Raw genomic sequence first — 144,179 nt, forward strand, 5'->3', positions numbered from 1 at the left:
TCACCCTAAAAACGGAACTAGACCTTATTCCCTCTACGTCCATTCAATCTAAATATTGCTACATGAATGCACGGTAAGACCAAGAACGCTTCGGTCATTGCTAAAGGTCAGATTTTCACTCGCATAGCATTCTCTGGGCACATAGGATTAAACATAAAGTTGCGCTTTCTTGGCGGAGATTTAGGCGGCAAGAGACTTTAGGGCTTGTTGGAGGTGCTGAGCATAACTAATCGAAATCAGAGGCGGATCAAGGTAGCTTACCTACTAAGCCAATAGGCGAATGGCCAAAGGATGGAGCGTGCAAAGTCAATTGTGCACCTATCGTGTGACCCGTTGGTCCTAATCAATGTCTTGCGCGAAGCGACCCACCTAGAAAAGCTCGCTTTATAGTAGGGGGCACTAAAATGGAACTTCGATCGGATGCGGGTATCCAATCCCGCCGCTGAGATGTCAAGCGGATTCCTGGGCATTGACGAATGGTCGGTTGATCAGTAGAGGGGACGACTTTGCCTCCTCAAAAGAAAAAGAGCCCCACTCGAGGGACGACTAATCCCACAGTATCGAGATTTCATTGTCGTGATTCCGGCTACCTGTCCTTGTGGGAATCTCAAGTCATCTCTCTGAGATGGATCGAATCTTTCCTAGCCTTTTCCGGTTATCCTCTGCTCATTTTCGGGTTGGGTTCAGGGCCCAGGCACGACATCTAGTTTCACAATGACGCTCCAAAAGTTTAGAACAAAAGTCGCCGAAGAGTGGTCAATTTATCCCTCCTCTGAATTGAGACGTTCTCAACTAGTCCTTAATACCAGAATAACTCTTGCTCCTATCATGACTAGTCATCATTAATTTGGTCAAGAAATCATTAACTTACTTAACAATTTCCCGTAAATATGTCCTGCCATTTTAGGCTCTAGAGTTCTGCCCCAAGCAGCCAATCCAAAGGGAAAAAATCCGATTGGGGCAAAAACTAAAGTGACCCTATCCATTTCTGAAGTTCACCTTTATATTGACCAACTACACAAATCCCATCTGAAAGGGGACGCTCCCAGGGTGCCAAGAGGGACTACAAGAATGAACTCACGGTGCGAACCAATGAAGGAGATCGTAAAGCGTGTTGACACACACCCTTCACCCACTTACTATAAATGCTCTCTCCGTCCACCTTGATATTGACTCATGCAAACACCATCCAAAGGGGGATGCTCCCAAGGCACCATGAGGCCAAGCATGAATCTCGCGGCATGAACATTCAGAGAGAAACGTGAGTGGAATCATTGACATATTAGATACATCTCTTCCTCCCGCTAAGTATTCTATAACCTAGGGTTTAGTTTACTTAGAAAAAACACGGCTAAGAATTTTAACTAAGTGAATTTTTAGATTTGCCCAAGAGTAACATTTACCCTTGATAGTTTAACAACTTTTGATCATCATCCATTAAACTCTTTAACAGAGTCTTTGACCAATTGTCGCATACTTGCAGAAAATCTATCTAATTTACCTATCCAGATAGGTTCCCAGGTAGGGATGCTCCATTTCCGTGAGCTTAAATACCCCAGCCTAGATAGAACCCACCTTAGACAAAAGGTCCCTTATAGATAGATTTAATACAATTTTAATCTTTTATGTCAATCAATTTAATCCAATTAAACCGATTTAAAAAGATTAAACTAGGTTGCTAATCCCATTAGAACCTTGAACTTAGGTCTAAAACCTTTTAAAACATGAGTTTGCCTAAGTCTGCATGAAAATCTTTCTTATTGATTTTAGTTCTAATTTCTATTATAACGCTTATAACAGAAACAATCAAAACTATTCATAATACAAAGAAATCATATGCAAGGCATTCATAATGCCTACAAAAAACCTAAGTGTCATGCTCCATGCATTGTTCATTCATTACTACCTTTTATATAACACTTATACAAAACAACAACGAACCAAGCAAACATGCTTCCATTCACCCTTATATTATAACGCTTATAATAAAAAGATGATGCATGACTATGCTTACTGCATGTGTAAATATAACTCTTATATTCATGATGCATGCACATGCTCTCTTGTAATTTCATCATGCCATATAATAACACTTATAATACATGATGTATGAATAATTGCACAACCTAAGGTGGATTTTAAATCTATATGTCATACATTATGCCATATAAACCACATACATCTCATGTATATTAAGAAAAAGTTGATGCACCGGGTTAATTAGCCTTAAATCCACAAAACTAAAAGCTAACTATTACAAAAACAAAAAGTCTCCGGTTCAAATAGGCGAACCGGGTCTCGAACCATCAAGTCGAAGTCCGCATCTCCTCTGCTCGTGTACCAAAAACCATGCAATCGTCTACACAAAAGAGTAAATGTTTTACTCAATCGTTTACCAATGCTTTCAGAGCTAAACGATCGTTTAGCAACGATTGTGTACCTTTTACTATGTGATGAAGTATGAGGTACATGATCGTGCAGCGCACAACGCATAAAGAAAACCTTAAACGATCATCTAAATGACAACGATGCGGTGAAGCAGAATCGTCTAAACGATCGCTGAGCGAACGCCTATGTATCGTATACCGCATGATCATATAGTCAATGACTATGCGATGAAGCATGCTAACTACACGATCGTTTAATGTGTGTGTCTTTTATTAAATGATGAGCATTATATGCTCCCATTCGATCGTTTACCTCTAGCGTCTACACGATCGAGCAACCACTGCTACGCGATAGAGTAAACACTTTATCCCCATCATTTAGCATTAGCTAATCGATTATTTAGTAAATACTACACGATCACGTAGAAAAATCGAAACAATCGTTTAGCTAAATCCCAACAATCGTTTACCTGAGGCTACACGATACGACCAACTCTTGGTCTTCTTCCTCGCTGAGAACCGTATCTCCATGCTTTAAAATCATCACGAACGAATCGACAAACTCAAACACTTTAAATTACAGACACGATTGCATGTCAATTATGCCTAAAAACACGGGGGTACTTACAAATTAACACTTTGTATTCAAAAGAAAGCTTTTGAATACAGGCAATTAACCCATAAACCTTCATCAACACCATCCACAACGTATTTAACACTTAAACACAAATGCAAAAAACCCACCACGACTATAAAAAAAAAAGTTCAAAATAGAAATGAAATTTGGAATATTAGAACAACCTAGTTCTGATACCAATTGAAGGAAAACATACATGAGGATTTCCATGAGCATTGAAATGATCATTAGAAATTTCATTCGAAATTGAACATAAATAATTACAGTCCAGAAATGGAAACATACAGGTCATGCACAATACGATATTACACCATTCTTTACCAGATAATCAAGGGAAAGATTATACATACCTTTGAAGACTCTTCTTCAAACTCCCTCGATCATGAACATTCAAACAGTTTCCAAGACAGCAACATACGAACACTCGAACACAACAATCACAAGACAGCACGATCACAATGAACACGAACTCAATGATCTCCAAGATCACGAACCCAACGAACGGCCTCCAAAAACCTCGACCTCAGTCGAGTTAAGTAAGACACCACCATAATGGCTACCTTGGTATTCTTAATGTGATAATCTAGAAGTGTGAACATTTCAAATCAACACCAAGAACTGATTCTCAACTTGAATCCATTGAGCTACCAAGGGGACCTTATGGACTTGTAGCTTGAAGCTCTAACGATACGTGAATAACTGACTAAACTCTTTAGTCAAGGGATCCACTATTCGTTAACTGTCAGGCACTCCACTAAAGACCGACAACTGCACTCTTCTTACTACAGATATATTTTGTGTCCATATCAACCAATCAATAGTGCGATAACCCTTCATATATCGCTCGTAAGTATAGTTGGGCCCCTGTAGTTACATCTAACTTCTTAAGTACCACTGATCCCTCTAATAAACATAAGTCATAGTACTACTATGACTGAGTCCTCTCTTCCAAAGAGAAGTTGTGGACACTATGTTCAAGACCCGAAATCAGCCCTTAAGGGAGCAATCTATCTATTTACCCCTGCTTCGGGAAGCAGTGAATTCCATCTTGTGTAACTGAGTTCCCAACTCCCAAACCAGACAAATCCCCAAAAAGGTAGGGATGTTGAGTTGGCAATCTGGCCACTCTCACCCATACTAATCAAAGGACCACCCTTAAGGCAGGAGTTCCCAAAACACTTAAGATTGAAGTCATGTCACCTATGGTCGTTAAGGTGAGATGTAAGTCTCAAGTATCAACGACATTATATAAAGAGACGAATCATCTTGTGGTCTGGTCTTATACAAACTCTTTATATAGGATAGCCCCCTTGCATGTCTCCACATGAATCGTCGGGATCTATGAAGCACAGACATAGATACGGTTACATGATACGGATACGATCAGATACAGTGATTCGTCAATTTCTAAAAAACTAAGATACGGATACGTCTAAGGATACGTCATATATATTTCTAAAAAAATGAGAATACTGATACATTGAAGATACATTTTCTTTTTCTTAAAAAAATCTAGGATATAGATAAATTTAGTATGCAAGTTAACAATAGCACAAAATAGAATACAAACACTAAAATACAATACAAAAAAAGCAACATCTAAGATGTTGAAGTACAATAGTTAATAACATACAATAGAAAAGTGACTCATATTACAAAGAAGAAGAAGAGGACTAGAACGAGAAATATGAAGTTAAACGAATAACTTCTTCATTGAATTGTTGAAGATATCCACATGGTTTATATTTTGGTGGACTTTGTGGGGACTTAAATGTGAAGATGAAGATTAGATGATTCTAGGGTTTGGTCATTTATTTATTTTTTTCGCTTTAGTTTTGGACTCGAGCAGTGAGCTTTTTAAATAGGTTGCCTAGTTTTAGATTAGGAAAGATTAGATGAGTTGCTTGTCTTTTTTCTTTAAAAAAAAGTACGCGTAGAAATAAATACGTCAAATCGCGTGTCACATACGTATCTGAAAAGTATCTGGAAGTATTGGCATCCAATACGTTTCTAATATGGATTCTTTGTTTCGCATGAAGTATCTTTGCTTCATAGGTCAGGATCTACCATCTATAGTAGTTCACAACACTTGCAAACCTCTACAAAGCGGGTCGTATCCGTAGTGTCATCAGGATCAGGTATTCCTTCTTAGTCCTTATACTACAGACCTTTTTAGGTTATCACTTAAGGCATGATCCACTTGTATATCTCATATGCATGCTTAAGCTAATATACAATAACCATGGAGCTTTGTTTATTGGATATGAGCAAATGCCAAATAAAATAACTCTTATTTTATTCATAACAATGTGTACAGTTTACAAACTACGAAACTTCGGGAGAATTAGGACACCAATCCCAACAGTTTCCTCATAGTCCACTCCCTCAACCTGGATATAACCCTTTGCCACGAGTCTAGCCTTAAAAGTCTGCACCTTTCCATCTACATCCCTTTTCCTTTTGTAGATCCACTTACAACCTATAGGTTTTACCCCATCAGGTTGATCCACAAGTTCCCAGACGGAATTGAAGTACATAGACTCCATTTCTTAATTCATGGCTTTAATCCACATATCTTTCTCAACATCCTCCATTGCTTGCTTATAAGTCAATGGATCCTCAACTCCATCATCAAACATGATGTTTTGGGCTTTAATCAAACTCATGTAGCATTCCGGTGGGTTTGCAACCATCCCATTACATCGAGGCAATCTCAACTATTAAGATGGTTGACTAAATGAACCGACATCAACAACTCTTGTTGATCTATCAGTCTGTTCAACAACTCTTGTTGAACTCTCAGTAGTCTCATTAGAAATCTCATTTAAAACAAGTTTACTTCGTGGTTTATGATCCTTTATGTGGTCTTCTTCCAAAAAGATAGCATTTGTTGACACAAACACCTTGTTCTCATTTGGATCATAGAAATATCCACCTCTCGTTTCTTTGAGGTAGCCTACAAATAGGCAAACTTTCAAACGAGGTTCCAACTTTTTAGGGTTAGCTAATAGCAGGTGGGCTGAACATCCCCAAATTCCGAAGTGCCATAAACTACCTTTACAGCTTCTCCATAGCTCAAAAGGTGTTTCATAAACACTCTTTGAGGGAACATTGTTCAAAATATAGAATGCAGTCTCCACTACAAATTCCCAAAATGAGTCTGGAAGATGAGTATAACTCATCATAGATCGAACCATGTTCAACATAGTTCTTTTTCTCCTTTCTGATACACCATTCTGCTGAGGTGTACCTGGGGTCGAGAGTTGAGACTTGATTCCATGTTCTATCATCTAGTTCTGAAATTCTAAGTCCATATACTCTCCCCTACGATCAGATCGTAGGGTTTTTATCTTCGTACCTAACAAGTTTTCAACTTCAGCCTTATACTTCTTGAACTTTTCAAGAGTGTCAGACTTATGTTGCAGTAGGTATAGATGCCCATATCTTGAATAATCATATATGAAAGAGATGAAATATTCATACCCACCTCGAGCCCTAACACTTATCGGACCATAGAGGTATGAATGTATAAGCTCCAAGGTTTCCTTGGTTTTATAACCTTTTCTAGTAAAAGGTCATTTGCTCATTTTGCCTTCAAGGCATGATTCACACATACCGATAAAGAGTTTTCTTCTAAACCATTTAGAAGACCACATTTCACTAAATTCTCGATCCTATTGAGGTTGATGTGACCTAACCTTAGATGCCAAATATGGGCATTTTTCTTAGGAGAAACCTTTGGCCTTTTGCAGTTGTTGTTGTTTTGAACATTTTAGTATTAAGTAAGGCTTTTATGACTAACGTCCTTAGTACATATAAGTTATTTTCCATTGAACCAAAACTAATCTCCCTACCATTCTTGAAAATAAACACTTTATTCTCAAAAAATGAGATGGAATAACTTTGTTCAATCAGACAAGAAACTGAAATTAAGTTCCTCTTGATATGAGGAACTACATAAATATTATCCAGTAACAGATAACGTTTCTTGTCCAAAAATAACTTCAGCCTGCCTATAGCAACAGTTGAAACAACCTCACCAATACCGACTCGAATAATCAACTCTTCATCTTCCAACTTTTTCCAGGAACTAAATCCTTGTTACGAAGAACTTACATGGTTAGTAGCACCTGAATCAAGTATCCAGGCAGAATCATCATTCTCTACCAAACACGTCTCTATGACAAATAAATCACATTTACTATCTTTAAACTTCTTCCTCTTCTGAAGAGTAGAGGGATCATTATTAGAACCTATATAAGCTCTAAGTTCCATTTCAGAGAACAATTTTCGTCGATGAACTTTATCTAATTCAGCAACAATTGCTTTCTCTTTTAGTCCCTTGACATTTAAAAAAGATTGTAGATTATCTTGGGAACTAATACTATTGGTTTCTTTGTCATCCATCCATTTTTGCTAAAAAAGTGAGAACTTACGTTCAAACATTCTTGCAACGAGTCTATGATCTGAAGGTCTCATGGTGCAAACCAATTAAGTAGACCACAGGACATGTTGACACACATCCTTCACCCACTTACTATAAATACTCTCTCCGTTCACCTTGATATTGACTCATGAAAACACCATCCGAAGGGGGATGCTCCCAGAGCACTACGAGGCCACGCATGAATATCAGGTGTGAACATTCAGGGAGAAATGTGAGTGGAATTGAAATATCATATATATCTTTTCCTCCCACTGAGTATTTTAAAACCTAGGGTTTAGTTTACTTAGAAAAACACGGCTAATGATTTTTACTAAGTGACTGTTTAGGTTTACCCAACCCAAAAGTAACGCTTAGTTTGGAAAGTTAAACAACTTTTGATCATCATTCATTAAACACTTCAACGAAGTCTTTGATCAACTGTTGCTCGTTTGTAGCAAATCTATCTAATTCACCTTTCCAGGTAGGTTCCTAGGTAGGGGTGTTTCATTTTAGTTAGCTTAAATACCCCAACCTAGCCAGAACCAACCTTAGACAAAAGGTCCCTTATAGATAGATTTATTACAAATTTAATCTTTTATTTAAATCAATTTAATCATATTAAACCGATTCAAAAGATTAAACTTAGGTGTCTAATCTCATTTGAACCATGAACATAGGTCTATCTCAATCAAATTTTAAGACCCTTTTAAAACATGATTTTACCTAGTTTACATGCAATTCTTTCTTATTGATTTTAGTTCTAATTTTCATTATAATTATTATAAAAAGAAACAACTAAAACCATCCACAATGCAAAGCAACACATTCATAAGGCATCCATAACTCTTATAAATAAGCCTAAGTGTCATGCTTCATACATTATTCATTCATCAGTACTTTTATATAACTCTTATATAAGAAAGTAATGAACCAAGCATACATGCTCTCATACACCCTTATATTATAACACATATAATATAAAGATGATGCATGAATATGCTTAATACATGCATACATATAACTTTTATATTATATGATGCATGAGCATGCTTTAATGTAATTTAATGATGCAATCTACTATATTATAACACTTATAATATAAAGATGGTGTATGAACAAATGCATAACCTAAGGTGGGTTTTAAATTTATATGTCATACGTTATGACATATAAACAAACATACATCTCATGTACATTAGATAAAAGTTGATGGATCGGGATAATTAGGACACCAATCCCAACATCGTGGGTGTCCCCCTAAAGGATGTCAGTTTTGCAGAACTCTTTATTTGATCTCAATAAATGGATAGAGTTACTTTAGTCTCTTGTCCTAATTGGCTTTTCCCTAAGCTTGGCTCATTAGGGCGGGACTCTAGGACCTAAAATGAGGGGTAATACTTACACAAAATTGTTAAGAATGTTAACAAATTTTGGACCGAACAATGGTGACTACTAGATTCAGTTACAAAGAGTTGTTTCTGTCTAATGGTTAAGGTTGTCTCATTTCAGTGAAGGGGCACTTGATCACCCTACAGTGACTTTTGTCCTACCTCACTAAAGCATCATTGCAAAATAGATGTCACTTAGTGTACACTAGATTATTTTGCTAAAACTTGATTGGTTTTCTAAAAATGGTTTAATGAAAGTAGACTTATTTAAGTTTGTTCGTTTTTCAGCAATTTAAATTTAGCTACCACTACCCTTAGTTTTCTTGTCGTTGATAGATTAACTGTGAAAATTACGCTAGTTGGAAAAACACCATTAACACGATATTGATCATCGATGACCTCCACTTCATCCTTACACAGGAATGTCCTTCTATTCCACCTCCTACTGCTGCTCGAAACGTTCGAGAAGCATATGAGCGCTGGACGCGGGTGAATGAGAAGGCCCGAGCATATATCTTGGCCAGCCTTAACAAAGTTTTGGCCAAGAAGCATGAGCCCATGATCACTACACGCGAGATTATGGAGTCCCTGAGGGGAACGTTCAGACTACCGTCCGTGCAGCTCAGGCATGACGTTCTAAAGTACATCTTCAATTCATGGATGAAAGAGGGGACATGATGGTCCACTTCAACGTGGTGGAGATGAACAGGTCGAGCATCGATGAGGCCAACCAGGTTAGCATTATTCTAGAATCCTTACCATAAAACTTCCTTCATTTCGTTAACAACGCTGTTTTGAATAGGGTTGACTACAACCTTACAACTCTACTCAATGAGTTGTAGACTTTCCAATCTTTGCTGAAAAGCAAGGAGAAGAAGGTTGGTGAAGCAAATGTTGCTTAATCATCCAAAAAGTTCCATAAAGGTTCAACCTCTGGAACTAAGTCTGCATCTTCTTCCTCCGGCACTAGAAAATGGAAGAAGAAGAAGGGTGGTAAGGGGAAGGCGCCTGCTAACCCACAACCTATTGCTCCAAGGGGTAGGCAACCAATGTAGGTTGATAAGGGAAAATGTTTCCATTGCAACCAGGACGAGCATTAGAAGTGGAACTGCCCAAGATATTTGGCAGAGAAAAAGAAGGTCAAACAAAGTAAATGTGATTTACTAGTTTTGGAAACTTGTTTAGTGGAGAATGGTGATTCCGTCTAGATTATTGACTTTAAGGCCACTAACCATGTTTGTTCTTCATTTCAAGGAATTAATTGCTAGCGGCAGCTTGGTGTTGGTGAGATGACGATGTGAGTTCGAATCAGGCACGTTGTCCCAGCTGTGGCAATGGGAGGTCTCCGGTTGACTTTACAGAATAAATTTCTCGTTCTAAATGATGTATATGTAATTCCCGATTTAAAGAGAACTTAGTTTCTCTAAAGTGTCTGCTTGAATGTAAATATCAACTCTTTTTCTCATTTAATAAAGTGTTTATTACGAAAAATGGTGTTGATATATGTTCAGCTCAACTGGAAAGTAATCTGTATGTGCTAAGGCCATTAGCAAAAAATGTCCTCCATAATATAGAGATGTTTAAAACTATTGTAACTCAAAATAAAAAGACTTAAAATTTCTCCTAAAGAAAATGTCCAACATTGGCAGCTAAGATTATGACACATTAATTTCAATAGGATTGGGAGGTTGGTGAAGAATGGACTTCTAAGCGAGTTAGAAGATATTTCTTTACCTGTGTGTGAATCGTGCCTTAAAGGCAAAATAACTAAAAAGGCCTTTTATTGGAAAAGTTCATAGGGCCAAAGAGCCTCTAAAGCTAGTGACCTTTGTGGTCCGATGAATATAGGAGCCAGGTGAGGTTATGAATATTTTATCACTTTCACTGATGATTATTCAAGATATGGGTACGTTTGTTTAATGCAACATAAGTCTGAGTCCTTTGACAAGTTCAAAGAGTTCAACGCTGAAGTTGAAAACACATTAAATTGAATGATTAAAACACTTCGATTTGATCGAGGTGGAGAGTTTTTGGATTCATCATTCGAAAACTATATGATAGAACATGGAATAGTTTCCCAACTCTCAGCAACCGATACACCTCAGTAGAATGGTGTATCAGAGAGGAGAAATCGAACCCTGTTGGACATGGTTTGATCTATGATGACTTATGCTTCCTTTCCTGACTCGTTTTGGGGTTGTGCAGTAGAGACAATGGCTTATATCTTGAACTGTGTTCCCTCCAAGAGTGTTGCCAAAACACCTTTGGAGTTATGGAATGGTCGCAAAACTAGTTTATGTCATTTCAGAATCTAGAGTTACCCAAAAAACGTGCTTGAGGCTAATCCTAAGTGTTGAGAATGTCCTAGAACTCGCAGTTCATGTTAAACATTCTATTTATCAATAATAATAAATTGTTGATTTTGCATTCTATTATGAAAATCCAATAAACATATCCATGACTATAGTCTGAACTGTAACTTTATGTAGTGACATAGACAGGATCAAGTTGACAGTAAATAGCCTAAATAGTCTAATAAGTATAGGGATTAAATTGGGTATCTCATTCTGGTAACACTATTGGATGCGGCCCACTCTGTAATTGTTACAAAGAGTTGTAAAATGCTACAAACGATGTGATCCACAGATTGTTCATATTGAGACATGTGAGTGGGGGTATCCCATGCAATGAGTTTACATATAGACTGGACCATGAAAATAGTCACTTTTCTTTATAACGACCGTTTATTGTTAAAACTGACTATTTCATTTATTAAGTAACCTAGGTTAACTTGATCTTAATCCTGAGCTAGCTATGAACTCCTGCTTGTTTGGGATTATCCTTTGATGTGCAAATGGTGAGAGTAGTCCAACAACACTGCTCAATAAGCCTCCCATTTTGGGGATGAAACCAGATGAATAGCTGGGGACATAGCCCTGCAAGATGGAACTCACTCCTACCCGATTTAGGTATAGCAGATAGGTTGTTCTCTTAAGTACTAATTTCAGGTCCTGAACAATCAGAGCCCCGCTTTCTCATGATAGAGAAAGGATTTGATTTATAGGGATTATGAATCAAAATTTTTCATTAGAGGGTCAATGAGAACTTAAGGAACAAGATATATTCACAGGGGTAAAACGGTTATCTTGACCCAGCTGTGATTACAAACAAACTGTGAAGGATCGACTTACTGATTATGGTTATATTAAGAAGACATAATATATCTACAGTGAAGGCAGTTCAACTATGGGCTATAGTTGAGTGACCCATTAGAATTAAACAGAATAGAATAATATATATTTAAATATGATTTAAATATATGAAGATGGATTTGTGCAAAAATTAATTGAATATTTGATATTGAATTAATTAGTATTATTTAAAAATTAATTTATGAAATTAATTTTATAAAATTAAATTCTTATTTTTAAAATCAAAATAGATTTTGAAATCAGTTTTGATTTTGAGAAAAATTGAAAAACTGAAAAATATGCACAAATGGAGAAATGAGATTTTCCATTACCCATCTTCTACTTGCTCACACAAACACCATTTCTTCATCTTCATTTACTCCAAGAATGAGCTGCAACTTATGCAACATTCTTCTTTACATGTTCACCTACAATAAATAAAGAAGATTTAGAGAAAATTTCGGGTTGAAAAAGAGTTCTTCAAGGAAGTTGGTGTACTGAGCTTTTCTCTAGTTTTCCATAGTTTTAAGCTGTTCTTGAGTCCCACAACTCGTTCTAAAGCTCCAAGAGGATAGTAGGGAAGATCTTGAGGTGGTTCACGATGTTCTTTGGAGAAGACAACTGTTGCTGATCGAGATCTTGAAGAGTTCTACAAAGGTATGATCATAAACCCTCTTGTTTTAGATGAGCATGCTTTAGTTTCTGCCAAAATTAGTGAATTTGAATGCTTATTGATCCTTGCTGCTTTCGCTGCATGTTGAACACTCTTACAATTGGTATCAGAGTATCATATAAGCATTCAATTCGGTTTAATTTTGGTGTCGTGGGTGTTTTTCATGAGATATATGAAACTGATGCACTGATATGGTTTTTTGAGTTTTGGCATTTTATTTCTCTTTAATTTCTCAATTAAATTTTTAATTGGTTCTTGTTTCATGAGCTTATATGTGTTATCAAGAGTCTATAATTTATTTGGAGTCATTAGAGTTGAAATTAAGCTATAATTGAAGAAATAAGTGAAGATGGTCAAGCTACTGTTTCTAGTTTTTCAGCTTTTGCTCAAAATCGTCGTTGAGGTTCAGTTGCTAAACGATAGTCTAGTTCCAGGCATTACACGATGTGAAGAAAAGCTAGATGATCGGATAGCAATGGGAGTTGGTCGTTGTGATGTTGGACGCTAGACGATCGTTACCTGCGGGAGCTAAACGATGCATTGAAATGCTATATGATAGCACTATGCGATCGTCTAGCTTTACGTGGGAACTAAACGATGCGTTGGAGGTGCTATACGATGGCACTACACGATCGTATAGCTATGGCGGACACTAAACGATGACATGAAGTGCTATGCGATGGTGTTAAGCGATCGTGTAGTTTTACCCGAGAGCTAAACTATTGCACTATGCGATAGACAGAAGACACTAAGCGATCGTGTACCTCTTCTCAATGTAAGGCGATGGTGTTAGACGATAGTATTTAGTATTACACGATCGATCTTAGCGAGATTTTGAGGTTGGATCAAGAGCAGCTAGTTCGATCGATTTTCTCGAGGTCCAATCCAGTTCAGCCTCAAAGGGTTTTTGGCCGGTTCGGTTCAGATTTATCCAGTCCTGTTCAAGATGATTGGGTTTGGTTTGGAGTGGTTCAAAGACGATTTTGAAGCTGTTTGTAATAGTTAGCATTTGTTTGCTTGTTTATGCCAAAACTAAAACCATATCCGTTAGTATTTAATTGTTTATGCATGTGATGTGTGTAATAATTAAATAATTCATGTATGTGCATACAACATGCCATGTAGATTTAAAACCCCACTGTAGGAAGCATGTTACATGCATTAAAAGTATGTTATAAACGTTATAATATATAGTATGCATGTTAGGGTTATATTAGATATTTAATGCCTTTGTTGAATATTGTAGATGTTTAACATGTCTAAAATTTTGTAAGTTGTTATAAAATTGGGTTAGACGTTTAAAATCCATAACAAGGAACAGCTACAAGCTCACTTAGGTTAACAACTAGTTTTAATCGTTAAAATATATTGTTACCTTATAAAATTCGGTTACAAACTCATATCAGTTCATAAACCTGTCTAAGGCTGGGGGTACTTAAATTGACAGTTTATGGAACACCTCCTACTCGGAGATTATGACCGAAAGATTGAGCATTGTTAACTGATTAAGAGCTTGCATGAGCGATGTGTGGTAATAAAATGGTTTATCACCTAGACATTGTAGGTTAAATCCAATTATAAGCGTTATACTTGGATAAACCACTTAGATTTAGGTTGTTCAAAATTAGCCGATACACCTAAGTAAAATACCCAAACATTTAGAACACTTTAGTGGGAGATTAACAATATATTTGATATATAGTTATTAGCTCTCACGTCCTTAAGAGTTCACACCATGAAATCCATGCTCGGCTTTGTGTTTGTATCGAAAAATACTACTTTTCTTGAGGAAGATCATATAAGGGAGCACAGACCTAGAAGCAAAATCGTATTGAATGAGCTTTCTAAAGAAACTACTAAATCTTTAACAAGAGTAGTTGAAGAGCCTGTTACCTCAACAAGAGTTGTTGAAGTAGGTTCATCTGGTAGGTCAAATCCACCTCAAAAGTTGAGAGAACTTCGACGTAGTGGGAGGGTTGCGAACCCACCTATTCGCTATATAAGTTTGACTGAAATCCTGGCTATAGTAGCCGATAGTGAGGTTGATGATCCATTGTCTTATAAGAAGGCCATGGAGGATGTTGACAAAGATGAATGGATCAAAGTTGTGGATCTAGAAATGGAGTCTATGTACTTCAACTTAGTTTGGGATCTTGTAGATCAACCTAATGAGGTTAAACCTATAGGTTGTAAATGGATCTACAAGAGGAAACAGAGTGATAATGGGAAGGTGCAAACCTTCGAGGCTAGACTGGTGGCAAAGAATTATACCCCGGTAGAAGGAGTTGATTATGAGGAGACTTTCTCGCCTATTGCCATGTTAAAGTCTATCCAGATCCTTCTATCCATTGCCTCATATTATGACTATGAGATATGGCAAATGGATGTTAAGACTGCTTTTCTGAATAGCAATCTTGAGGAGATCTTTTATATGGTGCAACCCGAGGGATTCATAGTCCAAGGTTAAGAGCAAAAGATTTGCAAGCTGAATCGGTCCATTTGTGGATTGAAACAGGCATCTCAATCTTGGAATATAAGGTTTGATATTGCGATAAAATCTTACGGCTTTGATCAGAACATTGATAAGCCCTGTGTCTACAAGAAGATCATCAACAGTTTAGTAGTTTTCTCAGTATTGTAGGTAGATGATATCCTACTCATTGGGAATGATGTAGGCTTACTGACGACATTTAAAAACTAGCTACCAACCTAATTCCAAATGAAAGATTTGAGAGAGACTCAGTTTGTTCTTGGTATTCAGATCTTTCGAGATCGAAAGAACAAAATGCTAGCACTATCTCAAGCATCGTATATTGGCAAGATGTTGATCAAGTATTTGATGCAGAACTCCAAGAAGAGCCTATTGCCTTTCAGGCATGGAGTTACATTGTCTAAGAAACAGTGCCCTAAGAATCCTCAAGAGGTTGAGGAAATGAGACAGATCCTCTCTGCATCTGTCGTAGGCAATTTAACGTATGTGATGTTATGTACTAGACCTGACATCTGCTATGCAATGGGGATAGTCAGTAGATATCAGTCTAATCCAGGATATGATCATTGGACAGCCGTTAAGAACATCCTCAAATATCTACGCAGAACGAGGGACTACATGCTTGTATATGGTTCTAAGGATTTGATCCTTATAGGATAAACAGACTCTGATTTTCAAACTCATAGGGATTCTCGGAAATCCACTTCAGGATCAATGTTCACTCTTAACGGAGGAGCTGTAGTATGGCGAAGCACCAAGCAGGGGTGCATCGTGGACTCCACCATGGAGGCTGAGTATGTAATGGCTTGTGAAGCTGCTAAGGAGGTCGTTTGACTCAAGAAATTCCTTACTGATCTGGAAGTTTTTCTAGACATGTCAAAGCCCATCACACTTTATTGTGATAAGTGGCGTCGTGGCTAATTCTGGTGAGCCTAGGAGTCATAAACACGACAATAACATTGAACAGAAATAGCATTTTATCCGAGAGATTATGCATCGAGGGGATGTGATTGTCACGAAGATAGCTTTGAAGCACAACGTTGTTGATTCGTTTACGAAGGCCCTCACAACTACAATGTCACTTGCAGAGTATAGGTTTATGGGAAAAACCACGGTTGGACTAGGGCAAGTGGGAGATCTTGTACTGGGCGTATTATGCCCTAGTTAATTGTTTTGTGTACTTGTAATTGGATTATCTTGTACACCCTACTAGCTTTAGGACAAGTTGGAGATTGTTGGGGTAGATGCCCTAAATCTCGTAGAGTTCTATAATTTGTAAATTTTGTATGAACAAACATTTATGTGATTAATAGTACTTGGTATTTTATTCACTTTGTCTATGAAATATATGATATTTTAGTTGCATTAACCACAAACCAATAAACTAACATCCCAGGTTATCGTTGTAACTTAAACATGTGGAGACATACAGGTGAATCATGTTTAAGTAGTAACCTAAATGTTCTGTAGTGTATGGATAAGGTTGGGTACCTTATCTTAGTGACACTACGAGTATGGCCCGCTTTGTAGGTGTTACAAATGTAAAGTGCTACAAATGAACTGATCCTGATCATTTATGTATTAGACATGCGAGCGGGGATATTCTATATAAAGGAGTTTGTATAAGATCAGACCATAAAATGTTTAGTCTCATTACATAACGCCATTCATAATAGAGACTTTCATTTCACTAGGATGACCATAGGTAACATGACCTTAATCCTGAGTGAGTTGTGAACTCCTACCTATGAGGGCGGTTCTTTGATTTGTATGGATGAGAGTGGCCAGATCGCCGACTCAACAAGCCTACATTTTAAAAATTCGTCTAATTGGAGAGTTGGGAACTCAGCTACACAAGATGGAATTCACTTCTTCCCCGAAGCAGAGGTAAGTAGATACATTGCTCCCTTAAGGGTTGATTATGAGTCTTAAGCAATATGACGCCACACCCGCTCTTGGCCCGAGAGAGGTTTAGTCATAGTGGGACTATGATCTATTGTTCATTAGAGGGATCGGTGGTACTTAAGAAGTTAAATGTAATTGCAGGGGTAAAACGGTAATTTGACCCAATTGTACTTATGTGCAATTTGTGAAGGGTCATCTTACTGTTGATTGGTTATATCCAATGGACATAGAAATATATTTGTAGTGCAAAGAATGCAGTTATCGGTCTTTAGTGGAGTGCCCAACAGTTAATGGATGGTGGATAATGTAATTAAAGAGTTTAATTATTTATTCACGTACAGTTGGAGCTTCAAGCTACATGTCCATAAGGTCCCCTTGTAACTTAAAATGATTTAGTTGATAATAAGTTTTTGGGTTAATTTGAATTGTTCAAATTAATAAGAGGGAATTTAATTATATATGATATAATTAAATTGATTCAATTATATATAATATAATTGATATAATGTATTTGATACATTAATATTTAATTGGAGGAACAAATATTTGAATATGATTCAAATATATTTTCTGAATAAGATTAATAGTTGTAAAATTTAATATAAATATGATGTATATGATGTAATATTTTCTGATTCAAATATATTTTCTGAATAAAATTTAAGATTTATATTAAATGTCATAAAATAGAGAAAAAGAACTATAGCTTATATAATGTATATGATGTAATATTAAAACTACAGGTTATAAATACAATATGATAAGTTGATTATCATATTTTTTTATATTATTAATTATTTGATAATTAATCCCTCTTTTCTCTCTAACCACCTTAGTGAGAGGTTAAGCGGTTTATTATGGAAAAGGGAATAAATGAAATATGATTTTATTATTCCCAGTAAACTATTACACGTTTTTTGTAAGATTCTACACGACAAAAAGTAGACACTATAGTATAGCCTCATCGCCTAAACGATTGAAGCATTTTTCTATGCGATAGAAAGTTTCTTCCTTCAATCGTCTTCCTCCTCCAAACCACAAACTCTCTTCTAACCAAAATAACCAGAGCCCACTATTCCTAGGTTCTCACCCTGAGAATACCAAGGTAACCAAGTGGTTGTGTCTTCTTTTTGGTTCGAGTTTTGTTGCTGTTTACTCGAGGAGAGTTCGTGACAGTACAGAAGATTTACTTGAAGAAGGGTTCTTCGGAGGTATAATCTCTAAAACCTTGTTTTTTATTCAAAAGCCTGCTATAATTTAAGTTACAGTGCATAATCTGTATGCTTTACTGTAAATGTTTATGTAAAAAGAGATCCTTCTTAAGGAACTCTTATACAAGAGTACCTATGAGCGGAAGTGGATCTTTCCAATTCATTGTGACAGAATTTTCACATATATATTCAAACATACATATATACATTGATAACACTAAATCACTGACATGCTTAAAGGATAAAAACAAGAGACCGAGAGAACATACCAGTTGAACACTTTTCTTAACTTGAAATCTCGCTCTCTTCACAAACGACCTCTCGCTCTCAGTAGACCAGCAAGTAATCGTTTATATACTCTCCAATCGTCTACCACGAACAGCTCTGCACGAACAACAGCAAATGGGGACGACACCACCACTTGGAGCCCTCAGTATTCTTGGAGTGAGAATCCAAAGGGTGGGCTTTTGTTCGGATTTGGTAGAGGTGAGGAGGAAAGGTAGTCGTGTACAAAAGATCAAGCACGTGGGAGAATGGAAAGACTATCGTATAGTCGGGTGCTTGATCGTTTAGTGCGTGGTACACGATCGTGTAGTAAAAGCTAAGCGATCATCTATACGATCATTTAGTTATGCTCAGGCGCTAAGAGATCGTCTATGAAAAGGTAAGCGATTGTTTAGGAAAAGGTGTGTAGGTGTGCGATCGTCTAGTGAATGGTAAGCGTTATCGTATAGGCTCTCAAACATTATGCGATCAGATGCTTATCACACCATGAGCAATTATGCGTGTCTCTTGCAAAATGAAAACCATTTTCATTTTATTCTTTACTTACTAGAACTGAATTGAACTTCTCAATAATGCACGAATTCAGAGAAAACGCAGGCCAATTATCTCATAACCGTCCAATTAATAAAATAATAAATATAATCATATTATATTCATAACCTATAGTTTGATATCATATATCAACTATAGTGTTTTCTCCTCTACATGACATAAATCATATTTATATCCAATTTCCTTTAAAATAATATATCTCATACATTTAGTCAATCATATAATATATAATTAACCAGTTCAACTATATCATATATAATCGAACTCCCTCTTGTCAATTTAAACATTTCAAACTGACTAAAAAACTTATTCTCAACTTGTATCCAAACTACTAAATGGACCTTATGGACCTATGGCTCGAAGCTTCAACGATACGTGAATAGCTGACTAAACTCTTTAGCCACAAGATCCACCATCCGTTAACTGCCAGGCATTCCACTAAAGATCGACAGCTGAACTCTTTTTACCATAGATATATTTTTGTGTCCATCGGATATAACCAATCATGAGTACGATAACCCTTCACAGATGCTCGTTAGTACAGTTGGGCCAATTTACCGTCTTGCCCCTGTAGTTACATCTCACTCTTTAAGTACCACTGATCCCTCTAATGAACAATATAACATAGTCCAACTATGTGTGAACATCTCTCGGGCCATAAAATGGTGTGTGGCACCACATCATTCAAGTCTTGGGATCAGCTCTTAAGGGAGCTATCTATCTACTGCCCCTACTTTGGGGAATGAGTGAATTCCATCTTGTGTAGCTGAGTTTCCGGCTCCCAAATTAGACGAATCCCCAAAGTGGAAGGTTTGAGTCGGCAGCCTGGCCACTCACACCCATGTAAATCAAAGGACTGCCCTCAATGGCAGGAGTTCCCAACTTACTCAAGATTGAGGTCATATTACCTATGGTCATCCTAGTAAAGTGAAGTCTCTGTCATGAATGGTGAATATAACGAGACATTAACACTTCTGGTCAGGTCTTATACAAACTCTTTGTATAGGAAACCCCCCTCGCATGTCCCCTACACGAATGATCAGATCAGTACCATCTGTGACAAATCACAACACTTGTAACTATTCCACAAAGCGGGTCGCATCCGTAGTGTTACCACGATAAGGTTTCCCTCCTATATCCATATACTACAGACCATTGTAGTTATCACTTAAGACATGATTCACTTGTATGTCACCACATACATACTTAAGTTACATAAAGACAACCAGAGATTTTAGTTTATTAGTTTGTGGTAAAGCAAATAAAACATCCAAATGAGCAAAATCAAGAAGTGAAGTAAATATCATATATTATACATTACAAGCGTTCGTACAAACTGTTTATAAACTACAGGACACGAAACTTTAGGGCATTTAACCCCAACATCTTCAAACTTATGTTCCGAGATCCAGAAGCTTACTTTAGTCCATAAATGGACCGATTAAGCCTACAAACCTTTTGCTCTTGACTTTGGGTTATGAATCCTTCGGGCTACTCTATATAAATGATCTCCTCAAGATTGTCATTCAGAAAGGTAGTCTTGACGTCCATTTGCCAAATCTCATAGTCACAATGTCACACCCCCTCCTAATTTACCCTCTTAACCTGTAAGGTGATGTGACGACGGTAGTTACCGACCTACTCGCCAGCACTTACTGCCTATCTTACCTATATAACCTGCTTAAAGCCTTGTTATGCAATTATGACTTAGCGGCACAATAATCTATAACTTGAACCAGATAAAGCAACTTGTTTACAAACTCAGAAATGACAAACAAAACATACATCCAACAAAAAAAACACAAGAACAAATATAATGGGTCCCAAAACATATTCACTAGTCCTTGACTCCTCTCACAACATGTGTACATTATTTTCAAGCTTTAACCTAAGCTTTCTCCTTCCTAGTCGAGTCTTGAGTAGCAAGCAGCAACAGGTTCAACCTCGGGGAATCTGACCACTACCTGGAAAAAAGAAAAACATTGAGAAATGGTGAGTTGGTTGCCCAGCGAGTGACTTATAGAAAAACAGCTCGTCTCACGCATTTCATACACATATTAAACATGTAGACATGCTGAAATCGGACTCAAGAAACTTTCGTAGAAACATACATTAAACATACATCATATTTTGTACATATTAACAAACCTTAGTTGAGAACAAGCATTCATAGCTCAAGCTCCCAATGTCCATTCATGGCCATGAAATCCATACTTCGGTCCCATTATAATGAACTGTGGCCAGGAGACCCATACTTCGGCCTCTCATACTAAACTACCTACGTGCACGTGGTAATAACTAAGTACCGTCAACATCTTAGGTACTTCCTCGGATACCTTCTATACCTTCGACATCCGGCTTATTAGAATCGTACCATTCATAGAAAACATGTGTAAATAAAGCTTTAAGCATAGCATCATCCGGCTTATTAGAATCGTACCATTCATAGAAAACATGTGTAAATAAAGCTTTAAGCATAGCATTTACCTAAATTTCACTATAAATGCATTGTCCCATTTCAAAATGCATGTTTCATGAAATATAAACACTTAGCTTTTACAATACTTAACATTAAGCCTTAACATGCGCTAAAACTAGTAAAACTTACTTAAATAACTTGAAACGTCATACTTAAGAAATTCTATGCAATCTCAAATATCATATGTATAAACTTTAGTTGCTTGGAAAACACATAAACCTTAGCATGAAATTCATTTGGAACGCATGACTTTTAATATATAAAGTTTTGAAGACATTTAGTCACTCACGAGTCTTTAGGCTTGTTTTTTTAGGCTTGGTAGGCTTCTCCAATGGGCATTGCTCCAATACACAAGAATAATAATTTAGCTACTACCTTGGTTTCCCTTTTGGGACTACTATTTTCAACCAAGCTCACATTTATTCCTTTCGCTTTCAATTGTTCGTAACTTACCTTAAAGCGTCAAGTACTTAGTTGAATTTAAAAGGGCTTAAACTTCATATGGTCGCCTCCTTTCTAATGCCCATACCTAATACTTAGTAGGATTTCTAGGGTGTCAAACTCATGTTTAGTAAGTAATTGCCTGCGTCCAACAAATTTCAGATTCAATTTCTAATGTCAACAACTCGAAATCCATAACTCATTTTAAGAAAATTCCTTTTTCAATCATGCTCAGAATTGTGTTAACAATGTTATCTCAAAATATCAGTGTAAAACTCCTCGTGGTTTAATCTGGGACTTTAAATATTCCTCAATGGCCCTAATCCACATAGCTGTTTGCTTGTTCAATAATTTCTAGGTTTAACTTCCAAAATATGTAACTCAAACCCCAAATCTTATCTTGCAAAAGTTCCTTCTACAAACTTACTTATAATGGTGATAAACAATATTACCTTAAATTTTTAGCTTCAAATTTCATGTGCTTCGACCTGGATCTTAAATTCTTCATTGATGGCTCGAATTTTCCCTAAAACAAAACCCTTCGCTACTTCCTTCCTTCTCCGACCTTCTTCCGGTGAGACTTCCTTCTAATGGCTCGACTTTAGAAACTAGACTCACAGAGCTTTCCAATGGTACCAAGATTTCTTGATTTTCCCAGAGGAATTGTCCAAATCGAGCTTTTAAATTCCCTTTTTCTTTTTATACCACAGCCCAACCTTCTGCATAAAATCTCCTTAAGCCACCACGCCCATTAGTGGAGATTAAGGGCCAAAATTAAGCCAACTGTCTAGATTAATTAGGGTTTAAAGCTGATCACTCATGCAACACTCAATACTCAATGCTCGATGTCAATGCACGATCCTTCCTCTGCCACACATACTCGATGCACGATCCTTCCTCAGTCGCACATATTCAATGCTCAATGGCATTTACTTGATGTCTGCCTTGTGCTTACGTGATGCTTAGCCACCATTTTTACGACCAACACTTAGCCAAAATTTATTTTTGCAAGGCTAGCTTAATAAGTACCCAAGAGCCAAGTTTCCCATGCTTAAACATTTTCCTTCTTCAAATCCTATCCTTTAACCATTTCCCATAATTCCAAAGTAACTTAAATATTTAACCCCTTTACTTTACTAAACTCACAAAAAAACATATTTAAAAAGGGAAAGTAGGGTTCATGTTTTACATATAATATGAGACATGGACAAAAGGAATCAAATAGACTTCAGCATGACAACAGGTGAGAAAGCCTTCTCATAGTCGACTCCCTCAACTTGGGTATAACCCTTTGCCACTAATCTAGCCTTGAAGGTTTGCACCTTTCCATTAGCACCCTGTTTTCTCTTGTAGATCCATTTGGAACCTATAGGTTTAACCCCATCAAGTAGATCTACAAGATCCCAAACCGAATTGAAGTGCATAGACTCCATTTCGAGATCCAAAGTTTTGATCCACTTATCTTTGTCAACATTCTTCATTGCCTTCTTGTAAGACAGTGGATCCTCAACATCTTCGTCTGGTACCATAGCTAAAATTTTTGTTAAACCCATGTAACGGACAGGTGGGTATGCAACCCTCCCACTGTGTCGAGGCTTCTTCAACACTTGAGGTGGATTTGACCTACTAGATGATCCAACTTCAACAACTCTTGTTGAGGTGTTGGGTTCTTCAACAACTCTTGTTGAAGGTTCATTAGATTTCTTGGAAAGTTCATTCAACACAACCTTTCTATGGGGCTTGGGCTCTTTTATGTGGTATTCTTCCATAAAAGTAGCGTTTGTCGACACAAACACTTTATTTTCTTTAGAGTCGAAGAAGAAACCACCTCTCGTTCCTTTGGAGTAGCCTACAAATAGGCACAATTTTGAACGAGGTTCCAGTTTCTTAGGATTTACCTTAAGAAAATATGTTGGACAACCCCATATTTTGAAATGATGTAAACTAGCATTATGACCATTCCATAACTCCAAAGGTGTTCTTGTAACACTTTTGGATGGAACACAATTCAAAATATACACTGCAACCTGTATTACAAAACCCCAAAAAGAATCAAGTAAGGAAGCATAACGCATCATAGACCAAACCATGTCCAACAGGGTTCAATTTCTCCTTTCTGATACACCATTCTACTGAAATGTACCAGATGCTAAGAGTTAGGATATAATTCCATGCTCTATTAAATAGTTCTGGAATGTTAGATCCGAAAACTCTCCACCCCAATCAAATCAAAATGTCTTAATTGTTTTATTTAATGTATTTTCAACTTCTGCCTTGAACTCTTTGAACTTTTCAAATGATTCAGACTTATGCTGCATTAAATAAACATACTCACATCTTGAATAATCATCAGTAAAGGTGATGAAATAACCCTCATCTTTGTTTTACATTCATTGTTGTGTTTGAATGTATTAGCTCTAAGGGTCCTTTGGCCTGTGACCTTTTCCAGTAAAAGATCTTTTAATCATTTCACCTTCAAGGCATGACTCACACACTGATAAAGAATTTTCTTCTAACTCGCTGAGAAGTCCATTCTTCACTAACCTCTCAATCCTATTGAGATTGATGTGTCCTAATCTCATGTGCCAAAGTTGGGCATTTTCTCCAGAAGAAATTCTAAGTCTTTTATTTTGAGTTACCGTAGTTTTAAATATTTCAGTGTTATGGAGGTAGTTGCTAACGATCTTAGCACATAAAGATTATTTTCCAGTTCAGCAGAACAAATATTGACAATATTCTTTGAAATAAACACTTTATTTATAGAGAAATATATACAATAACTTCATTCTAATAAAAACTTTACAGAAATTAAGTTCATCTTCAAACCAGGAACTATATGTATATTTTCTTGCAAAATATATTTATTATGTAAAGTAATTAGAGACCTCCCACTGCCACAGCTGAGACGATGTGCTCAATTTCAACCTGCATCGTCATCTCCCTAGCTTCTAGTTGCCACCAGGAACTAATTCCATGAAATGAAGAACAAACATAGTTAGTGGTGTCCGAATCAATTATCCAGGCCGAAATCATCGTTCTCCACTAAATAAGATTCTAAAACAAGCAAATCATATTTACCTTACTAGGTTTTCTTCTTTTTTGCTTAGTATTTGGGATAGTTCCTCTTCTAATGACCCTCTTGGTTGCAATGGGAACATATTCCCTTTGCAACCTTGGCTTTCTTACCCTTTTGGGCAGTAACTTAGGTTTGCTTTCCCTTTTCCACCTTTCTTCTTCTTCCACTTTTTGGTGTCGGAAGAATAAGGCACGGACTTTGTCCTAGAGGTCGAACCTCTGTGGAACTTCTTAGAGGATGAAGCAATATTTGCTTTACCTTTATGTTCCTTGGTTTTTATCAAGGATTGGAAGGTCTGTAGCTCATTGAGCAAAGTGGTTAGATTGTAGTTAATAGTATTGCTACGAAACTGTAGGAAACTTTCAGGTAAAGATTCCTGAATGAAGTTAATCTAACTGGCTTCATGAATGGTGAACCCATTCATCTCTGCGACATTGAAGTGGATCATCATGTTGAGAACATGTTATCGAACAAATGCCCCTTCTTGCATACGGGTATTGAAGATGTGTTTGAGAGAATCATGCCTGAGTTGTGCGGATGGTTGTCCGAACATTCCCCTTAAGGACTCTATAATCTCATGAGCCGTGAGTATGGAATCATGCTTATTGGCCAAGACTTCGAAAAGGCTTATCAAGATGTACACTCGGGCCTTCTCGTTTGCCCGTGTCCATTGCTCGTATTCTTCTCGAACATTTTGAGCAACATAAAGAGCTAGAATGGGAGGACAATCCTCCATTAGGACAAAACAGAGGTCATCGATGATTAGGATTATATTGACTGTGTTTTTCCAAGAAGTGTAATTTTCGCCTGTTAATTTGTCAGTGGCAAGTAAATTAAGCATTGCGAAAGTCATATTGAAATAAGTTTGTCGAAACCATATAAATTATTTATATTAGTCTATTTGCAATAAACTACTTAAGACAGACCAATCAATTTTAGCAAAATAGTCTAATGTACCCTAAATGACATCATTTTGCAATGATGTTTCAGTGAGGTAGGATAAAAGCCACCGTAGGGTGATCAGGTGTCCATTCACTGGAATGAGACAATCTCAACCAATAGATAGAACAACTCATTGTTACCGTAACTATCAGCCACCATTGTTCAATCCAAAAATTGTTAAACTCGCTTAACGTTTCTTGTAAGTATAAACCCTCATTTTAGATTCTAAAGTTTCACCCCAATGAGCCAACCGTAGGGAAAAACCGATTGGGACATGATACTAAAGTAACCCTATCCATTTATGGAGTTTGAATAAAGCGTCATGTAAAAATGCTACCCTTTAGGTAGACACTCAAGGTGTCACGAGGTCATGCATGAAACTTTACTTCAAACTAGTGAAAGAGACTGAGAGTGTGTTGTCACACATCCCCTCCCACTTACTATAAACACTCTCTCTATTCACCTTGATATTGATCTATACAAATGTCATCCGTAGGGGGACACTCAAGGTGCCTTGAGGCCGAGTATAAATATCATGGTGTGAATTTTTAGGGAGAAATGTGAAGAGGAAAAATGAAGTATCATATACCCCATTTTCCTCCCACTGAGTGTTTTATCTAGGTTAATTAACTTAGGAAATTTCAGCTACTAATTTAATTAAGTGAATGTTTAATTTACTAAAATCAACACTTGCCTTTGGATAGTTAAACAATTTTGATTAAGGTCTATTAAACACCTTAACAAATTTTAATCAAACATTGCATGCTTGTAACAAATCAATATAATTCACCTTTCCAGGTAAGTTCCCAAGTAGGGGTGTTACATTTCCGTCAACGTAAATATACCAGCGTAGACAAAACTAGCCTTAGACAAAAGATCCCTTATAGCCTAAATCGATTAAAAGATTAAACTTAGAATTCTAATCTCATAGAAAAGTGATCTTAGGTCTATCTGAATCATGTTTTAAAACAATTTTAAAATATGATCTTAACTTAAGGTTTGCATGCAATTCTGAATTATTGATTTAATTTCTAATTTCATTTAATTATAAACCAATGAAATAAATAAAAACATACATTGCATGTTAAGCATACTTGGGTAATATTAACAATTATAAATTACCCTAAAATGGTTATATGCTTCATGCAATTCCATTTCATTACTAACATATATAACAATTATATAATATGGTAATAAAATAAACTCTAACATACATCCATACGTATATTCAACCATATAAATGATGCACGATATTAAATGCATAACCTATGGTGGGATTTAATACCATATGACATACAATATGCATGTATATATATCATACATCAAATGCATAATTAATAAACAAAAAATTATTGGACCAGGATTGGATACTAAACAAATTAATTAAATTAATATAACTCTTATATTAATTTAATTAACCAAAGAAACTAACTATTGCAAGAATAATTATCAACTAGTTAAAAAACAAGTGAACCAAGTCTTGAACCACTCAAACCGAACCATCCAGCCTTCGAACCGGACCCGAATCGCTCAAACTGATAGAATCAAGTGAGTCACGAACCGAACCGGACTAAAGTTGGTTGGTTCTTTCTGCCTCGAAGCGTTGCAATGCTGCGGTATAGTCCCTATTGTATAATCGCGTTCTCCACCGTTTCTCCGCCGAATTTGGTCCCATTTTCTCTAGACCGGCACGGAAAACACACGAACGACTCAAGGACTTAATAGTTACAGATTCTATTGCAAAAATATGCCCAAAAAATCTTTATATACCAAAAAGTAAATTCAAAGCAATAATCAACAGTGTCAATCCCGAAATTATCCAATAATTTCAAAAAACCATAAAAAAACAATCATCACATGAAAATTTGACAAATTGCTTAAATCTCACCATGAATGGTAAAAATGATTCTGGAAAAATAGGAAAAATTAAGATCAAAATCAATTGCTCTGATACCAATTGAATGATCCAATTAAGGCCATTTAGCAGAAGCAGATTGTCTCAATTTTTTCAAATTTCACAGAACATTAAATTTATAACAAACATAAACAAAATTACGCATCTAACAAATAAAATAAAGCATGTTAGAACAAATAAAAAGAAAAAGAAGAAAGGTTTAGAACCCTAACTTTTGAAGATCTAATCTTCACGTGAAATTCCCTCGGACGAAAATAAAATAACATAAAATAAATTTATTTATTTATTTAATAAATAATTTAATATATATTCATATGATAACTACCTTATCATATAATATATATTAAACTATATGTTATATCAAATATAACATATAACCTATAATTTTAATAATGTATCATATACAATATAACCTATAGTTTCCTTTCACTCACCAATGACTTTTAATATAAATTACATGTATATTAAATTTAATCATATTAATCCAATACATACAATTAATACTGTCTCTTATACACATCTAGATGTGTATAAGAGACAGATACTAAATAATATAATATATCAAATATATTATAATAATTATATCATATATTGGAGTTTCCTTATAAAATATTTTTAGTTTATTTTGATAAAAGTATGCCCGATATTATATGCATCATTTAGAAAATAATCGAAATCCCTGGAATAATAGATAATCAAATGTTTGTATATAGTTGGTAGTTTTTTTCTTAAATATATCTTTATACATCAACAAATTTCGTTCCTAATGGGAGATGGTAAATGGGATACAGGGTACTTAAAAGGACAATTTGGGCATAACACCTTGCAACTACCCCAATGGCAACACCCTTATTTCAAAATTTAGGCTTTTTTTTTTAAGAATATGTTAAGAAATAGACCTTTTTCAAATCTCCTCCCCCATTTTAGACACGTGATACCGTTTCTTTAAAGTTAACCATAGAGATAACCCAACTTAGGATTCTAAGTTATGTTTAACAGACAGATCGATCTCTGGACAACTCAATTATTGCATTAAAATTTTGATCTCTCACCCATTTTAAGGATGATGTGAGAGGGCAATTGTGGTCTTAGGTAAGCATTGTGCTTTTAATAGTTTCTACAAGTGGTTAAATGGTTATTTGTGGAAATAGCATATACGATGCTCTTTATAGAGATTACAAATGTGAGTGTGAATGGATCATTTCTAAAATACTCATGAGACCATATAGTGTTTACAGTCAAAATGAACACAGATTATGAGGGTAAACTCTATCATAATGAAAAACTGCGTGACTTCTAGTGACCTGGTTTACTCTAAAATGATTGACAATTCAAGGTATCAAGTCCATCGATTAACCAAGTAAACTTCATCAATGTGCAATAGAGAAAGTTCAAAGTTTTTACTACTTATCTTGATGCAAGTTCTTCATTGAGAAATACTAAACGTTTTCTTTTATCTTTAATCTTGATTTGTCAACTTACTATTTATTGGGAATTTATTGGAATAAATTATATGTGACTCTTTGTTAAGAGTTGCATCCTTTTAATTCCACAAGTTGGGTTCTTTTATGAACATATGCATCTTTTCATGGTTAACCATGTTGAAAAAAGGACATGACTATTCAAACGGTCACAAATTAGTCTATAAATATAACATTTCTTCAAATTGACTTTTCCTGTTTTCCGCTGTCATTTTTCTTTCTAAAAAATTCTCTCAATTTTGTTGGAGTTGAATATATGTACAAAAATTCTCTCCTCCCACCCACATACTTGCCATGCTACTACTCAAGTAATTTAGAGAAAAATTCCTTATTGCCACGAAATTATCATCGGATCAAGAACAACCGCTGTCATTCATAAGGTAGGATCTTCACATAGCTTGGAGTTTTTCAATATGTTCTAATTTTAAATGAAATTTGACATTTCATAATGGATTGATGTTATGTTGCATCTTAAATTTGCTTCAATTGTCCGTAGGTTTGGGGTAAGGGCACGTTCGGTTTTAAATTTAGGAGTTTAGTTATTCAATATAAAAGATTTGTTGGATTGAATACCGAATAGATATTTTTTTAAAATTATTTTAAAACTCTTTTAATAAACAAATATGACTATTTTCAAATAAAGAAAATAAGTCAATTTATTTATAAATATAGCAAAATATTATTATCTATCAGTCATAGACCGCGATAGATATGTCTATCGCGGTCTATCAACAATGATATTTTACTATATTTGAAACTATTTTCAGCAGTTTTACCATTTAAAACAATCTTCCTTTAAAATATACTTTGAGCAGTTAAATCAAACACGCCAATTTTTTCTAAAATGATATTTTTAAAATTAAATACTTGAAACGTTAAACAAAATACACTCTAAGTTTGTGTTCAGTTTTTAAACATTTAAATAGATTTTCATGCTAATTTCAACATATACTCTTGACCAAAATACCTGAATTTTCCACCATAACGTGTTATAAAAAAAGCATGTTTTTTCATACAATGAAAAATATTTGTTTAATAATTAAGAGCGTATTTGAAAGTGATTTTGAAGTGATTGGTACGAGATCTTTTGGTGAAACAGAAAAAAAAGAGGTCATGAGAGTTTATGAGCATGTTGGACAAGTGTGGAACAGAAACACCCAAAGGCAAGGACTTTCGTGTTGTTGTTGCTCACTCGTGCCATCTATACTATATCTCACAACACTCAAACTCTAAGCTCGAGGTTCCTAAATGTTACAAGGGATCACATGATTCAATAGGGAACTAGATGAATCATACTCTAATTGTATTGGTTAAGAAAAACTTAGTCCAATATCATGCCATGAAGGATTATACCTACATTGTTACTTTCGTGTTAATTTATTGGATATGGATCCTTCGTATATCTCTATAATGATATGATACTCTTCTCATTGGATATATGCTCTTGTGGTTTTCTATATACCCATGATTTTTTCAACGTGGGACTTTGGTATAATATGTCAAACTCTTGGGAAGGGTTTGGGGCAAGGAGTTATTATAGTCATAGGTTATTATAGTTGAATTATAATAGTTTGTGTATTATTTTAGGTTGGATTATAATAGTATGTGTTTGAGGTGTAAACTGTTTTAGTTTGAGGAGGAAATAACAAATACTGTAGCAAATAAAAAAAATGAATGTAAAATGTAAAAACCGTAGCAAATAGTAAATATTGTAGCAAATAGGGTTTCAAAATAGTATTAACTGTAGCTAATTGAAAATTATAAAATAGTATATACTCAAGGTGGTTCTTATGGTCTTAGCATAGTCTTTGCCCAAAATGCCCCCTTGAGCTTCAACAAGAGTTTATTCTCATACAACCCAACTTGTCTTATTAGGAGCACATTGACTGTCTCATACAAAATCCTATCACTTCTTATTCAACAATCAAGGATTCTATTAGATGGCTAAGTCCCTAAGTCATGAGTATGTCTCCACATATATCCACAATGATGTGACAGGTCCACTCCAGGTAAAAAAAAAATCCTCATGAATTCATCATTATTATTTTAATCCAAAAAGCTCATAGAAAAAGCTAAAAACTAAATATAGATAAAATTGAATAAAATGGAAAAAATATGTCCAAAATACTTGGAAAAAAAAAAAAAAAAACAGTCACAATTTATCAGTTTACCGAAACGACCTGTTTAAAACAAAAAATATACATATATGAATAAAGTTGAAGAATTAAATGGGTTCGAAAATGTGTAGCGGTTCAGATCGTGGTCCAAAGGTTTGAGTGTGGACCGGCTTTCTCTNAGGGAGATGATCAAAAAATGGGAAGCGGGAATCGCAGAATTTTGGCACACAAAATGCAGCGCCAAACTCCCCCATTTACCAATCACAGATCACTGTCCGTACATCCATCGGGGGCGCTGCGCCTCTAACTACAAATGCAATGAATACCCTCACTCCCTTTTCAACCCCACTACCCAACTGCTCGCGCCATTTCTTCTTCCAGTACTCCTTAAATCCCTAAAATCCTTTCTTCTTCCCCTTCATACGCTCCCATCTTCTTCCATTCAACTCTTCCCTTTGCGTATTCTCCTACTTCTTTCCTCTTTAATGTCGTCTTTCTTTTCTTTTTCCTATTCTTTTACCTTTATTCAGCCATTCGTGTTGTGTATTCCCGCAGATTTATGATTTTTTGAGCTCAAACATGGTTGTCAAGTCGCGGGTACTACGTTCTGCTGCCAATGGAGAGCTGCATTCTCCAGTAACTCCCGAGGAGAAGCCCAAACGCTCTAAAGTAGCTACGCATGGGAAAAAGAATGCTAAAGCTGCTGCCCCACCGGGGGGAGATGCGGAGATGCCATCTCCTTCTCCCGCGAGGAGGACGAGTGCTAGAATTCAGATAAAGCAAGCTGCTGAAAAGGAACTTCTAGTGCGGCAAAGAGCAGAGCTCCTTGATGAACCAGACAGTGGGAGCAAAAGGAAGAAGACGAAAAGCCAGGTAAAACGTAAGCGTAATGCTTCGAGCGTCAAGGATGAGGTGGGGGAAGGTAAGGGCGAGGTGGTGGAAGATAAGGCCGTCGTTGTTCCGGTATCCAATGACGTCATTAAATCTAAAGACGGTGATGCGAGTAAGCCGATGGAAGTGTGTGCGCCAGAAAAGAGTAGAACTGGCGACGATGTTGGTCCGGGTAATATGGTTGAGAAGAGTGACCATGTCAAGGTGAAGGAGACTCTCAGGTTGTTCAACAAGTACTATCTTCATTTTGTACAGGTTCGTCGTGGGGAAACCGGAAATATTACTTTGCCTGAAGTTATTTTGAAATCTTTGCATATTGATGTTTATAGTCAGCTAACTTTTGGTTATTGTATGTTTATCTAAACCAAAAGGAAGAGGAAAAGAGGTGCAAAAAAGCTGAAGTAGCTGAAAAAGCTTCCAAAAAGTCAAAATCTAAGGTAGGCTTCTGTGTCGCCCTTCTATCATTCATGAAATTCAATCTTAGTCTTTCTCTGAGTGTCCTACGGTAAGAATTGTTTGTCCATTTGACAACAAAAGATATCTATATCAGACTGAATAAATGGCTGCCTCCAAATTCTATCATCTCGAATTACTAGTCGCATCAAAGAAAATCAAAGAACCGATACTGTGTACACATCAAATAAAATCAAAGCACCAATACTATGTACAGCATTAATATTTGATTTTGGATTCGTTTTTTTTTGGGGGTTTAAATCATTCTCTCATTTTTATGTTTTGGATATTTTGGAACGGACTCTCTTTGTTCAAGCCAAAAATATTTGTCTAAGCAATAAAAATTGCTAATTACTTGAAGTTTTTACAGAAGGAGGCTCCTGTAGAAGACACAAAAAACAAATCTAAGCGACCAGATTTGAAGGCAATTTCTAAGGCAAGTTGTTGCACCCATGAAGCCTCTAGAACCTTCTCTCTCTCTCTCTCTTTTTTTTGTTAATATTGAATTCAACCCTCGGTGTTCAATCGAGGATTTCATGAGTGATCTAGCATGCGATTTTGTTTGACTGATTTGTTGGCTTTGCACATTAACTTACAGTTTCTCACTCTAGGAAGTAGAGAAGTATCAAACAGAAGTATAATTATTCCGTTTGGAGTTGACAGAAAAGGGCCCCAATCTGCTCCCTATAATTTCCACAATTTCAACAATGGTATAATATTGTTCACTTTAAGCACAATCCCTAGTGGTTTTGTTTTTGGTTTTACCCAAAAGTCTCATATTGATGGAGATTGCTTTCCTCATTTATATATCTACGATTTTCTTGTGTCTTGCGATGTGAGATGAAGGGAAAGATCATAGATATATAAATGAAGAGTTCAGTTTCGACAACCTTGTGAAGTTGTGAGATGCGAAAGATTGGGTGGATCTTGTAATGAGTGAGTGAGAGGTCTCCTTGAATAGAGTATCTCGATGGATGTTGATCCCCTTCACGTACTGATTGGCACAACTTATTTAACTCATCATCTTGCTCAATTTGGGTGGAAAAACAGTGCTATTAATCCTCGTATTTATGCTTAGAGCCTTCAATCCCATGATTGTCGGCAATCGTGAGAGAGCATCAACCTCTGTATTATCTATCTTGCACTTATATTCAATCACAATATCTCATTTTGGCGAGCCATTTTTGATATTCTTTGGCCATTACCAGTTGTTTCAACAAATTTTTTTGATTAGTATGCGTTGTGAACCATCGGCCAAATTGGTAGGGATGCCACTTTTGCACTGCTAAGACTATGGTGATCAGCTTCCCTTCATGCATAGCTTTCATCTGTTGTGTTGGAGTAAGGCTCGATTAAAGGAAACAATTGGTTATTTGTTTTGCATTAACATTGCAGCCACCTCGATGCCGGAGGTGTCTATTTTGACTTCAAAAGGAATATTGAAGTCAGAGTCCCAAAATTAAAATTTCCATCATAACAACCTTTAAATTTTCAAAAGCTTGTTGCTCGTTCCACAAAATCCCTTTTTAGTTGTTGAGTTAATGGGAAAGAGATCACACCATATTGAGCCATGAACTTGTGGTAATATCTCATCAATCCCCAGAAACCATGCAATTCCTTAATTATTATGGGTGTAGGCCACTATTGCATAGCTTCTACTTTGAAAGGATCGATTGACACACCCTTAGTAGACACTAGATGCCCTAGGTATTCCACCGTAGTACCTGCAAAAGCACATTTGGGATTTGCCACCAATTGATTTTAAGTCAAAATCTCTAAGACCAAAGCCAAATGGTGTGCATGATCTTGAATCGAAGGGCTATAACTAAGTATATCTTAAAGAAAGCCAAAAGGCATCACAAGAAATTCATAGTACCCCTCATGACTTCGGGACATTGTTTTGTAAATGTCCATAGAAGTGACTCGAATTTGATGGTATCCCGACTTTAAATTGATCTTTGAAAAAATGATGACGCCATCTAACTCATTTAACAATTCATCCACGACCAGGATCGGATATTTATTTGGTATTGTCACATTGTTTAAGGGCGCGATAGTCAACACAAAATTGCTAGCTGCCATCCTTTTGAAATTGAGGGTAATGATATGGGCGCACATTGACTGACCTTACCTTCGGTCAAAATTCAATGGTGTGATCTCGATTCTGGTTAGCTTCGGACTGGAAAGGCAAAGCTGTTCAAGTAGAAGACGAGAATGTGCAAGCAGAGGAAGATAGAACCCTACGGGTTGGGGCCCTGAGATATTTAGTTGCCCCCAAAAGGATGTAGGAGAAGAAAAGGGATCCCACGGAGGCGGACTGATGTATGTTGATGCTTGGGTCAACTATAGATCGGCAAAAAGTATCATGGTCGATTCGAGGGCCTACTAACAAAATTCCTATGGGCCCACACAATCACCTTTTCTCATCCTTACGTAGCAGAAGTACATGATTATTCTCACGCTCCATCATTTTTCCCATTTTGTCCCATGGTCGTGCCTCTCTTTCTTTGCCGAGCATATTCCCTCTTAGTCAATTGAGGCCTATCATTGTCTTCATCATTACATGTGAGGATAATATCATCAACATATCCAATCAGCACAACAACTTTGTCATTTCTATTGTGCTCATGAAACATGGTATGATCTACTGGACTTTGAAGAAAACCATAGCTAATGAATGCAAAATGTTTAAACAATGATCTAGGAGATTGTTTTAGGCTGTAGCGAGATTTCTTTAGTCTGCAATCTGCACATTTTGTTATTTTCAAGATCCATCTTAAACCTTGGAGGTAAATTCATAAATACTTCTTCTAGATCTTGATTGAGAAACACAATCTTAGCATCAAGTTGGTGGAGGTCAATCTAAATTGCCAACAACATATAACAACATTCTTTTCTAATCGATTTAGTTTTAGCAACAGGGGCAAACATTTTATGATAACCAATTGCATGGGTTGAGTAAATACTTTAGCAACCAATCTAGTTTTTTACTTTTCAACACTACATCGACATTCCATTTTATAGTAAAAATCCACATGCTACTGTTTTTCTATTCTTCAGTAAATCTACAATGTCCATTGTGCCGTTTTGTTTTAGAACACTCATCTCCTCTAGAATACTTCTTTTCAATTAGAATTATTCAAGGCCTCCCGTATATTCCTTGGGAAAAAAAAGTTGGTTATCCTAGAAGTAAAAACTCTATGATCAATCTACTATCTTTTGTACAAAAGATAATTTGACATGAAAGGACAAAGCGATCTAGGACAAATGATACTAGGAAGGGGAGTAGAAGTGTTCCGAAAATTATCTTCAAAGTTTGGAAATCTCCTCCTAAAGAGATTTTTGGGTAAAAAATAATTGGTTGTCCAAAAAAAGGTGCATCCATATTCACACAGTTGTTCTCTGTTTTCTGTGTTGGAGTTTGGGTTCTTGGTGTTCTTGGCCTTGTGGTTTCTAGCTGCCTTCAACCTCTGTTGCTGTCACTTTTTAGTTTTGGTGATTCCAGAGTGGTATTTGGATTTCTTTGGTTTTTCTTAGTTTCTTTCGGAATCACTGAATTATTTTGTTATGCTCGTTAGATCACTTATTTTTTATGCTTTCTTTTATTGCTTTCTTTATTTCACTCCATGTGAAGTTTGTCAGCTTAAGCATTAATTTTTTTTCATTTCATCCATGAATTTTTTTGTTTCCTGTTTAAAAAAACTGGGTAGGGAGGGTTAATTTACAGCAAAAGAATAATGATAAAATAGATGAATCTAATTTTCTAGAAAGTTTTTACGCTTATGAGTTCTTATGCTCATGATAATGGAAAGTTTGTAACTTAATTCAATGTCCCCTCACTCATTTTGCCTTTTTCTTGTTTCTAAAACCTACTACAGATGTTGGAGGCAAATGAAATTTTGAACCATGAGAAAAGAATTGGCAACGTTCCAGGTTGTTTATTGCTCTTGAAAATATTCTCTTTTACTGTTGGTTTGGCCTTGTTTGTGGTGAATGGATGATGGGGGATAGCTTCGTGGTGCACATATGAAAATATTGAAAGAACTGAACGATCATTTTTGTTACTTTCAGTTTAAGGCAAAATCTACCTAGATCACACAAGGACTAGCATCCTTGAACTATTTCTTTTCGTAGGTTTCTTCTTTTGTACTTCATTTGTCTTAATGAAAGCTAATCAAGTAACAAAAAATCTGAGTAGATTGAAGTAACCAGCAGTAGCAATAACCATGCATGGTCCCATTTAGTAAGAATTCAACCCCAAGCTAAGGAGATTAATAGAACTCTTTTAGATTGATTTTATTACAAGGTGAGTGAAACGGAAGGTAGTTGAGATATTCAAATTATTATAGTTTTAACTTGATAAGCATCGGTCCCAATTCTTTAGATAATTTTGAAAATGCAGAATTCCCCCTTCCACCACCACCATTCTCATTGAGAAACAGAGAAAGAGATAAATACAATTGAATAGTATTGGTCTGACATCCACTCTAAAGTCAAAGGTGTCTAAAAAAGAGATCTTCATAGTATGTGTAATCATGTACTTAAAAGTCTCCTTGGAACTCATGTATAAGGATATGATGAAGGTGCTATGAGTGGGTCAACCTAGTTGAGATATCTTGGTGCACCTACTGATCTTTCTTTCTCTTTTATGTTCTCGTGTTTTTCTTGCTATTTTGTTTCATTGTATTTTGAGCAACAACCTCTTTTCATTATAACAATGAAAAGTTCTGTTTTCGTTTTAAAAAAAGAACATTTATAAAACACGGACTTTCAATCATTTGCAATCATGAAGGGGTGGAGGACTATAAATCAAAGAAAAGGAAAAGGTGAACTCTCAAATTGGACATGAAAAAGGCATTCGATTAGTTAGATTGGAATTTTCTTGAAAAAGTGTTTTTTCTAATGAACTTTAGTCCAAAGTGGGTCAAAATGGATCGATCTTTGCATATGAGAACCCAAATATTTGGGGTGTGTTTGGGGCAAAGATTATCCTAAGACTAATAACCATCTCTTGTTACAATAAATACTATTTTGTATTCCTCAATTAGCTACAGTCAACACTATTTCAAAACCTCTATTTTCTATAGTATTTACTATCTGTTGCAGTTTTTATTATTTAGCATTCATCATTTTTTTTTTATTATATGTTATAGTGTTTACTATTTCAAAATAGTATACACTTCAAACATAAGGACTATAGTAACCAACTCTTTCCTCCAAATGCCTCCTTGGTCTTTATTAATGGCCATCCTTGAGCCCGTATCAATGCCATTAGAGGTAGACAAAAGGATTCCCTTTCCCCTTTCTTTTCCTTTTAGTTAGCAAAGTTCTGAATGCTTTAAACTCTCTTGTGCATAAGAATGGGGTCTACAAAGGTTTTCTCGTTGGAAAAGATAAAGTACATGTATCAACCTTATAGTTCGTGGATGACACTCTATTATTTTGCAAAGCTGAGAATGCTCTGCTGGATTCACTCATTCACGCTATTGAGTTCTTTGAGTGGTGTTAGGTTCAGAAAGTAAACTTAAATCAGCTTTGTGTGGTGTTAATATTGATGAAGGCAAGCTCTCTGCTTGTTTCAGAACATATTAATGGATCATGGTTAACCCTCACGACACAAAGGAGTTTTTGGGACCAACTTATTGTTGGAACCTGGTATGTTTTTGGACAAACAACACTTGTGCAATATTGATCTGAACTTTGGGTGGACAGACATGATAGTTTCTTCATCGAATATTCAAATCCACCGAGGATTTTTGGATTTACGTTTAACTTTATTACTCTGTTGTAATCAATGGCAACCCCTAAAACTTCAAAGTCATTTGTTTATCTCTTTGTTGCACTTTGAACTTTCCTTTTGTACTTCCTTTGAAAGAGCCCTCTTTTTGTATCTCTTTGTATTATTTCATTCATCAATGAAGTCGTTTCTTATTCAAGAAAAAAAAAAAAAATTGATGAAGACAATGTCTTTGCAACCTCTTCTCGCCTGAAGTGTAAATTGGAAAAGCTTTCCTTTATTTATTATGGTTTACCACTTGGTGGTTATCCTAAGTAAGTCTCCTTTTGGTTGCCAATCATTGATTAATTCACAAAATTAGACAGTTGGAAAAGATGTAAGTTATTTCGAGGAGGCCGAATCACTCTTTGCAACATAGTTTTGCCTAATTAACCTATCTATTCTCATTCTTCCAGATTCAGTGAAGCATTACCAATTCTATTTGGGAAAACATACTTCAGATTTTGGTCGGCCCATCATTCCAAGGCATTTTCAAATTATTCTATTCATGATATTAGTTTGAATTGGAATGCTTTTATCTTCTCTGTTTAACTTAGATTTATCTTCTATTTTTAGTTATGGTTTCTTGTTTTTTGAGCATTAGACTCGTTTCATTATATCAATGAAAGATCTCATTTCCTTTTCCGGAAAAGAAACTACATATGTTATAATATGCAGCAGCAGTGTTTATGTCCCATTTGGATAAGGAAAGAACACAACACCAAATTAGAGGATAGAGCCTTGAATCATTCCTGATATTATTGAAGTCATTAATCTCTTCTAAAGAAACTGTAACAAACTTTCCAAGGATATCACTTTGTGGCACGCTGGGGTGCATGCCATTTTCTGGAGAATTAATTTGGAGTGGGGGGAACAATAGTATTTTTTGAGGGCTTGAGAGATCATCGGTGAGGTTTGACCCTTTGTCTTTATGGGCTTCTGTAACAAAGCCTTTTTGTAATTATTTGATAGGGTCTAATTTCTCTTGATTAAGGTCCTTTTGGTCCCTTTTTGTGATTTTTTTTTTTTAAATTGTATAAGTATTTCTTGTATTCTTTCATTATATCTCAATGATTCGTCATGAAAAATGTTGAAAATTACTCCCTCTTTCTCACCTTTGTATTTTGTTTTCCGGCTCTTTTACCTTTATATTTATTTATTTGATGTCTATGTTTGAATTAGGGCTTTTACCATTCTCAAATGAAGCTGGAAGTCTAGTTGAAAGAAAACTTAGTTTGATATTTTTCTTTAAAAAAACTGTATGGAAAACTACTCTTCATGCATGAAAGAATACTAACTGACAGTATAAAAAGGTGATCGGATCTCCAAATCTCGGAATGTTGGTTGTGTGTGCCTTTACACACAGGCAGTCCTGTTAAAACATGTTGCCATGTGGGGTGAACCACATAGATTGTTGGGTTGTATGCACCTCGTGTTCTCAGTTCTCCAGTGGTTGGATTTCAGATGACGCTTAAGATGCTTCTAGTATGGGAGATAAATGACTGATTGTTATTCTGAAAAGGTGACCCAAACTCCAAATCTTAGTTCTGAAAATACTAATGGTTGTAGGAAAAATCTTGGTGCCCTGATACCATCTGGTCACTTGATGTTCGGGAGAAAAACACCTTACCGATGCCCATTTACTAATCCCCTAAAATAAAGAATATAAATTAGAAAACAATATAACTGCAGGTCTTATAACTAAGTTATTTACGATATCATATACTAATTAATATGCTGTAGCAGGTATCAATATTGGGCATCGGTTCTATTCAAGGGCTGAAATGGTAGCTGTTGGGTTTCACAGCCATTGGCTGAATGGAATTGATTACATGGGGCAGTCATACAGCAAAATGGTAAAAGGAATCTCCAATTTGCTTCATTTGATAATCTATTTGCATTATGAATATCATTCTGTCTTGGTATCATCATTGTCATCACATCTTATTTAAGAGCTGTATATTTTACCAATTTTATTTTGGACCAGCATCATTAAAGATAGTTATTATCATCATTTTTTTGGGGGTAAACATACACAAACAAACAGTAGATTTACTCATAATTTGAATTGAACTCATTTAAGGGGTCGTTGTTATATGGGTTTGAGCTATGAAAATGTTAAGGGCTTGAGATTTTACAGCACATCATATTGTTTAGCAGTTCAAGCATTTGAAATAATTTGTGTGCACATTTGAACAAGGACATTCTAATTTTAGGCTTCCCACACCCATATAATACCTGTATAATATTTTCATGTTGCCTTGAGCTATATTTATTTAGGGGGTGGCCATTTAAATTAATTTGAAACCATGTAATTACATTAAAAATAAATCACAAAGTAATTTTGAAAAGAGTCTAGCTAATGCTGTGTGAGAAAAATGTAAAAAATTTAAAACTTTTGATGCTTAACATGTGCAACTGTTATGGATGTAAAGGAGGATTTTCTTTTCAGTTTAATGTGATTGAAGCACCAAGAGAGACTAGGAAGTAGCCATAACACTAGTTGAGCCTCCCCTTGGTTAGTTCTTTCATTTTTCTTTGATTCCCTTAATGTTTGAGATGTTCTGTCGAGCATGGTTTAAATACCTATTTTTTGATTTTTGAGATGTTTTGTCAGCATGGTTTGAAAAGAGTCTTGTATTTTCTTTTGAAAGAAAACACAACTTTTTATTGATAAAATGAAAAGAGACTATTGCTCAAAATACAAGAAAACAAAATGAAGAACTAGAAAACTTAAGAAGAATAATGCCAAGAGAACCATGCACTAGAACTAAGATTAATCAGAAAATAAAGCCCCCCAAATATACAAATATCTTGAATAGAAAAGTTCACATAAAACTTAGAAAGAGAACACCAAAAAATCCTTGCAACTTCAAAACGATCAAGCCAATGGAGGGATTTAACAAGAAAAACCTTCGAGTCCTCTCAAAGCAAGATTCACCAATTAAGGCTTCCATAAGCCAAAGCAAATGGGAATGAAGCTTCACTTGAGTACCAACTATAGCTTAAAATACAATTCTTTGAAAGAATCTCCGAAGACCCAATGAAGATAACAAAATGTATTGGTTCTTATTTTTGGTTGTGATTGTTGTTCAAGTTTTCTTTGGAGCCGAGCTTTGGTTTCATGGGTCCTTTTTGTTTCTTGCCATTCTCTTTGTTTGAATTTGCTTTAAGATTTTGTTTTGTTTTATGGTTCTATCTTCTTTTTCACTACCTTTGGGAGTTCTATATTCTTGGATTTTGAGCTATTAAGATGTTAACCTTGGTGTCACAGTAAATTCAACCTAGTCCCTTTTTGTAGAGCAATGGGTGTATCAAGGGTGGCATCATAATCTCCTATTTTACCAGACCTCTCATTAGTAAGAGAACGATGATCACACTTGCTTACTTGCGGCAAGCACTCATCTTCCTGAATTTCTCCTGATGACTCGTTACTACCTGCAGTTTTGTCATTGTCTGGAACAATCTTATCAGTTTCATCACTTTCAATCACATCACCCTCAACACACTCATCAGTACTATTAGGAATAGAAGTACCTTAAACCTCAGTTGGTGCCGGTTCAGATTCATGGACAGTATCTGGTGGAGCAACAGGAGGCGCTATTTCTTTTATAAGATTTTTCCTGTAGTATGTTATCCAGGGCATTTGTTTAGTAGGAAGAACAATGATGTTTGTATCCAGGATAGGCTTAGGAAGAAAGTGCATAGGAAAAGAATATGTGGACGAGGTAGTCTTTTCACAAGTATTCTCCTCCTGAAGAGGATTAACGGGAAAAAAAGGTTTGTCCTCAAGGAATGTTACATCCATAGAGACAATGTTACATCTATAGAGACAAAGTACTTCCTTAAGGACGGATGGAAATACTTATACCCCACTGGTGAAGAGAATACCCGACAAAGGCACATTTCTGAACGCGAGGAGCAAATTTAGTTTGGTGAGGACCATAACTATGGACAAAAGCAGTGCATCCAAACACTCGGGGAGGAATGTTAGGAATAAGACGCGTGGATAGGTAAGACTCTTTGAAACATTCAAGAGGTTTGGAATTTGAGAACACAGGAGGGTATCCAATTAATCAGATGGGTTGCGGTTAGAACAACACCTCCCCATAAATACGAGGAAAGAGATGCAAGGAGCATGAGGGACCAAGCAACTTCAATGAGGTGACAATTTTTCCATTTAATCACCCCATTTTGTTGAGGAGTATAAGCACACGAATTTTGATGGACAATACCTTTCAAAGTCAGGAACTCGCGAAGGGTGTTATTAACGAACTCCCGACCATTGTCACTCCGAAGAATAACAATCTTGGTTTTAAACCGTGTTTCTATTGTAGTGTAAAATTGTTGGAAAATAGACGCCACTTCTGACTTGTCAGTGAGAAGAAACACCCACGTGAGACGGGTGTGATCATCAATAAAAGTTACAAGCTAACGCTTGTCGGACAAGGTAGTGATGCTGGAAGGACCCTAAACATCACTATGAACCAGATGGAATGGTTAGGAAGGTTTGTAAGGCTGAGAAGGGAAGGTAAATTGATGCTGTTTTGCACCTATACACACATCGCATGACAAAGAAGAAACATCCACATTATGAAATAAATGGGGAAATAAATACTTCATATATTGAAAGTTTGGGTGACCAAGATGAAAATGTCATAACAAATAATCTTTTTCAGAAGTTGAAAATGAGGATAATAGATTAGTCCAAAAAAATTCCTAGAGGTAGCATCATCAGAAAGGAAATAGAGACCTCGATCATGTCGGGCAGTGCCAATCGTCGTTTGCGAGGTTAGATCCTGAAACAAATCAGTATCTGGTGAGAAAACAACCCAACAATTTAAGTCTCTAGTTATTTTACTGATAGACAATAAGTTGTAGGATATCTTCGGAACATGCAACACATTCTGTAAAGTCAAGCCCTGTAAGGGAGAAAGATGACCCTTTTTTGCAATAGGAACAAAGGACCCATCTGCAATCCGAATCCTCTCATTACCAAGATTCAGAAGATATGAGAGAAATTGATCAGTTGCTCCAGAATCCAGTATCCATGATTCTTTTCCCTCGATAAGAAGACTAAAGAATTGAGAGGTACCTGACCGGATAATCGTATCGACCCCAACAGTACTTGGTCATTTTGGTTGGTCATCTGAGACTGTGACGCACCATCAGTAGATTCACTCACGAGTGCTCGGCCAGATTTTGACTTGTCATTCGGAGGGTGACATTTTCCATTCAGGGGTTGACCATATAGCTTCCAGCACTGATCCTTAGTGTGCCATGGTTTCTTGTAATGTTCACATATTGGAGGAGATTTACCATACTGCTTGTCACATCAGGTCTAGATAACTTCACACGAAACGCAACAGAGTCAATAGTAGTAACCACAGAGCTGTTCATAGCACTTGACCTATCTTCCTCTAATCAGACCTCAGAACACACCTCTATGAGAGACGGTATCGGTCACTGCTCCAGTATTCGATTGTGAACAGTATCAAATTTGGAGTTCAACCCAGCAAGGAAGTCATGAACACGATCAACTTTCTCAATCTGAACCCTGCCACATGAGCAATCCCAGACAATCTCACGGCACAGATCCATTTCCTGTCATAGTAAAGATAGTTTATTGAAATAAGAAGTCACACCATGGTCCTTTGTTTGCACTCATGAACTTGTTTTTGCAAGGTATACAGATGTGATGCGTTCTGCCTTTTAGAATATAGTTTCTATAATGCATCCCAAATGTCTTGAGCAGTTGCAGAATATAGTAAGGGTTTTCCTATTTGAGGTTCCATGCTGTTAACCAGCATAGAGTAGAGGAAGGAGTTTTCTCCCTTCCAGATGCGCTTTTGAGGATCTCCAGGTTTCGGTCTTGGTATCTCACCAGTTAGATACCCAAACTTATGTCGCCCCTCGAGGGCCATTTTGATGGACTGAGACCAAGAGAAGTAATTCTAGCCATTCAGCTTCTTCCCTGTAATTATCCTTGTAGAATTTCCCATAGATCCATATATTTGTAGTAGGTAAATTAGGGGAAGCTGTTACTGGATTTTTCGAATATAGTGGAAGACTGGAAGAAAAGTTTGAGTTAACAGGATTTGTCTGAAGATTTGTGGCGGTCCCAAGAACAACCCCAAGAGCAACAATTTGTTGCTACTAGCTAGTTGTTGGACCCCAATTGGAGATAGACCCATCAATCTTGAAGCACCATGACCAGTCGGCCTATGTTGAGCAGGAATAGAGGGGGTTGATGTAGGTGGTTTCTGCCCACAGGAAAAAGAAGATGATGCTTCACCCATATAGTCGATGGCTGAAGGTTGGAACAACGATTGGAACGGTGGTTGGAACGACGCAGAGCTTGGATGGGTCAGCTGCGGCTGGGGCTCTGCTGGTGGAAGATCGTGATTGGCTCGGATCGTGGTTGGGGCTCTGATTGGGCTTGGAGTTGGTCCGATTTAGTCAGCATCGGACATGGCTCGAAGACCCCAACGACGGACAGGGACACAGCTGGATTGGCTTTGATCGACTGTTGAACACTTGCGATGCGGCTGGATTAGCTTCGATCAGTTGCTGGACTCCTTGCGGCGGCTGTGTTTGCATCGGATTGAGGATTTTTCGGAGATACCTGTCGACGACAGCCTGAATAGCGACGATATTAATCGTTTCTGCTGTACTTCCATCAATTGCTAGGGTTGATGATTGATTTTCTTCTATAGCGGCTAGGGTTTTGTCACCATGCTCTGATATCATATTGAAATAAAGAAAAGAAGAAGAAGAATGCACGGTTTATGTGGAAAACCTTAGACCAGGGAGAAAAAACCACGATAGAAGAATTATTATTAATTTCCACACACTACAAACATCACAGACCCAACAAATAAATAGATTAGGGCAAACCTTAAGTAGAGAAATGTGAAAAGACTAAAATGCCCCTAGGGAAAATACATTAACTGTCAACAGTAAGCTCATAGAACTTTTCATGATTTTTGTTGAGAAATGCAATATTTAGATAAAATAGATTGAAAAGTCAATAAGAAGCTACATCATATTGATTGGAACCACAGTTGCTAGCCTGCTACATATTTTTGGGAATCCATCACTCTGTATGCATGCCTATCATAGGGGACATCATGTGATATGATTGGAGAGTTTCTCCTCCATCCACCCTTTCTTGAAATAAAAGGGTAATTTCTTATGGTTGGGAAGGGTGTGTGCTATCATATGGGATCTTTTGGGTGAAAGAAACAATAGAGTATTTAGGAGGTTAGATAAGAAGCCTAGTGATGTTTGGGGCTCATTAGGTTTCATATTTCTCTTTTGGCTTTGACTTTGAAATTTGTCGGCAATTATTCTATAGACAATGTTTTGTTTGATTGGTCCCCTTTTTGTCAGCTTGGTTTTTTGTATATGGATATTCTTTCTTTTTTCTCCCTCAATGAAAGTGGTTGTTTTATATATAACAAAATCATATTGGAGGTATTGTACAGGTAATGTGTGTAATAGTTTCCATTTATAAAAAGAAGCAACTTCATTTTTTGCTTTTTTTTATAAGAAACAATTCCATAAATGAATGAAATATCCAAAGAGTTACATGGGCCATAACCGAGATTACAAAAGATTCCTCCAATAAGATGCTAGGAAATTTAAGTTGTAGCTGTGGCTGTATATTTTTACACCAAAAAGAATACTATATATAGATGATTCAAGAACCAGGAGCAACTTCATTAAAAGAAAGAAGGTTTGCAATCGAAGATATCCATAGTGCTGCATTTTACAGCTTCATAGTTTTGTTTCATTAAATTTCTCTTTTTGGTGAGGACTCCTTCTGGGGTAAGGTAATCAGAAGCATTCATGGTAAAGATTCTTTTAATTGGCACATGGCAGGCAAAGGTGGTAGGAGTTTAAGAAGCCCTTAGGTTAGTATCTCGAAATCTTGGCTGAAAGTTGAGTCATTGGCCACATTCAAGTTAGGAAATGGCAGCTGGATTGCGTTTTGGCTAGACCCTTGGGAAGGAGTGACTCCCTTTAATATCTTGTTTCCAAGTCTTTTCAGAATCACCATTTTCTAAAAGGATCCGTAGCTGACCATTGGGACATCCTTTTGGCCTCATGGTCAATCTCATTTTGCCGATTACTTAAAGATGACGAGGTGCTTGAATTTTAAGAGTTGCCTGGGAAAATTGCAGCAAGGAGAATTTCAGATGCATTCGACAAAAGGGGCTGATCTATATCAGCCATGGGCAGTTTCACGGTCAACTCTCTCAAAAGCCACCTTTCCCTTCCTCCCCTTTGGATAAATCTCTCTTCTCGGCCCTTTGGAAGACGAATAGCCCTCAAAGGGTTAGCATCCTTATTTAGATAATGCTCTTTGGCCAGCTGAATGTTGCTTCTGTTTTATAAAGCAAACTGCCCTTTAATTGCCTCTCCCCTTCTATATGCCCGTTGTGCCTTCATTTTAGCGAAGATCCTCTCCACCTTTTCTTTTTGTGCTCATACTCAGCTTGGTGTTGGGAGAATTTACTGTCCATCTTCAATCTATCATGGGTAATGAGCGACGACTTTCGGGGAAATGTGTAGCAACTTTTAGTTGGAACAAGCTTTAAGAATGCCATCCGTTTACTTTGGCTTAATGCGGTTAAAGTTCTATTGACAGATTTATGGTTTGAGAGAAACCAGAGGGTGTTTAATGATAAATCTCTTGGGTGTCAAGATCGCCTTGAATCTGCTTGTCGTCTTGCTTCTTCTTGGTGCACCCTCTCCAAGTCTTGCTTCTTCTTGGTGCACCCTCTCCAAATACTTTAATAGCTACAGTATTATGGATTTCAACCTCAACTGGAGAGCTTTTATTTCCCCTCCTATTGGTGGATCTTAGCTTCATCAGCTGCTGTTTTCTCTTGTTTTTTCAGCTTTGTTTTTTCTTTTGTTCCATTTTCTTTATAGTTCTCTCTCTTTCCGGCCACTGTTTGGGCCTTGTTATGTTGTTTGTTTTATGTTTGGCTTCTTCCCAACATTAGTCATGGTTCTCTATTCTTGGAAATGATGAGGGCGTTAAGGGAGTGTCAACCTAGTTGAGATGTTCGGGTGTGCTAGCTGATCCTTAAGTCTATGTTTGATCCTCCTGTACTTTGGGCTTTAGCTCACAATTCTTTTAATATAAAGAATCGTTTCCTTTTTTTTAAAAAAATTATCATTTAAATATGTGGTAGAAAGGACAAAAAATAATATGGAGACAAATGTTGAAACAAAGGCCATCATTTAATTTTTGTTGTTGTCTCCTTCATATGATCTCAATATCAAACATATTAAGTGACCGACTCCAGAGTAGTATGATAAAGAATATTCTTTAGGATTAGGTTCTTTTCATTTGATTAATTATCCATGACAATTTCTTAGGATTTTTTTTTTCTTTTTGAAAATAATTGCAGTATAGTAATTACTCCTTCCCACTTGCGGTGGCCATAGTTTTATCGGGCATGTATGAGGATGATTTGGATAATGCCGAGGATGTCATTTACACTGGTCAAGGAGGGCACAATTTAACTGGCAATAAACGTCAGATCCAGGATCAAAAAATGGAACGTGGTAATTTGGCTCTCAAGGTATGTTCACAATTTCTTTTTTAAAAATAGAACTTTCTTACATTCTTTGATCTTATGTAACTAGATTAGGTTCAGGGAGTTAATGAAATTTAAGGAATGAATATAGCTTTTTATGATCACAGAAGGATGAGAAGTGCTGGAATTTCTACTATTTGTGTGTAAATATTATTTCTTTTTTATACGAAACGATAATATGTAATAATCACAAAAAGAACAATCTAGGGGCAGAAAAGTGAGAAACCTCTCCACGAAGAGAACTAAATTAACAAAGCCTCCCAATTGTGGAGGATTTGGCTAAGGCTGTAATTATAAAAAAAAAGACCTTGTGTCTAAGAGTCTACCTTGAAGAAGTAATTTGTACAGGGTTACAAAAATTGACAAAAGAAGAGGACTTATCTCCAAAAATCCTTTTGTTGCGTTATTTCCAAAGCTCCCATAAGGGAGCATGTGTAGCACACCCAACCTCTTTTTGGTTTACATTTGAGGGCCAATCTCTAAGGGCTTCCAAAAGCCACCTATCCATCTTTTTAGGAAGACACATGTTGATGCCAAAAGCTTCTAGGGGGCGTTTAAGGTAAGGAGTGGAGTTGTGAACTCTAAGGAGTTATGTAGTCTGTGGAATTGTGTAACTCTTGGGACCTATAATGTAAGGAGTTAATAAGACATAAAATTGACAAAACTCTTCGTTGTCCTCCTCCATCTTTGGGCAAACTCTTTTAGCTCAAGAATGACATCTAGATAGGCCCAGGCAACCTTGTCATAAGCCTTTTACAAATCAAGCTTTAGAAGGATACCTTCCTTCCTTAAGACCTTGCATTGACAATGTTATTGAGCCTTTTGAGGCGGGGGAGGATAGGGTTATCTTATCTCACCTCCAATTTACTGATGATACTTTATTCTTTTGCTCTTGAAAGGATAGTTCTTGATCTTAAATCATGTTCTTGCTTTCTTTGAAGAGATGTTGAGGTTGAAGATTCATAGGGGAAAGTGTCGTATTATGGGAATTAATTGTGATGAGGAGAAGCTTAGAAGTTGGGCAAATGTGGTTGGATGTGAGATTGGCACTTGGCAGACTTCCCTCATCTTACCTTGGTCTTCTTCTTGGAAGTAATCCAAAGTCTACTGCTCTTTGGGACCCAATGGTTGATAAAGTTTGAAATTGGTTAACTTCGTGGAAGAAAGGTTTCTTTTTCTCCCTAAAGTTGGTAAACTTACTTTGATCAAATCTGCTTTGGTATCCTTGTATATTTTTTCTCCCTCATTAGGGTTCCTTGTGAGGTGTGTAAGAGTTTGGAGTGATGTGTGACTTCCTGGGAAGGGGTTGAAAAGAAGGAAAAGGCAAAGGATCACATTTGGTTAGTTTTGAGATCATCGAAAGGTTGGAGTCCTTAGGTGGTCTTGCAATTGGGAATCTTAGGGTGTGAAACAATGCTTTACTAGCCAAGGGGCTTTGATGCTTTTTCTCTGAGTCTAATTCTCTGTGGCATAAGATCATTGTTAGTAAACATGACCTTCACCCTTTCAAGTGCCTGTTTAAGGGGGTTAAGGGTACTTTCTTTTGTTCATTTGGTTTGTTAGAGGATTAAGATTTATAGGAAGGTGAAGTTCTTTATATAGTAGGTGCTTAACGGATGAGCTAACACGTTGGATAGGCTTTTGAGGAAGATGTCTTCGCTTGTTGGGCTTTTTTGTTGTATTCTTTGTCGGAAGGTGGAGGAAGATTTGGACCATATTCTCTGGTGCTGTATGTGATTCGTGTTCGGGATTCTTTTTTCAGACGTTTGGTTTGATGATTGCTCGACATAGAGACGTCAGTGCTATGATCAACGAGTTTCTGCTCAATTCGCTTTTTGGGAGGAAAGGTTGTTTTTTATGGTGTGCATGGGTGGGCACGATCTTATGGGTTTTGTGAGGTGAATGGAATGGGAGAGTGTTTAGGGAAATGGAGGGACCCTTCGGATGTTTGGTCCCTCGTTCATTTTCATGTTTTTCTTTGGACTTCGATTTCAAAGGATTTCTGTAATTTCCTATAGACATCTTGTTTCATAGTTGGAGTCCCTTCGTATAGAGGAGCTCCCTTCTTGTGGGTATAGTTTTTTATATGCCCTTGTATTCTTTTATTTTTTCTGAATGATAGTTGTTACTTTCATTATTAATAAAACCATTGAGCTTACTTCAGATCCTTCCATTGTCTTAAATTTTTATTATGTAATTTAATCGTTGGATGTTTTGGTGTCCTTTTTGCAGGTTATTAAGGTAGTTTGAAGATCTTATGTTTATTTATGCTAAAAAAACATTATTTTTTCTCTTATTAATCTTAGGAGGAAAGAGTTTCTTAAATAGAAGAAATACCCAATTACAAATAAGGAAAGAATAAAATATAGCAAATATAATACAATAAGTACAATATAAAATTTCACAATAAAGGAAATAATGAACAATTTATTATTTTGTCGTTTTTGATGTCCTCTGTGAAGACTACTTTTCTAACTTTGTTCCTCAATCTACGCATTTGGTTGTATTGTGGAGCTTTTGTGGTTTTAAGTTTAGATCTTTGTCTGACTGGTTCTCCCCTAAATCCAGAATTGTATTGAGCAAGCTGTCCCAGTTAGAGTGGTCCGGGGGCATGAATCAGCTACTAGTTACTGTGGGAAACTTTACACATATGATGGCTTGTATAAGGTACTTCTTTTAACATGAAAGATTCTAATCTTTTAACATGAAAGATTCTATAGTTTTCTTTATTCGTTAGATTCAATAGTCCTATCACATAGAGGTAGTACAGTTTTCAATTAGACATAATAAACCACTGTCCTACTATATAGCGCATTCTAGCAGTATTAAGTTTCAGTTACATTTGCATTATTTCAATGTCATGCAGTGTAGTGCTCAATTTATTTAGCATGTTAATATTTACTATCATGTTGAAAAGTTGTATAGTTCAGAATCACCTACCGATGGATTATTAAGTATTTTCATCTGCTGTTATGTTATGATATTTGATCACTAACAAGGATTCAGGTAAAAGTCCGGCACGTTCAATAGTATTTTAGGCCCCGTTTGGGAACCTTTGTTTTTGGTTTTTGAAAATTAAACCTATTTGCTCTCAATTTATTACAATGGTTTGCATCTTTCTTAAATAAAAGGGTTGAATTCTTAGCCAAATTCCAAATAAAAAACAAGTTTTTACTATCATGTTGAAAAGTTGTATAGTTCAGATCACCTACCGATGGATCGTTTATTTTCATCTGCTGTTATGTTATGACATTTGATCTCTAACAAGGATTCAGGTAAAAGTCCTGCATGTTCAATAGTATTTTAGGCCCCGTTTGGGAGCCATTGCCTTTGATTTTTGAAAATTAAGCTTATTTTCTCTCAATTTCTTATAATGATTTGCATATTTCTTAAATAAAAGGGTTGAATTCTTAGCTAAATTCCTGGAAAGTTTTTCGTCGAAGATGTAAAAGTCAGCAAGCAACTCATCCTATCTGAATTGCATCTCATCTAGTTCGTGGATAACATATTAGAAATGATTAAGATCCCAATCTCGAGCTGTTTTATAAGGAATGGAAGAGATGAATTCGTTGTAACAAAATTGTCTAAGCTTAGCAAATCATGGGGTTGGTTAATGAGATGTGTAGTATGGCCAGCATCAGGAAGAAGATTTTTCATTCACATCTCGATGTGTGATTCAATCTATGGTTGGCAATCCTTTGTTAACATGCTAAGGGATTTCTTGAAGCTAAAAATTGATTATACATCATTTTGGCGTAATAACTCGACTCAAGATGTCAGCTATGTTGTCATTGTTAGAAACAAGAAAATTTCAGGAAGCTCTGTTTTACCATTAAAAAAATAGAGCATGATCACCAGCATTCACAATGGGCAGCAACCTTCCCCTATTTTAGAAGTTGAAAAATAGAGCAAGACAGGTTAGTGGGTCCAAAAGAGTACTGAAGTTTTCAAAGAAGATTTTAGCAATCTATAGATCGTTTCAAGATTATTTGGATTTAATAATTGGCCTGAGATATCCAAAGTGTTAAAGCTTTTCTTCAACTTCGACATCATAATCAACTCCTTATCTGCAGAAAGTGCCTTGATAAAATTGGAATGTGGAAATCTAGAAGAATTAATAGAGCACCCAGGAAAGTGGCAGGAGTTTGATCATTTCCATTTGAAGTTCAAAAAGTGGATTAAACTAGAGCATAGTCGTCCGAAATTGTTGAAAAATATTGAGGGTGGATTTCAAAGAAATCCACCTTTAGACTATTGGTGTATGCATACGTTTGAAGTTATAAGTGCCTACTTTGGAGGATTGGAATCAATTTGGAATGAACGTCGAATCTGCTTAATGTAGTTGAAGCAAAAATTCAAGTAAAGAATCTTTGTGGATTTATGCCTGCAACAATAGAAATTTTAGATGTAAGCCGTGGAAACATTTTTCTAAACTATGGTAATATAGTCAATGGATCCTTCTAACAAAGTTAAAGGTGAATTACTTGTTAAAGATTTTTCAAATCCAATTGATTTGGTTCGATTAATTCAAGTTATGAAAGATGAAAGGGTGGAAATTTCAACGTTAGTTCGAAATGGGCATTCCTTGAAGTAGCAGGAAATACAACCAACTTCTCAAGAAACCCCTTTGTGTCTAGATTTAAGAAGAATCAAGGAAACGTTCAGGCACCATGCTCGTCGGAAGATAAGATATCACAACTGTGGACAGAGGAGCAATACACCAGAAGCCCAAACCGGTTTGATGTGAACACAAATATTAATCTAAAGAGGAAAGAGATAGTGATGGATTTACAGTCACAATAAGGAGTTGAACAACCTATCTATCAGAAGGCACGAAAGTTGGAATTCAAAAAAAGCACCTTGTTCTTCTCTCGATGGAATGCCAAAAGTATAAAACGGTTGGAATTGACTTTATCTCTAAGATACATTCTCAAGTCCATAAAGACATGCCTAAAGTCGCCTTGTTTGTAGTACCTCCCTCTTCAAAGCTGAAATTAAGATCAGTTGGTTGTTCGAACTTTGAGCCGCCTAAGAAAAATTGTTTCGAATTCCTGCCAATTGAGTCCAACGGAAAATTTCTTGCTAGGTGAAAAGATATCCAAAGAAGATCAACGGTCATTTTCATTTATTAACCACCATGTCCTTGGATCATCATTCGACGAAGGGATGAAGAAGTCTTTCGTAGATGTTTCATTGTTCCCTTACTCCAAGAAAGGTATATCACCATCTTTTGATTGTGCATTGAAGCCTAAAAGCAAAGCTCACTTGTTCAGACCTTTCCAAAAGCATTTCATAAGGAAGAAGACAACTTTTGCAATGTTTAGACATCCATGATAAACTCAGAGTTGCTTGAAGAAAGCTGCATTAAAGTCCAAATTCCTAGGTCCTCTCCGGTTAGTTCATATATTTTTCATTTTAAATCTTGTTCTTTCTCTTATTTTGATTTCAAAATTGTTGGCTCAAATGTAATCTTTGTGCGAGGTACCTCGGAATCTCAACAAGTTGTCGTTCAAAACCAAAAATTTGATTCAGATGGAGATTCTATAGTCAGTGTCAATAGTGAAGAGTTAGAAAAATCAGATTTATAGGCTTTCCAAGAGGAGGAAGAATCTTATGATGGCCATTATAATGCTTTATAGTGCCTATTTCAATGAGGAGAAGGACAAGTGATTGGAAATGCAAGTGCATCACCCATTCAACCTATTGATAAGAAGGAAATTCCACAAAATCTATTATCAGTGGTGGAAGTTGAAGTCGAATGCAAGAGTTCCTTTATAGTGTTGTCCTAGCATGAAGATACTGTCGTGAAACACAAGAGGTTTTGGAGATGACTTCAAAAGATTGGCTCTAAGAAGAAGTTTAAAGAAAATAAACCTGGATTTGGTTTTGATCCAAGAAACTAAAAAAGATTTATTTGGCGTTAGCTTTATCAAGGAGTTATGGAACTCAAACGACATTGGTTGGGCCTTTGTTGATGCATTTGGAAAATCTGGAGGAATTCTAACTATGTGGGATGAAAGCAAAATTTCAGTTACTGAAGTGCTAAAAGGAGGCTATTCTATATTCGTGAAATGCACGAGTGTTTGTAAGAAACCATGTTGGATCACAAATGTCTAAGGACCTATTGATTGTAGAGAAAGAAAATACATTTGGCCAGAATTACTTTCACTTTTAGATTACTGTGATGAACCTTTGTTGGAGGGGATTTTAATATCACTAGGTGGGGAGATTAATAAGAGGACTGAGGAAGTTTAATAACTTCATCGATTTGACAAAGTTAATGGAAATTCCACTTAACAACGGTCGTTTTACATAGTCACGAGAAGGAAATACTGTATCATGTTCGCTTGAATCTTGATAGATTCTTAATCTCTAATAATTGCAATAGCTGACTAGACATTAAAGAAAGCTGTAGAGTTATTGAAAGAGTATTGAGTTTGAAGGTTCAACAAGGTTGGGATGGTTTCGTTATTTTCTCTAAGTTAAAGGAAAATCAAGGCTGCCTTGAAGACTTGAAATGTTGATTTTGAGTATAAAAAGAAAAGATTAAAGGGAGCTTTGCTAAAAGAAATTGAAAATTGGGACTTAGAAGGAGAAAATCCAAAAAATTTTGTTTTGGAAAGGGATATGAGACTCTCCTTGAAAGGAGAATTGCTATCACTTTATCAAATAGAAGAAAGAAATTTATGACAGAAAAGCAAGTTAAATTGGTTGAATTTGGGAGATGAAAATTCTAAATTTTTCCATCGTTTTCTTGGACGCAAAGAAAAAGAGGAATATGATTTTAGAATTGATCAACGATCAAGGAGTATCAACAAGGTCTTTTTAAGGAAATTGAAGACTTAATATTGGGATCCTACTCTTCTATGTACTCCAAATCACCGGGTATTAAAGTTATTCCTTTAATTTGCAAGGGCCTAAGGTTGCCCGAAATCAGAATTTCATGTTGGTAGTCGGATTTACCCTCGAGGAAATTAGAATTGCTTTGTAGATGTTGGGAAAAAACAAGGCCACCAGACCTGTCGGCTTTACAATAGAATTCTTCATAAAATTTTGGGATTATTTCAAAGACAATTTCATGGATTTATTTGAGGAATTTTATATAAATGATAAGCTAAGCTCTTGTGTAAAGGAGAACTTCATTAGCTTGATTAAGAACAAAGAAGATGCTGTCTTGATAAGATATTCTAGACCAATCAGTTTAACTACATTGACATACAAAATTGTAGCAGAAGTGTTAGCTGAGCGCTTAAAGAAAATTATACTATGTATAATTGCAACTACTCAAAGTGCTCCCATGGGAGGAAGACAAATTCTAGATCCGGTTCTCATAGCCAATGAAGTGGTGGAAGATTACCGTTCTAAGAAGAAAAATGGGTGGATCTTAAAACTTGATCTAGAGAAAGCCTTTGATCGTGTAGATTGGGTTTTTCTTGAAAAAATTCTTGTTGAAAAGAACTTTGATTGAAGATGGATTTTGTGAATAATTGGTTGTGTCTAACCCAAAATATTCAATCTTCATAAACGGAAGGCCAAGGGGAAGAATCAAAGCTTCGAGGGGCATAAGATAAGGGCAAAAGGTTAATCGGGAGAAATTTGTATTATGTGGCATCAATATTGACGATAACAAGTTTTCAGCGGCGTCCAGATTGAATTGCAAGGTCGTTCACCTTCCTTTTTTGTATCTTGGTACCTTTCGGAGATTATCCCAAACAGGTTGAATTTTGGCAGCCAGTGATTGATAAAATTCAAGGCAAATTGGATAAATAGAAGAGATACAACCTCCCTAGACGAGGCTGTGCCACTTTTTGTGAGTTTGTCCTTTTGTACATCCCTACTTATTACATATCTATTTTCTTTATGCCAAAAAAGGTGATCTTAATCGTTGAAAGATTAATGAGGAATTTCTTCTGGGAAGGCCATTCGGGAGGCAAATGGAGCCATTTAGTAAAGGACATAGTTAACTGAACGCAAGAAGATGGTGGACTTGGTATTGAAGGATTGAAAATTGAGAATTCAAGTCTTTTAGCTAAGTTGGGGTGGAAACTTATTAACGATGAGAATTCCTTATGGAGCCAAGTTATAAAAAGTACCCGTGGTAGAAGCTTGTTTGGGTGGCATACCAATGGAAAAGTTACTTGCAACCTTCGTAGTCCTTGGATTAGCATATCAAGGACTTGGTTAAAAATTGAATCATTGTCAACCTACAAAATTGGTAATGGTAGAAGAATTGCATTCTGACATGATCCTTGGTTGGATAAAATACCTGTAAAAAATTCCTTCCCAAGACTATAGAATTTCTTTAAATCTGAATGGAGCTGTCCATGAGTTTTGGGATTTTGCACTTGCGTCTTGGTCCATTAACTTTCGAAGATTACTCAAGGAAGAAGAAATAGATGATTTTCAAATCCTTGTTGGTCTTGTATCTACAAAATCACTCACAACAAATCTTGATAAAGATTTTGGGAATTAGAAGCTAATGGTTCATTTTCGGTAAAATCCCTTGTCAAACATCTTTCCACGGCCTCTCCCATTGGGAAATGGCTGGAATTGGCTTTGTGGAAAACTAAAAGCCCTCAAAGGATAAATGTTGCAATTTGGATAATGTTAAATGGGCTTCTCAACTATGCATCTGTAATGCAAATGAAACTCCCCTCTCATTGTTTATCTCCACAAGGTTGACCTCCTTGCTTTGCAAAGATTTGCAGCACTTGTTTTTTAGTTGCGGTTATGCTAAAATTGTTGGCTTCAATTGTTTAATTGTTTCAACCTTAGCTGGGATCTTGGTAATGTTTTTAAAGATAATGTTCTTCAACTACTGACCGGCCCTAAGTTCAAAGAAGAACCAAGATTAATTTGGATTAATGTAGTAAAAGCCTTGTAAGTTGAGTTGTGGTTCGAAAGAAATCAAAGAATTTTTCATGACAAAACTTCCCCTTAGGATGTTTAGATTTGAGATAGCTTGGCTTAATGCTTCATCATGGTGTTCACATTCGAAAGCTTTTGAAGATTTCTCTATACAAGACATCAGTCTTAATTGGAAGGCCTTCATCTTTCTTTTTAAGTAATATTTAGATGGTTTTGTTTAGTGTTTCTATTGGTTGTATTATGTTATTAAGTCATTGTGTTAGCTCCAGGATTTAGATTGTATTAATTTGGCATTATATTGGTCCCAAGCTATTTTTGGGACTTTGTTCTTGGTTTGTTCCTTTTTATTGGATATGATGAGAGTACTAAGGGAGTGTCAACCTATTTGAGATATCCGAGTGTTGGAGTTAGCATGCAATTAGCAGAAGCAAACAAAATCATTAAACATTCTAATTCATCAATTTTAGTAACTAAGAAAGTACGTTCAAGAACTAAAAAGAGGATTTCAGATATACCTCTGTAGAACTTCTTTAATCCACGAAATCAACTTCAATTTTGACTCCAAAAGTTGTGGACCATCAATGGATCTTCCCTACTATTCTCTTGGACCTTAGATTGAATTATGAGATTCAAAATGAGTTTTAATTTTGGGGAATCTTTGAGGAAAAAGATTGGTTTTTAGCTTGGAAAGGGAAGAACTATTTTTTCTGCAATTCAGCTCTCAAAACCCGATTGCATGGCCATTTCTCAACACAACTAGCTAAGTTTTATGACTCTTTAGCATGCCAAGACTCTTCCCAAGAGTTTGACACCTTCTACTTGGAGGAATTGAGTGGAATTGTGATTCAAAGTGGTAAAAGAGGGATAAACCCACTTATTAGGAAAATCCAATTTTCTAATTTAAAAAACAATCAAATTTTCATTTGTTTAATTTAAATTTCCAAAAACAAAATTGATTTTGAAGTTTGATTTTTCATAAAATTCAATTTTCAATTTTAAATAAAATTAATTCAAGTAGTTAATTTTAAATAAAATTTATTTAATTAATTAAATAATTTAATTGATTAAAATAATTTAATATCTAATATTAAATTAATATAATACTAATTTCACTATCATGAATCCCTATTTATGTAATTAATATTTAAATCAATTTTAAATATTATTCAGTTCTCCAATTTCGTTTAATTTGATAATTAAATGTGTAATCATATCATATATAATTACTAATTTCCTTAATTCAAAATTGAGCACTTCAAATTTCCTCATCACTCTATTTTAAGATTTAATCTATTTGTGAGTTAGTGGGAACTTAATGGATCTACAGATCATGGACTACAACGATTTGAGATTAATCGGTTAAACTCTTTAACCTAATTAACCAACATTCATCAACTATCAGGTCACTTCACCAAAACCCAGTAGTTGTACTTCTCTCACGATAGATATATTGTGTTCAGTTGATATAACCATGATTAGTAAGTCAACCCTTCACAGGTTGTTCGTAATAACGATTAGTTCAAAGGCTATTTTACCCCTGAGATTACATCTTGTTATTTAAGTCCCACTGATCCTCTTATGAACAATTGGTTTGTGAATCACTAAATTGAGTCCTTCTCGGGCCAATGAGAGGGTGTGACCCCTTGTTCAAGACCCAGAGTCAGCATTTAAGGGAACAACCTCTCTACTATCCTTAAAAGCGGGTAGGAGTGGATTCCATCTTACACCCTATGTCCCTAGCTATCTATCCGGTTTTACACCTGAAATGGGAGGTTTATTGAGTCGGTGCTATTGAGCCAATTCTCACTCGGATAAACAGGAATTCATAGTTAGCTCAGAATTAAGGTCAAGTTACCTAGGTCATCACTTTAAAATAGTCATCTTAAGAAGTAAACAACGTTATAAAGTAAAAGGGACTAATATCTTAGTTCGATCTTATACAAACTTTTTGTGTAGAATGTCTCCACTCGTATGTCTTCACATGAACGAATTAGGATCATTTCGTCTGTAACACTTTACAACAATTGTAACATCTACAAAATGGGCTACATATAATAGTGTCCCCAGAATAAAGTACCCACTTTATCTATATACTATAGATCATTTTGACTATTTACGCGAACTTGATCTTATGTCTCCACATAAAGTTCAAGTATTCATGTAATAGTCATGGATCTTAATTTATTGAATTTAGGTTATTTCTAAAACGAAACGAGCAATCCAAATGTTCAATAACAACTTTATTGAATCAAACTTCATCTTGGAGGCTGTTGGTTGGTCTTTGCCATGCTCTAATCGTATTTTTGATATCTTGACATCTCTTATTGTGGGTCATCCTTTTGGTGGTATCAAAAAATCGATTTGTTTAGCTATTCTGCATGCTTTCTTTTGGACTCTTTGTTTATCTACTGCCTTTTATTGGTGCAAAGATAAGCACCCTTTTGATCATTTTAACTTATTTTATTTTGTCTTCAATTGGAAATCCTTCTTGTAATTGCCTATTGGGTTTTGGGGTTTCTCCTTTTCATTAATTATTGAAATGTTTCTTATTATTGAAATAGAAAAGAAAGAAACGACACAAGGAGTTTACGTGGAAAACCCTAATTCAAGGAAGAAAAACCACGATAGAAAAGGCTTTATTATTTTAATGTCATACTTACAATAGACCCCAACCTCAGATATAAATAAGATGAGGTGAAACCCTAATTTAGCAAATATAGTATAAATTACAAAAATGCCTTTAGGGTCAATTCAATGTATTTCAACACTCCCCCTCAAGTTGGGGCGTAGATATCGACAAGACCCAACTTGCTAATACAAGCTTCAAACGTCTGTCTCGATAACCCTTTCGTAAGAACATCTGCAACCTGTTGGATTGAAGGTACATAGGGAATACAGATAGCTCCGCAGTCTAACTTCTCTTTAATAAAGTGCCTGTCAATTTCCACATGTTTGGTTCTATCATGTGGCACGGGATTATTCGCAATACTGATGGCAACCTTGATACAGCTTCATGGGCTCCGAACTATTTTGGTGAAGATCAGATAAAACTTTCTGCAACCAGATTTCTTCACACACTCCTAGACTCATAGCTCTATATTTTGCCTCAGCACTACTTCTGACCATTACACCCTGTTTTTTACTCTGCCAAGTTACCAAATTTCCCCACACAAAGGTACAGTACCCTAAGGTTGACTTTCTATTAGTCACAAATCCGACCCAATTTGAGTTAGTATACGCCTCGATGCTCCGTGTGTCATGTTTCTGAACACTAAACCCTTCCTCGGGGTGGACTTCAGGTATCTCAAAATTCGAGTCATAACTTCCATGTGCTCTTCATATGGACTCTGCATGAATTGACTTACCACACTCACAACATAGGAGATGTCGGGCCTAGTATGAGATAAGTAAATTAGTTTTCCTACCAAGCGTTGATACCTCTCCTTATTCACAAGAACTCCTTCCGAAATGCTTTTCAGTTTGCTATTGACCTCAATAGGAGTGTCAATGGGTTTGCATCCAGTCATTCCTGTTTCCTTCAACAAGTCCAGAGTGTATTTCCGTTGAGATACAAATATTCCTGCTTTTGATCTTGCCACTTCCATCTCGAGAAAATACCTCAAACTACCAAGATCCTTGATTTCAAATTCACCTGCCATCCTCTGTTTTAGCTTAGCAATTTCTGTCGTGTCATCTCCTGATAAGATGATGTCATCAACATACACCACCAACACAGCAATCTTCCCTAAGGATGATTTTTTGGTAAACAAGGTATGATCAGAATGCCCCTGAACAAACCCTTGGGACTTAACAAACACAGTGAACCTGTCAAACCATGTCCTAGGGGACTGCTTCAACCCATATAAGGACTTCCTGAGTTTGCAAACATGATTCCCAAACTTAGCTTTGAAACCTGAAGGTGGACTCATGTAAACTTCCTCTTCTAACTCACCATTTAGGAAGACATTTTTTACATCTAATTGATGTAGGGGCCAATCTTTATTTACGGCGACAGACAGAAGAACACAAATCGTGTTTAACTTAGCCATTGGGGAAAAGGTTTATGAATAATCAATCCCATACGTTTGAGTGAACTCTTCAGCAACTAATCTGGCCTTATATCTTTTGAACGTCCCGTTAGACTTATACTTCACTGTGAACACCCATTTGCAACCAACTGTTTTGTGACCTCTAGGGAGAGCTACTAACTCCCGAGTCTTATTTGCCTCGAGAGCTCTCATTTCCTCCATTACTGTTGCTTTCCACTCGGGAACTTCTATGGTCGCATGTACACTGGTAGGTATTGCTAGAGCATCCAGTTGAGTAATGAAAGTCTTAAAACCAGGAGATAAGTTACTATAGGTTAGAAAACTATGCCAAGGATATTTTCTACATGACCTGGTTCTCTTTCTCAAAGCAATTGGCATATCCAGAGTGGTATCATAGTTATCAGTTTTCGTTTGTCTCTCTTTAGTATCAGACTTCTGAGACAATTCTGCATCTTCTTGATGATCTTTCAGCACCTCATTACCTCTTGAAATTTCAACCTTCTCTGAGCTCGTCTCATCATTTTCTATGTTCTCAGACTTCTCTTCAAGAATCTCCTCTGAAACAACAGGATCTTGAACCTGAGTTGGTTCCGACGCTTGGACATTTTCTGCTGGAACACCAGGGGTTTCCTGAATTTCCTTTCTGAGATTCTTCCTATAGTATGTTATCCAGGGTACTTGTCTAGTAGGAAGGACAGACACGGGTACAGCATGAGCAGAATTAGGTTCAAGACTAGGTAGACTAGGTCCAGGAATATTCGAACTAGGCTCAAGTCAGGAATATTAGGACTAGGCTCAAGATTGAAGCTAATAGGTACGGAGTATGTGGAATTGTTAGTCTCTTCATTCGTGGTCTCCCCCTGAGGATGACTAATGGGAAAGAACGGTTTATCTTCAAGAACATGACATCCATAGTAACAAAATATTTTCTGGAAGATGGGTGAAAGCATTTATACCCTCGTTGATGAAGGGGATACCCGACAAACACACATGTTTTAGCTCGTGGAGCAAACTTAGTCCGATGTGGACCATGAGTATGAACAAAAGCTGTACACCCAAACATACGAAGAGGAACCTCAGGAATAAGACGGATAGACTGATAGGATTCTTTGAAGCACTTAAGAGGAGTTTGAAACTTTAGAACTCGTGAAGGCATTCTATTAATGAGATGAGTTGCGGTAAGAATCGCATCTCCCCACAGGTACGAAGGAAGAGACGCTGGAATTATCAAGGAACGAGCAACTTCAATGAGATGACGATTTTTCCATTCAGCCACTCCATTTTGTTGTGGAGTATATGCACACGAGTTCTGATGGATGATCCCCTTTGACACTAGAATTTTCTGGAGGGTGTGATTAACAAACTCACGACCATTGTCACTCCGAAGAATGACAATCTTTGTGTTGAACTGTGTTAATATAGTGGTATAGAATTGTTTGAAGGTAGGTAGAACCTCGGACTTATTAGCAAGGAGATATACCCATGTAAGTCGGGTATGGTCATCGATGAAAGTTACAAACCACCGTTTACCAGACAGGGTAGAGATGTTTGAGGGACCCCAAACATCACTGTGGACCAGGTGAAAAGGTTGGGTAGGTTTATAGGACTGAGAAACAAAAGACACACGAGGTTGTTTAGCACGTATATAGACATCACAAGATAATGAAGAAACATTCACATTATGGAATAAATGAGGAAACAAATATCGCATATATTGAAAACTCGGATGTCCAAGACGAAAATGCCACAATAAATAATTTGTTTCAGACATAGTAAAAAAAGATAAAAGACTAGTCCTAAACAAGCTCTTGGAGGAAGCATCTTCAGAAAGGAAATAGAGGCCTCTGTCATATCAGGCAGTGCCAATCGTCTTCCCCGAGCTCAAGTCCTGAAACAAAGCAGCATCTGGTGAGAAGACAACTCTACAGTTCAAATCTTTTGTAATTTTACTTATTGATAACAAGTTGTAAGAAATTTTGGGCACATGTAGGACATTTTGTAGAGTTAATCCTTGAAATGGTGATAGTCTATCTTTTCCAGCAATAGGAGCAAAGGACCTATCTGCAATTCGAATCCTCTCATTTCCAATGTTTGGATAGTATGAGAGAAATCGGTTGGATGAGCCAGTCAAGTGATCGGTCGCTCATGAATCTAGAATCCTTAACTCATTCCCTTCAACAAGGAAACTAAAAGATTGAGGGTTACTTGATTGAGCAACTGTTCCGATCCCTATGGTACCTGAATCACCAAGGTTGGTCACTGGAGGCTGTGTCTGAGGTTGTGCGTCCCCTCAACTGATTCACTCACTAGAGCACGACCAGATTTCGACTTGTCATTTGGAGGGCGACGTTTACCATTCGGATGGCGACCATGTAATTTCCAGCAATGATCCTTCGTGTGTCACTGTTTTTTTGCAAATGCTCACACTGGGGTGTGTTTTACTATTCTGCTTGTCACCATCAGATCCAACGGATTTCATCCCAAAGACAGCTGACTCTACAGTGGTAACACCGTCCCATTCATTGCACTTGATCTATCTTCTTCCAATCTAACCTCTGAACAAACCTCCATGAGAGACGGTATTGGTTTCTACCCTAGTATTCAACTCCGAACTGTATTAAATTTGAGGTGCAACCTTGCAAGAAAATCACACACACGCTCAACCTCTTCTATCTTTGAGTATTGAATTTCATCTTGCGGGCAGTTCCAGATGATCTCCCGACATAGATCCATTTCTTGCCATAACAACGACATCTTGCTAAAGTATGATGTTACATCTATGCTCCTTTGTTTGCATTCATGAACCTGTTTACGTAGAGTATACAGGCGGGATGCGTTCTGACGCCTCGAATATAACCGTCGGACTGCATCCAAATATCTCGGGCAGTGGCTGAATAGAGTAAAGGTTTCCCAATTTGTGGTTCCATGCTACTGATCAACATCAAGCGGAGCAAAGAATCCTCTGCCTTCCAGACACGCTCTTGAGGATCCCCAGGATTTGGTCCCCGTCGGTATCTCTCCAGTCAAATATCCAAACTTATGGCGTCCTTCAAGAACCATTTTAATTGTTTGGGACCAAGAAAAGTAATTTTGTCCATTCAGCTTCTCTCCCGTGATCATTCCTGCAGAATTTCCTATAGTCCCAGATAAAAGATTAGTAGTAGGAAGAGTAGGAAACATTGATACCGGATTTTTTGAATACATCGGGGAAGAATCATGGTCATTCAATCTGGCTCCAAGGGTGGCCATCTGTTGTTGGAGACTAACCAATTGTTGTTGGAGTTCACCATGAGAAGATCTGGAATGTTTCTGTCCATAGGTCATGGGATTTTCTTCAACGGAATCACCCATTCGAAATTGAGGTTGAACTGGGTACACATGAGGAAGAGGTTGTCCACCATGGTATTGTGAAGAGGCTACTGTCGGAAGTCCACCAGCGGCAAAATACGGCAGCCTGTGATCGATGTTGCTCCCAGACGACTGCGACGGTGGGTAATGGATAGAGGGCTCGACGATCGGCTGTTGGGTTGAAAAAAACGCGCTGATTTGACCCGACCCGACAGTTGGAGCAAACCCACGGCCGCCTGGAGCAAATCCGATCCCGTGCGAAGTCGAAAGGCCAAACGTGTGTGAAGTGAAAGAATCGATCGCGTGCGACGTTGAGGGACCCTCATTAATGATGTTCGGCTGGAACGGCTGTGTCTGGGAGCTGATCGGCGCACCGACTGGAGCTGTTCGGCTGCGCCGCCTGGGATGAGGTTTGGAGATACCGATCAACTATTGCTTGAATCACAGCCACATTAGTCGTGTCTGCCAGTGTACCTTCACCTATCAAATTTAATGACTGAGTTTCTTCTATCAGGGTTATTGAAATAGAAAAGAAGGAAACGACACAAGGAGGTTACGTGGAAAACCCTAATTCAGGGAAGAAAAACCACGATAGAAAAGGCCTTATTATTCTAATTTCATACTTACAATAGACCCCAACCTCAGATATAAATAAAATGAGGTGAAACCCTAATTTAGCAAATATAGTGTAAATTACAAAAATGCCCTTAGGGCTAATTCAACGTATTTCAACACTTATAAAAAAAAAGAAAAGAAATTTAGAGGTGGAAGGTATGAGCTTAATTTTCCAATACTGAAAGCAAAAAACCAAATGATTATCAAATGGAGCCTTAGTTTTTGCTTTTCAGTTAACGAATTACTCAAATATAGTCATTATCTGAGGACTCCTGAAATATGATGCTAGATGATTGATATGGTTCGGCTCTGTTCATTAAACTTTTTCAAGAAGTGAGCGTACATTGTTCAATTAAAATAATAACTTGATACTTACGTGATTTTAATGCTTCTTATGGCATGAAGTTTATGTTTATTATTCAATTGATTAAGTACTTTTGTATTTCACAGGTTATACAGTATTGGGCAGAGAAAGGTATTTCTGGATTTACTGTGTTTAAATTTCGTCTTAGGCGGATTGAAGGACAGGCGCTGTTGACTACAAACCAGGTCTATACTTCTCTGATTTAATAACTATTTTGGTTTGAAAAATTCTTATGGCTTAGTCTGTGTTAACAATACTGTTTCCATTTCGCACACTTTTTATCAAGATTCTACCGTTAGCTTCATGTTGATTTATGTCAAGTGGAGTTCATTTGTAAACTCCTTTGCATTGGCCCTTGTCTTTGCTTTAGGATAGCATGTATCCTTTCATTTTCTTCCAATGAAAAGTCCCTTAATAACCTCACAACATGTTTTACCAATGAAAAGGGAAGCTCATATGTCGTCTTAGTGCAAATGTACATCTTTCTATAGCTCATATAACCTCACTTCACTTTTGACCAATAGGAGAAATATCTTGCAACTCCTTTGGCTTTGGCTATTGCTCTTTTGTAAATTTCATGCAACAATGAAATTTGTTTCTTAAAAATGAAAAAAAAAAAAAAAAAAGCTTCCCCGTGTTGGAATTTCTATATTTGTATATAAATATAACTTTTCAAATATTTATCCTTTATTGCTTTATTCTTTCCATATTTGTAAAAGGTCTTTCTCCTATATAAGAGGACTAAAATTGCATATATCCAATTAGAAGGAAAAAGTAATTTTATTAGTCCCTGTTTTTATTATACAAAACAAAATTGCTATCCCATTTTACTAGATCCCTTTTAGCTAAGAATGTTTGAAACTTCATTACACCTGGCATCTTTTTTTCTATCTAATCACGATCTCTAGTCTCTCCCTCCGTTTCACTATTTCTGCCCATGCTCGTTATGTACATAACCGTTTCTTTATTTATCTCTCTGTTATTATTTTTCCTTCCCTCAGCCTAATTATTTTGTTTCCTTTTATGTTGTCCTGTCCTACATTCTTTTTTCTCTATTGTTAATTGCCTAGGGTGTGTTTAGATTAACTTTTCAAGTGTTTAATTTGCAAAATAAGTCATTTTAGAAAAAATTGAGTTGTTTGACAATCATTCAGAATAGTTTTTGAAACAACAATTTTTATCAAAAGAGTTTAAATAAAAATAATCTTTTTGAAAAAAACTTTTTTCTCTAGTCAATCCAAATGGGCTCTAGGTCATTTGTATTACAAATTTGAGATTTCCTAATACACTTTATTGAGCGCATGTATAATGATGGAGGGGAGATATTCTTTGTCTGTGCCTTGATCAATATAAACATTTTTTCTTGTGACAGGTTCAATTTATTTATGGTCGGGTTCCCAAGTCAGTTTCAGAAATACGTGGGTATGAAATTAAATAAGCTAATGCAAAGACATACTTTAGGGTTATTTCAAAATTAAAGGATCATTTATGTGTGTTTTGTTTATTCATTGATTATTTATTTTATTTAAATGCTCCAAGGTTGGTGTGCGAGGATATCACTGGTGGTCAGGAGGATATTCCTATTCCAGCTACTAATTTGGTTGACGATCCACCTGTTGCACCCATAGGCAAGTGAAACAACAAAGTTGGTTTGATGGGATTAAGTCGTTTTGATCAATGTTACAGACTTGGTTTAGATATTCTTGTACTAGATTGGTGGTGCGTCTGGTACATTGGAAGTTGTTTCATCTGCTAGTTCTCTTCCTTGGTAGGAAAGGAGAACATATTGGCTGTGTCCTTTCTCTTTTCACCATCCTTGTTTTGAACATTGTTTTTTTGGTTTACTTTTTGTAGCATTTACTACAAGAAATATTTTCACTCTGATACTTCTATTCTTTTTTGTTTACACACGTAAGCATACTGGTATTTGTTGCTGTACTTTTCAGTCTTTTCTGACATGTAAATATGATATCTGATCAAATTATATTTTTCATCAATATATTTTCCATATAATTTTTTCCCCTTTCAAGAACTTATGTTCTTCAACAAAAACCCAAGATGTTTAATATAATTCTTTTGGATATTTCATTTCTACTATCTCTATCTTGAAAATGTGTATCTGAATCTCCCATTTAGTTTTCTGCACCTTTCAAGTATAAAGTAGTTTCTATTCTGAAAGCATCCTCTTGAAAATATTTCAGGTTTCACTTATTGTAAATCCATTAAAGTTGCACATGGTGTGAAACTTCCTCCAAATGCTAATGGATGTGACTGTAAAGGATCATGTATCGCTTCAAGGACATGTTCGTGTGCTAAGCTTAATGGATCAGACTTCCCATATGTGCAGCGTGATGGTGGAAGGTCTGGACTCCATTGAATCTTGATCAGATATATCGAAATCTCTCTAGCTTGGATATTTTATCATGATTCTGATCGGGTGTGCTTTTTCATTTTTAGACTTATAGAAGCCAAGGATGTCGTTTATGAATGTGGTCCCAACTGTGGTTGTGGTCCTGGTTGTGTGAATCGAACTTCTCAGAGGGGGATCGGATATCGACTTGAGGTTTGGAGGATGGATCTCTAGTTACAATACTCCTAATTTTGCTTTCCAATAATGATTCAACCAAATTTTAAATGATTCAAATCAAATATTGTATCTTTTGTGAACAGGTTTTCCGAACACCAAAGAAAGGGTGGGCTGTTAGGTCATGGGATTTTATACCATCTGGTGCACCTGTTTGTGAATACACAGGAATACTTGCAAGGACAGAGGATCTTGATCATGTATCTGAGAATAATTATATCTTCGACATTGATTGTTTGCAAACAATCAGGGGCATTGGTGGACGAGAGGTACCATGCAAGATTCCTTACATGAACGGTTATTCATGAAAATAAAATCTCTAACTCTGACAATGTGTATATTTTTTTCAAAATTCTATTAGAGTGTTGCATACAAGTGAAATAGTACCTCAGTTTTATTCAGTGCCTCAAATGTACAAAGGACTGTCATATTTATAGTAATGGCAGCACATTGGTTTAACAAAAATAGTAGCTAACTGGCTGTAAGTGGCTGGTTGAAGGAATAGAACTTAACTACCCCAGAAGAACTATTTCAAGAACTTAAAAGAACGACACATTTTTTAAATCAACAAATAATCTTTGTAAATTGAACCATCCACCTCTCTGGGTATTATAAATGTTAAGTTCAATTGAAATAGACTTAGATAATGTACTCTAGCATGATTGAGCTGTTCTGTCTCTCTTCCTCGCCCATTCGACTCAACTAGCAACCATCTCTGATCATGAACTTGCCGGTCACCAAACATGACGACAAAGATGCCGACAATCCCATCGCCTAGAATTTCCATTGAGAAAAAACACTTCTCCATAGAACTCAATCGTAGACATGGGGAAGAGAAAGAACCAAGATCACCAGAAATCGCTCCTTCATCTCCATCAAATGTTCTATCGTTCATTAGTTGACCGACAGCTTCAAAACTCTGCAACATGCTCCCTTGAATCAACATTTCTTTAGAGAAACAAGAGTCAATGGACAAAATAATTGGGTTGAAAAGACAACAAATCAAAAAGGGATCCTTGTTGAAATAGCTATCCTTAAGGTAATGGAGGATTAATAAGTTACTAGTTCTTGTGTTACCCACAAAAAAGGTTTGAAAGCTTTTGTAGATCTCATCAATACACCACCTACTAAGCTCACCATTAACCCACCATCGAAGCCTCACCTACCCCTTGTATCCTTTCATAAAAGACCCCTCTCTTAAAAAGAAGTGTTAGACAATAAACAACCACCAAATATATAAAAAAAAAATCCACTTTTGCTCAAGATATCCTTTCATAAAGGACCCCACTAATCTCGACCCGTTCATTGCTTTTAGACAATCTTTTCATGATGATTGGTACCAAATTACTAGACCTTACTACAACACATCAGTCATTATTATGCACCAAATCCTTTCCAGGCCGATTGAACCATTCTTCGGTGTGAGGATAGTGAACATGCCAATACTCTTTGTAGTTTTAAGGAATGGTATAAGGTGGGACGTTACTCATTGAAATTTGAAAAATGGAATGATGATGCAACTGATAGAAACTTTGTTGTACCCTCATATAGAGGTTGGATAAAAATTAGGAACTTGCCTTTAAATAGTTGGAACGAGGATACCCTCAAAATCATTGGACATTTTTGGGGGTTATGTTGGGCTTTATCGAGGATGGATCTCATGGAAGCATTGATAAAGATTAGACCAATTTCCACGGTGTTATCCCTGCTGAAGTTTGGCTACCTTCCTCCTCATCTTCGACGTTTTGTCTCCACTAATCCATTTTATGGCCGGAAACCACATTGCTACATGATGGAGAGTTCATGGAGGAATTCCATCAGTGAGCCTCTTTTCTGGAAGGCTATTGCAAAGGAGAAAGGACTCCTTGGATTGTGTCTTGGAATAGAGTTAATAGGTCCCATCCTTGCTGACAATGATGACAGTGCAAAGAAAAAGGACTCCTGGAGGACTGATGATGTGGAAGAAGGCCTTGCAACAGTGACAAAAAGACTGTACTCACCCATCTGACTGACTTAGTACATTAAACCCCTTTGTTCTTTCGCCCTTACCGCGAGATGAAGCTCACTCCCTACTTTTGGGCCCAAATACCGTTCCACCATTATTACCATTTACCACTTAACAACCCAACCCCTACCTTTCTTCCTCCTTCTACCTTGAACACCAAGAGCCCATTAGAAAAGCCCAAACCTTTCATTATTAACAACCTCACCTCCCGAAAGGCCAAAAGACCTTATCAGCCATATGCCTAACCTTGTCCTTCTAGATCCATCTGTTTGTGCTAGATCACCAGATAAACTAGCCATCTCTATTAAAAAAAATACAAAAACAAAAACAAAAACAAAACCTTTTCTATCCCAGATATCAGACACTCCACAAATCCTCCCCTCTTTGAAAGCTTTGATACTTATTACTACTTTTCTAGCCCTCAACCCCTTTCCTCTGCCCACCAATTTCACCATCCATCTTCACCTCTTCTTTTCGACAATGTCGTGGGTCAATCAATGATAGAAAATGAATCCTTGTTGCCTACCTTTCTTGATGAACGAACGCTAATAACCACAGACATTGAGGGGTTGATGGGAGACCCAAGTTTATATCTGAAATTTCTCCTTGGTTCTCTATTATGGCAATGCCAACAACAAAGAAGAGTCCTAATACAACTAAAAAGCAGAAGCAACTTCTTAGGGACCTATTGGGTCTTGTATCAACAATCAATTATGATAAGCCATCCTCTTCCTCTCAACAAAGTGAACATTCTCTGCGTCTCCTGATCCCGTGTCTTGTATCGCTCCTTTTTAAGTACACATCTGTTGTACTTTCTTTTTATGCATTAATAAAAAGTATGGTTTCCTTTTTTTAAAAAAAAAAAACAAAGTGAGCATTCTCAACCATCATGAGTTGGCTTAGTGGTAAATGTAATTTTGAGTAGAATAATAATTTCTCATTTACTTCAAAGAGCTATAAAGCCTTTTAAAGATACAATTAGGCTAAACTAGGGTAGCTAAAAACTAGGAAAAAAAATCTAAACAAATAACAACTTATCTTAACTAACTAGATACACCTAAATAAAGATATAAATAACAAATAACAACCTATCTAAACAAATAACAACCTATCTAAACAAATAACAACTTATCTCAACTAACTAGATATACCTAAATAAAGATACAAATAAATATACAAAAGATAATAACTTAAATACAACTTCTATACCCCCCTCAAGTGGGTGCATAGATGTCATGCATTCCCAACTTGCTTACAAGATCTTCAAAGGTTGGTTTGAACAATCCCTTGGTTAAAATCTGTAGTTTGATCTCTAGAGGCAACAAATGGAATGCAAATTACTCCATTCTCCAATTCTCTTTAATGAAGTGTCGATCTACTTCTATATGTTTTGTGCATTCACGTTGGATAGAATTTTGAGCACTACTTATTGCTGCTTTGTTATCACAAAAAAGCTTCATTGGTGATTTGACTCCGAGCTTCAATTCTTTGAGTATACGTCGTATTCACAAAATCTCACACCTCATTAGCCATTGCTCTATACTTTACTTCAGCACTACTTCGTAGCACTACATTTTGCTTCTTGCTTCTCCATGTTACTAAATTTCCTCAAACATATATTCAATATCCCGAGGTTGATTTCCTATCGATTATAGAGCTTGCCCAATCAATATAGGCTTCCATAGACCGATTATCTCCTTTCTTAAAGAAGAGGCCCTTTCCAGGACAACCCTTGAGGTATCTGAGTATCCGATACATTGCTTCAAGATGTTCTTCAAAAGGTTTGTGCATGAATTGACTCGCCATGCTTACTGCAAAGGCTATATCAAGACGAGTATGTGATAAGTAAATTAGTCGCCCAACTAACCTTTGATACCTCTGAACATCCATTGTGGAGTCTTGAGTGGTATCTCCTAATTTCCTGTTAGCATCAATTGGAGTGTTTGTAGGCCGACAACCACTCATGCCCATATCTTTGAGAAGATCTTGGACATATTTTTGTTGAGACACATTGATTCCTTGCTTAGATCTAGCTACTTTCATGGCTAGGAAATATTTCATCTCTCCTTAGTCTTTTATTTTGAACTCTTTGGAGAGTTTATTCTTCAACATGGTTATCTCCTCTTGATCATCACTCATTATAAGTATATCATATACGTAGACAATAAGAATTGCTATTCTTCCATCCGTTGAGAATCTTGTGAATAATGTGTGATCAACATATGCCTGAGAATACCCTTGTTGTTTCACGACCTAAGTGAACCTCTCAAACCATGCTTTTGGAGATTGCTTGAGGCCATACAGTGCCTTGTTTAACTTACATACTTTTGATCCAAATTTCTCTTCAAATCCTGGTGGAGGTAACATGTAAACTTCTTCATCAAGATATCCATTTAAGAATGCATTCTTCACATCAAATTGATTTAGAGGCCAATCAAGGTTTGTTGCAAAAGACAACAAAATTTGAACAATATTAAGTTTAGCAACCGATCCCATATGTTACTGTTCAAGTATTCTATTAGCATTAAACTTTGGAGTAAGATCCACTTGCACCCAACGGTTGGTTTTCCTCGTGGTAGCTCTTCAATCATCCATGTTTGATTATTCTCAAGAGTATTCATCTCATCATATACAGCTTTCCTCCATTCCGGAACATCTAGAGCTTCGAGCTTCCTGTATACTATTGGGAATTTGAATGTTTGTGACACTAGAAATAAAGCAAGCAAAAGGTTTGGGCAGTTTTGAGCGTGACACGTGATTGAACATAGGATATTTGGCACATAAGCGTTTCCCTTTCCGTAAGGCTATAGGAATATCAAGATCTGAGATGGAAGTTTTGGATTTTCTATTGGATTTTCTGATCTTGGTTTTGACTCTTAATAGATCTGGGGAGTGATAGCTTCAGGTTCACGATGGCTTACCCTTCTCTCATACACTTGCCCAAAGAGTTTCATTGACTCCAAGCGTGATCTGTTTTCAGAATGGTGATGCTGTTTTTTTAAGGAAAATTTTGAGTATGCACATTTTCTAAGTCAAATTCAGGAATTTTGGATGGAGTATCTTTACAATTTATTTGTGACTCAGGAAAGTTATACACCATCTTTTATCATGACATGTTCTAACTCGTGATGGGCCCCATATATCAGAGTGAATTAAAGTAAATGACCTAGATGCTTGATATGGATGTGGAGTATATGAGCTTCTATGATGTTTTTCATATGCACAAATTTCGCATTGGATAAGTGACGATTGTTTATTATGAAATAAGTTTGGAAACAATCTTTTCAAATAAAAGAAATTTGGATGACCTAGTCTAAAATGCCATAAATAAATTTCATTATTACTATAAACAGACATTGTTTGGAGGCATGACCTTCTTTGAGCTTCTTTATTTGAGTTGGACTCCTCATCCAAAAAATAAAGACCACCACTTTCCCTAGCACTGCAATCATCTTCCCCAAGGCCAGGTCTTGAAATTTACAGTGTGAAGATGAAAAATTAACAAGGCATGGTAGGTCTTTTGTGATTTTGCTTACAGATATAAGATTATAAGTCAGCTTGGGAATATGCAAGACATTAGATAGGACCAGAGACGATGATATTGCAATATTACCAACACCAGATATGGTAGAATAAAGACCATCAGCCATTCTCACTTTTTTATTCCCTGCACAAGGTTTATAAGTAGAAAAAAGGCTAGAGGAACTAGTCATATGATCTGTGGCCCTTGAATCTATTATCCAGGGAAGATTTTGTTGTTGAGAGAAGGAAGACACAATGCAGTTTACCATTTTGTGCAAACGAACATGATGGAGAAGTGTTAGGATTAAGTAATATCAGGATTTGTTCTATTTGTTTTGGAGTGAACTGAGTTTCAATTGATTTGACTGGATGTTCTTGTGAAGTTTCAACCATAGTATAGAGAGCACATTTGGCCTTTGGTTTCGATCTTAGAGGTTTGCCATGTATTTTCCAACAATTCTCACGAGTATGCCAAAACTTCTTGCAGCGATCACACCATGGCTTTTTCTTCTTATCTCCACTTTGATCATACTTACGAGTCATCAAGGCTATTTTATTACTACTATTTTCAAGAATTGGAGTGTTGATGTGCATAATCTTGCGGTGACTTTCCTCTAGACAAACTTCAGAAAAGACTTCTTGAATTGATGGCAATGGTCGATGCCCAAGAACACAACCCTTTACTTCATCAAGACTCTGAATAACACCTGCAAGGAACATGAACACACGGTCATTCCCTACACGCTTCTGATAACGAGTGAAATCCGCTGTGTTCTCCCACACATCCTCCTTGCATTGGTCTAGTTAATGCCACAATGCAACCATCTCATTGTAATAGGTTGTGACATCGCGTTCTCTTTGTTTTGATTGACATAACTTAATTTTTAATTAAAAAATTTGTGAAGCATTCTCATGGTCAGAGTAGGTCTCTCGAATGGAATCCCATACTTCCTTTGTTGTCTTCATAAACATGTGAGGTTTAGCAATTGAAGGATCCATAGAATTCAGCGAACAAGCTGTTACCAAGGAGTTCTCGGACCTCCATGTTTTGTATGCAGCATCATCAGTATTCGGAGCACAAGATTTACCTATTAAGAACCAAAATTTTCCCGTGTCGTCAATGACTAGCTTGATTGATTGTGCCCATTCAAGGTAATTTTTTCCATTCAATTGATGCACAGTGATATGCATTGATGAGTGAATTGCAATACTTATTTCAATAATTTTTTTATGTGGTTATGATGGATGGAGTCTTTTGCAATACTTATCGCCGCTTGATTGTCACAATATACCTCCATTGCTTCTTCGATGGTGAGTCTTATTTCTGATAGGATGCCTTTGAGCTACATTTCTTCACATATTCCTTGAGCTAGGGCCCTCAAATTCGCTCCAATGTTGCTTCCAGACATAACTGATTGTTTTTTGCTTCTTTAGGTGACTAGATTTACCACTCAAATATGCAATATCCAGTAACTAATTTCTATCGACTTTTGAGCTTGCCTAGTCTGTATCTGTGAAGGTTACATTTCTTTTCTTTGATTTGTTGAAGTACAATCCTTCTCCTGGGTTCTTTTTAAGTGTCTGAGGATCCTATAAACAACTTGCATATTTTCTACTGTCAAGTTCTTCATAAATTGATGCACAAAGCTTACTGCAAAACAAACATCTAGTCTAGTGTGACTGTGAATTAAATAAATCAACTTTCCAACAAGTCCTTGATATTGTTCCCTATGAACCAAAGTGTTTTCTTTTCCTACAACATAGTTAAGGTCAAATGGGCTTACACCCGACCATACCTGTCTCCTTTAGAAGATTAATGACATATTTTCTTTGAGAGATACATAAACTTTTCTTTGAGTATGTCACTTCCATTCTTAGGAAGTATTTGATGTTGCCTAAATCTTTTACTTCAAACTCTTTAGCCAAGAGTAACTTCAGTTTTTTTGTTTCTTCTTCGTCATCTTTTGTAAGTATGATGTCATCCACATAGACAATACTAAGCAATTTCCCCTTTGCTGAGATGTTTGATAAAGAGTGTGCGATTAGATTGATGTTGCACGTATCCTTTGGTTTTAACGACCTTAAAAAATTTGTCAAACAAGGCTCAAGGGGATTGTTTTAAACCATAAAGGGATTTTTTGAGTTTGTATACTTTATTTATTATTTTTGTTAATTCCATATTGGTAGGTATATCTATGTAGACTTCTTCTAGGTTTCCATTGAGGAAGACATTTTTTATGTTAATTGGTGGAGTACCCAATCATTATTCACTGTTGAGGAGAAGAGGACTCGAACAACAATCCATTTAGCTCCTGTTATGCTTTTAACTCTACTGGCTCCCCAAACATCACTATGCATGATAGAAAAAGGATTACCATGAAGATTTCTATTATTTCTTCCTTATTCTTTACAAAGACACAACCTGAATTTAGAGAGAAACATCTATACAAGGAAACAACCTAATGGTAATAGGAAATATAAGGGAATAAATATACGAGAAAAAAATGGTAAATACAGAGAAGAAATTCCTTTTTCTATATTCAACAATATATCTATCTTATTTTGAAGAAGGTCGATGCCCATATGGTTCGAGACTATAGACCCATTAGTCTTATCTCTTGTCAATACAAGATCATCGCTAGAGTTCTCTTAGAATGCCTCAAGAAAAACTTTACCCTCCACCATTAATAAATATCAGTCAGCATTTGTGGAAGGTAGACAATGCCTTGATGCACTATTAATAGCTAGTGAAATCATAGAAGATTGTGCCAGAAGAAAGAAATAAGGTGTGGTGGAAGCTTTTGATACGGTTGATTGGGGATTCCTGGAGCTCATCCTCAAAGCTAAAGGTTTTGGAGCAAAATGGCAAAATGGATAAAGGGTTGTGTTACCTCATCAAACTTCTCTATTCTTTTTAATGGTTGTCCCAGGGGAAAGATTTGTGCTATGAGAGGCCTTAGATAACGTGATCCATTATTATTATTATGGATTGTTTTAGTAGAATGAGGGTCGTGATTATTTAAGGCCTTACTGTTGGGAGAAGCCTTTCTTCGAGTCTACCCCCTCATTTTTTCTGGTGATACCATCCTCTTTTCAGAATTGGATGCTCGCGCTGTTGCAAACTTGTATGGCCTTGTTAACTATTTTGAAAAGGCATCAGGCTTGAATATCAACTACAGCAAATCCGAGATTATGGGCATTAATTCTATGCAAGATGTTATTGCATCGATTGCTAACTAATTTGGTTGCAATTGGGTCAATGGCCTTGCATATATCTTGGTTTGCCTTTTTTCTTTTTTTTTTTTTCCTTTTTTTTTTTTTTTTTTGTTGACAAGCCAAGGACATTATCATTTTGGAACCTATTGTTGAGAAAATTGATAGAAGGCTACAGTCATGGAGCCAACACATCTCTAAAGGTGGATAAATTGAAATTGAACATTGAAATATTCAAATTAGATTATACAAGCTTTTAATTCCTATTTCAGCCTGTCTCTTTTTCTATTACCATTGTGATAAAAGATATTTTACTTTTCCTGTCCTTGTAGAGGCGCTCAAAGGATGCATCCTTGCTAGAAAACAATTCTTTGGATGGTATAGATGATCGAAGATCTGAAAGTGTGCCAGAGTTTTGCATTGATGCTTGTTCCACTGGAAATATTGCAAGGTTTATCAATCATAGTTGCGAACCTAATCTGTTTGTCCAATGTGTATTGAGCTCACACCGTGATATCAAACTTGCTCGAGTGGTACTATTTGCTGCAGAAAACATACCACCCCTCCAGGTTTCAACTTACATGTTTTTTGCTCTTCCTATCAAATGTCAGTGCATGTTAGTTTCTGCAACAGATTTTCGTTCTTTTGTTCAGGAAGAGATGATATTTTCATAAATCTTTTTGTCAATCACTAGTCTTTCCTCTTTGATTTCCCATTTAGCATTAGTTATTGTAACACACCTTTTGGTGAAGGGAGCCTTTTAAGTTCCTTATATTTCATTTATCAATGAAATATGTTTCTCATTAAAAAACAAAAAAAGAAAAAAGAAAAAGAAGTTAATCACTATACTATAACCATGCTTATTTAGTCCCTTTTTTAAGTGAGATTCAGACCTACTTTCTTTCTTTCATTGTTATAAGATCTCTTTTTTTCGTGAGTTTAGGTTGACTTATGTTAGGACCCATAATAGGGTAGGGGTTTAATTTGGTTGTGTAGGAGGTTCTCTTGCGATTATGTTAAGAAATTAGGTTGGATATTAAAGAATTTAAGACTTTGTAATTTGGGGTTCATGGCTAAATGATTCGAACATTTGAATCTGATGGTTTGTGGCAATATGTATCAAACACTGGTTAAGTATACCAAATAGACACATATTATTGGGAGAATAATAAATTTTGAGAGCGAAATGCATCAAACTCACATTTTGGGCATATTTATGCACAAAATAATTGACTTTAAATTTTCTTGTATAAAAAGGTATATTATAATAAACGTGTCCTTTTGTGTTTGTTTTAGATTAAGAACTTGATGGCTTCTGATGGTATATATGCAATTTTGTTCAAGAATTGTTCCTTAAATAAGGAACCTCCCTAGGAATAAGTAAAAACTTAAGAAAAAAGTCCACTTTTGTTCTTGCTATCCTCTAGTTGTCTCATCATTAGGAATAAATAAAATTTTAAGAAGTTCCTTCACCCTCGTTTGGATATCATGAAACTCGGCTTGTGGCCAGAACAACTTGTTTGAGCCACTGTTTGTTCACTGTTTTGTTTTCAATATATGTATACACACACACATATAATTAATTTTCAAGAATTAAAAGGATAATTTTGAGTTCAGAAATAAAACTTAACACTGTTAATAGTTTTGTCTTCAATTTTGCTTTTGAATTTGTGTTTGTTCCTCACAATTTCAAAGCATTTTAGAAAGTAGATAATAAAGTAAAGAAACACTGATTAGAAATAGTGAGTATAAACTTAATTTTGAGAAACCAAAAATCAAATGGTTATCAAATGGGGCATCATAAGATAAGTTTCTCTAATTAGATTATGTGGAGGTTCTTGATTTTGGAACTTCTAAGTATTTGTTTCTTAATTGCAGGAACTGACATACGACTATGGCTATGCACTTGATAGCGTGTATGGTCCAGATGGGAAAATAAAACAGATGCCCTGCTTCTGTGGTGCAACTGAGTGTAGGAAACGCTTGTTTTAGTCTAGGGAAAGCCTTCAGATTCTGGTACATCATCATTACGGTACCTTCCCTATCTTCTGTTTTTATTTCCTTGTTCTGGAAAGTCAATCTTTTCAGTTACTTTTCACCCCCAATTCCATCACCAAACTCACCGTGTTCGCATTTGTTCTCTCGTTTCTAGGTACATCATACGTCCACACAGATCACCCCTCAAAACTACGTTTTGTTATTACTCATAGAAGTTGTACATACATTTTTTGGGGGAAAAACTGTTGAAAGTTTTAATATGTAATGCGATATATGTTTTTTGTTCAAACCTTATTTCGTTTTGATGCGATAATCTGTGTATTGGGCGTTTATTAATATGACGTTTATAAAACTTTACGGCTATCTTTTATTGTGTTGGCTGAATTATTAATTTAGTTGAGGAGCTATACAAAAAGTTTGAATCTATCTCTGAATTATCGAGAGGTATAGTTCAATTGTTTAGATGGAGCTTGTGAGATGGTTGATGCAGACATCATCTGTAACTTAACTTTCATTTAACTGGACTGAGTTAAAAAAAAATATATGGTTCATTTTTTGACTTGTGAAAACCATTGACAACATTTATTTGAATTTGAATCTCCTATCTCATGTTAATAAGTTGTTGCTACGTTGGCAGAAACTATTGACAGCAAAGTGATGTTAGTCTGTGTAAACTTTTATTTTTTGTTTTGTTATTGATTTGTCATTGTTATGTTCATATATTTGAAATCTTATTCCTAATATGTTCGTATTCCAATTACTCTTTATTTTTCCCATTTAATATGTAGGTGAACTGAGATGTTCTATTGCGAAATTGCTTCTATCTCACCACCTTGAATACAGAGAATGGGAAAATGGCTTTCTTTAGTTTCTAGAATCATAGTCACTGGAAAGAAAAAGAAAGTACAAGACCATAGAGAAGGAATCGGAATCCAAGGGGGCAGTCAATGAACAAGCTACTTTGTTCAGTGAACGACAGCCACAAAAGGTATATGCCGCAGAAAGATTTTTCGATTAAAAAACAGCATCACTTTTTCAAAGTTAATGATGATATGTAGTTTTATTAACACTGACCAATTGAAATTTGGAAAAGATGACTAGAACTAAAGTGAGTTAAACCCGGCGAACAAATAATATAACCTTTATGTAGTTCGATAAACTGGATTGAAAGTCGGACCCCTTGGTGGAAAATTGGTTTGGTGGAACTATTTGAATTAGGGGTAACTATAATAGAAAGACTTAATAAATATACTAAAATCTATATACTCTTGCTCCAGTGATATATTGTTAATCGACTCTAAATTTTATTATATCAATTTATTCTTTTGCATGTAATTTTAAATTTGATGCCTATATTTACAGTTCTCTTAAATCAAAAGAGTTTCGAATAATGATTTTTGAAGTTGATAAATTATGTAAAGAGTGGAGACTGCTTCCTGACGCCAAATTCACGCATGCCAGGAAACAAATATCAAATTACCACAAAAGTCATAGGTTGTAGCTTTATATGCTCGGGTATATCATAGATTGGTCCAATAGTCAATAACAACTAAATTTAATATCCTACAAATATTCTTAACCGTTAAATGTTCGCATATATTGTAAACTTGCCCAATCCCACATGGGCCGTCAATAACTGCCGCAATGTCCCAAAAATATTGTACATCAAACAAGGTGCCTTAAAAGACCATCCAGAATAGTTCAACACAAACAAGACCATGGGAAAAGATGTGATTAAAGAGAGCAGTGTCTTGTTATATCAATCAGGCTTCAGGCCTCCTCCTCCGACTCCATCTTATTAGCTCTCATTCGGTACTGGCGGCCTGGCTTCTGTGAGCTGTTTCTTCTAATGTCTAATTTATCAGGCTCATCTTCTTCCATTGAACAAACATCATCTGTTGGTGTGTCCACAGCTGCAATACCGATGCCTCTCTGGTGCACAAGCTCCTTCCCAACTTCATTCTGCAGGGAAGAATTTTCAAGCATTATTGTATCACCTGCTTTCTTTTTTGGGATGAAGGTGATGGATTTTGGAGGACCAGTTGAAGCATCATCCTGATGCGACTCCATCGTCTTTGATTCTCTCACCAGCTGAAGGAAATTCATATAGGCTTTCTTGTTGGACACTTCATCTACCTCATCGGATGAGTCAAAAGTATAATGCGTGTATCTTGATGGATTTTGTAAGTAGTCTGGGACTTGAGTGGCCTGATATCGGAAGGTCACTTCATTGCCAACCTCTGCAGCTCCAGGCAAAGAGTTAGCTTCTGTAGCAGAATCTTTAGATCCTTGAGACTCTCGAGAAATTTTACATTCAGGGTCAAATCGAACACGCTTGTGTGATTTTGCATCTAGATGATTGTCTTTCCTCTTCAGAATAGATTTTGGGTTCTGAGAATCAGTGATAGCTACTGAACCGTTCTCAGAGACGTGCAAGGAAGCTTCTGCATCTTCCTTGAGTCTAACTTTTGCAGCCAAGTGATTGGCCCGTGGATCTCTGGTGAAATTCCTCATCGAAGTAGGAAGCTCAGTGCATGAACCTATTTCAATACCACAGTCAGTTATGTCTTTCATATACAACCGATCTCCATCTTTCTCCTTGCCAACAGCAACTTTATCATACTCATCTTCCTCTTCCTGCATAAATTTTTCAGTTACACGTCAATACATTATCATTCCAGGAGGCAACCTACAAATCAAATTTAGGACAGACTGATACAACCTTAAATGATACTCCATATTCCACAATGAACCAACAATATGTAGTATAATCACAAGGATCAAGGAGAGGGTAATTACAATAGGATTTGCTGTAGCTATGGCACCACTAGCATTCATTTAGTTTCACAGAAGCTCAAAAAATAGAGAAAACAGTAGCAAGATCTTCAGAAATCTTCTTGTTCCTTTCCAACCATAAGCCTCATAAGAGAGCTCTGGGGACAAGTTTCCACAACATACTAAGTCTCTAACCACACAACATAGAATTAAATTTCAAACACTATGTTATGTAGATAGCTTAAATTCGAAATACCGACTTCTCAGTTTTGTTTATCGTCAATCCTGCACTTAAAACAGCCCTACCGACTCATTTCCCAAACCGTAAAGCAGCAAAACTAAGATAGATTGATTATTAGAACAGTTCTTAATGAACATCGGGCAAAAAGACAGAGAGAGTTAGAGATGTACCTCATAATCAAGCGTGCAGTCCCGGCCAATGGAGGACTTGATTTCCCATTCCTCATCTCCATAATCATCAGGTTTAGGAAACTTACTAGACGAGCCATTCGAGTCTGGATTTTCGTCCAAATCATCGAGGTCATCCTCGAAATCGTGTCGGAATTCAAATGAATTCCTGTCGGTCACCTTCCTGCGGCCGTTGAAGAACGAGGTCGATTCGAGCTCCGGTTCGGGTTGTTCCTCGTCCTTACCCTTGATCCACTCTCTCCGCTCGATCTCGTCGTCCGTAAGGCACCATAGAGAAGTGAGAGACGAATTGAAGGCTGGGGATGAAGAAGTAGATGAAGAAGAGAGAGAACCGAAGATTCTGTCGACACGAACTTTAAAACTGTCGTCCATGCTCGGCGATTGGGGTTATGAATGGAATGGTGAAGTTTAGGGCTGTTTTGTTTTTGAAGAAATGGATATGAAAAGGGAAATTGAAGGTTTGTTTTCCGGTTCCAGTCGGATCTTTAACGGACGGGTCAAGTCGGAGGTCACCGACTTCATTGGCCCATCGGGTTAGCAAATGGGCCTACGTTGGTCTTGGGCGGGCCGATGTGCAAACTCAGGCAAATTTTGGAAAATTTAGGGGTGTTCAGAAAATTTGCTAACCTTGCCATCTCGGACTAACCAACGTTAAATCATAAGTATTGAGTAGAGTTATATATATATTTTTTAAAATTTATATGTCCTAAACTTAATTATATTCCAAAATTAGATTTTTCGATTATTTTGGACAATTTTAATCTTGTAATACTCTCCCTCTCCTATTAAATGTTGGTATTATTTTGTAATCAAAATATTTAAAATAATTCAAAATATTTTTAGTAATAATCATTTGGAGTTTTTCTTTTTAAAAAAATAATTAATTTCATTATATGTCATTATTAATGGTAAAATCTTCATTTAATGATTTTTTTTTTAATTTTATTCAGGAACGAATATGGTAATGTAGGGGTGTAAGGGGAAACCGAAAAATTGAACAACCGAAAAATCCGCTTAAGCCGACTGAAACTATCATCGGTTCGGGTTATGAACGTTCGGTTGGGTGGTTCCATTTGATCTTAGAGAAAATCGATGATATTCAATTAGTTTCGAGTTCCTAGAAAATAAAACCAAATGTAACCAAACCGGTCGTTAATATATACAAAGGTTTGATTAATAATAAGCATCAGTGAGCGAGTTGGTATTGACATGTGCAATTAACCTCGTTGTGTGTTCGAATCTCATGCATCATGAATATATATTTTCTAAATCTGACAATTTAATAAATATTTTGAAATAAACCTCGTTCTAATACAGAATTATTGTTACAAATATTCATGTTTATATATGTTTGTTTCTTATGTATATATACGAGGTTTATTTCAAATATATACAAGGTTTATTTCAAATGTATTTAGAACTTATACGAATTTAAGGGTGTTATATGCTATATACAACATATTTTAATTATAATGTCATTTCTATTAAGATATATATATTTCACATACTTTGTTATGTATACATACGTATATATTTGAAATTAAAATGTATATTTAGTTGTTTTGCAAATATATACTTTTTCCTTTTCTTACCGATTTTGGATTTTGATTTAAAATGTAGAATCTCCAACTTTGGTGGACTACATTTAATGCAAAATTATGGGTACAAATCTTTGTTTTTATTTATGTTTTATTTTTTTTATGTATATATACGAGATTATTCCAAATGTATTTAGAACAAATACTAATACATACTTCATATTTTAATTTTAGCTCGTTTATATTGAGATATATATTTCATATAATTTTTCATATAAATACACAAATTTAGTTATTTTGCAAATATATACTTTATATTATATAACAATAATGCTAATACGATAAATTACATAAAATCTTATTTGAAATAAACCCATATACATTTTAAACTAAAAAAATGTAGAGATAAATTCTTATCTATAAGTGTAACCCTCCATTTTCAAACCTCAGATGTCGACACCAACGATGCTACCGAATTGGAAATCAAGGTTGGAAAACGCCCTAAGAAATCCTAAAAGTTCTTGCTTATAGTGTAATTCTTCTTGACAAAAACTCATTTTTCCTTCACAAATTCACTCCAATTTGGAGTTCCACCACTCAAATTCAAGGCTGATAATAGTAGAGAAGATCTTTTGGTGGTTCACTGTTGAATTGGAGTTGGAATCACGTGAAGTGTAGCTTGGAATTGGGAGAATTCATCAAAAGTATGTAGTTTAGAAACCCTCTTCTGAAGTTTCTATTTAAGCATGCTTTTAGAACTCAAATTAAATGCAATTAATGTGCTTATTGATTTTGTTTGCTTCCGTTGCATGCTATTAAATCTTAACAATTGGTATCAGAGCGTGATTTAAGCACTCAATTAGCACTAATTTGAGTTTTGGTAGGTGTTTTTCATAAGTTGTATGAATATGATGAACTGATATGGTTTTTTTTTTTTAGTTTTGGCATTATTTCTCTTCAATTATGTTGTAATTCTTGTAATTGACTCTAGTTTGATGGGCCTTAATGTGTGTTTAAGTGTCTGTAATTCGTTTGAGTCATTAGAGTTGCAATTAGGATGTAATTGAAGAAAGAAGTGAAGAAGGTCGAGCAGCAGGAATTGGATTTTGCAACCACTGCCTCATGCTCGATGCTCAATGGAATACTCGATGACTTACTCGATGATATTTCATGAAATAACTAGATGCACGATGCCATACTCGATGGTACTCGATGCAACTCGATGGTATTTTATGAAATACTCGATGCACGATGCCATACTTGATGGTACTCGATGTAACTCGATGGTCTTTCATGAAATACTCAATGCATGATACCATACTCGATGGTACTCGATGAGCAACTTGATGGTATTTAGTAAAATACTCGATGCTTGAGGGCATAGTCAATGCTTGATGGCATACTCAATATTTGATGGTACTCGATGGTTTTTGCCCGGTTCAGCCCATTTTTTAGCATTGGAGGTTCGACTCGAGAGGTTCGGATCCGGTTTAGAGCGGTTTGAACGATCCAGAAGCGTTTTGGAGCTATTTTTTGCTTCTTTTTTTTAATAATTAGGCTTATGTTTACTTGATAATGCCAAAACTAAAACCATATTAGTCTATGTTTAATTATTTATGCATGTGATGTATGTTATAATTAAATAAATCTTGTATGTGCATAAAGTATGCCATGTAGATTTAAAATCTCACCATAGGAAGCATGTTACATGTATTGAAAGTATGTTATAAAGTATTATAATATATAGTATGCATGTATAGGGTTTCAAACGTGTTAATATAAATGTTATATTAAATAGTGAATCCCTTTGATGCATGTTGTGGATGCTTAACATGTCTAAAATTTTGTAAGTTGTTATAAAATTGAGTTAAATATTTAAAATCCATAACAAAGATAAGCTGCATGCTCACGTAAGTACACCATTTATTTCAATAGTTAAAATAGGCTGACATCTTGTAAAATTTGGTTACAAACTCAACCTGTATATAATCCTGTTTAAGGCTGGGGTACTTAAGTTGACAGTCTGCGGAACACCTCCTACCTGGGGATTATGGCCGAATAATTGAGCATTGTTAACTAGTTTTATGAGCAATACATGAGCGATGTGAGGTTTTAAAACTGGTTCATCACCTAGACATCGTAGGTTAAATCCAAATATAAACGTTATACTTGGATAAACACCTAGACTTAGGTTGTTTAAATTAGTCGAAACAAACCTGAGTAAAAATATACCCAAACAAATAATAGGACACTTCAGTTGGGGTTTAATAGCATATATGATATGTTATTAGAACACATTAGTGAGAATTTAAGAATTCTTTAGTGGGAGATTAATAACATATACGATATGTTATTTTTAGCTATTACGTCACTAAGAGTTCACAATCAAGATTCATGTGACACTTTGTGTTACCCTGGGAGTGACCTCCATTCAGAAAGTGTTTACATAAATCGAGATTATGGTGAACAAGGGGAAGCTGTTCACAGTAAAATCAAAAGTGATTTTTTTTTTTTTTCATTTTCACGTCCTAAGAGTTTCACACCGTGAGATTCATGCGATGCTTCGTGTCACCATGGGAATGACCTCCATTCAGAAAGTGTTTGCATGAGTCAAGATTATGGTGAATGAGGGGAAGTCGTTTAATATAAAATCAAATATACGATATATTGATTTCAACACTCACATCCCTAGAAAGTTCACACATGAGATTCATATGACGCTTCATGCACTCTAGAAGTGACAACCATTCGGAAAGTGCTTGTATGGGTCAATATCAAGGTGAATGGGGGAAGTAGTTCATAGTAAGTGGGTGAAGGATATGTTTCAACATGTCCTGCGGTCTCTTCCATTTGTTTGGGCCGTGAGATTCCTATATTGCGCCTGCTTGTCGTCTTTAAGTCAGCCTTGCTAGTGGTTCGATGATGGCTATCCCCTTGGAGGGTTGTAACATAGGATTCGGAACAACTCAAACTCCAGAAATGGATAAGATTTCTTATTGAGTCGACGTTGTTGAGTCAATCCTCACCTATGAAAATCTAAGGATAATCTCGAATAAACAGGAGTTCATAGTTAGCTCAGAATTAAGATCGAGTTGCCCAAGTCATCTAAGCGAAATAGTCAGTCTTAAATAGTAAACAACGTTAAAAAGTAAGAGTGACGTATTTCTTGGTTCGATCTTACGCAAACACATTGCATAGGACACCCCCACTCCTCATATCAATACATGAACGAATCAGGATCACTTCGTTTGTAGCACCTTTACAACAACTTGTAACAACTACAAAGTGGGATGCATCCGATAGTGTTACCAGAATAAGGCATCCAACCTTATTCCTATACTATAGATCATTTTGGCTATTTACTCGAACCTGATCCTTTTTTGTCTCCACATTAAGGTGAAGTATTTATATAATAGCCATGGATCTTAGTTTATTGGATTTAGACATTATAAGTGCAATTTATAGATTCAATAACAACTTTATTGAAGTAATGTCTATAACATTTTTATTGATAATAGAATATGTTTAACTTTGAACACTGCAAGCAAGAACATTTCCTCCTGCAAAAACTTTCATCACATCTTCAAATTGAAGAGATTTTATATTTAATTCACATGCAAGCACTGAAGTTCAACAACATTGATACTTCAATCACTTGAAATTCAGTGGACAAGGTGTGTCATTGAAGAGGAAACACCTCCTACTTCACAAAAGTGGGGTGTTTCCACTTTCTTTTCAAATTTCCATTTTTTCTTTCATTGGTTTTTAATTTCAATTAATTCAAAATTAATTAAAATCAAAATTAAAATTTCAAATTCTGAAATTCTGAAATTTGAAATAAAAAGAGAATTTAATTTAATTTTAATTAATCAAACATATTTAATTAATTTTATAATATTTTGTTTGTGCCATCACGAAGTGAAATTATAAAATTGACTCAATGTGTATGTGTGTTGATACTTGAATCTTGCTCTCGTTGCTTGCTCTCGATATTCGTCGAAACTTTTTTCTTGTGTTTTTGGTTGGCATTTCTCAAGTTGTCTTTTTATATGTATTGAACAACTAGTATGAACAACCTATACATGCGGTTGGTTTTGGAATTTCACTCATGATGACGTAAACAAAAGTTATAAAATATATGTTTCTAGTAAGTGCGTCAGATTTTATTTGGATCTTGTGAAAAGGGCCATCTATACAATTTTTCCAAACTTTGCTTACCATTTAATAAAACTCTATCATTATATTAGATTATATTCATTTGTGTTTTTGTTAGTTGAAATAAGTTCGAACTTTATCCCTTCTAGGGGTGTACATAGTCTGGGTTGGACCAGGTTGGAAGATTTTTATGGACCAACCCAAAAATTCGGGTTGGCTAATAATAAACCCTATGAGTTCTTTTTTGGAGGGTCAACCCAACCCAACCCAAAATTTTCGGGTTGGGCCGGGTTAGGTCACTGGTTCTTTTTTTTTTTTTAATTTGACCCGACCCTGAAATGGGGTAACCCCAGACCCAACCCGAAATTAATATTTTTTAACATTTTTAACCCAACCCAACCAAACTCAAAATAGAATCTAATACACATAAGTGGCATGCATTGGGAGTAAGTGGAACAAAAAGTAGTATCAAAGCACAAGTTCTTCAAGATCATATAATGCCTACTGCAAAATTTGAATATAGAAGTTCAATGGAGGAGGAGGCTTCACTCTTTGAAGGCATTGGAGGATCTAAAAACGTTACATGCTTCAATGAGTGCCGAAGACAAATTGAATATGGAGAAATTTGTCTATAGAATGCTCATTCTTAACTTCACTAATAATGTACTCAATAGGTGATAAACGAAGGTATAATAATTGAAATTTGGCAAAAACTAAACGTTCTTTATGACAAGAAAGATCTTCAAAGAAAAATTTACGTCAGAGAAAGATTGTTTTCATTCAAGATGAGCCACTCCAAGATTCTCAATAAGAATTTAGATGAGTTCAAAAAGCTGACAAATGAGTTTAATCAATCAGGCAAGAAGTTTGGAACTACAAGTGAAGTAGCTATACTAATCAACTCGATTCATGATACCTATAAGGAAGATAAGTCAACTTTGAAATATGGTAGCTTGTAGATGTTGTCATTACAACCTTGAGAAACAAAGAATTGGAGCTGCAGATAGAAGGCAAGAGTGTAAGAGGAGATAAATCTCTTTATACCAAATGCAAGAACTATTGAAGAAGGGTCATTTCAATAAAAACCAAAGAATGTACAAAGAGATACCGACCTTGAAGTGCTACATTTGTCATAAGGAAGGGCATTTTAAAAGAAATTTTCCTCAGAGGGAAAACATTAGAGAAACAATGACAATTGAAGATTCAGACTATATGGTAGAGAAGATCCAAATGGAAACATGGAGTATAGAAGAGATGAGCCAAGGAAATCAAGGGAACATGGAAGAAACCAAGGCCCTGCTGATGAAGAGGCTTTTGAATACATTGAGGTGATTGCCGTAGTAAACAAAAAGGCCATGAAAATTGAAACTGAGTAGGAAGATTGAGTGTTAGAGTTAGGGTGTACCTACCACATGTCTTTCAAGAATAATTAGTTTGTTGATTACAAATCAGAGGAAAGAGACTCAGTTTATATGGGTAATAATAATGAATGTGGTAGAGGCTTAGTGTTATCGAAGCTCTCGGATAGTAGGGAAGTTCTCTTAAGAGATGTTAGACATGTTCCAAAGCTAAAACAAAACTTGTTCTTTTGGGAATGCTAGATGATCAAGGCTGTACCTTTATTGGTGAAAGTGGCACATTGAAGATAGAGAAACAAGGGGAAACAATATTAGTTGGGAAGAAAGCAGATGGTGTGTACATTGTGAAGAGGGTTAATTGACCAAAGTATGTACTACTATCATAAGTAGAGAAAAATAGTGAACTTGAGCTATGGCATTGAAGACTTTCACACATTAGTGAAAGAGGTTTGAATAAATTAATGAAGCAAGACTTGATTCACACTAGAGTTATCAAAAGGCTTAGCTTTTAGGACCATTGTGTGTATGGAAAGTCTAAAGGGTTGAAATTCACGAAAGGGTAACACACCACCTATTTGGCTGGTGATTCTGATTAGATTGGAGATTTTTATTTAATACGGTCGCATTGCTGCTTCATTGCAGCTGTATCACTGAGCCTAATTTTCCAGAATTTAACCCAGTCAATGGTAGTTGCGATTTTCTCGTTCCAAAAAGGTGTTCAGCCCTGAGTTCACTTGGTAAACCCTCAGAGCTTGGATTTCAGCCCTTCTCAACCAATTTTGGGCCTATAGAAGAAGGAAAAGTTCTTCATTTCAAGGGATAACTCTCCATCCATGACTCTACCATGATTTTCTCCACATTTCTGCCATTTTATTCAATTTCCTTAGGTGTTTTCTTAGCTTCTCAAGCCAGTAGCCCTAAGAATGAAAGTTCCTTTGATGCATGATCACTCTAGGTCATCTCATCCCATGAAAACATGTGTGAGGCTTCATCCTTGAAAAAGAAGAATCGACCTAGGGAAAGACTAGGAATTTGAGGACTTGCCTCAAGGCATCCTAGAGTTGTATTTTACAGCATTATTCTTTCAATTATTTTTGTAATTTCCTTTATTTATTTTCATCGTTGAATGCTATATTGTAGTTATGGCTTTTGATTCAATAAAATTCATTACTTTATCATTGGTCATGAGCTAAATCTTTATAGGGGTTCAACAACGTGGATGTCCAAGAGTTGTTATGACTTAAGTAATGTTGAACTTCATACCACCTTGTTTTACATATTTTCTTTGTTAAATTTAAAGAAAATTTGATAAGTTAAACTGGCCATTTAATTTAGCAATCTAGTGGAGCTCTAATCCGGAGAGGGTTAAGGTGTAAGCGGATGTCACAAACGAATATAAGACTACGAGCCTAGAAATAAGACTATCCAAGATCCAGCTAACCATGGAAACATTAGGCATTAACTACTCAGACCTTCTAAAGGAAATTAGCACAAGACTGAATGTGAGTAGATTTTTGTTCGTGCGTAACTCACTTTTGGCATGATGCAACCACATCACTTAAGTCATATACCTAAAAGGCTGAATCATTGTTTGCCTCTACTTATCTATCATTGTTTACTATTTTTAAATTACTTTCTTTCCTATCACAATATAAACTTTTCCGTGGTTACCTTGGGTTCATTGGGCTATAGTCATAATCAATTTAAAAGTCGACCTAATCCTGTGAGATTTAATAATTGGAATACTTCAAGATTATTACTTCATCGATAGTGTATGCTTGCACTTGGACCTCATCTACCTATATTGCTAGAAATGCTTCATGGGGAGATTCCAGGTATTTTCTATCCCTTATAGATGAAGAAATATGTGGACGTATTTGCTTAAATCTAAAGATAAAACATGTGAACGCTTTAAAATTTGGAAAACTAATCTACATAATCAAACTTAAAAAAGAATTAAATACTTTAGAACTGATAATGGCTTGGAGTTTCTAGGGAATAACTTTAACTCTCTTTGTATTTGAGTGTTAAATAACTAGATACATAACAATTGCCTACACCCCTCAACAAAATGGAGTTGTAGAGAGAATGAACAAAACATTGTTGGAAAGATTGAGGTGTATGCTATCTGAAGCTAAAATCCCTGAAGAGTTTTAGGTAGAAGCCCTAGCAACAACAAACCTATACAGTGAACAAAAGCTCTAGTGTCTCTATTGATATGAAAACCTCTAAAGAAAAGTGGAGAGGAACCCTCCCCCTCTCAATCTATCAAACCTAAGAACTTTTGGATGTACTGTCTATGTTTATACTAAATCAAGTAAGGTGAAACCTAGAGCTTTAAAATGTATGTTCCTAGGATATCTTGAAGGAGTAAAAGGTTGCAAGCTTTGAGACTTCAATTCAAACAGAAGCATAATTAGCATATGTATAACATTCAAGGAAGATGAATCCTACATGGATTTTGAAAAATTGAAACAACCCACTTTGAAGAATCAAAATAAGCTCTTTACCAGCTCATATGTTGAAATTCACTCAAGGTTTGAGAATGCTGTGAATATGATGATCAATCTCAGCTAACTGTTGTCTTTAGTTCCACTGAAAACAGACAAGAGAGTCAACCTGAAAGTCTAGATGACTATTTTCTCTCAAGAGACAGAGAGAGAAAAACTATCAGACCTCCCTCTAGATTTGTAAGAGCTGATTGTATATCTAGTCGTTCTATAGCAACTAATGTTGAAGAACCAAGCAGTTTTGAAGAAGTCTTGAACAGTAATGAGAAAGACCAATGGCTTGCAGCCTTATAAAGTAAAATTGATTCACTTCACAAGAATGAAACATGGAATTAATTGACAACCACTTAACAAGGGCATCATTCTTGCAAGTGGGTCTATAAAAGAAAGATCTCAGGGTTTAAATAATGAAGAAGTAAAGTATAAAGGCACGTTAGTAGCAAGGACTTTAAAAAAAAGGAGGGATTTGTCTACACATAAATCTTTTCTCCAATAGTCAAGCACTATTGTAGCATGTGAAGACCTTGAATTAGAGCACACAAATGTAACTACAACTTTTCTTCATGGAAACTTAGAGGAAGAACTCTACATGGAACAACCTTTCCATACTTTTTACCTTTCTTTTTTGTTGAACAACCCGAAATGAAAGTGGAAGAATGTTAATAATATAAAATTTGTTGAATGTAAAAGAATTACTATCATAATTCGATATTTACCTTCTTCCCACTCACTTGTTTTTCATTTGTTTTTCTTTTGTTTTTCTTTTGTCTTCTTTCCTCCCGTTCATTAGTATCTTCCTCAACTTCTGCAACTTGTTGCAAGGAGAAGAATGTTTTCAAGTTAGAAGATAATAAAATAGTGATAGTATTTCTATTACTGTCACTTGGTCTATCACTTGCCCTTCCGTTATTTATTATTTTCATTTTGGTAAAAACAAGAAAACTAACAACAACTAGCAATAAAATTAACATTAAAATCATTATCTATTCTCTACACTAATAGTAATCTATCACTTGGTCTATCAATTGAACGTTTATATATTAGCAATCAACAATAACATTATATAACGAGCAATTATCTATCAGCAAGAGCATTATATAATAAATATATATCACCAGTTATTTATCAGTAATAACATTAGATTTTTAACTATCTATAAACTATCACGATAGACAATGATAGCTATCTAATAGACACTAATAGACATTAGACAATGTCTATCACTAATAGACATTGATAGAACACTATCACTGTCTATCACAAATAGACACCAGTAATAGTCTATCGCTATCTTCAGTGATAGAAAGTGATAGTATTCTATCACTTGGTCTTTCATTGATTATCATTGTCATTATAAACTTATCTATGAGCAACCGAATTGTAAACTAAATACAAGAAGTTTAGTGATAGATAGTGATAGTGTGTTTATCACTTGATCTTTCAGTTGGCCTTCCATTGTTTAGTGATAGTGTGTCTATCACTTGATCTTTCAGTTGACCTTCCATTGTCTATCATTGTCATTCTAATTAACATTTTGTTAAAAACAAGAAAACTAAATGAAACTCATCTGTTAGCAACAAATTTAAATTGTAAAGAGATTATGATTTTGAATCTAAAAACTGATAGAGGGCGATAGAATAGTATCATGGTCAATCATTGATAAACAATGGTAGTGTTCTATCACTGTCTATCACAACTTTAGGATCGCCGGTGATATTGTTCCATCACTATCCGTCGCTGATCTGTCAATCCATCAAGAAATTGGAGAATATCGAAGAAGAAGCCCCAATACCTTCAATTCCAAAACCCATAAGCCCAGTGATTGAACGCCTTCAGGTGATTTTCTTCTTAATTTCTTCGAGAATCTCTCAAATGGGGTAAATCGATTCTTTTTTACCTTCTTGATTTTGGGTTTTCTTTTTTAAAATTTTGTTTGTGGGGTTTCGGTGTTTTACGAATTTTTTTGAATTAATTTGGTTTCTCTTGTCGAGAAATTAGGATTTGAGATTGGTTTTCTGTTTGGGGTTTAATGTAATATTTGATTTCTGCAGTTTGTTATCATTATCTCGATGAACTTCCAATCTGGAGGGAAGAAGAAGAAGATGAAGTCAAATCCATTAGGTTGGAGGGAAGAATCGCATGTCACACGAGGATGGGTTGCGTGGATCGGGTGGATTAGGCACAACTTTTGTGTATGGGTTGGGCTTTTTTGGTATTTCACTGGGTTGTAGCTGGGTATAACCCATTTTGTCAAATTTTGTACTTTGTAAATTGTTTGCTATAATTTTTTATATTTAAAATGCCTCTTTATATTAAAATTATAGGTTATAATTAATGTAAATAAGATATAGTTTTAATATGATTCAAATTAGTTCAATTAAATATTAGATACTTAATTGATTAATTAAATTATTTAATTTCAAATTTTAATTAAATTAATTTCTTTTCAATTTAATTAAACTAAATCAAACTCCCCTACATTGCAAGAGAATGAGAAAGTGGGAGAGTGAAGAGAGGTAGTTACTCTCTCTCTTTAAATATGCATACAATCTGCAGTTGAAACAGGTTGGTGAAACATTACGACATTTTTACTCTCCATATCTCCCAGTCTCTCTATAAAAAGTCACACTTTATTTCCTGTGCTACTCATAGGAGCTCTTGGTGCAGTGTTATGAAAGAAAACTCCGAGTGGGTGAAGAGATTGAAGATCGCTCTTCAAAAGTAACATCCTTTTCCTTTGAATTCTTAATAGTATAAAAAAAAACCTCTTAAAAGTGGCACCCAAATATCATGTTTTTGGATAAATCTCTTTTTTCTTCGTCGATTAAAGAAAATCAATGGTAAAGAGTATAGTTCGAACTACAATGGGGCATTTGGAGCACTGAGTTGGTTATTATAATCGGTAATTATTATCATTGAGTTATAATAGTTTATATTTGGGGTGTAGATTATTGGACTTCTTGCAGACTCGGCAAAATAAGTTTAAAAAATTAGGCCCAAACCCAGACTTTTATTTTTGCAAAAATAGCAAAAAAACAAACTCAACCCACGTAATATACTTGATATACCTGATACATTTGATACACCCAATACATTACTGATATACACTTTATATGCTAGATATACTACTAATATACGTCTTATACATTTGATACACTCTTGATACATGCTTGATACACTATTGATAGATACTTGATACATTTGATATATGATTGAAAATGACTGGTTATTTAAGTGTTTAAAAAATCATATGATTTTTTTGAAAAACACTTTTTCTCTAATTATTCCAAACATGGCCAAATTGTCAAAATAAGTATATTAAACTATGTGTTAGTGAACTTTAGATTTGAATCTCTCCGGCCAATTGTACATTTGTACTTAAAAACGAAAGAAATAACATTAATTAAAAAGGAAAAAAAACTACAAAAGGATAAAACATGTAGCAAATAAAAAAATTAAAATGAGTAATAACTCATATTACTGCAAACAGAAATACAAAAAGTATATAAATTAATGAAAAAAATGAACAATTGATATATTTAAATGTGGTATAATAGTTAACGGATATACCAAAAAATATGAGTTTGTTAAAAGAGCAAAATTAGAATACGGAATAAACGAAAATTTTAATTTGAGAATTTTGTCATATCTACAATTTTTCATATGTTAAAGGCACGCCCCTAATTATATATTTAGGATCTGCTACCCATTGCAAATTCCCTAGATTATTTTAATTTTGTTTATAATAGTATGTGTTTGAAGTGCAAACTATTTTAGTTTGAGGAGGAAATAGTAAACACCGTAATAAAAAAAAAAGATAAATGTAAAATAATAAAAATGGTAATCAATAATAAATATTGAAATAAATGGGTCTTGAAATAGTAATATTTATTATAATAATAAATAATTTTAATAGTTGGAGCTAATTGGAGGCTCAAACGGCTCAAGTGTGTCCAATGAACACCACAGCCAAAATAATTACATCCCAAATTGGTAGAGTTCTTAGACTAGATTAAAAAAAAAAAAAAAAAAACTGAGTAGGGGAAAACAAATATTTATCATTTACCTATTTTATGATGGTCTGTTAAAAGTACTTTCAAGCAATCTTCTCTCTTAGGTAAGCAATTATGGTCAAAGAAATAAGCATTAAATCAACTTTGGAAGCCTAAGGGAAAAGGCTAAACCAGGCAGAAATGAAGAAATGTTAAAATAACAAAAGGAATGAACACAAAACTAAAAAAGAAAATTAGAATTAAGGACATCTTATTGTACCTTTTCATTGAACCACATGTGGTGGCTTTGAAGATGACATATTGTGTTGTTCAGCAGAGTAGCAAATGCAACATTATAAAGATTCATCTAAGAACTCTACAATTTAAATCTCTCTTGAGCGGTGCAGGATAAACATCTCTAAGTTAATACAATTTTATAATAGAGTTTGGAAGATCTTTAATACTCAAATATCTAAATGTTTCAACTTATCAATAAACTCTAAAGGATCTGCATTTAGGATTTTACCCGAGAAGTTTAAGCTCAATGTTTGTAATCGAAAAAAATAATGAATGAATTTTTCCAAGTCCAATTGCAGACTATGTGCACTATCTAGCATAAAAAATGTCCTCAAATGTGTCGTCTTAGATAATGGTCCTAGAAGTTGATCTTCATAACATTCTTTCCATGAAAAGTGATGAGTTCTTTTGTCAATGACATTCTCGACCAGTCCACACACGTATTCATTATAATTTGTTATTGAACAAGCTAGATCATGCATCAAATCATGCATCTTACATGCTCTTAGGTCTCCTAAATCATTTTTCGTAATCTCTTGAAAAAATAACCTTGATAACAACTCCATGAAATAAACATTACCAATATCAATAAGGTTGTCATTATTGCCATTCGTTTGAATGAAACCTTGTGCTCTCCATAGTTGTATTATGACACCCTTTTGAATCGCATAATCTTTCGAGAACAAAGCACAATATATAAAATATTGCTTCAAATTAACTGGGAGGTATTTATAGCCAAGTTTAAGAATCAATCACATTTATTTTAGATCGTCTTGTCCTTGAGTCCAAACTTGATAAAGTTCCTTATCCTTGAAAGACGACCAAAATCTCTTTGATTTATCATCTTTTAATACTTTTCCAATAGTTCTTATCATGAGAGGAACACCTTTTAACCTTGATGTGTTTTTCTTGCCAATTTAGACCAAATATGAATTCTGATCAAGCTCCTCTTGATTAAATGGATGTCCTTCCAAACCATATACTTTTTGAAACAATAACCAAGAATTGCACTCATCCAAAATTTGTAAAGATTACAATAAAATAGTGTCAGAAGTTTTTTGCAACTTATTCACTGCGTATTGTGATCAAAATTCTACTACCCTTTGCACCAACCATCAACGATCTTTTAAGATGTAACCCTTCCTCTTTTTTCTCCTTTCACACATCATCCATGACAAGCAAATATTTCTTTTCATTGTTTTTCTTTCTAAGCTAACTTTATAATGAATCTATTTGAACGAATGACTCAGGCTTCATTCAATTGGAAACTCTATTTTTTTATTTATTATTGGAACGCCTTTAATTTGTTACTTGGCACTTCAAACAACCAAGTACAGGACTCTCATTGTTTGGTCAGTCGGCCGAATTTAAGGGCAGCGTGCCTTGGTTGGGGTTTGGGGGTGTTGCCCCCAAACCTTTTCAGAATCCATATTTAGTATATTTATATATTTGTGGTTATTTAAGATTATAACTTTAGGGTTTAAAGTAGTGCGCTATATAAATTCTCTAACCTTAGAGACACCATTTGTATATTCATAAAATATTCTCTCTTATAATATTGTTCTCTGTCCTGTGGACGTAGCTAACACACTGTTAGTGAATCACGTATATCTGTATGTTGATTTTACGTTGTTTTTTTTTTATATTATTTAATTATTGATTTCGTAACATGGATAATAATTTTCAATTCAAATTCTTTAGAAACACACACATAACTTCAAGTATGTACGAGTAAGTCTCTCGTCTCTTTCTCAACCCTTCATCATCTCTTTTCTCTATACATACTTGTTTTCTTTTTCTTCGAACTATGGCCAGAACTTGCCGTCTCAAGATTTCGTAAGAGGACTCAGTCCAATAGGTCATCAATCTCGTGCAAAACATCCTTTAAGCTTTGAAATCCAAGCCTTGAGTGAAAGACTCTTGGACTGCTGCTCCTCTGCATCTAGAAGCACGGCTTGAATGTCAAAAAGAGAGTCATGGAGTTTGTCAAGCTCATCGTTCACGCGCCACGCCGATGCAAGCTCTTGGCAAGCAATATAACCCAATTTGATTATAATGCTTCCAGTAACGTCAAACAGAATAGATTCAGCCATGGGGATGATAGAAAGTTTGGAGGAACGATGCTAAAGACAGGGTCATTGCAAGCTAAGCTCAAGGGTAACGGTAATTACAATCAGCTGAGTTTTTTTTTTAATCTTTTGAAATTTAGTTTAGAATATAAATATATTTTAAAGAATCTGTCGTAATTAATTTTCCACAAAAAAGTGTTGTAATTAATTATCTTACCCGCTATTTTTTTTATAGTTTCTACACTCCCTTGTTTAAAATTAATTGGGTTAAATTATGAAATTATTTATAAACCTTCGATTTTATGTCTATTTGATATTTGAATTTTCAACTGTATAAACTTTTGATTTTGTATTTGGTAAGTGTCAATGAACTTTCAATTTTGAGTCTACTAAATCTTTGATAAATTCAAAATTTTTAAATATTAGTTTATCTATTAGATATATAAGTTTTTATTTGATGTCTAATAAAACAACTCTCACTTTTGTGTTGAGTAGATTTATGAATTTTAAAAAAATTGAAAATCGAAGAGTTAAATTTATAATTTTGAAAGTTTAAAAACCAAATAAACATAAACTTCAAAATTCAAGAATTTATGGTGTATTTGTTTTAACTTTTTAAATACTTAATTTTGAGAAATAAATCATTTTAGAAAAAATTAAAGTGTTTGGCGACCACTCAAAATAGCCTTTCTGAAACATTTTCAAATTACATTTTGAACGGTTTTTATCATGAATTTAAATAAAAATGACTTTTTTTCAAAAAAAAAAAAAATCTAGTTAATTCAAGGCTTATAATTTAACATATGAAATTATATATTAGTCCTTATTCTTAAATTTTAATTTCAATTTCATCCATGTATTTTTCGAAAGTTTCAATATCTACAAAATAGAAAAAAATAAAATTCTAATATATTCCTAAAATTTGTCACTTCCATGGCTGTGATACACTTAGGCCATTGATGGATGAATTGTAATAGACCTAAATCGCAAACATAATTGTTGCTTTTAATCGCGTTTACCTAAAATTATGAATGTCACATTTTACTATTACCGTTACTACTTGACCATAACAGTACTAGTAACAGTAACATTAAAGGTAAATGTAACAATAAATGTGGTAAATGCATAATTTTCATTAACAATATCTATAACGGTAAGGGTAAAGGTAGTGGATCCCACGTAATTTTCAATTACAACCAGATTAAGCACTATAAACAATAACAAAAATAATCAATTGGGGCCCATTGATGGATTAGTTTTTCCATGGGTAAACGTGACCTTAATTATTAGTTCTAAAAATACTATCGGTTGCAAATTACCTTTAACTAAATTTCTAAATTTTTATTATTGTATCTCATAAGTACTTAAACTTTAAAATATGTTTAAAAAGTGGTTAATTAAACTTTAAAAATAGTATAAACCTTAAACTTTCAATCTTTTTATAAACTACTTGCCCTCTAGTATTAATAGCTAATACCAACTAAATCTTAAGCCTTTGATTATTTACCCACCTCACAAAAGAGAGAGGGCATCCAAGATGTCGTTCCTTAGAGACGATATATCGTATTATGTTCATTCATATTACTTTGCTTCAAATGAGAGATCAAATAACAACATTACTGGTTTGGGTAATCACTATTTGCTTAATCACTATTTGGATTACCAACACTAATCAAGGTTTATTATTTAAAGCATTTGAATGACTTGAAAAACAAGACATGCATTGAACTTTTTGGATGGGTTGAACACATTTCATCACTATTCAAATTGTCTCTCCTCTATCTAATAGAAATTTGTTACGAAATCGACAATTAAAGAATACAAAAAAGAACGTAGATATAGAGAAGATCGACACACAGATATACGTGGTTCACTAACAGTATGTTAACTACATCCACGAATAGAGGGAGAATAATATTATTTGAGAGAATGTTTTTTTTTAAAATTACATTAAAAAAAACGGCGCCTCTAAGGTTAGAAAGTTTATATAGCGCACTACTCTAAACCCTAGGGACAAAATCGTAAATAACTACAAATAAATAAATATGTTGAATACGAAATCAACAAGACCCCGTACTTGGCTGTTCGAAGCGCCAACAAACAGATTGAAGGCATTTCAACAAAATTCAACAAGTTGAAAACAGTATAAATAAATACAGACCAAACAATTTTAACGTGAAAAATCTCCTCAAATTGAATAGTAAAAAAAAAACCACGTGATCGTAGTCAAAATATCCTCTACATGAATGTGTTTAAAAAAGATAAAGAAACTCTCCTAAAAGTGGCACCCAAGTATCATGTTCAACTTCATTCATTAATGTTGTTTTGGATAAATCTCTTTTTCTTCATTTCTCCACACATGCATCTGCTATATAGAGCAAATGGTCTTCTACTCTTTATCTAATTGTTTTAACATTAAATGCCTTAATTTTGTATCTAAGCCAAAAATAAGCTAAGATTTTCTTTTAGCACACATTAAAAATCAATACCAAACCAAAATTAATGTTCCAACTTTAAATTCTTAGACTAAATTATTTAGATTAAATGAATTAAAAAAAGGTATAGATATTTTTTAAAATGAATTTTGAATGAGAGTACGATAAACTATATTGATGCACCAATGTAATAGTTAATATTACATTTTGAAAAGAAAAAAAGATGATATATCTATGGTTATAAATGACATACACAAAATGGATTTTGTATTTAGCACTTATATGAAATAAACATTAATATTAAACTTTAAGTTATATTATTTTAAATGATATAGTCTTCATATTTGATATATCATCAATGTCGTTGCTATGTTTCTCTTTCTATTTAAATCTAGTATCAATTGATAAACAAAATATAAAGTACACTATACAATTAATATAATATATAAATGTATAACTTACATGCCATTGAAATCCTATCAAATTTCTTGTTCAAGAAACAAAATCCTATTAAACTTTAGAAACTAGAAGATATTAATTGATATACTGGATATTTGGTAATGTAACTAAAATATATCGTCAAAATCAAATAAAAACAACTTTAAAAGCCTAAGTAGACTAACATGATAACCTAAATAAGACCACTAAAATCAACTAATATAATTAAAATAACTCTATATCGGAAAAAATGAACTTTCTTTTTTATTTTTTCTTTGAGAAATATACGATATGTGGGCCAGTAGGTGCATGTATTTTGAAAGATGTGATGATTATTATCCTTATGTCGTGCCCTTAATTCTAAGTGAGATAAATTTTCTAGTTTGAATGCAATTTTTTCTCTAACTAAACCCAACAGTAAGTCTAGTTAGAGTACTTCTCGGTGAGATTCGAGGTCGAACTCAGGAACATACAACTAAAAAGTGATGAAATAATTGTTTGATCTTGATGGAAAAAGTTAATTTTTTTAATCTGTGACCGAAGTATGCAATGAAAATAACATTTACTATCTAACAAAATACTTATACTACTGGTGGAATGAATGATGATATGGATGTGATAGTAATTGCAAGTGCTAAATGAAGCCGTGCAAGATGAGGATGGATAAAATATCAATGATTAGACAAGGTTGAGAAAGATCCACTAACATTTTCCTAAGCGATGAGTAAGTCATGTGTTCATACAATATCATGCGTTCATGCAATTAACTCTTAAAGTAATAACTTCACCTTTCGGTGTTTTGAGCCATGGTGTCCTATCTTTAGGATGCATGCGATGAGTTTTAGTTGCAATAGGTTAACTTTATCTCTAAAGTTACTTCTATCCTTGTTTTATGAGTTCCACAGTCTCTTATTCTTTCAAGTTGTAAATTGTTTCCTACTCAGATCAATCTCTTGATTTGGCCTCATGGCCCCTTTTTTTTTGCACGCATTAAATTAGATGAACTCCTACTTATGCAAAATTTAGTAAAAATGTTAACTTATCCTTCTCAACCCATTAGGAATTTAGCTACTCATGCTTGTGAAAATAGATATGGATGGATAAAATATGGAAGTAATTGCTTTCATATTAAGAAAATTAAAGTTTTTCAATCTCTAAAAACTTAATACAAATGAAAATAAAAAAAAGAATGTAAAGAGAATTAAAGTAGAAGGTGCTAAGCTACCAGTCACAAATTTCTTTCTCCCTTAGGTTGTAATGGTGTTAAGGTCTCCCTCTCCTTTTTCAGAGAAGAACTCTAAGCTCTCATTTAAAATTCTTAAAAAAAAAAAAAAAAAAAAAGCTTGAAGAAGTGATGGTTATGATAGATTAAGTGTGGAAATTTGACAGAGCTTCGACCTCTCTCGATGGTGGAAATCTCTATATCTTAATCGATTCTTCAAAGGGCTATTTATAGACGTCAAGAAAAAGGTTTCTCATCATCTTTCTAATGATGATTTAACACCTCACACTAATTTTCATGCCTTTCTACGTTACCTGCCTCACGTCAGAGATCCATTGGCTCTGCTACGAACGTCTCACATCAGCTACTAACTTGTTTTGTTGATTTAACTTTCACCGCCCACGTGTTTTCCATTTCTACTTGTTGTATTTCATCTAATCGTATGGTGCTATGCATTGTAAAGTTGGTCACTGGGTTGATTTCTTCTATACAATCATGGCTTGCAGCTCGTTTCTTTGGTCAGTTTTTCTTCTCATTTCATCTGAATCTTGCATCCAAAAGAGACATATTTTACACTTTTCAAGAATTATTAGTTTTGTAAGCATATAATCACAAGATATGATTATTTGCATGAATTTCTTGTCAAACTCATGCGTTTTCCTTTAAATTTTTCTAATTGTTTTCAATAAAAAGGCAAAATAATTTGTATTTCTACAAATCATTACACCCTCAAAAATAAAACAATACTTGTCCTCAAGCATATATTTAAAGTCTTAGTATATACCTCAACTCACTTTGACACATTAGCTAAACCACTCAAAGTGCTTCCTAATTCAAGATTCGTTTGACTTGTATCATTCTTCAAGCTTTATTTCTTTCCTATGAAAACATTTCTAGACCTTAGATGTGGCAAGCTTATTCTTCAAAATTCCCTTACTCTTTTTCAAGGCTTTCTTATATTTCTTTTCAGAAATGGGCTTATGGTTCAAAGTTTACGAAAATTTCTCTCTGTTACTCTTTGTATTATTAAGTATAATTATGTGTAGATCCAGGCATCTCACCTTCATTTTGGTTTGTCCCCACGGGTGTCATGCAGACATCCAATTACAAGCAACAATCCTTTCAAACTCAACTCTTGACTTGAAATTTTTCTTTCAGTACAGGCAGTGAGTTGTAATTATTTTTTTCCTACGTTGATCATAACTCCCATCTTCGTTTTGGATTGCCTCCACGGATGTCATGCAGACATCCAGCTACGAGTATGTTCCTAACGCTTTTATATTTTTTTTTTTATGGAAGTGAAAAATTAAATGAGCAACAAGATTTTCAAATTTTTTTAATGTATTTAGCTCAAACCTCTCCCACCCCCAAATTTAGAAGGCACTGAGGTCTTCATTGTTGAAATTGAATTGTGCAATGGCCTTGAAAAAAATCTGCAAAAGATGTTTGAAGTAAAATGTGCACGCATACTAATTTTGATAAATATTTCCTAAGGTAATGTCCTAAGGTTTAAGTACTAGAGACTTATCATAATAAATTTAGGTATTGATTAACACAAGTATCATCGTTGAGGTCATACGGCAAAACGCATCAAAGCAAGGAGAAATACTAAGAAAACAATAATTATAAACAAAAAACTAGTACAAGGAAAAGACACAAGGAAAATGGATTGAACTGGATAATTCATTCAATGCAATTAATTAATATGAAGTGATCAATGCATACAAAACATTGAATCAAATACAAAAATTGAAGAAATCTCTAAATTTAATTTTTACCTGCATTGTTGTTGTCATTTGGCAGGGGAAGGAAAACTTTTTCCTCTAAAACTGTAGGGGTTGTTGGAGATGCGGTGGAATAGTAGGTCCTATAAGGAGCTGTGCAAGAACTTTTTGAATCTATTGAAGTGTGAAGCGAAACTGCTCATGCTGCTTTTGCATCTGATGCCAAATGAAGTTCCACGTCAAGGTCTACTGGCCTTGAACTTGTTGAGATTGGAATTGAACAAACTCTTGCAACTCGACTTTGTTGGGATTGATATCCTAAATCTAGTGTATCTCGTGGTTTGTAGTTTTGTTAACACAAAAGATTTATCTAATAAAATCATAGGTATTTTATTTGACATTTAGATAGTATTAGTTCAATTCAATAAACTAAGATCCAAGGTTATATGATGTCACTTGAATAGTATGTGGTTGACATATAGGTGGTTCACGTTCAAGTAATAACCTAAAAGGTCTACATTAAATGGATGAAGGTTGGTGCCTTATCTTGGTAACACTGCGGATACGACCCACTCTGTAATTGTTACATGAGATGTAAGTGTTATAAAAAATATGAACAATATTGTTCATGTAAAGACATGTGAGTGGGGGCATCCTGTATAAAAGAGTTTATACATAGACCGACCATGAAACAATTAGTTTCTTTTTATAATACCATTACTTGAAGAAACTAATATTTCACTAGGATGACTATAGGAGACTTACCTTAATCTTAAGTGAGTTGTGAACTCTTGTTTATGACGACAGTCCTTTGATCTGTATGGGTGAGAGTGACCATGATAGCCGACTCAACAAGCCTACCATTTTGGAGATTTTTCTGATTAGAGAGTTGAGAATACAGTTACACAAGATGGAATTCACTCCTTCCCATTCCTTGGAAAAGTAGATAAATTGTTCCCTTGACAGCTGATTCCAAGTCTTGAACAATGGGGTCTCAATCTCTCACTGGTCCGAGAGGCGTTAGTTTATAGTTAAACTAAGAACTGTTTGTTCATTAAAGGAATCAGTGGTACTTAAGAAGTTAGAAGTAACTATAGAGGTAAAATGATATTTTGACCCAACTGTAGTTATGAACATTTATTTAGGGTCATCACTTTATTGATTGGTTATATCCATGGAGACAGAAATATATCTACAGTGCAAAGAGTGCAACTATCGATGTTTAGTGGAGTGATCGGTAGTTAATGAATATTGATTAGTTGGATTAAAGGAGTTTAATAAATTAATCTCATATTATTTGAGCTTCTAATCTGTGGGTCCATAAGGTCCTATTATTAGCTCACTAAAGAATAGTAATGAGGAATGATTTAAATTATTCAATCAAATGAGAGAATTTAATATTAATGAGATTAATATATAATGATTAATTATAGATATGATCTATAATTTAAATTATGTAAGAGAGATATATTTGAATAAGATTTAAATATTAGATTTATATGAATTGGACTCATAAAGAGATGTATACATATAAATATGTGATATTTAGATATGAATTAACTCCATATTAAATATGATTTAATATAGCTATTTAATTGATTAATTAATGGTTAATTAATTGATTAAGAAATAATGGATATTGGAGTTTAGTAAAACTATATGATATTTATGATAATTAATTAAATGTATATATTAAATAGGATTTAGTATGGTCATTTAATTAAGGTGTCAAGTAGTTACATAAGGGTTATTTAATTAATTAGCACTAAGAGTATACAAGAAAATACTTGGAGAAGGTGTTAACCGTTCTCCAAATAAATATATCTTTATAGCCATTTAAGGCAAGGGATTTTTATCACATAAAATCCTAGCCTCCAACCTCCACCTTCTCTCTAACTTCACTCTAGAAATTCTCTTCCCTTTTTCCTCCTAAAAGTTCTTGGAGACCACTCTTCCAAGTTCTTTGGAATCCTAGAGAATAGAAAGGGAACTTTATTGGTGGTATCTTTCTTCTTGGAGAAGTTTGAGATCGTTGATAATGGTGGAAAAGGAAAGCTAGAGGAATCTACAAAGGTGAGTTTTCATTTCTCCTCTTCTTCCTCTTTTCTAGCATGCTTATATTTTATTTGAACATTTATTCTCAAACGCATGTTGTATTTTACTATTTTTGTTTCCATAAAATCGAATGTCTAAATGCAAGGTGTTCACACTCTTACGCGGGAATTCGATTTCTACAGACTTATTGTTGCACAAGCTCTCATTATTGCTGCAAAAGTGTGTCTTTTTTGTGCGGAAACTAGTCAAGACTCCCCTAGATTGGTTCCTGGAGGTCGTCAAGCAAGAACTTGCACAAGTTATGAAAGTCCACATTAGCTAATTCATCTTCGCGTGTAGAAGGAATGTCGTGTTGAATTTCTTCTTCGACGTGTGGTGGATGCTTACCAACCTCACCAGATCCTTCACCTATTTGAAAAGTACTGGGAGGAAGGATGCTTGGGTCATCAGTAGTAAGCGGTGGTAGATTTAAGCCTGCGATCATTGGCTTCTCACAAATTGGTGTCTTGCCCTTGTTTTCTTCTAGTGGTGGCGGTGGAGTTTCTCCCTTAGTTCAAGCAGTAAGAGAGGGAAGGAGGATTCATTTGGAAGGATTGGAGGGTGTTCATTCAAATCAACATGCATTCTTTGAAACTCCCTTATCAATTGTTTTTAAGGTAGAGGAATGATCTCAACCTTAGATTCAGTGCGGTGTGGTGAAGGAGTCTGTCACCCAGGCTATGATGGGGGAGATTTTTTTCTTTTTCAATTTCTTTATTTTCTTATTCAGTCAAGTCGAGGTGGAGAATGGCGATCTTTCTTTATCTTAGCCCGAGGTGGTGCGATCAATTTCCCTTCTTCAATAGACGAAAAAGGCGCACTAAGTAATTCTTCTACTTTAGTGTTTGGCGTGGTTTGTTCAAATAACTTTTTCACCAACCTCCTTCTCTTAGGCTGGGGAGGTTACCCTAGTGGTGTTGTTTGCAACTAAGAAGGCCACTTCTTAGTCTTTTCTTGTTTAACCGCCTCAGGTTGAAGTAGTGAATCCTTTAGTATTCGTCGGAGAGTGTTGGTGATGACTCCCCTAACGGGCACCTCTTCTTCATCTTCAAACATCCCTTGAACAGTGCACAACCTTGTTACAAGAAAGGGGAAGAATAGCTAACCCCTAGGTTTGAAAAATATAGCTCGCATTTGGGCTACGATGATGCGTCCGACATCCATAGAGATGCATCGCATGTGCAATATATCGCATTACTCGATCCCTTGATATAGAGCTGTCATGCATGGTTGGGAACAGCTTCTTCTTGACAAAATAAAGCCACACATTTGCCTTTAGAGTTAGGCTATGCGGTGACAGTGCCCTGATCCCCTTAGAGAAGGTGATCCACTTCGACCCTGGCTTGACCAACACTCTTAATGCATCTTTCATCTCCTCACAAGTTGGCTCTTTATTTATTCTGTTCCCTTCAGCTTCAGGGTCGTTTTGTAAGTTGAACAGTGCGTTTATCCTCTTGATGCCGAAACCAAGTTTCTCATCACCTACCTGAGCGATGTATTTGCAGGGATGAGGTTTCCTTCATAGAATGTACGTACCGCACTTGGTTTGAGCTTTTGAGGTCCTTCGCAGAAGTTCCACCATCTTATGATGCTGATAACATTCACTATGAATGCGGGTAGTTGGGTGGCCTCAGGGAAAAACCCTATCTCCAACAGTAGCGATGATCGCTTTTTGGGCACTTTCTCTGCCTCAACCTCCATTTTATCTTTTCTTTTTCCTTTTCTCTTTTCTTCAAAGCCAATAGAACCCCTACTCCCTTATCCTTTTTCTTCATTCTTTCTCGGTGAAACCTTTTTTCTTATCGCCTGACTTTGACTATTCTTGGGTTGCTCTTTTCGTTTTGCAACCTCTTTTTTCTTTACTTCCATTGTCATATTCCTCTTCTCTTTCTTGATTTCTTTAATATTTTGGTGATGCGTTGAGCTTTCTTTTTTTCTTTCCCCTTTCTCCACATCACTTTCTTCTCAAATTTTTTTGCGACTTTATTTACACTATCCATTTCTTTATTCTCAACAGGCTTGGTCTTTGCCGCTTCATCGGCTTCTTCAATATTCTCATCGCGGACTTTTCTTTGAAACTCAGTCGCCGTGATGACTCTGTGCTCCCTTCCTCAAGTCTTGGAAGCTTTCTTTCGTTTTATTTTATTTCTCGGCCAATTGGGTCACCAGTCACTCCACGGAGGATGCGGGCAGAATCACTTCTTCTTCTTGTGCTCTTGGGTGTGACCCATCTCCTTTGTTTTGGTGCTTTTTCGTCACAAAGGCACCACCTCTTCTTCCTCTTTTATTTTCTTAAGGTCAGCCTTAGATGCCGCTACCTTCTCTTTTCTCTCTTCTTCTTCCAAATTCTTGTGTTCAAGCCTTGCGCCCACTTTTTTTCCTCATAATTTTTTTTCTTTGCGGTCTATTCCTTTTTTAACTCAGCAAACAACTTCATTACGGGCCCATCCTTAGCACTAATAGGGCTTGGCATGTGAGATGTCAATGTTCCAGGGTGACTTGCCACAGGGATAGGCCCTTGCGGCGAAACTTCCTTTCTTTGCCTAGTCTTCTCCTTGCTTGACTGGTTAACCATTCCCTCATCATCTAAGCTTTCTAGTGGTCGTATTATTTCCAAACTTTCCCCGAACACTTCTTGCTCAACCCTTCTCCTCACCTCACTAGCACCAACAAGGTCACTATCGCATGACTGCATTGGACGCACTTCCAACTCAAAACTGTTAGGATAGAATTTCTCGTCGCGGTCCTGCGATGGTTTTTCTAACTTGGGTTTTCCCTTCTTACAGTGAGGATGATGTTGGGAGGGTCAATTCTTGAGGGAAAAATACAATGGGATTAAAAGGGCAGGGTCAAGAAGATTTAGGGCAAGGTCAAGAAGATTTGGCCTTAAGGCAGGGAAGTGGAAAATTGGGGAAACGAATGGGTTCTGAGCGAGGGTTAAGAAGGCAAACGATTGAAATTTCTACCCGTCGGAGTACATTTTTTAGAATAACCACTCCTATTGCCAACGAAAGGCTGGGGAAGGGATGAAAAAGCTGTAGCTTTTGAAGACGAGGACGTGGCGGGGCCTTTTAAGTGCTCTTACGACTATCCAAAAGTAGGGTTTTGAAGAAGAAATGGAAGAATGACAATGAAAGAAGATTTGATAGGTCGGCAAAGCTTTCGTCAAAATTTTTTTGAAGAGGAAATTTAGTGTTTCAGTGAATCTGGAATGGGAAAATGAAAGAGAAAGGAGGGGAAGGGATTTTTTAGGCAGTAGTGGAAACGTGGGTTTAGGCATGATGTTAGCATAATGATAGCGCATTAAATGAATGGAAGACATGACATCATGTCAAGTAATGCACGTGATTGACGTCTTTTCAAATCCCACAAACGGTCAAAAACCTTTTAGGTACCCTCTCCTAGGATGAGCATGTTAGATGTAATGGGTTATCACCTCTCCACATCTTACAACTCATCACAACTCTCATTCATTTTTTCTATAAATTCAAAGTTCAATCAAACCATTCACAAATCATCGCACTACTTTCCAACAGCCAATTTCTACAAAATTCAAGCAGTTCAAATAAAAGAAAAATAAAGTAAAGACAAAAGAGTTAGGATGCGTCCCTGTTGAGATATCATCATTTTCGCTGCAGGGATTATCCATCCATTCTTCACTTAGGCTTTTCAGGTTCATTGGAGACTTTGTTACGGTCAACTTTGTCTCCATAGTATGGTTTGATTCTTTGCTCGTTGGCCTTAAACACATTTGTTTTTTATTCGTTTATCAGCTCCACTTCTCAGTGCGAGAATATTTCTTTGATTATGAAGGGTTCTAACCATCGTGACTGCAATTTTCCTAGGAATAAATGCAACCTAAGTTAAATAAAAGAACTTTTTGTCCAAAAAAGAAGGCTTTCTTACAAATGTGTTAATCATGCCAATGCTTGGTCCTTTTTTTTGCATATCTTTGCATTTTTCATAAGCTTGGAGTCTTTATTCATCCAATTCATTTAATTGCAATTTCCTTGCTTCTCCAAGTGCATGCAAGTTCAGGTTCAACTTTTTGGTGGCCCAATGGGCTTTATGTTCCAGCTTCAAATGCAGAAGATATGTTTTCTTAAGTACCAACGCATAGGCGAACATTGCTATAAGCATTTTATATGCAGTTCAGTAGGCCTGGAGCACTTCATCAAGCTTCTGCACCTAGTCCTTCCAACTGGTATTGACGAATTTCTCCGAAATGAAGTTGATCTCGCGATTAAAAATTTCTGCTTGTCCAGTTGTCTATGGATAGTATGTCATTGCTTGCTATTCTGTGATGTGCACGATATTTAATCAGTAATTTTCTAATGATGAGATTTATGAAATGTGTACCTACACCGCTGATGATCACCTGAAGGGTGGCAAAATGTGTAAAGATATGATTTTGAAGAAATTTGGACAATGTCTTCGCATCATTTGTGGTACAGGAAATAGCCTCAACCCATTTGGATACATAATCGACAACCACCAAAATGTAACTCTGGCCATTTGGGGGGCGGGAATGGTCTCATGAAGTCTATTCATTATACGTCAAATAACCCAACTTCCAAAATTGTAGTTAGGGGCATCTCGTTTCTTTTTGAAATATCACCTATTTACTGACAGTTATGCATCTCACCACAAAATCTCTGGCATCTCTGAATAAGGGTAGGCTAGTAATACCCACACTAAAGGACTTTAGCTATCGTTCGATCTCCTCCCAAAGTGACTACCAAAAGGTGATTCATGACATTGAGATAGTATACGTTGGAATGTAGTTTGAAGAACGCATTGCCTGAAGATGTGATTGAGTCCGCACCTATATAGATTGGACTTATCCAAGTAGTAGAACTTACATTCATGCATTAATTTCTTTTTCTATTGCCTGCTGTACTCTTCAAGGAATTGCTTTCATACTAGAAAATTGACAATGTCTGCATACCATGGCTTAAAATCATCAATCTTTAGCACAACTTCATCAGGAAAGCATGCATTGACTTTAGGCTACATGCGATCAACTTATGAGTTCTCAAGGTAAGATAGATGGCCAGCCACTTTATTCTCGATTCCCTTTCCGTCAACATTTTCTGTATCGAATTCTTGCAACAATAAAATCCATCTAATTAACCAGGGTTTTGCCTCTTTATTGGTCATCAAGTATCTAATAATGGAATGATTAGTATGCATGATGACTTTTGACCTCAATAGGTAGGCTCTGAATTTTTCTACTGCAAACACCATGACCAACAGTTCTTTTTCAGTGGTTGTATAATTGACTTGTGCTTTATTGAGCATTTTGCTATACAATGGGATGCCGAATTTTTTCTTGAGTTGAACCAAAGCAGCACCCATGTATAATCACTGGAATGACACATCAACTCGAAGAGTGGTGACCAATCTAGTGTGATCAATACAAGTGTCGTGACGAATGCTTGCTTCAAGTTTTCAAACGCCTGTAAACAATTTTCATAAAAAATAAAAGATCTGTTTACCTCAAGCAACATACTTAGCGGTTGCATGATCTTTGATAAATCCTTAATAAATCTACAATAAAAACCAGTAGGGCCAAGCAAACTTCTCAAGGTTTTTTCATTTGTTAGGGGAAGTAATCTTTCAACAGCTTCGATCTTAACTTTATCCACCTAAGCCAGATTTAGATACTGTGTGCCCTAGCACAATCTCTTCACTTACCATAAAATTTCCAATTCAACACTAGATTGGTATCTTCACATCTTTGCAAGACTTACTCAAGGTTAGCCAAGAATGATTCATAGGGATTTTTGAATACAGAGAAATTGTCCATAAATATCTCCACTGATTCCTCCAGACAATAAAAAAAGATTGCCATCATGTATCATTGGAAAGTGCCTGGTGCATTACATAACCCAAAAGGCATGCATCGAAAGGCAAATGTCCCGTAGGGACATGTAAATGTAGTCTTTTCCTGATCTTCGGGTGTGATCATTATCTAGTCCTATCCAAAATATGCATCCAAGAATCAAAAGAAATCATTTCCGGCTAGTCGATCAAGCATCTGGTCAATGAATGGTAGTAGGAAATGATCCTTTTTGGTTGTTGCGTTTACCTTCCTGTAATCCATTCAAATTCTCCACCCGGTGATAACTCAGGTGGGTATCATCTCATTATTCTAATTTGAGATTACTGTGATACCTGTTTTCTTTGGAATGCACTAGATGGAGCTCACCCATTTACTATCAGAAACAAGGTAGATTATGCCACATCCAGCCACGTGATTATTTCCTTCTTTATCACCTTCTTCATCAAAGGGTTAAGCCTGCGTTGAGGTTCAATCGAGCCTTATTTTCCTATTTCAAGTCAGATTTTTTGCATGAAATACGAGGGACTGATCCTCCTTATGTCCGTGATTGTCTATGCAATGGCTTAGACATACTTCTTCAAAACTTTTAAGAATGCTACTTCATTTTTAGAGTCAAAGTGATCGAGATAATAACATGTAATGTTCCTCCTTCACCAAGGAAGGCATATTTTAAATGCATGAGGAGAAGCTTCATTTTCAATGCAGGAGGTTGTTCCAACAAAGGTTTGACTTTGCTTTCTTGATCACCCATGCTCAGAGGTTCAAAGTTCCTCTGAGTTACGTTCGCTGCATAACAAGAGTATGGGAGTGTTGACCCATTTTTCTTTCTTCATCTTCATTATCACTGCCAAAGTATGACATACATCCAATTCATCTGGGAACTCTAACGCCTTGAGAACTTTGAATTTTATCTCCTGTATGTTCACCCTCATTGTAATTTCTCCTTTATGTACATCAATTTATGTGCATTTAGTGGGTAGGAATGTCTGGCCCAAAATGATGGGCACATCTCGATCCACTTCATAATCCAGAATTTGAAGTCTGTAGGCAAGATAAATTATCCACTTTTATCAACACATCTTCCAATATTCCCTCTGGTCGCACTAGAGAACGATATACCATTTGTAGCATTCTATAGTTGGCTATACTTAACCGATGCCTAACTTTTTGAGGCCCCTATGTTGCATAGGGTTTGCCCTATTTCAACGCCTCCAATTGAGAAAATGATGGTAAAGCTCCTAGGGTCTTTCATTTTTTATGGAATCTTTTCTTGAATTATGATGCTACATTCCTGGGTTAATGCTATGGTCTCGAATGCTTCAATCCTTCTATTTTTAGTGAGTATATCTTTTATGAATTTCACATATGAGGGCACCTACTCCAATGCCTCAACTAATGGGATATGGATGTGCAACTGTTTTCACACCTTTAGGAAGCACTGAAATTCGGTTTCATCATTCCTTTTTCTCAACCTCTATTAATACGACGGTGGTTACATCTCGATTGATACCTTAGATGTTGAAACATTTGTGGATAATTCTTTGTGTTCATCTTCTTGGTTTTCTTGTGTCTGGTTGGTTGCTTTCAAGTTTTGTAATTACTAAGTAGTGGGTTGTGGGTTAGAAACTTCATCCATTTTCTCTGTGGTTGGTCAAATCAATAGAATATTTCCTCTAAAGTTTTCATTCAACAGCTTTTTACTCCACAATGCCACTACATGATATTGCTCTTTTCCTGAATTTCCCACATGACGCGGTGCTTCTGTGTTACAAGGCAAGGCTTCTTGTAGTATGTTCTTCAATTCTTCTGCAAGCTGACTCACTTGTGCTAAAAATTCAATTTTCATTTTAATCCAATCAGTTTAGCAAAAACAACTAATAATGAACCCAACATTGTTTATTGCAATGATACATTTAGTTATTTAGAATAAATGACACCTCAGGGTGTACAATTATTCCTATCACTGAGAGACCCTCTCAATCAAATATTATCCCAGAATAACTCCTTATTCACATAATATTTAATTACTATTCATTTGGTCGATAAAACATTAACTGCCTTAATGCTTTATCGTAAGTGTAACACTTCATTTTCAACCCCAATTAGTCCGCCTCAAGAAAGAACATGATTGGAACAATTGACTATAGCGATCTTATCTATTTCTGGGGTTTGTAATGCCCTTCCTCCATGCCAATACCTTACTAAGGGAGGGTGTGCCCAAGGCACCACGAGGTCAAACATGAAAGAAACATTACAGACTAATGAAGGAGACCACATGATATATTGTCCTACATTCTTCTTCCACTTACTATAAATACTTTCTCCATTCACCTTGATATTGACCCATGCAAATACCTTCCTAAGGAAGAGTGCGCCCAAGGCACTACGAGGCCGAACATAAATCTCACCCTGTGAACTTTTAGGAAGAGCGTGGGTGGAAAAATGACATATCATATACATCTTTTTCCTCCCATAAATGTTCTACCTTTTGGGTTTATTAACTTAGTAAAATCTAGCTAATCAATTTTCAGCTAAGTTCTTTGTTAATTTGCTCAATATAACGCTTATATTGAATATTTAACAATATATGATCTTATTCATTTAACTCTTTAACAAAATTGATCACTTATTGAATGCTTATAAAATATTTGTCCAATTCACTTTCTAGGTCAGTTCCCAGGTAGAGTTGTTCCGTTTCCATTAGCTTAAAAACCTCAGCCTAGCAGAACCTTTCTTAGATAAAGGTCCCTTGTGGGCAATTATTTTATAACTTTAATCTTTTAACGGGGTCCATTTTAATCCTATTAAAACGAATTAAAAGATTAACCTATTTCTAATCTCATTAGAAACTCGTTTAACATAAGTCTAGGTGCATTAATTTTAAATCATTTAAAATTAATTTGGACCTATGTTTGAATGCAACTCCTGATTATAGATTTTAGTTTTAATTTCATATCCTTATAAACGTTATATAAAAAAAAATGGAATATAAAATCTATAAATTTTCATTTGGTGACATTGATCAAATATAAAGTTTATATTAATCTAAGTAATGTCACGCTCAATGCAAATTCCTTTTTCATTGTAAAATATAACTCTTACACTACTACAAAATCTACATTACTTGACACTTGTAGTTTTTAATTATTTGACATTTCTTTGGAAAAATATCAAGTAATGACCTGTTGATGTTAGAAAAGAAAATGTCAAGTAAAAAGGTTAAAAAGGTGGAGATTGACAGAATGTTTTAGATATTTTCACGCGAACCATAACTTGACACGTTTTTCGTGTCAAGTATAAAAAAATCTTACTTAACACGAATAAATGTCAAGAATAATGGATCTATTATTTTAAAGAAGTAAAAGGGTTAAATGCCCTAAAGCAACCCTACAAATTATCTCAAATGCCTCTCTCCAAAATCCACTTATCGATCTCTCTCTCACGCTCGATCTCTCCCTCCCTCGTCCAATCTCTTTTTCCCCTCACGTGATGCAACTCCATCAGTCGTCTCTCTCTCATCGTTGTCATCCAATCGGACTTCCCTTCTTAGCTTGATCCAAGAGATCTCGTCGCCATCGGCCATTCACGTGCAGCGATACTGTAGTCCCTCTCCCTCTCGGGTTTTACACCAGATCTGCAATCGTTTCCTACTAGTTTTAATGCCAGTCAAGTCAGTTCAGTCAGATCCGCTCATCATCGTCGAGATGTCGTCGAGGTCTAGCTTTGTAACAAATCTATTCAAGCGCGGGTTTCACTCTATCTCCCCAGATTTGTACTCGATCTCGCTGGAATCTTATATTTTTGGGTAAGGTTTTGGTAGGTTTGATGTGTTTTGATTACTTTAGTGGGTTTCTTGGAAATTTTTGAATACCCATAATTTTTTTACCCAAATTGATTGATGCTCTTTGTGATTCGGCTTTAGATTCAAGATTTGGAGAACATTAATGTGTTGTCCAACAGGTTGATATCGATTTCAGTAATATTTTTGGTAAGTATATCAGGTATATCTTGTTGGGTTTTATGTCTTTAAAACTCGTAGTTTGTAAAATAATAAACATCTTCTATACTCAATTAGTGATTTCATAAATTGTATGAAAGTCTAAATTCAATAAACTAAGACCCATGACTATTGTATGAGTACTTGAACTTTTTGTGGAGACATAAGAGTGGATCGGGTTCGAGTAAATAGTCAAAATGATCTATGGTACATGAATGAGGTTGGCTATCTTATTCTAGTAACACCATTGGATGCGGCCTACTCTATAGTTATTACAAAGAGTTGTAAAGTGCTACATACGATGTGATCCTAATTCGTACATGTTATGACATGAAGAGTGGGGGCATCCTATGCAATGAGTTTGCACAAGATCAGGATCAAGAAATAAGTCACTCTTACTTTATAACGTTGTTTACTGTTTAAGACGGACTATTTCACCTAGATGACCTAGGTAACTCGATCTTAATCCTGAGCTAACTATGAACTCCTGTTTATTCGGGATTGCCCTTATATTTGCATAGTTGTGGATTGGCTCAACAACGTCGGCTCTATAGAATTCCCATTTCAAGGGTAAGACCGGATAGATAGCTGGGGACATAGAGTGCAAGACGAAGTTCACACTTACCTAATTTAGGGATAGGAAAAAGGTTGTTCTCTCAAATACTAAATCCAGGTCTTGAACAAGGGGTCTCACCCTTTCACTGGGCTGCGAGAGTTTTGTTTAGTGATTGGATCACAAATCAGTTGTTCATTAGAGGATCAGTAGGGACTTGAGGAATAAGACGTAATCTCAGGGGTAAAACAGATACTTGACCCAGCCGTTATTATGAACAACCTGTGAAGTGTCGACTTGCTGATTATTGCTAAATCATGTAGACATAATATATCTACAGTGAGGGGAGTGCAACTATGGGCTTTAGTGGAGTGGCCCATTAGTTAATGAATGAAGATTAATTTGGTCTAATGAGTTTAGCCAATTAATCTCGGATCCCATGATCTGTAGGTTCGCAAGGTCTCCTACTAGCTCGTAACGACTAGCTCTAGATTAGCGTGATAAGTTAATTTGAAACATTCAAATTAGAATTAAAGGAACTAGTAATTATATGAGATATAATTATGTGTTTAATTTAATAATTAAATGGAATGGGAGAATTTATATATATTTAAATATGATTTAAATATATAAAGATGGATATGTGTTAAAATTAATTTAATATTTGATATTAAATTAATTAAGTTTATTTAATAATTAATTTATAAAATTAATTAATTTGTTTCATGTTTTAAAATTAAAATAGATTTTATAAAATCAAATTTTGATTTTTAGATAAAATTGAAAAAGTAAAAACCAAAAACACACTAATTGGAAAAAGAGATTTTTCCATTATCCATCACCTAAGTAGCTCACTCAAATGGCATTATCTTGGCCTTGTCTTCTCCAAATATGAGCTGCAACTTATGCAACTCTTTTCTTTGCATGTTGATCTGCAATATAATGAAAAGATTAGAGTGAAAATCGGGCATGCAATCTATAGAGATTTTGAGAGAAAAATTGGTTTGAAGAAAGAGTTCTTCAGCTAGTTTTGTGTAGTGAGTATTTCTCCTTCTACCCTTGATTCAAACTTGTTTTGAGTCCCACAACTCAGTCTAGAGCACTAAGAGAATAGTGGAGAAGATCTTGAGGTGGTCTACAACAAGATTTGGAGAAGATAGCAACTGGTGAAAGAGCTTTGAAGAAGTTTTACAAGAGGTATGTCTTGAAACTCACTTTTTTTTGCAAACGCATGCTTTATGTTTTGCCAAAATTAGTGAATTTGAGTGCTTAGATGATCCTTGTGCTTCCGCTAGTATTGATACAATCCTACATATATTGTTTTCTATTGGATATTAGATTTGTTCCATTATTGTCCATAATAATTTGGTCGGTGTTGGTGGTTTTTCTTGAAGATTTTTTAACACTCAATAGGTTTTGACATTGACTTAGTAACACCTGCCACTTTTTTGGTGTTATATTGAAGTATTGGAAGGAGTTGAGTTGTTGTTCAATAGGTTTGAGACCAATCTTATCAAGGTTTTGGTAAGTTTGGAGATTAGTATTAATAGTTCTTTATTACCCATTGAAATATTGGTCTAATAATTGAGTTATTTTCAATTTTTTATGTTCAATTCAAAGATTTCAAAGGATTGGAGCGACTGTCCAGCAAAGTTAACGATGCTTGGATGTTTTGATAGGTATTGAGACGTTGAAACTTTTTTGGAATTGTTACATAGTTGTTGAAATTTGGGTTTGTAACCATTATTATTGAACTTTTCGTAGGTCTCATTACTTAGTTATAGTTTTGAAGTGGCATTCGAATCAAGCCACACTTTGGGTAATCTATTTGAAGTTAATTGGTTATTTTGGTGAATGAAATTAGGTCCTAGGGGTTGAACTTAAATTTGGATTTATGATTATAGATTATAATTCTGGACTTTTGCGGGAGAAGCTTATTTTTTTATTTGTAATTTCTGCATTTGTAATTTTGTTATTATATTTTTTAAAAATTTGTAACTATAGTGGCTAGCCTTAGATTCAAATTATTTGTAAATGAAAACTTGCACGTTTTCTCTTATTTGATTCTAATGATGTGTTTCTAATCTGGTAATCTGGATTTTGTTGAAAAGTCTTGGTTGTTGAATTTAAACAAATATTTTGGGAGTGTATTTTCTTTTTTCAGGTGTAGTTTATCAAATTTTTAGAGGAAACTTTGCCAAAATTTTAATAAATTTTGATTTAAAAAATTCTATTTCTAACGGTTTTTACTATAAAAGATTGCTAGCCACTTAGTTTTGAAAAATGCTTTTAGAGTACGACATTGGATTTTATAGTTTAGTTGATTTTATTTTAAGTGTTTGAATTATATTCTCAACTCTTGGAAACTCATTTGTTATTATGATTTGGTAAAATTTTATATATTTGATTAATTTTTGGCAAGATTAACACATTTCATATTCTGTTGAACATGGACTTGTTATGCTACTACTTAGTTGTGGGAATGAATGTTGCATGCATAGAAATTTTTTATTGCTCTAGATAAGATTGGACTTCCAATATTCTCTTCTACTCATTGATTCCTACATTAGTTTTCTATTAAAGGTGCACTTCGATTGCCTTTATTGAAGGATTACAATTGTGTCAAGTCACTTTCATTTGAAAGTTGTAAAAGTTGTGAAAGTTGGGGAAAGGTAGATCTGCATTCTTCTATTTTAAATTTTAGCATATGCTTGATTTGATGATAATATTCTTCCTATTTATTATATTTTCTCAAATCTCTCCCATCTTTCTTCATGTTGCAGTGAAAGGTAATCGTTCCTCCTGAGGCTAGATATGGTCAAAAGAGAATGAATGAAATCCTAGTAAGTCCATAACTTTACGTTGCAGATATTTTTTAAGTTTCGAGTATGATATTTTTCCATTGCATAAAGTAAACCAATCATGTACATTTTTCCTTGTGCGTGACTTTTTGTCATTGTTGTATCTTAACACTTATTTCTATATTTTAAGATGTTATCGCAGCCATTTATTCTATTTTGCAGGTTGGGTTGCTTAAACATGGCTTGCCTGACCCTTAGTTCTCGATCTTTAGACTTCAAAGCTCAATTTATAGATTAAATAATGTACTTTGTTGAGAAGTTAATTATTAAACAATTTGTCACTTTTGTGTTTGTTGAAAGTTGAGTTTTGTATACAAAAGCAATATTTGAGATTTTATTTTGTGCATGTACATGTGAAAGAGAAATATTGTTGTAATTTGAACATATGGAATTTTTAGTGAATATATTGAGTTGATAGATCTTAACTGTAATGTTTATTTAGTTGATATAATTGTATTGTTGGAATACAAGGCAGAAAATGAGAATATCAATTGGGGCATTTAATTTTTTTTTTAAAAAAAACATACACTTGACAAATAAAAAATGTCAAGAGTTATCATATATGATACGTAATCAATGTCAAGAATTAATAAACTTGACATACCACTAATGTCAAGTGTATTATCTTTCTTGACATGGAAATTATATCAAGAAACATTTGTCTTGACGTTTTTTCATAATCAAGTTATCACATTATATTTGACAATCGAATACTTGACGTTTTTATAAGTGTCAGGTATATCTTTTACTTGACATTGGAAAAATGTTACATAATCCAATTTCTGTGGTAGTGTATATTAAACAATCATTAAGCATCATCAACCATCATGTCATTATACATTATAAATTATAACATTGTATGATGCATGAACATGCTTAATGTACCATACATCTAAATAATATAGCATTTATATTAAGATGCATGAGCATGCTAATTAATCATGCATCTAGAAATATAATATTTATATTTAAACATGATGCATGAACATGTTTATCCTAAGGTGAGATTTTAAATCTATATGACATACAATATGTAACATATAAATCATATAATTTAAACATATATCTCATGCATATTTAATTATATAAAAGACATTAATAGACTGATATTTGTCACCTTAATAAATAATTAAATTAATATAATTTAATTATACTAATTTAATTACAAACAAATAAAATCTAAAATCTTAGATTTTAGAAAATTTTAAGAGAAAGCATAGAAAAATAAAAAAAATTCTTTTGTTCGACAACGATGGTGGAAAAACCAGAGCTCAAAATGTTGTCCCTAAAAAATCGAATTTCATTGTTTTTCTCCATTTTTTCTTGTTCCGCCTTTGTTTTCCCTAGTTTTTTTCATAGCAACTTTTTGTCACGAGCGACACAGACTTACAGACTCGATTTACAGTAAAATGCCAAAAAGACAATGGGCCCTTACATGATCAGATCAAGTAAAACGAGTCTATGTGCCAAATACCGAAAGCATCTATTAAGTCAAACCTCATACATTTTCAAGAAAAATGCAAAAAAAAAATAACCCACCTCATGAACTGAATTTTGTTTCAAAAAATAAAAAATCAAAATACAAGAAAACATTGACTCTAATACCAATTGAAGGGATTGAATCTCAAGTGGAAGCGTGTGAACGCCTTGCATTTAGAAATCCGATTTTTAAAGAAACAAACACAGTAAAATAAAACATGTAATTTTAGGATAAACATTCAAAGAAGACATATGCTTGCTTGAAAAAGGAAGAATAGGAGAAATCACAACTTACCTTTGTTAATTCCTCTAGTTTTCTTCTTCCACCGTTATTAATAATCTCAAACTTCTCCAACGTAAAAGGACATCACCAATGAGGTTACTTTGCTATTCTCTAGGATTAAAAAAACTTGGAAATGTGGTCTCCAAGAACTTTGTGGAGAAAAAATGGTAGAGAATTCTAGAGAGAAGAGAGAGAATATGAAGGTTAGGTTTTTGTATTATATCAAAATCTTTTTTAAAAATTCGCTCTAAGGATGTATATATATGGAGAAGGGGTCCAAAAATTTCCTTTTATGCCCTTAGTGCTAATTAATTACATAACTCTTATTTAATTAAATGACACATTAATTAAATAATCATAAATTAAATCCTATTTAATATACATTTAAATAATCATCATAAATATCATATATTTATGTTAACATTCAATCTCCATTATTTCAATTAACCATTAATTAATTAACTATATTAAATCATATTTAATATGGAGTTAATTAACATATAAATATCACATATTTATATGTATACATTTCTTTATGAATCTAATTCATATGTATCTAATTTTGAATCTTATTCAAATATATCTCTTTTACATAATTTGGATTATAGATCACATTTATAATTAACCATTTTATATTAATCTCATTACTATAAAATTTCTTCATTTGATTTGAAAATTTTAAATCATTCCTTATTACTATCCTTTAGTGAGCTAACAAGGGGACTTTATGGACCTACAGATTAGAATCTCCAATGATATGAGATTAATGGATTAAACTCATTTAATTCAATTAATCAATATTCATTAAATACTAATAACTTCACTAAAGACCGATAGTTGCACTGTTCATACTATAGATATATTTCTGTGTCTATAGATATAACCAATCAACAGTGAGTCAACCTTTCACAAATCGCTCATAATTACAGTTGGGTCAAATTACCGTTTTACCCTCATAGTTATATCTAACTCCTTAAGTATCACTGATTCCTCTAATGAACAAACACTTTATAGTCCAACTATAAACTAACACTTTTCAGGCCAGTGAGAGGTTGAGACCTCATTGTTCAAGATCCGAATCAGCTGTTAAGGGAGCAATTTATCTACTTTCCCAAGGAATGGGAAGGAATGAATTCCATCTTGTGTAGCTGTGTTCCTAGCTCCTTAATCAGAAAAATCCCCAAAATGGTATTGGGCTATCAAGGCCACTCTCACCCATATAAATCAAAGGACTGTCGTCATAAATAGAAGTTCACAACTCACTCAAAATGAAGGTCAAATCTACTATGGTCATCCTAGTAAAATATTAGTTTCTTCAAGTAATGGTGTTATAAAGAGAAACTAATTATTTCACGGTTCGGTCTTTGTATAACTACTTTATATAGGATACCTCCACTAACATGTATCTACATGAATAATATGGTTCATATTCCTTGTAACACTTATATCTCATGTAACAATTACAAAGTGGGTCGTATCCACAATCTTACCAGAATAAGGCAGCCAACCTTCATCCATTTACTGTAGACCTTTTAGGTCATTACTTGAACATTAACCACCTGTATGTCAACTAAATATTGTTCAAGTGACATCATATAACCTTGGATCTTAGTTTATTTGATTGAATTAATATTGTCTCAATGTCAAATAAAATACCTCTGATTTTATTAAATGAATAATTTATGTTAACAAAACTATAAACCACGAGATACATTAGATTTAAGACATCAATCCCAATAGCATCATATTTAATATAAGTGTTATATTATATGATTGCATGCATATATAACATGTCATGCATCATTTTATATTATAATTGTTATAATATATAGTATGAATGGATGGATGAATGTTATTTATTTTCTTGTAATTGTTATAATATATAGTATGGATGGATGGATAGAAAGCTACTGAACTGTTGATGATTTTCTATAAACACAAGACCATCAACATTCTGATCAAAGCCATAAGATTTGATCATAGTATCAAATCTTATATTCCAAGATCGAGATGTTTGTTTCAGTCCATAAATGGAACGATTAAGCTTGCTCTTGATCTTGATCAATGAATCTTTTTGGTCGATTCATGTAGATGGTCTCTTCAAGATTATCATTCAAAAAGGTAGTTTTAATGTCCATTTGCTACATTTTATAGTCATAATATGTGGCTATGGATAAGAGAACTCTGATGACTTTAATATGATAGCAGGTGAGAAAGTTTTTTCATAGTCCATTCCCTCAACCTAGGTATAACCCTTTTGCCACAAGTCTAGCTTTAAAGTTTTGTACCTTTCCATCTACACCCTTTTTTCTCTTGTAGATTCATTTACAATTTATAGGTTTTACCTCATCAGGTTGATCTACAAGCTCCCACACTGAACTGAAGTACGTAAACTTCATTTCTTGATTCATGGCTTTAATCCATTCATCCTTGTCAACGTTTTCCATTGATTGTTTATAAGATAATGGATCCTCAACACCATCATCAGCTATGATGTCTTGGACTTTTGTTAAACCCATGTAATGTATAGGTGGGTTCATAACCCTCCCACTACGTCGAGGCAATCTCAATTCTTGAGATGAATGTGTATGACTAGACGAACCCACATCAACAACTCTTGTTGATGTATTAACCCCTTTAATAACCCTTGTTGAAGTCTTAGTAGATTCATTAGAAATTTCACTTAAAACAATTTTTCTTTGTGGTTTATAATCCCTTATGTGGTCTTCTTTCAAGAAGGTAGTGTTTGTTGACACAAACACTTTATTCTCACTTGAATCAAAGAAGTAACCACCTCTTGTTTCCTCGGGATAGCCTACAAATAGGCATACTTTTAAACAAGGTTCCAACTTTTTTGGGTTTTCCATTAGCACATGGGCAGGACATCCCTAAATTCTAAAGTGGCATAAACGACCTTTACGACCGCTCCATAACTCAAAAGGTCTTTCCGAAACACTCTTTGAGGGAACGTTTTTCAAAATATAAATAGTAGTCTCTACTACATATCCCAAAAATGAGTCAGGAATTTGAGCATAGCTCATCATCGACCGAACCATGTCCAACAGGGTTCTATTTCTTCTTTTCGATACACCATTTTGTTGAGGTGTACCTAGGGCTGAGAGTTGGGATGTAATTCCATGTTTTATCATATACTTCTGGAATCTAAGTCCATATACGCTCCACTACGATCAGATCGTAGTGTTTTTATCTTTTTACTTAACAAGTTTTCAACTTCAGTCTTGTACTCCTTGAACTTTTCAAATGCTTCAAACTTATGTTGCATTGGATATAGATACTCATATCTAGAATATTAAGCTATGAAAGAGATGAAATATTCATACCCTCCTCATGACCTAACATTCATCAGACCACAGAGGTCTGAATGTATAAACTCCAAGGCCTCTTTGGCTTTATAATCTTTTCTAGTAAAAGGTTGTTTTGTCATTTTGCCTTCAAGGCATGACTCACATATAGGTAAAAAGTTTTCTTCTAAACCATTTAGAAGTCCACTTTTTACCAATCTCTCAATCCTATGGAGATTGATGTGAGCTAACCTTAGATGCCAAGAATGGGTTTTTTCTTTAAGAGAAACTCTCGGTCTTTTAACAGTTGTTGTCGTTTTGAACATTTCAATATTTAGCACGGCTTTTGTAACTTGTTGTCGTTTTGAACATTTCAGTATTTAGCACGGCTTTTGTAACTAATGGCCTTAGTACATACAAGTTACTTTCCATTGAACCAAAACCTAGTTCTATTCCATTGTTAAAAATAAATACTTTATTTTTCAGTGAAGGATAAGGAATACTTTTGTTCGGTCAGACAAGAAGCTGAAATTAAGTTCCTCTTGATTTGAGGTACTACATATACGCCATCCAGTAACATATAGCAACAACTGAAACAACCTTACCAGTATTGACTCTGAGAGTCATCTCTCCACCTACTAATTGTCTTCAGGAATTAAATCTCTGATAAAAAGAACATACATGATTAGTAGCTTCTGAATCAACTATTCAAATAGAATTATTATTCTCTACTAAGCACATCTCCAAGACAAAATCAAATTTATTTTCTTTGGAGTTCTTTCTCTTCTGGAGAGAAGTGGGATCAGCTCCATAACTCATATCATAAACTCCAAGTTTCATCTCAGAGGACAATCCTCGTTGATTAACTTCACTAGATTTAGCAACGATTGTTTTTTCTATTTATCCCTTGACATTCAATATGGACTGGAGTTTATTTAAGGAGCTGACATTACTGGTTTTATTGTCATCAACCCTGTTTTGTTTGAATTGTGAGAACTTTCGCTCAAACAATTCTTACATTAATTGCATTATCTGATGTGTAGTGACCATGCTATCAAATCTTTTTGCTAATGCATCAGGTATGCTTACCAAAATGTGAACCCTAGTCTTAGAATTAGCCTTTGTCCACATTTTATATGCATCACAAATATTTCATGTTGCATAAGGGTTAAAACTTGAGGACAATCCTCAATCATGACAATGTTGAGGTCGTTAACCACAGAAAAGGTTTAAATTGAATCTTTCCAAGTCGTATAATTAAAAACGATCAAATTACTATAGGCAAGTAACGGAAAATTTGATATTTTTGCTGAAAAAAAACAAATTGATCTACATTATATTTTAGCATAACTCTAAAACATCCAATCAATTTTAGCAAAAATTAAATGAACCCCATTTAACAGCTAGTTTTGCAATGATGCTTCAGTGATTTAAGACAAAAGCCACCGAAGGGTAGTTAGTTGTCCCTTCACTAAACGGAGACACTCTCAACCAATTATTACACCAAAATAACTCTTATTCCTATAAAAATCAGTCATCGTTTATTTGGTTAAGAAATCATTAACTAGCTTAACAATTTTTTGTAAGTGCGACCCTTCATTTTAGATCCTAGAGTTCTGCCTCAATGAGCCAAACGAAGGGAAAACCCGATTGGAGCAAAAACTAAAGTGATTTTATCCATTTCTGGAGTTCACCTTGATATTGACCTATTGCACAAACCATCTAAAGGGGGACGCTCTCAGGACACCTTGAGGCAGTGCAAGACGATCTCACGGTGCAAACCAATGAAGGAGACCATAGGACATGTTGACACACATCCCTTTCCCACTTACTATAAATACTCTCTCCATTCACCTTTGCATATTGATCCATGTAAAAACCATCCGAAGGGGACGCTCCCAAGGTGCCTCAAGACCAAGCATGAGTCTCACGGTGTGAATATAAGGGAAAAACATGAGTGGAAAATTTGTTGGGGTTGATGCCCTAAAACTCATAGAGACCTGTAGTTTGTAAATACTTGTTTATGAACAAACAATTTGTGATTTATAATATATATATATTTATCACTTAAGTCTATGAAATATGAGATATTTTAGTTACATTAACCACAAACCAATAAACTAAGATCCATGGTTATCGTTGTAACTTAAGCATGTATGTAGAGACATATAAGTAGATCATTGCTAACCTAAATGGTCTATAGTATATGGATAAAAGAAGGGATACCTTATCCCAATGACACTACGGATACGATCTGCTTTATAAGTGTTACAAAGTTGTAAAGTGTTACAAATGATCTGATCCTGATCGTTCATATGGAGACATGTAGCGGTGGTATCCTATACAAAGAGTTTGTATAAGACCAACCATGAAATGTTTAGTCTCTTTATATAATGTCGTTCATTATTGAGACTTTCATTTCACTAGGATGACCATAGGTAACATGACCTTAATCCTGAGTGAATTGTGAACTCCTGCCTATGAGGGCGGTGCTTTGATTTGCATAGGTGAAAGTGGCTAGATTGCCGACTCAACAAACCAACCATTTTAGGATTCATCTGATTTAGGAGTTGGAACTCAGCTACACAAGATCGAATTCACTCCTTCCCCGAAGCAAGAGTGAGGTAGATAAATTGCTCCTTTAAGGACTGATTCCAGGGCTTGGACAATGTGGCACCACACCTTCTTTTGGCCCGAGAAGGGTTTAGTCATAGTGGGACTATGATCTATTGTTCATTAGAGGAATCAGTGGTACTTAAGGAGTTAAATGTAACTACAGGAGAAAAACGATAAATTGTCCCAGCTGTACTTAGAACGATTTGTGAAGGGTCATCAGTGCGAAGAGTGCATCTATCGGTCTTCAGTGGAGTGTCTGGCAGTTAACGGATGGTGGATATCGTGATTAAAGAGTTTAGTCAGTTATTGACATACCGTTGGAGCTTCAAGCTACAGGTCCTTAAGGTCCCTTTGGTAGCTCAATGGATTCAAGCTGAGAATCAGTTTTTGGGTTAGTTTGAAATGTTCAAATTAACAAGAGAGAATTCGATTATATATGATATAATTAAATTAGTTCAATTATATATGACATAATTGGTTCAATGTATTTGATACATTATTATTTGATTGGAAGGAATTAATATAAATATGATTTATATTAAATTCCATAAAAAGAGAAAAAGAACTATGGTTTATATATTGCATATGATGCAATATTAAAACTATAGGTTATAAATATAATATGATAAGTTAGTTATTATATTTATTTATAAATTATTAATATGAAATAATTAATTTCCTTTTTCTCCAATAACCACCTTAGTGGGTGGTTATACACAGTTTATAGTAACTGTGAGATAAAAAGAAAAATAGTTTTCTAAATCATTCAGTCGATACGTCCCACATATTGATTATCGAGTAAAAGGTGTTTTACTATACGATAGCCTTAAAGCCTAAATGATCGAGTAGACGAGTTTATACGTTAGGCTTCTTCTTCTATACGATTGGTTATCGTATACCCGATCGTCTTCTTCCTCCATCCCTCTATCCAAAATCATACAAAGTCCACAACTCTTGGATTCTCACACCGAGAATACCAAGGTAATCTTGTGGTGGTGTCAAGTTCTGTTCGAGAATCGAGGATCTAGTTTGACTCGCTAGTGATCGAGGATTTTCTAGTTGCTCATTGTGTTCATGATTGTTTGCTGAGTTGCTGAACGATCGAGGGAAATACGTGAAGAAAAAGTTCTTCAAAGATATTGTCATCTCGATCCCTTATATTTAAGCATGCAGTAATTTATCTTTAATGCATAACTATTTCTGTATGATTGTAAATGTTTATGTTCTTTCACAATGGAGTTTGGAATGATCCGCTTCCACTCACTGGTCCTCTAGTTTTAGAGTTCCTACAATATTGACGTATCCATACATCTTTTTCCTCCCACTGAGTATTTTAATAACTTAAGGTTTAATTAACTTAGGAAAAATACAGCTAATTAACTTTACAAAATGATTGTTGAAGTGTGCCCAAAAACAACATTGACATTGGATAGTTAAACAATTTTGATCAATGTTCGTTAAACACTTTAACAAACTTTAATCAACAATTGCATGCTTGTAGCAAATCTATCTAATTCACCTTTCCAAGTCAGTTCCCAGATAGGAGTTTTCCATTTCTGTCAACTTAAATACCTTAGCCTAGACAGAACTAGACAAATTTAATCTTTTATTAACACTAATTTAATCCTATTAAACTGATTAAAAAGAATTAAACTAGTTTCTAATCTCATTAGAAATTTGTGATCTTAGGTCTATGTGAATCATATTTTGAAAATTATTTAAAAAAAATGATTTTACCTAAATTTGCATGTAATTTTTAACTATTGATTTAATTTTTAATTTCATTTAGTTATAACTCTTATAAAATAAATGAAACAAATTAAAAACATACATTGCATCAATGGACATACTTGGTAAATTATAATAATTATAAATTACCTAAGGTAGTGTCATGCTTCATGCAATTTCATTTCATTACTAACATAAATTTTATTTCATTACTAACATACATAACACTTATATACTAAAGTAATGAAATAATTAATAACATACATTCATGCATACATATAACTATATATTATAACACTTATAATATAAATGATGCATGACTATGTTATTAATGCATGCAAACATATAGTATAACACTTATAATATGTGATGCATGAGCATGCTATAAAATTAAACCATACAACTATATATTATAACATTTATAATATAAATGATTAATGAACAAAATGCGTAATCTATGGTGGGAGTTTATATTATATGGCATACATTATGGCATATAATAAAATAATTAAACCATAGATCATATGCATAATTTAAATAGAAATTATGGATCGGGATTGGACTCTTAAAGCAATTAATTAAATTAATATAAAATTTATATTAATTTAATTAATCAAAACTAATTATTACAATAATAAATAATCATCCAGTTCGAAACAGGTGAATCAGGTCTTGAACTGCTCGAACTAGACCACGTTCTACTTGAACCAGCCATGAAACGGTCCAGAAGAAGCCAAACCACCCGAATCGGAGAACCCACGAACCAAATTGGACCAACAAACCATGGAACCGCGTGTGAACCAGAGCTGGATTGCATGTCTTCTTTGTCTCAGAGCGTCGCGACGCTGTGCCCTAGCATCGTGACGCTACGGAGAAAAGATTCCATTCGCTGCATCACAGCATTACGACGCTAGGGTACAGTGTCACGACACTACTGTGCAGTCGCCCACTGTACAGTTTCAAACTCCTTCGAAACACTTCTGATTTTTGCATCGTTTTCTCCAGATCGACACGGGGAACAACAAAGCGACTCAAGAACAGTAAATATAGACCCAATAGCGATTAAATGCCCCAAAACATGGACCCTTAGAAACCAAATTTGTAAAATAAAAGTTGTAAAACTAAGATCCAACCCCGAAACAACCATAATAGCAAACATTCAATACAACAAATAGGACTTATAGTAGCTTTTGAATATAACCTTTTAGAAAATAGGCTATGGAATATCACACAAAAAAGCGGAAAATGTTGAAAATTAAAATTTGAGAGGCGCCAAAATTTTTTGTGTGAAGCACCATAAGCCTCACTCCATCAAAGTGCAAAACCTTTTGTTTTTTTTTTTCTTTTCTCTTTTTACTTATTTCCTCCCCCTATACATAAAAACCTAAACTCTTCTTTCTCTCAAATCCTTACCTTTGATTCGCTTGCTATCCAGAGATGAAAAGCTTGGAATTATTTGTTTTATTTGCAATACATGAGGAAATACACCATTGACAATGGTTGTTTCTATAGGGAAGTCTAAACCAATCTATAAGGTTCCTATTCCTAGGAGTCTTTGCTCTCAATAGGGGTTATTGACTTGTATAGTTTCTCCAAAAAAGGGCTTTTGTCTACCAGAGTAGTAAAGATACTGTTAAGATATTTAGGCCTTAATTTATGTATTATGCATATATTTAGGCTATAATTAGGTTATCATTCTTTCTATAAATTTCCTATGTAAATCTCAAGTTAATATATAGAAATTATTCATTCAAATATTGTTTCCACATGATATTAGAGCCAAAATCCTATGGTTTTATACTTCTCAATCTACTGCTTTTATCAGCTCTCTGCCTCCGTCAAACGGTCATTGACGGAGGCAAATCCATCTCTGATCTATACTGCTCTGCCATACGCACAAATTCAAAGCTTCCTTGCCCTTTGTCCAATTGCACGTGATTTCGCTGTCGACTAGATTGTGCGTTATACTCAAATCTAAACGTTTATGTGTGCAACTTCATTCGAGTGTTTGTGTTTGACCATTCAAACTCGATCTGATCCAGAACTCGATCCGGTCCAGAACTTGATCTGGTCCAGAACTCGATCCAGTCCAGAACTCCTCCACTGTGAAGAACTCGATGCTCGCCCAAATCTGTCGCAAAACAAAACCCACTGATGCTTCCCCACATAATGTGCTCCAATTCAAACATAATTCATGAATAGAAAAGCCTGCAACTAACTTGAATATTGAACACCATAAGGAAGCTTTAATCCAAGCTAATTCAGAACTCTCAAACCATGAAGAAGACTTGTCTTAAAAAGACATGTTGGCTATGTTCAAACCATAAGTTTAAGCAAGAATCATGTTTGTTAAGTTGTGGAGAAAAACAAAAAAAATATTTGTATAAATAGACGCAGTGTTGTCTCTTATGTATTGTTATTTTGCGTCTATTGTGTGTTTCTTTACCTCTTTCATTTTAATAAGTTTGTTTATTCAAAAAAAAAAAAAAAAAACTATTATTGGTTACTTTGTTATCTTGTGTTGTGGTATTTAGATTCTTGATTTTAACATTATTTTCTTTCTTCTCCCTTCAGTTGAGTAGTTTTTTACAGGTCAAGATGGTGTTATACAAATGATTCTTAATTTTGAAAGAGTGAGGTACGTGATTTGATTTTGACTTATTAATTAAAGGAGTTTATATTTATTTAAGACAAGTTTGTGTAAGTTCTTAAATTTCACATATTCTAATTTTGATTTAAATTTGTGTATGAGTAGGTGTTGTAATTAGTCACTTAAGACAGGATTTTTTATTTTTAGTGCAACTGATTGGCCTTAATATACTATCTTTGGTTGATATTGTTACCCAAATATGTAGGAATTTGGTTACATCTTAGTTTGTTGGAAGTAATAAATATTTCTAGACTTCTTTGTAATAAAAGTTGTGAGAAGTTGTATGTTTATATATTTTTAGAACTTTGTATGAATGTTAATTAACGCATGGATTTGAAAATTTTCTTAGTAGACAATCTGTTTTAAAATGTGCATCAATCATCCCTATGTGTTCAACCTATGCTTAGTAATTATACTCTTCCTTCCTTTGCTAATTTTCAAGTCGTAATTTTTTAAGGCAATGAAAGGGCTCTTATGGGACAATATTAACAAAACAATTTTTCTGGAAGATTTTGGGATGAGAGGAATTCTACGATTTCCAATGGAAAAGAAAGATCCCTTAGAGATGTTCTTGATTTTTCCATCCATTTTCAACACCCTTTTTTGGTGTAAAAGTCCAGAATTTGTTGATAATGGTTCTCGTGATTTCCTACTCTTAAGCTTGGTACAATATTCCAGTGGATGATACTATGAGAAAGGAAGTCATCACAAGATTGACAACAATTGTGGTTACGGATAAGTCGTTCTACACCAATTCAAACATGAGAGACTTTTAAAGCAGGTAATAACATACAAATGCTCAAATTTCAGTTTAAAACATCTTTTAGAATATTTTGAATTATCACTTTCTTATTCTTTTGATAACAATTTCCTTTTCTTCTCTCTTGTTCTACACTATTTCTCTTCTCGCCTTCAATTATTTATTGCTCTATTTTTACCATGAGTATTATTTGTAGGTTCGTGACTATAGACAAGATTGGAATCTTTTTGGGAACCAATTTGATGCTAACTCACTTTTTATGTAGGTAGATGAAGATCAAAGATGGAAGCTCAATTCCATGATGCTATAATCCTCAAAACTTGATGAATTTTGTATTTTGTGAACCTTGTATGGTTGAAAATTACATTTGATATATTTTTTGTATTATTGGATAATTTTTTTAGTTTCTAATATAAATTGATTACTAAATTTCAATAATGAAAGGAAGTCATTGTATTTAATGCATACATTGTGAATTATTTCATATGTCTATTTAACTTAAAACAAATGTTTGTAATGTAAATGGACATAATTTCAATGTTGTTTGTTATAACATAAGATTAAAGCTATATATATGATATAATAGCCTTAAAAAAAGGTTATCATATGTCAAATAACGCATTAAGAAAAAACTATTATATAATAAAGATAACATTGAGAGCAAGCTATTATATGTTAAAGATAGCTTTAATGACTAATGCTATTGAATGTTTTCATAGCCATGTATACAAGCTATATCTTCATACTCTATTATAGCATCCATTATAACTCTGCAAAAAGGCTATAAAAAGTCCTAGACTTTTAATAACATGGGCTGTCAGGAGCTTCGAAAAATGCTATGAAAGGTCTTTTATAGTTTTTTTTTTGTTAACTATTGTATCCATTATTTCTTGTAGTAATTCATCGTAGAATTCATCACATAAATAAAGAATGAAAAATCCCACCATTAAACTATAAAAACGTTCTAAAAATCTGAAAAAATTTAGGCCAAAATCCCCCACTCTGATACCAATTGAAAGGAACCGATTAAGGTTCGTGAGCAGAAGTAGAGATCGGATCCAAATCCTAAAAATTACAGAATTACGAATTTCACAGAAACATACAGCTATTATGTATTTAAAATTAAAATTACAGCACACTGAAATTTGAGAATTGGGGAAGAAAGCGAACTTACCCTTTAAGCCAAATTCCTTTGTGTAATTCCCTCGATCCACGACCACGAACGCTTCGATCTAGATCTTGATCTCTAAACCAAGACACCACCATTTGAGAACATTCTGTATTCTCTTGGGAATGAGAATATGTAGGAATTGTGGGCTCTACACAATCTTGGAAAGAGGAAAGAGGATGAGAGGAGGAAGAATTTTTCCAGAAAACAATCTCACTGACTTTCAGAGAGATTAGGAAGTTGATGATCCAACTGAACTGCTTGTTCTCTTCTCCACATATTGGATGAGAAAAAACAGGGGAGGGAGTTGTAACTCCCTCACCATTAATTCAATTCAATTCAATTTAATTAATATTAATATATATATAATAACTACTTTATCATATATATATATAGATAGATAGATATATGTTATATCAAATATAACACACTACTTATATATTATAATGTATCGAATACAATATAACCTATAATTTTTATTTTCTCTCATCATGACATGACATTTGATATAAATCATATTTATACTAAAGTCAATTATATGAATCTCGTACATATAGCTAATATTGAAATCATATTTAAATATTTAATTCCTCTTAAAATACTTTATATTGTAATGTATCTAATACATTATATTAATTATATCGCACGCATATAATTAATTCCCTCATTTAATTTGAAAAATTCAAATTAATTCTCAATAATTCCCGTTGAGCTACAATGGGACCTTTGAACCTGTAGAATGAAGCTCCAATAGTACTTGGATAATTAATTAAACTTTTTAATTAAATTACCCAACTTTCATTAACTATCAGTCACTCCATTAAAGACTGATAGTTGCACCCTTCGCACTACAGATATATTTTCGTGTCCATTAGATATAACCAGTAAATAGTGCGATGACCCTTCACAAATTGCTTGTAAGTACAGCTAGGCCAAAATTACCATTTTGCCCTTGTAGTTACATCTAACTTCTTAAGTACTACTGATTCTTGTAATAAACAATAAGTCATAATCCAACTATGACCAAGTCTCTCTCGGGCCAGGAGAGGGTGTGGCCACATTTTCAAGCCTTGGAATCAGCCCTTAAGGGAACAATTTATCTACTTACCCCGACATCAGGGAATGAGTGAATTTTGTCTTGTGTAGTTGTGTTCCCAACTCCCCAATCAGACGAATTCCCAAAATGGTAGGCATATTGAGTTGACAATCTGGCCACTCTCACCCATACAAATCATAGGACCACCTTCATAGATACGAGTTCACAACTTATTTAGGATTCAAGTCATGTCACTATGGTCATCCTAGTGAAATGTAAGTCTCTACTATTAATGGTGTTATATAATGAGACTAATCATTTCATGAGCCGGTCTCATACAAACTCTTTATATAGGATACCCCCGCTCACACGTCTCCATATGAATGATAAGGATCAGATCATTTGTAGCACTTTACAATACTTGTAACATCTACAAAGCGGGATGTACCCATAGTGTCACCAAGATAAGGTACTCAGCCTTATCTATGTACTATAGACTGTTTAGGTTATCATTTAAACATGATCCACTCGTAGATCTCTACATACATGTTTAGGTTACATAAAATAACCTAGGATCTTAGTTTATTAAATTGAATGTATGCTCATAAAATAACAATTATTTTATTAATAACAATTTATTTATACAATATTTACAAACTACGAGAATACAAGAGATTTAGGACATCAATCCCAATAGAGAGGGGTTCAGTTTTAGTTGGACTATAATTAATTGTTCATTAGAAGGATCATTAGTACTTAAGGAGTTAAATGTAACTACATGGGTAAAATGTAATTTTGACCCAATTGTACTTATGAGCAATTCATAAAGGGTCAATACACTGTTGATTGGTTATATCCAATGGACATAGAAATATATTTATAGTGTGAAGAGTGCAGCTGTCAATCTTCTTTAGGGAGTGACCGATAGTTCATGAGTATTGATTAATTTGATGAAAGAGTTTAATCAATTAATTTTGTATCATTGGAGCTTCAATTTGTAGGTCATAAGGTCTTCTTATTAGATCAATAAGGACTAATGAGAATCAAATTAATTTTGGTTTAATTTGAATCGGTTGAATTAATTAAAGAAATAATTATATAAAATACAATTAATGTATGTATCAATGAGAAAGATAAGTATTTGAATATGATTCAAGTATTTATTATATGAATGTGACTCAAATAGAAACTATATGTTAAAATTAATGTGAATATAATTCATATTAAATCTATATAGTTTTATGAGAGAAATAAATATTTGAATATGATTTAAATATTAATTTTATGAATCATATAGAATTTATAGGTTAAAATTAATGTGGATATGATTCATATTAATACTATGGGTTTTATGAGAATCATAAATTATAGGTTATATTATATGTGATATAATACAAACTATAGGTTAGAGGTTAGATGTGATATAACCTATAGTTTAATATGCATATATATTAAAGTAGTTAATATATATTAAATTCAAAATTTGAATTTGAATTCAAATTAGTAACTCCCTTTTAGAGTTATTCTCTCAAATTAATTAAAATGAAAAGGGAGTTATTTTGAGAGAAAAAATGTATGTGAAAAATTAGTTTTTCACATATACCATCATCTTCTTCATCCCCCTCCTTCTCCCTGTGATTTTGTGCTCTCTAAATAAAAAATCTCCCTTCACCAAAATTAATCCAAGCGAGCCCACAAAACTCCACCTTGATTCTCACCTTGAGAATAACGAGGAAGACATTGTGGTGGTGTCCTCTTTATTACTGTTGTGTTCGTGGTGGTGCCAAGTTCAGGAGATCAAGAGAAGCAGTGTTGTATTTGTACTATGGAGAGGAAGCGAGAAGACAATGTTCTTCAAGGGTGAGTTTCTCTCGATCCCTTCTCCTCTCTATTAATTTTATGTGGAGAAACAAGCTTAGTTGTTTTGTTTATCACATGTTTCTGTCACTCTATATGTTTGATATTTTGTAAAACAAAATCGAACCACAATGGCAGTCAATTGCTTCCGCTTCAGGATATTCGAAATCCCTTCCCTTCCAATTCCTTTAGGAGCGATTCTCAAAGCAGCCAAAATCGTAACAAGGATATGATTTCTCTAGTACACAACTTGACCCATTCTCAATCAGCCCCACCATGACAACGCCGGCAGCTTCACCATATCCTCTTCTTTCCAAACTTAAAATCCCACTTTCTTAGTTGCTTTCTCAACATCATTGTACGATTTCACTCCTGACAAAGCATTCCCTCTTGTAATTTCTTCAATGGTCTTCACATTCTCTTGATTTGTAGTATTGTATTTGTCCTTCAAAACCCATTCCAATGATACAGATAACAAACCCAGCTTCAGTACTCCATAAATTTCAGAGTATACATCTTCAAGCTTTGGCTCGTGACAAGTTTCTTCAATGGCGTAAGCGCCATTGAAAGTCTCATAAAAAGGGCATTTTTAAGATTTTTTTTGCAAACGACTTCATAGAGTGAGTCTAATCCAGCTTTTCTGTTTCGTAATATAGCGCATTGGACTTGGTAATTGTTGTTTGTGATTCAAACCTCATTGGCTTTGGAATGGGCAATGATTGGCCGTATCAGACCACCGACGCCGCATCCGACATCGAGAATTCAATTGTCAGGTTTGGCGTTAACTAGATCAACGACCATTTCTTTGCATTTGACAAGTTTCCTTTGGCGTTTGGTAGAGCTATTGGTGAAGAAGAACTGGCAAAGGTCGGTGGCGAGGAGAGTTTCAGTGAGGAATAAAGGGAGAGAATCCATTACTGTTTTGATCTTCTCTTTCCTCTTCCTCCTCAGGTCACCAATAAGCGAAACTTGGAATTTTAAAACAATTCAAAAGCTATCTCGTAAAAAAAAAAAATTATTTGTAAATATTTTAAAGAGGTGTTATAATTTTGGAAAATTTTTAAAAATAGAAAAAAAAAATACAAAGTATTTACATACTATGGCAAAAAATCATATCAACGGATATTTTAAAAAAAATTCCAAAACTACCATCGATTTCCTACTGCGATTTCCGTCATTCTTCTTCTGAGCTTCATTTTCATTCAATTCCAAAATAATTTTGTTCAATTCCATTCATCGCCTATTCAAATTCATTTTCTTCTCTGATTTCACTTCAGTTGATCATTTCATTGTCACCACACAACTCAATTTTCTTCTCTAATTTTAATTCAATTGATCATTTCATTGTCACCTCACAACTCAGAGGTTTTATTCTTCTTTGTTCATTTGATCGATCACACAGGTACCTCTTCTTCTCCTTCTTTCGTTGTCTTATAATGTTTCACATTGGGTTACCGAGTGAAGAATAGTTATTCTTCTTCGAATTTCACAGTATTCTCTTCACTCCAATGCTTTATTTTGCAAAAAAAAAAAAAAAAAAAAAAAAAAAACCTCAGAGGACAATAACTGTTCTTGAACCAATTCATAAATCAAACTATTGAACTTTTGCTCCACAATTCCAACAAGTTGTTGCATACAACACTACAAAGCTATTTTGGAAGCCAGTTAGTCAAAATTTTCAAATTAGTATAGGATCGGATCGAAAGGAGCTGATATAGACAAAGATAGTATCTTAAATAGATAGATATAGACGCCTATCTTTCCCTATCAGGAATAGATAAATATATAGAGATAGACGACTATCTTTGTCTATCAAGATAGACAAAGATAGAGCTCTATTTTTTATTGATACACCATTTGTAATAGCTTATATGGTTGAAACATTGAATTCTTAAAATTTTGAACATGATCAACATCTTATTACTAAAAGTGCATAAATGATTGATGTCGTATTGTATTATTATTTGTCTATCTCAGATAGATAGAGATAGTGCTCTATCTCTGTCTATCTCAGATAGACAGATATAGACGTCTATCTTTGTCTATTCCCGATTGGCAAAGATAAGCGTCTATCTTTATCTATCTGAACTCTATCTCTGATTGATCTTCACTCTATTTATAATAGCTTATATGGCTGGAACATCATATTCTTGATCAACATGTTATTCAACTGAAAGTGCATAAATAATTGATGATGTATTGTATTATTATTTGTCTATTTCAGATAGACAAAGATAATGCTCTATCTCTATCTATCTTAGATAGATAGAGATAGAACTTTATCTATGTCTATCTCAAATAGACAAAGATAGACGTCTAGGGATGGACAAAGATATAACTCTATCTTTGATTGATTTTCACTCGATTTATAATAGCTTATATGGTTGGTTCATTAGATTCTTAAAATTTTAAATACGATCAATATCTTATTCAATTGAAAGTGCATAAATGATTGATGATGTATTGTATTATTACTTGTCTATCTCAGATAGATAGAGATAGTGCTCTACATCTGTCTCTACATCTGTCTATCTCATATAGACAGATATAGACACCTATCTTTATCTATCTATGATAGACAAAGATATAACTCTATTTTTTTCTATCATAGATAGATGCCTAATAGACAAAGATAGAACTCTATCTTTGATTGTGAAGGAACCTATGAAGGTCCTTGAGCAGAACATGGGATCAAGCCCAAACTCAAAATTTACATAACATAAATTTTACAGCAAAAACATATAGGTTATGCATTTAAAAGATAATTGCAAAATGTTTTAAAACAAAGATTATATAATAGAAAATGGGTTTGAGAAATCTTACCCTTGAAGAACCCTTCTTCACGAGATTCCTTCTCTGAATCTTATCACGTAATATTGAACTATCTAACTGTCAATGAGGACACCACCACGAATATTACCTCTGTATTCTCTAGGAGAGAATCCATGAGTTTTGTGGGCTCTGGTTATTTTGGAAGAGAGAGATTTTTAGAAAAAATGAGAGGAAGTGATGAGATTCAGATTTTTCTCAAAACGTTTATGTGGATCTGTCCTTTTTTTTTTTAATGCAATCACACAAGGAAGAAGAAGAACTGCTCTCTCTTACCCCACCATCACATTAGAGAGAAAAGAAGGGGAGGGAGTTAGAGTTAACTCCCTCCCAAAATGAATTTTAAAATAAATTAAATTAACTTAATTTATTTTCATAAATAAATTTAATATATATTTATATGATAACTAGCTTATCATATAATATATATTGAACTATATGTTATATCAAATATAACACATAACCTATAGTTTATATATTGTATCAAATACAATATAACCTATAATGTTTATTCTCTCACCAATGACATTTAATATAAATCCTATTTATATTAAATTTAATTATGTGAATCAAATTTATATAGTAATATTTGAATCATATTCAAATATTTATTTCATCTTAAATAAATTTTATATTATAACATATCAAATACATTATAGTAATTATATCATATATAATTAGATTAAATTAATTATATCACATATAAATAATTCCCTCAATTAATTTTAACAATTCAAATTAATCCAAAAATTGATTATCATTAATTCTCATTGAGTTATAGAGGGGACCTCATGGACCTGTAGCTTGAAGCTCCAATGGTACGTGAATAATTAATCAAACTTCTTTAATTAAAGTATTCATCATCTGTTAACTGTTGGTCATTCCACTAAAGACTGACAATTGTACTCTTCGCACTATAGATATATTTCTATGTCCATTGGATATAACCAGTCAACAGTACAACGACCCATCATAGATTACTCGTAAGTACAGTTGGACCAAAATTACCGTTTTACCCCTGTAGTTACATCTATTTCCTTAAGTACCATTGATCCCTCTAGTGAACAATAAATCATAGTCCAACTATGATCAAACCTCTCTCGAATCAAGAGAATGTGTGATGCCACATTGTTTAAGCCTCGAAATTTGCCCTTAAGGGAGCAATATCTACTTACCCCGACGTTGGGGAAGGAGTGAAGTCCTTCTTATGTAGCTGTGTTCCCAGCTCCCCAATTAAACGAAACTCCAAAATGGTAAGATTGTTAAGTCGACAATTTAACCACTCTCACCCATAGAACGCCTTTTTAGGCAAGAGTTCACAACTCACTCATGATTCAGGTCATGTTACCTATAGTAATCCTGGTGAATGTACGTCTCTATTATGAACAATGTTATATAATGAGACTAAATTTTTTGTGGTCCGGTCTTATACAAACTTCTTTATATAGAATATCTCTACTCACATGTCTCTACATGAATGATCAGATCAGATCATTTGTAGCACTTTACAACAATGTAGGATTGTATAAACAACAACGGAAGCACAAGGATCATCTAAGCACTCAAATTCATCAATTTTGGCAAAATATAAAGCATGTTTTTGCATAAACAAGTGGGATTCAAGACATACCTCTTGTAGAACTTCTTCAAAGCTCCTTATCCAGCTGATATCTTCTCCATATCTTGTTGCATACCACCTCAAGATCTTCCCCACTATTCTCTTGATGCTCTAGATTGAGTTGTGGAACTCAAAACAAGCTTGAATTAAGGGATGAAGGAGAAAAGCTCACTGCAGCAACCTTGTTGAAGAACCCTTTCTTCAACCCGAATTTTCTCTAAAATTCACTATAGATTGCATGCCCGATTTTCACTCCAATCTCTTCATTATATTGCAGATTAACATGCAAAGAGAAGAGCTGCATGAGCTGCAGCTCATGCTTGGAGAAGATAAGGCCAAGATATTGCTTCATGTATGATCTACTTAGGTGATCGATAATGGAAAACCCTTTTTTTCCATTTTGTGTATTTTTGGTTTTTACTTTTCCAATTTTATCTAAAATAAAAATTCGATTTTATAAAATCTATTTTGATTTTAAAAAATGAAAAAAATGAATTAATTTCATAATTTAATTATTAAATAAAACTTAATTAATTTAATATTAAATATTAAATTAATTTTAACACATATCCATCTTTATATATTTAAATCATATTTAAATATATAGGTTCTCCTGTTTTGTTTAATTCTAAAATTAAACATATAATTATATCTCATATAATTACTAGTTCCCTTAATTCTAATTTGAATGATTCAAATTAACTTATCACGTTATTCTAGAGCTAGTCCGTTAAAGCTAGTAGGGGGACCTCGCGAACTTACAGATCATGGGCTCCAACGATCCGAGATTAATTGGCTAAACTCATTAGACGAAATTAATCTCCATTCGTTAACTAATGAGTCGCTCCACTAAATCTCATAGTTGCACTCCTCTCATTGTAGATATATTATGTCCACATGATTTAACTATAATCAGTAAGTCGACCCTTTACAGGTTGTTCATAATAACAATTGGGTCAAATATCTGTTTTACCCCCGAGATTACGTCTTATTCCTCAAGTCACTACTGATCCTCTAATGAACAACTAGTTTGTGATCCAATCATTAAACCAAACTCTCTCAGCCCAGTGAGAGGGTGGGGCCCCTTGTTCAAGACCTGGATTCAGTACTTGAGAGAACAACCTTTCTCCTATCCTTAAATCGGGTAGGCGTGAACTCCGTCTTGCACCCTATGTCCCCAGCTATCTATTTGGTCTTACCCTTGAAATGGGAATCTTATTGAGCCAGCGCTGTTGAACTAACCCTCAACCATGCAAATCTAAGGGCAATCCCGAATAAACAAGAGTTTATAGTTAGCTCAAGATTAAGATCGAGTCACCTAGGTCATCTGGGTGAAAAATTCAGTCTTATATAGTAAACAACGTTATAAAGTAAGAGTGACTTATTTCTTGGTCCTGATCTTATGCAAACTCATTGCATAGGATGCCCTCACTCCTCATGTCATTACATGTACGAATTAGGATCACATCGTATGTAGTACTTTACAACTCTTTGTAATAACTATAGAGTAGGCCGCATCCAATGGTGTTATCAGAATAAGGTACCCAACTTTATTCATGTACTATAGATCATTTTGACTATTTACTCGAACCTGATCCACTCTTATGTCTCCACATAAAGTTCAAGTACTCATACAATAGTCATGGGTCTTAGTTTATTGGATTTAGACTTTCGTACAATTTATAAAATCAATAACAAGTATATTGATTATAGAAAATGTTTATCATTTTATAAACTGCGAGTTTTTAGGACATAAAACCCAACAAACAATTGTAACATCTGCAAAGTGGGTCATACTCGTAATGTTACAAGGATAAGGTATCCAACCTTATCCATCTACTACAGACTATTTAGGTTATCACTTAAAACATGTTCCACCTGTATGTCTCTACATACATGTTTAAGCTACAAGATAACTTTGGATATTAGTTTATTGTTCGTGGTTAATGCAACTCAAATTGAAATAAAACATCATATATTTTATTAAATAAATAAGATGTTTGGTTTGTACAATACAATTACAAACTATAGGACTCTACGAGATTTAAGGCATTAACCCCAACAGATTAATCTTCACTCCATTTATAATAGCTTATATGGTTGGAACACTAGATAGACAGAGATAGACATAGATAGTGTCTATCACTATGCATATCTATAGTGATAGACAGAGATAGAACTCTATACTGATAGAGTTTTATCTTTGTCTATCACTTATAGGCAAAGATATAATTCTCTTTTTATCTATCACTGTTAGATATTTTAATTATAAGTTTCTAACAAAATCTTAATGATAGAGTTTCATTATAAGTTTCTCATATAATCCCTTTTTTTTTTTTAATTTTGTAGAATACCATGACTATTCCTATAGTTGTTTTTTATGGAGGACAATAGAATCATTATCACTGCTATGAGAATTATGAGGTTGGTGGAATTTTGAAAGATGACTGTATAGATGTTAATGGTTTAGTTGGTTTAATATATGAAAAGATTCAATTAAATGGGTTGGTAGATTTGTTAGTTTTATTAGATTTTAGTAAAAATGGTATTTAAACTGTGTTTCCAATAAAAAAAGGACAAGGATGTTTTTTGGTATCTGACCTTGGCTAAAGATGCAATCAGTAGACATCCATTAGTTGTTCATGTAAGTGTTTGTTCTTTGGAAGGATCTTATACTGCTGTTAATAGTGTGAGTGCTACTAGTAATGTAGGTGACGATAGTGATGGAATGTTATATTTAGGTTCTTCTTCAAGTGATGAAGTTATAAGAGATATTTTTTTATGGTGATTTAAAGGTAAAAAGTGTATTTGAAAGTAAAAAAGTACTTTCAAAGTGTTTTACATTGTAGTGAAGAATATTTTTAATTTGAGATTACAAGATCAAATTCAAAGTTTGTTGAGTTTAAATATTCGTAAGAATGCTGCAATTGGTATGTTAGGGCATCTCTGTATAAGAATAGTGCATCGTGGATGCTTAGAAAGTACATTTATGAACATGATTGTCTATTGAACACAACTCAGAGTTGTCATAGGCAAGCTTCTTCATCAGTAATTGGTAATTGCTTGATTGATTATTTTAGGTTAATGTCTACTGATCAATCTATTCCTAGAGACATTATCCATAAGGGTCATACAAAACTTGGAGTTAATATAAGTTATCAAAAAGCTTGGAGGGTAAAAGAATACATAGTAAAGATGTTACAAGGTGATCCAATTGAAGCATACACCTTGATTCTAAAATTTTTTGAAAATTTGAATAAAATGAATCCATGTATGATCCATTTTGCTTAGCAAATTTCTATCACTATCTATCTCAGATCAGATAGAGAGTGATAGACATATATCCTTGTCTATTTGAGATAAACAGTGATAGACAACTATCCTATCTATCTAAACATCTATCACTGTCTATCTATACATTTTTTTTTTACTATTTACACTGATAGAAATGTTTTTATGTATTTTTACAGGTACCTATACTACTTTAAAAATGGATGATAGTGGTAATTTTGAGTTTTGCTTTATGGCTTTTGGTGCATCGATCGAGGAGTGGAAGTATTGTAGACCTATTATATCTATTGATGGTGCATTTTTGAAGTGTAAGTTTGGTGGCATGCTATTTAACAGCTTCATCGGTAGTGAAGGAACCATTAAAGGTTCTTGA

At 34.9% G+C, this 144,179-nt stretch overlaps 2 protein-coding genes and 1 pseudogene across 6 annotated transcripts; 1 reads left to right on the top strand and 2 right to left on the bottom strand.

The window, feature by feature from the left end:
- Positions 1 to 31,782: 31,782 nt before the first annotated feature.
- On the top strand, positions 31,783 to 80,185 carry LOC120073339 (histone-lysine N-methyltransferase, H3 lysine-9 specific SUVH4). Of its 5 annotated transcripts, none has more exons than XM_039026135.1 (17): positions 31,783 to 31,977; positions 32,153 to 32,743; positions 32,860 to 32,925; positions 33,312 to 33,377; positions 36,820 to 36,874; positions 40,464 to 40,573; positions 48,143 to 48,316; positions 50,900 to 50,998; positions 65,662 to 65,760; positions 66,948 to 66,997; positions 67,115 to 67,203; positions 67,777 to 67,936; positions 68,033 to 68,138; positions 68,246 to 68,428; positions 77,232 to 77,468; positions 78,778 to 78,931; positions 79,686 to 80,185. In XM_039026135.1, exons 1-16 carry the CDS (start codon positions 31,783 to 31,785, stop codon positions 78,889 to 78,891), a joined length of 2,394 nt encoding a protein of 797 aa, XP_038882063.1. In that variant the 3' UTR covers positions 78,892 to 78,931; positions 79,686 to 80,185. The 5 variants fall into 5 exon arrangements, with proteins under 5 accessions (XP_038882063.1, XP_038882080.1, XP_038882087.1 ...); XM_039026152.1 differs by having other exon boundaries at positions 78,778 to 78,915; XM_039026159.1 differs by lacking the exon at positions 79,686 to 80,185 and adding an exon at positions 79,052 to 79,267 and having other exon boundaries at positions 31,783 to 32,056.
- A 188-nt stretch (positions 80,186 to 80,373) lies between these two features.
- Positions 80,374 to 82,544, bottom strand: LOC120073362. The gene is made up of 2 exons (XM_039026171.1): positions 82,084 to 82,544; positions 80,374 to 81,534 (listed from the first exon to the last, which is right to left on the bottom strand). Exons 1-2 carry the CDS (start codon positions 82,471 to 82,473, stop codon positions 80,668 to 80,670), a joined length of 1,257 nt encoding a protein of 418 aa, XP_038882099.1. The 5' UTR covers positions 82,474 to 82,544; the 3' UTR covers positions 80,374 to 80,667.
- Positions 82,545 to 136,126: 53,582 nt separating this feature from the next.
- On the bottom strand, positions 136,127 to 136,983 carry LOC120077511 (annotated as a pseudogene).
- Positions 136,984 to 144,179: the final 7,196 nt, after the last annotated feature.

This window comes from Benincasa hispida, chromosome 1 (genome assembly GCF_009727055.1).
Source record: "Benincasa hispida cultivar B227 chromosome 1, ASM972705v1, whole genome shotgun sequence".
Lineage (NCBI taxonomy): Eukaryota > Viridiplantae > Streptophyta > Magnoliopsida > Cucurbitales > Cucurbitaceae > Benincasa > Benincasa hispida.

What these genes read in the sequence shown, in the direction of transcription:
- LOC120073339 (XM_039026135.1), top strand. Translation starts at nt 31,783, where the DNA reads ATGATCAAAAAATGGGAAGCGGGAATCGCAGAATTTTGGCACACAAAA. An exon ending in TCCACCTGTTGCACCCATAG is followed by an intron (nt 67,204 to 67,776) that starts GCAAGTGAAACA and finishes AAAATATTTCAG; the next exon opens with GTTTCACTTATTGTAAATCC. An exon ending in GGATCGGATATCGACTTGAG is followed by an intron (nt 68,139 to 68,245) that starts GTTTGGAGGATG and finishes TTTTGTGAACAG; the next exon opens with GTTTTCCGAACACCAAAGAA.
- LOC120073362 (XM_039026171.1), bottom strand. Translation starts at nt 82,473, where the DNA reads ATGGACGACAGTTTTAAAGTTCGTGTCGACAGAATCTTCGGTTCTCTC. An exon ending in ACTGCACGCTTGATTATGAG is followed by an intron (nt 81,535 to 82,083) that starts GTACATCTCTAA and finishes AAATTTATGCAG; the next exon opens with GAAGAGGAAGATGAGTATGA.